The sequence below is a fragment of the Haliotis asinina genome, chromosome 13 (assembly GCF_037392515.1).
Source record: "Haliotis asinina isolate JCU_RB_2024 chromosome 13, JCU_Hal_asi_v2, whole genome shotgun sequence".
Taxonomy (NCBI): domain Eukaryota; kingdom Metazoa; phylum Mollusca; class Gastropoda; order Lepetellida; family Haliotidae; genus Haliotis; species Haliotis asinina.
The window spans coordinates 38,325,731-38,469,909 of NC_090292.1; the positions used below are offsets into that span (position 1 = coordinate 38,325,731).

A 144,179-nucleotide genomic window follows, 5' to 3' on the forward strand; every position below is an offset into this window, starting at 1 on the left:
TACTGTCACCACTGACATACCTTCATAATTTCGTCACGATATGGCTGAAATATTGCCGATGTGACGATAAATTTTAACTTACTCACTCATCCTCATAATTTCATCACTGACATAATCTCATACTGTCATCTCTGACATACTCTGACATTTTATCGCTGACACGCTCTCATATTGTCGTCACTGAAGTACCATCACCACGGACGAAGCCTCAAACTGTCATCAAAGACATACCCTCATACAGAGGACTACACTGACATACTCACATACTGTCTTCACTGACATACTCACATATTATCATCACTGACACACAGAGGACCATGTGGCATTCTGTCATCCAGAGAACTACGTGACACTCCCTCTTAAAGAGAACCACTCGATATTCCCTCATAGAGAGGACTATACGATAATACTCACACAGAGGACTACACTACATTCGCAATTCCCTCACACAGAAAGCTATACAACATTCCTTCATACAGAGGACTATAAGATACTCCCTCATACAGAGGACTACACTAAATTCCCTCATACAGAAAACTATACAACATTCCTCCATAGAGGACTATATGACATTCCCTTATACAGAGAACCACACGACATTCCCTCACACTTATTACCGTCCATAAACAGCATACATCAGTCATCTTTCCTTGAATACAAGACCTCCTAGTTAACATCTCACAGTGAAAGAGCATGACAGGTTTCATTCACCATACATGTTATTCGATACATAGCCGACAGACCATATTGCTGCGTGCAGGTCTTGCAGCCGGAGGTTGGCATCATCTAGATGCTAAACATGTCCATACAAAACTGACATACTCAGTACACAGCCAGTGTACATTAATCAAGCGGTGTCGCGTTCATAAAGGGTGTATCAGGACTGTCAGTATACTAGTGCATATTCAATAAGGTGTTGCGTACATTATAGACACGTCGTGGCCCGTAACAAGCCATTTGAACACCTCTGATTGCATGCAAACTGACGGACATCAAATATATGGAGAATCTTACCCAAGTGTCCACTGATAATATTTATTTGAACAGTTGATAAAGTTACAAATATCTGAGGGTGAATATTCTATTTGTCATAAAAAGCATTCTTCATTTCTTCTCAAGGAAAAAATGTACGTCTCTCAACACTGTACTGCCATTAGATTTGTAGTGCAGCGATGCCATAGCATTGTAACGTCGTCAAATTCATGACGACATAGCATTGGATGATAAATTTGTATTTTTATCCGTATTTTATATGTATGTATATAAATTGTTGATGTAACCTAGGACAGTGTGCAGCATCAATTACATATCCTACAGCATGTAGCGTGCATTGTTCAGAGTATGGCGTACATCGTGCACATCAGTGCTGTGGTAGTGTCTGTATATGTAAGCGTGCTCCGTACAGTTCCTGTCTACCCAAGCGTGTAGCGTGTAGCTATGTCCTAGATCGCGGCCTGCATGATTTACAATCTCACAGATGCATAGCGGACATAGCTGACATACCCTAGCTACAGGATGCATCACTCATGCATCCCCAGTGTGCAGCTGCACGGTTGTGGTCTGACTTGATGCTTGTATGACCGTAGACCGACAAACAAGCTCTACCCAATTCTCCGAATTCAAAATGCAGACACTGTATTTGCAACTAATTTTGTTTTTGTGGAGTTTTGATGTGATTTTTGAAATCAATTTCCGCTGGCATCAGATTTATGACATAAAGTAGAACCATAGGCGGCAGTGTCAGTCAAGCGACCGCTCGCACAACACGACACAAACTGCGTCTGAAGCCTGTCCCGGCAGAAGTGGAAGAATGTACACGAAATGTGTTATTGAGATGTATCAGTTGTGAGTTTAAACTAGTTCACGAGAACAGGTACACAACTTAGAGGGATGGTGAGTTAATGTCGTCTTATCACCAGTCACAGGAGGCAGGGGCAACACCTAGGTGTGCGGAGTGAGCGAGCGAGTGAGTGAGTGAGTGAGTTTAGTTATACTCCACTCTTAGTAATATTCCAGCTATTTGGCGGCGGTCTGAAAATGATCGGATCTGGACCTGACAATCCAGTGATCACCAGCATGAACATTGAAGCAGTTGCTAATCACAAACCGAATCAATAACATGCCTCTGTTTGTAATTCATGAAGACCAAACAGGTTTTGTAAAAGACAGATACATAGGTGAAAACCAGACCAGTTTATGAGGTTATGGACCAGACTAGGACTACAACTTCCGGGACTTACTACAACTTCCGGGACTTACTACAACTTCCGGGACTTACTACAACTTCCGGGACTTCTAGTACTAATTGATTTTGAAAAAAAATCATTTGACTCTATCGATAGAAGCTAATTTTGTAGCGTTCTTTTTTTTCTTCCCTTTTCCCCCAGGCATCATAAACTGGATTACAACTTTATATAACGACAATGAATCAAGAGTCTTGGTAAACGGATTCCATTACTCCCCTTTTAAAATTGAAAGAGGTTATCGCCATGGAGATCCGGTAGCGCCTTACCTATATATCCCCTCTGTTGAGATCTGAATTATTCACATTAGAAATAATACCAAGTGAAAGGGGTGAAACATAGGACATATATAGTATTTATTGTCTTAGTTTCCCGATGATACGTCAAGGATGGATCTGAACAAATGTTTAGTTTCTAAAACCTGCTATTCCTCGCACGCTTTTCAGTTCTAAAGGTTAATGTAGAGAAAACAAGATAAATGTGGTTAGGATCAAGGAATGGAGAATGATTTCAAACGCTTAGGAATAAATTTCGATATTGATATAATAACATAAGCCAATGGAAGGGAACACGTAATGAACATCTGGCTAGCAAGAAATCTGACGCCTTAGGAAGAATCACAGCTTTAATATCATTTCTCATGTCCAAGTTAAAACACCTGTTTTCTGCCCTTCTCTGCCCACATGGATTTGTTATAGACATGTTCTCAATAAACAATGTCTTAGATTTATATGGCGAAACAACCTTGATAAGATAAGTCTAACTCCAGATTAGGTGGATGGTGGCTGTGGTGGTGGTAGTGGGCTTAAATTCCATTGGCTAAAAATGTAATATCTTCGTAAAAATTGAAATGGGTAGAGAGAATACGAAGCACCTCATCAAACTGGAAGCCATTATTAATGCATAATTTACACAGTCAAAATTCATTGTGAATATCAGACAAAACATAGAAAAAGTCTGTGACGATTGGTCAGGTATTGTTAGGATGTACAAAGAACTTGCAAAAAACTGAGTGTTACCTTCTCTCCCAACGTATTTGGAGTAAAATCTCCGAGACAAACTCTTCCAACACAAAGCCATTTGGCCTCGAAATTTCGGACAATCACCCTTCCTCTTCTCCAGTTACTGATCTTTCCGAAAATTCTGTGTACATGTATATTTTGTTTCACTGTATTTCTGTTGAAATCTCTGCTATACCTTTAGAAAAAACGGAAGCTAATGAAACATGCAAATGTGTCTTTTCCCAAAAATGAAATTGATTTATTAAATGACATTTCTTCAATGAGCCTTTTGCAGACTGTTCATTACATGAAATTAATTGTCTATGCTGCCGCTCGAGCCTTGGAGGAACTTCACACAGTTTCCAAAGGAAAATCATTTAGTACGAAGAACAATATACCACAGAAAAAAACAGTTTAAGTCACATTAACAGAAACTAGAAATATTTTTCCTGGATAGAGCTGTGCCTGAAGTTAAGACCAACAGGGAATCCCATGTCTGAACGACAAAAGGCAATTTGGAGAAAATTAAAACTGCAGTACAAGAAAGCAAAAGAAAAGATATTTCTCGGAATTTTCGATTCCGTCTTTGGACTGAAAGAAATAAAAATGGGAAAAGAAGAACAAATTCATCAAACAAAATAAACTTTTTAGAATTAATGAAAAACAATTCTACAGGCAACTTATAATTAAAACAAATGGTAATGGTGAGCATGATAAACGGCCTCCCATGGATGCCAGTGAAAGGTTCTGGAAACAGTTCTGTCTGTACCCGACGACTGTAACATGGAGGCACCATGGGTCAGTAATGGGCAAGAAAGGGCTGTTGGGGGTGCAATGGTCAACTTATGTGAAAATGATTCTGGAAGAGGCTAAAACGTACCACCGCTAGGACAGCCCTTCTGACAATCTGGGTAATGCTGAAGGCTGCAGTGTTGGCTGCCTCCATATTCTCCGGGAAATTCTTGGTGGGTTCGACTAGGCAGTGTTTCCTGGGAGAAGACCCATTCACTGTCTGGGCTGCGTGTAGTGGGGGCGAGGGCCCTGAGCTGATGATGAGCCTTACCAGCCTGACTGTGCCAGGATCACCTGAACCCTCTCTGCTGCATTTCTATCTTAATCTGTAAAACATAATAATAATAAACAGCATGAGCATCGATCTACGTAACAGGATACGATGACGTGTCAACCAAGTCAGAAAGCCTGCCCACCGGATCCCGTTAGTCGTCTCTTACAGCACGCATGGGTTAATGAAGATCAGTTCTAGCCCAAATCTTCACGGGTATTAGGTGTGTGCATATAATTAAGGTAGAAAATATGCCCTTTGTTAGTCACGAGTAATATCTATCAAAACCCAAACCGGATAGAACAACCTTACTATTAGTGAATTTCACTTTAAACAAAAAAGTAAATCAAGTAAAGTGAAATTAAGATTGTGAATCCCCAAACATTTTACCTTGACACCTGAGCATTTACATTTCAGCATTGTATTCATCATAGTTGCAAATCGCTATTACTGGTTTGTATTACATCACATTAAGTGAAACGCCTAGAACAGGTAGGGTTGGTCCAAGTTAACCCTTATCACGTACCGCGCGTGCATTATTTCACTATTCCAACCACTGCGCTTACACCTCTGTGGTACAAACCAGTACTAGCGATTTGAATCTATATCGTTTGCTAAACAACTTTTATCCTAAGTCGATTAAAATTCGGAGATTTAAAGTTTCATTTAGCAATTTAAATTATGAGTCGCAGTCACAATTTCACTTTATTCTTTTTACATTTTTGTGTAAAGTGAAATTCATCAGTACGATTTCATTGCAAACAGGTTATCCGTTTATCTCTTCCACTTTACTCTCTGATGTACTACATTTTAACTGTTAGGTGAATTATAGGTCAATACGTGGCTGCAGCACCGGGGATCCGGTTGACCACAGTAACACAGTATCTGACATGTCGATACAGTACAGGCAAGGAATTTGTCACAGGTAACCAGGTTCCATCATAGAGTCATGCTAGACAGTTATGTGCACACTGTAGAGTACCTCTGAAGGCTCTGCATACATTACTGAGTACATTTGTGAAGGTAGCTATCTGCCCTTGCTGGTACGTCCACCGAGGTATCCATCTAATGGCGCGGTAGAGGATGTAACACGTGTTATATTTGGGATTACACTTAAAGAAAACATTTCAGCAATCACAGCTGTAAGGTGTGCTGCATTTAACCAATTTCTAAATGGCACTGTGTATCCGTCGCAGAGTATGCCTTACTGACGCAACCATCTACCCTCTACTGGTGTCAGTAAACTGACTCAGTGACAGCCAGACCCACCAGTCTCTTTGTTCACTGAGGCACGATAATGTGAATAATTCTGGTATTGAATGCCTGCAAATCGTGTCATCAAAGCGGCATAGCGTTATCAAAATAACGAATAACGCGACAATAAAAGTTGTTGAAGTTATGCAGAAAATACTAGTTCTACAAAGAAAACAGACCAGTGCTTTAAGACTTATATATACGTTGGTATACGTATGTAATATACGTTCACCAGTGTCACCATGTAATATACTTTCACCAGTGTCACCATGTAATATACGTTCACCAGTGTCACCATGTAATATACGTTCACCAGTGTCACCATGTAATATACGTTCACCAGTGTCACCATGTAATATACGTTCACCAGTGTCTCCATGTAATATACGTTCACTACCATGTAATATACGTTCACCAGTGTCTCCATGTAATATACGTTCACTACCATGTAATATACGTTCACTACCATGTAATATACGTTCACCAGTGTCACCATGTAATATACGTTCACCAGTGTCACCATGTAATATACGTTCACCAGTGTCACCATGTAATATACGTTCACCAGTGTCACCATGTAATATACGTTCACCAGTGTCACCATGTAATATACGTTCACCAGTGTCTCCATGTAATATACGTTCACCAGTGTCACCATGTAATATACGTTCAACAGCGTCACCATGTAATACACGTTCACTATCATGTAATAAAGATTCGCCAGTGTCACAGTCTAAGTAACATTAGTGCCAGTGTTATTCGTTACTCTCCAACATCGAGTCTAACAAGCCCTAGTAGAGGGTTGCGTCAGATAACCTTTGAGAGGCCTATGACCGTCCAATCAAACTAGAGACGGTTCAATAAAATTAACCAATCAGCCAATAGCTACTAGGTAGGGATCGGAGGGACTTACAAAATATTCAGGTCACTGACACAGATCTCTCCACAAACCAAAATCCGCATATAACACAGTTAATTGACGTGCAGTATATGCGCTTTGGGGTTTCTGTTGACATGGTTACCATTAGCTAATATTTCGGCAAGGTAACATCCTTGAATTTGCCAAAAACACTATTTTCACCGATTGTTTACTCACCGTTGTCATGGATGCAACGTGTGCAGTGTGCATCACCCAGAAGCGAGCGTACGCTAAATAGCATTCGGAATCGTTCGGGTACGAATCTTTTCGAGATAAAAAGTGCAAAGTGCGAATGTCCACCTTCGCGATTTGGAAAGATGTGTTCTGATTGGTCAATCTCAAAGGTTACCTGACGCGACCTCCCATAAGGTTTTGCAAGACTCATTAGTGGAGTGTAACGAAAAGTACTGAGGCTAAGTTTACTTAGACTGAACAGTGTCACCATGTAATATACGTTCAACAGTGTCACCATGTAATGTACGTTCACCAGTGTCACCATGTAATATACGTTCAACAGTGTCACCATGTAATATACGTTCACCAGTGTCACCATGTAATATACGTTCACCAGTGTCACCATGTAATATACGTTCACCAGTGTCTCCATGTAATATACGTTCACTACCATGTAATATACGTTCACCAGTGTCTCCATGTAATATACGTTCACTACCATGTAATATACGTTCACCAGTGTCACCATGTAATATACGTTCGCTAGTGTCACCATGTAATATACGTTCGCTAGTGTCACCATGTAATATACGTTCGCTAGTGTCACCATCTAAATACTACCATGTAATATACGTTCACCAGTGTCACCATGTAATATACGTTCACTAGTGTCACCATGTAACCCCCACCGCGACGTGTATGTGAGGAGGATCGTATGACGATGATGCCAGAACGTAGGTGGAATATGCAATCTGCAATCGCAAATATGTATTCTTCACCACGTGTGTTAGCTATCTTGTTAGCTACTCCCCACTGTCAGCATTTGCTTCGTTTTACGTGTTACCTCAGAATAGAAGCCAGAGTGTTGTGAAAGGCAGTGGGTTGACAACTAGTACCTCTGTACATATCCTTGACCGGGGTGCGATAGATGAAATGCCCGTGTTGACTGTACAGGACCTCATGTGACATACACAGATAGATAGACAGATTTCATTTCAGTGTAAGGTCACTGACCAAATATAGTTATACACATAAATTAGATATACCAAATGCTTCAATTATAATTTTCTAACATAGGGCTTGTAACTTTAAGAAAATAACAAATATTCTCCAAAGTAGTTTTTCCAGTTTATCGTAGTAGACCTTTACAATTCTCAATGCGTGGTATTCGGTGTGTCAACTTGATAATTATACCCACAATTATATATACTGTACGTACAATACGTTGGCGAAACAAAGGAATGCCTTGAGTTAAAATTCTTTAGATGCTTACACAAGACATGACAAACAAGTATACATGAATGAGGTGAGCGGAGTCCAACGAGCGGCATAATTGTGATCTTGCTCGCAGTTGTCCCTGTTCCGGAATACCGGACTCCACGTGCACTTTTCCAATACAGATGTGAGCATATATAATTACAGGGCTTGCCTTAGTGCTTTATCAATTGCACAGGTTGGTGCAACCCAATATTACTAGATGCAACCAATTTATTAGTCTAACTTTCACCAGGTGTACAGTTTACTTCATTGTACAGTTAATGTGATGACAGACACAGCCAAATGTCATATCCAGTAATTAATGGACATGACAAAGGGAAAAGGGCGGCTGACAACACAATGTACACCGCGGTTATGATAAGGATTGAGAATACAGACTGACCTCAAATAGATATTAATTAAAATTAACTCACCATGGCTTCGCTGCATAGTGTCTTGTCATTAGTAATATTTGAACGATTGCTGTCATGAATTAAGACACTATAACACAATATTCATCGTTATATTTGGTAAATAAGTTTATAATGGTTTTAGATATATGTCTTCCTCGGTTCACTGTATGATGGGGACTTTGATAGCACAAGCAGCTCATCTTCCTTAACATGAATGGTATTTACCTGGCATAATCTTTCATCCTCCGGAATACTGTTATGGCGGCATAGTTCGATTTCTATTTGAAATCTGGAACACCAGAATTTAGTTAATATTCTGCGCAGTGGAAGTAGAAAGCCTAGACATGCTCCAAAGTTTAGGATAGATTTGAAGTGTCTGTAGGTTGAACACTTATTGCCGGAACAAACCGAGAGTATCAGTCTTGTGTTAAAGTATCGTTATTTAGAAGTTGATATGAAAATATCAGTATTTCCTATTTCCTGCTGGATCCATACCATCCCGATGCCAAGTTTATATAGAATTGATCTTTTGCTCCCTGTATCTGAGGCGGGTTCAGCGTAAGATGAGCTTGGTGTGTGGTGATTTAGATGGATGTGGGTGAATGACATAGCACCTGTAAACGATAGTTTTGGTCGTATACACACTCTGGAGATGGGTTTTCTCACAATGTCCAGGAACCATATTCGTTGGCGTTGACTTGGATGACCAAGAAAACGCTAACAGAATACAGTGTAAACGGTTTCCGTGATTGTGCTGAGAGATGTTCCCCTCACATCAGCACCATAGCACGATATTTAAGCCATCATATTCTCATACCTCTAATACATTTCGCTGTAGAGGAAATCATCACACTTCCTTTAATATTGGCATATAGCCAATGTAGCTTTTCGTGCTTGCCCGGCTTACTCCTGGACAGCTTCACGAAAACTCAGTGTCTGCGTACATGTACTGATTCACCGTTTCGAATTCAATGTGTTCACCGTTAAAAATACCTCTGAAGTATAGGTGAAGTATTTAGACAGATCACTTCCAGTACTGAGATTTCTGTACAGTGGTTTTGAAATGCTTAAAATTTCCCTCGAAGTCCAACACTTCTCCATTAGAATATTATTGTTTATACAGTCGAACGCGTTATTGAAGTCAGACAATAAAATCACTCGTTTCTTTTAGAAAAGTATCAGTGCATGAACCGGAAAGATATGATCTACGATCGAGTAGCTGGGTCCTAACCCAGGTCCTAACCCAGGTCCTAACCCGGCATGGCTCCATCAATGACCTGTTTTCCATCACACCAGAGTTGTTGTCTTGAGTTATTACTGATGTAAAATAGTGTTTATTAAAGAAATGCCCATGTAGCTCCAAGAATCGTAGCGTCTTTGTTGCCGTATTTGAACAGATGACATATGTTCCTATCATATTCAGTTGAAAATGTTACAGTCAGAACAACCAAAAACTGTAACAGTTAAAAACTTTAGTAACAAACCAGTTACAAGACCACAAGATGCTGTGACTATAACTTTATATGCTTCATCCCCACCTCAGTCAGCACGGAGAACGCCTTGACTAGGGTGTCACGCCGCAATATTCCAGCTATATTACAGGGATCAGGCTGATGTAAAGCAGCCAGCACTTGTTATGGGACATAGTACAGAGAATGTCAACCCATCCACTGCCAGGGTAAATGTGTGAAACAGCCAGCACTTGTTATGGGACATAGTACAAAGAATGTCAGCCCATCCACTGCCAGGGTAAATGTGTGAAACAGCCAGCACATGTTATGGGACATCGTACAGAGAACGTCAGCCCATCCACTCCCAGGGTAACTGTTTGAAGCAGCCCTGTCCTCTACGTCAATACGACCGAACAGTCACTGTGAGCGTACACCCATTGTCAAACAGTTAAATGACAAACTATCCAAGCAAATCAGATAACTGGTTACACGTCCAGCCTTACTGTTAATAATGCTCCACATAAATAATGACCAGCAGAGACACATATCAGTTTTTTTTTTCAGGAAACATTCATTTAACCCCCAGAGACAGTTACAGCTGTTGTGACTGGTTCAGGGAACTACCGTGTTACATGAGGTCCATGGATGCTGACTGTTCACAATCACATTACAAAATGACAACAATCAACGAATTCATCTGACAAGTGGGAATGGTAATACATTGCCAATTGCTCATAAAAGGTACCGGACTATTCACATTGGTGGTATTGCAGTTGAAGTTCCCGATGGCCATTGTTTTGTGGAAAGAGTTGTTCGACATCGGACCACACTGTCGAATCACAGAGAGAATGGCAGACAGACTGTACACTACCCATCTGACAACTTTACATTGTCAAACATTGTTAAAAAAAGTGACTGACACTACTATTCCACTAAATCAAACCTTCAGAGGTACAGATTGCCCAGTCTATAGCGTACAAGTACGCTTGAACTTTTGTAAATACTCAATAAACTTGATCTTACATGTGTGCACAAAAAATGTCAAATCTTAGCTTTGCACCGGTAGATAGATAAAACAACTGAGGTAAACTGAAAAGTTTTATCTCAGCTCGTGAACGTGGCACCTTCTGGTCTTTCTTATCGCGTTTCGTTTAACAGACATTGATAATGACACGTAAACCATCCTTTAAACTTCGTTACAGTTTTACAATTATTGGCATAGTACACAACTGCGTCTGAGTGAGGTGGGTGTAGCTTGTTTCGTTACTCAAACGACAACTAGGATACCCAGCTGATCCGATATCACAGACAAAAGAAGCATGACATCAAAGACACAATAACATACCTCTGGCATCTTCAGGACAATGTTTACTGGTTAGGCAACAGTCAAAACATAACGACTGGTTTCTTCCCAGTCCATGCTAACGAGGCAGACTGTTGTGGAACATTGGCACCCGCAAAAACACGCACTGTTGAGACCTGTCGACAGGGGTTGCGTGCTATTAGTGAGGCTGTTCCCTTCTCTGCACTTCCCCCTTCGATACAAATAGTGAACTGTGTCAGTACTGTAATGATAGTTTGTTAAACAAACAAAATGAAAGACAAGGACACCACACTCACCCACGCATTCTGCTTATATTCGATATAACCATTCTACAAATACCTCCTCTCTGTATCCATTCTGGTAATACTCTCTTTATCCATTTCCTGTATCCATCCAACCAATATTTCCTACATTCATTCTGCCAGTACTTCCTATATCCTTTCTACCAATACCTGTATTCACATTTTACCAATACTGTCAACATTTATACTAATATTTGTATAGGATCAATATCATTCTCAGCTCCTCAAAGGAGCAAAAGGGTATGTACGTTACAGTCAGACTGTGAAAGCAGTCATTTCTTGAAATGACTAAGAGGGTCTTGAGAAACAGCAATCAATATACTTCGGCCATTTAATGAAATTTCACTTCATAACTTAATTTACAAAAGTGGATCACAATTTCAACATCACGTAGTGTCACTAACAGTTAAAGTTATTGTGGCAGCGACTGTTGCCCTTCAGCTTGGTTTTGAAGCATTTAGACCTGTTTGTTTGACACTTGCTGTGTCCACAGCAGCCACACCCTACGAACTATCACATAAACATTAAATAAAATTTCATGAAATGACAGAAGTACATTGATTGTTGTTACTCAAAATGACGCCAAATGGCCAAATCCTCTTAATCATTAAACGAAATGGCTGAATTGTTTAGTCATTTCACGAAATAACTGATTTCAAAATCTGACTGTAACATATATACTCAGTATATTAATTCTGCAGATAGTCTCTATTTACATTCTGCCCAAACTTCATACTTTCATTTTCCTAATACTCATTATACCCAATCTGCCCATATTCTCAATATCTACAGAGTTTGTCAAAACTGACGTTCAATAAGTCTACATACACTCCAGCAGCAGTGACGGTGATGCACATATGCATCAGAACTACCGCTACAGTAGTGACAGAGTTGTATAAAGCGAGCAGACGTAACACTACAGTAGTGGCAGAGTTGTATAAAGCGAGGAGACCTACCACTACAGAGTTGCTTAAAGCGAGCAGACCTACCACTATAGTAGTTACAGAGTGGTATAAAGCGAGGAGACCTACCATTATAGTACCGACAGAGCTGTATAAAGCGAGCAGACGTACCACTACATAGTTGTATAAAGCGAGCAGACCTACCACTATAGTAGTGACAGATTTGTATAATGCGAGCACACCTACCACTATAGTAGTGACAGAGTTGTATACAGCGAGCAGACCTACCACTATAGTAGTGACAGTGTTGTATAAAGCGAGCAGACCTACCACTATAGTAGTGACAGTGTTGTATAAAGCGAGCAGACCTACCACTATAGTAGTGACAGTGTTGTATGCAGACAAGATAGGTATCACTATAGTACCGAGTGTTGTTTGTTGTATATATGTTGGTACTGACAGTGTTCCATGTGGAGAGCAGGCGTATCACTGTAGTAGTGACAGTGGTGTATGCAAACTGGAGACGTATCACAGTAGTAGCGACCGTATTGTAAACCGACTGCAGAATGCAGACTATATCATATCATACCAGTAACAAACGACAGACGTATCATAGTAGTAGTGACCATATTGTAAACAGATGACAGACGTATCATAGCAATAGTGAACATATTGTAAACAAACGACAGATGTATCATAGCAATAGTGACCATATTGTTAACAAACGACAGACGTATCATAGCAATAGTGAACATATTGTAAACAAACGACAGACGTATCATAGTATCAGTGACAGCATTGTAAACTGGCGGTAGACGTGTCTTACAGTAGCGACCGTATTGTTAACAGGCGGCAGAGCACCATCATTATAGCGCCCGTGAACAGTGTGTCAGGCACTTGTAGCATCGTCGCCTCCGCTGTCTTCAAGTGCATTTAGTGTGCTATGTACAATGACCAATAGGCACTAATGTGAAGCTGCAAGAATTCATTCCTGTCGATGCAGTTCAGAGGCCGTACTGCCGAACTCATCAGACGGCCGGTGCGTGGCATAAAAGGGTCCAACTTAACAAAGGTTGTGTGGCTTGGGAACAGCCGTGTCGGAGACGATTACCTGAACGCAGTATCATCCACTGACAATATAAGCTCCCGCTTTACTAGTATACACAGGCTGTAGTGTGCGCGTAGCAGCCTTCTTCTCGGTCGATACTTTCTCTGTCTGTTTTAAAGATTGGTGGACCCCATACCGCTGTTCCACAGGCTGTTGTAATTGGCTTACCGACTACACATTTCTATACAACGCCTGGACACTTTAGTGGCTACCGCCAGTACGCTGCTCGAGGGACTCAACGCGAGTGACAGGACATGGTGGGGCACAGTGGAGGCTTTTTTCAGGAGCCACGTAATGGGGTGAGTGACAATTCCATTTCTACGCTTCGCTGGAACCTCTAACAGATTGCTCCGGTACTCCCGGCATGCTGTGATTCACATGGCAGTGTTTTCAGTGACAAGTTTCCGAGTTGGCAACTAGTAACCCATCTCGCTTATGTCATTATGAAACTGTGTGGAAGATCTACCAGCTGTCACAGTGCTGCACACGGTAGTCACTCGTAGCCGACTGTGTTTCATGGATATATGAAGAAAGCAATAGCGCAATACCTTGTTTTGTATCATCTGCTGTTTTTACGTGTAATTGTTTTAAGAGGAAGAAATGTCTTCACTCAGTAAATAGTTTCATATTTAGTGTATTGATTAACTGTGGCGGAACCGGTCGTGCTATATTTTTACTTTTGTACTGTGCGTCACATGCCAGGCTCGTGTGAGAAAAGATCTCGTTTTATGTCAGTCTCCGCGCCGTGTTAGACATTTGAGCCACATACTGGCTTTATAAGTGATTTTATGCAATCAAGTTTATGCATCGCTAACGCATTACTCTCGGGTGCAGCTGGGATTACAGCTAGCTCGCATGGCTTGTGAGACAACCCAACTTTTCTCATAAGCCGAATCTATCACAGGAGTCCAAAAGTTGTTTGAATCAATACATCATACTCCATAACAAGACGTGAGTATTGTAGCTCAGGTCTGCTGCCCAAACAAATCCTTGGGTTTCAAGACATCATGTCTTGCCTATTGTTGCAGTGAAGGTTTGGCGTTTTCATACCGTTTCCACATTATTAAGCACAGTGTCTGAAGCTAATCTTTCGTTGGCGCGGGAAAAGGAGTGAACAGCGTCATATATGACCAGTGGAGTGACAGTTGCTCGGGGTGCGAAAAGAGGGAAGGGCTCACCTGAACAAGAGACAACACACGGGTAGTCTAACAAGGTGGCGGCGGTGTCCAGGAGGTCACAAGTAAATGAGAGTGGCGATCCAGGGGCAGTCTGGAATACATGTACAATGGACTGTAACGACAAATACCCGGATGTGACTATTGCAGAGCAGAGACCGCTGACCAACGCTAATAATGTTGGTACCAAAGAAACAGTTGTCACGCTACGATCACCCCGCGACAAAGGGTGCTATATGTCAAGGTTTCAGGTGGGAATACTGTGTTCGTTTCTCATCCTTGTGATTGTGATAATTACATTGTTGGTTCTGTTTTTCGGGACGGAGGTGGGTTGTTTCTGTTACGGCATATCCAGGGGGCCATCATCATCTGCCCAAGGTCAGACTCAGAAGCCGACCACCCGGCTGTCCAATATAACTGATAACATACCCTTCGGCACCAACGTCACCAACCCTAGGAAGTGTGTGTGTATAAACGGGACCCTTGGTGACAGCCATAGTCCTGATTCCACTAGTTTCCCCACCCAGACACCTTTAGACACGCACACCTTACCCCCTTGGCGGACGATCCGTCTTCCCCGCGACCTTGTCCCCTCATTCTACGAGGTGCAGCTGACAGTGGACCTAACACACTTCATCTATCACGGTTCAGTTAACATGAGTGTGCGGGTGGTCAAGGCCACCAGTTTTGTCATGTTCCATAGGAATGCTATAGACATTATAGAAAGTACTGTGAAGGTGCTACCGCTCGGTGATCAGTACCCTGCCAGGGAGATCAAGCGCCAGTTCTATGACAGCGAGTACCAGTTCCATGTGGCAGAGCTTGATGGCGAGCTCCCTGCAGGGTCGGAGTACGTGATCCAAGTGGCTGAGTACGGCGGTCATATCAGGGACAATCTGACAGGGCTCTACTTCAGCTCTTACAAGACCAAAGAGGGTAGAACCAGGTAAGTCAAACTTATCTTCTTTTTCGCTATCTGTACCCCTGTCTGTATGCTTGTGTTTGTGTGTGAGGAAGTGTCTTGTTGGCGACGGGATAATGTTCTTTGTGATGACGCACATGTTGACGTACTGTCGATGTCATCAAATGTAACAGAACCAGAGCCTGTTCAAAGAGAATGTTGATGCTATTATTGATTAGTATCGTAAAGTGAGAGAAGGTCTCGTCACACGACGGATTCTCATTCTATATTTCTGTACATTCATTGAATTGTGACAAGTTAGAGTACGCAATGAAACATGGCGCTGATATCACCAACGACTGGAGGACGCAGGTTGTCTACAGGTTTACTTCCAACAGGTAGTTACAACAACTATAGCTGGAAGCCCCGAAGGTGAAAACTTTGTCTTTGTGGTGCACTCTTGCGGTAAATGACATTCTTGAACGTCTTGAATGAGCCGTGCGATTTAATGGATCTTACTTGATAACATCTCTTGATTCGGTTAGACTTTATTTTTCACTTGCAAATTAAGATTGATTAGCATGTGTCTTGTCCTTGAGCTCCAACCACTGTACACACGAACGTTTGTCCAATCTCCTGTACACACGAACCTTTGTACGATCACATGTACACATGATTTTGTACAATCGTCTGTACACATGAACTTTTTCTAAATCGCCTGAACCTTTGTACGATCGCCTGTACACATGAACTTTTGTTCAATCGTCTGTACACAAGCAAGAACCTTTGTACAACCGTCTGTACACAAGAACCTTTGTACAATCGTCTGTTGACAAGAACCTTTGTACAATTGTCTGTACACAAGAACCTTTGTACAACCGTCTGTACACAAGAACCTTTGTACAATTGTCTGTATAAAAATGAACGTGTAAAAGGATTAGAATTTCATCATTAGTAGTCTAAACTGTTTTGTCAGGGCTTGCTATTAAAAGCGGACAAGTTCAATTTCTCCGGAGTGAAGAGCGGATCTATAAACAATGCTACATAATGTAGGCAACATCGTCATATTACTTCCTTTCACAATGAATGCAACTGATGAAGAAAATGTTAGCTCTTATCTTTACTATCCAAGAAGAGGAAAATTTGTTGACGAGGTCGTGATATATTCATATATTCTTAGGTTTTCTTAGCTTACAAATGACATGAACGCTTGAAATGATCTCCAAATGATCAACAGGTGTGAGAGTTAAGCCAGTACATATCGCACACGGTAAAGGGATACTTCAGTCTTTGAATTGCTGTTCTAATACGGCACTAGCCGAACTTAGTTATGCTGTTTTGAAGATTTGATAGACAAAACTGATGCGAGCTAGACCAACTGGGAAACAGTTAGGGAGATGGCTCAGATATTGCAACCCCATGTGTGTGAGTTACTAAGTCGTGTCGAAAGGAATGTGTAGCGTAATTACTCCGCCTAACCAAAAAATAGAACCCAGTCACTGCCAGCCATGACTGACTCTAACATGCACACATAGTGACCCGTGTGACCCTGCTGTCTGAGTTCCCGCAATCATGCCTCCCTTTGATACAGAAGAAAACAATGATTCTGTGTTCGAATCCCGACTCGCCCAAATTATGGGTCTATCAGCACCGTTGTAGTGTTCTTCATAACCGTGGTAATGTCTCAGACTGGCATCATTTTAGACTTTCTTTTCCAGTCGTTACTATGCTGGATTAACACCAGTGTGTGACGGTATCCCATGTTGTGAGTGTCTTCCTATACCAGTGTGTGACGGTATCCCATGTTGTGAGTGTCTCCCTATACCAGTGTGTGACAGTGTCCTATATTGTAAGAGTGTCTCCCTATACCAGTGTGTGACAGTGCCCTATATTGTAAGAGTGTCTCCCTACACCAGTGTGTGACAGTGTCCTATATTGTAAGAGTGTCTCCCTATACCAGTGTGTGACAGTGTCCTATATTGTAAGAGTGTCTTCCTGTGCCCGTGTATGACGGCGTCCCATATTGAAACAGGGCGTGGCTGTACCAGTGTGTGACAGTGTGCCATATTGTGAGAGGGTATGGCTCTACCCGTGTATGGCAGCGTCCCATATTGTAAGAAAGTATGGCTGTACCCGTGTATGTCAGTGTCCCATATTGTGAGAGAACTTTTCTGTGCTTGTGTGGCCAGTATCACATAATGTGAGAGGTTGTGACTGTACCCGTGTATGGGAGCGTCCTATGCTATGAGAGTGCCCCACGTTGTGAGAGTGTTTCCCTGTACCCCTAGGTGACAGTACACCATATTGTGAGAGCATCTAGCTGATCTGCTGGTATTGTGCGGTTGTTCTGTGTATCAATGCAGTGATTCACGGGTGGCATTTAAACCTGGAAACGATGTACCTCCAGATGACACACGGTGTCTGCTTTGCCTGTTGTGAAGCAGCCCAGGGCTGGAGTATCCCACGACCTGCTCGGTCTGTGACGCTTGTACTACAGAATGATGTTTATAGAAAGTAAAGTAGGAGGGAAATGTCAGTGCAGTGATTGACAAAACAGCCACTTTGATCACTAAATGTATGAAATAGTTCATTGTAGCAACGAAGTGTGAAGTGCTGTGCGGTGATAAATAAGATGCTGAGGTGGATCTTCTATATACGAATATGTAAAATAAGTGAGTGTAAACCAGCCAACTTTAGTCACCTCATCTGTGTCTAGCAAGTGCAGAGTGATCTTTGACTGTCAGTATGTGTCGGGCACCCGTATGTATGCAGACCCTGGGATGGGATGATCTATGACCGTCAGTGTATGTTGCAGACATGTTGAATGTATACAGAAACTGGAATAATATGATCTACGACAGTCAGTGTATGTCGGACACCTGTTGTATGTATACAGACACGGGAACAGGGTGATCTATTACAGTCAGTGTGTGTCGGACACCTGTTGTATGTATACAGACACGGGAACAAGGTGATCTATTACAGTCAGTGTGTGTCGGACACCTGCTGTATGTATACAGACACGGGAACAGGATGATCTATGGCTGTCGGTGTGGTGGTATAGCGGGAGAGATCGTAATGACGGGGTGACTGACGGCTGTGCAACACTAACACAATGTATTTTAGCTGTGAAACTGAATAAGTTGCAGTTACGGCGGTAATCATTTCAATTAGATCCGACCATTGCGGTTATCCCATGACTGTGAGAATCTAACAGCGCGACCACTGACAAGTGTAAATACATCTAAGGCCAGCCTGTTAAATATGGTATCCATCCCAGTTACCGCATTACAAATTTGTCAAGCCCCGAACCTGTATTTTACTGTTGTAGAGGATGCCCTGAAGGGGCGAGGAGAGAAATGTTACGATTTGTATGTCATTGTTCAATCACTTTACAATCAAATTGTGCTTTAGTGTGCACAATGTGCCCTAAAGAGGGAATCAAGTCCATCTCTAGACGTATACAACAAACACACGTATAGTCTAGGGACATGGAGACTGGGGCCACATATATAGACTACTGACACATATATAGACTACTGACACATATATAGACTACTGACACACATATAGACTACTGACACACATAGACTACTGGCACACATATAGACTACTGACACACATAGACTACTGACACACATACAGACTGGCGACACAGTTATGAACTTGGGACACAGGTATTGACTAGGGACACACTTAAAGGCTAGGGATATGCTTATAGACTAGGCACAGGTATTGACTAGGGACACACTTAAAGGCTAGTGATATACTTATAGACTAGGCACAGGTATTGACTAGGGACACACTTAAAGGCTAGGGATGTGCTTATAGACTAGGCACAGGTATTGACTAGGGACACACTTAAAGGCTAAGGATATGCTTATAGACTAGGCACAGGTATTGACTAGGGACACACTTAAAGGCTAGGGATATACTTATAGACTAGGCACAGGTTTTAACTAGGGACACACTTAAAGGCCAGGGATGTGCTTATAGACTAGGCACAGGTATTGACTAGGGACACACTTAAAGGCTAGGGATATGCTTATAGACTAGGCACAGGTATTGACTAGGGACACACTTAAAGGCTAGGGATATGCTTATAGACTAGGCACAGGTATTAACTAGGGACACACTTAAAGGCTAGGGATATGCTTATAGACTAGGCACAGGTATTAACTAGGGACACACTTAAAGGCTAGGGATATACTTATAGACTAGGCACAGGTATTGACTAGCACGTTACAGACTTGGGACACATATGCAGACTATTGACACCGTTACAGACTAAGGACAGGTACATAGACTAGGGATACAGTAATGTAGTAAGGATACAGTTATAAACTAGGTACACATTAATGTAGTAAGGGTACAGTTATACACTGGGTATACAGTAACATAGTAAGGATACAGTCATATACTAGATATACAGTAATATAGTGAGGATACAGTTATACACTCGGTATACAATAATGTAGTATGGATACAGTTATGTTTAGCTATACAGTAATGTTGTAAGGATACAGTTATACACTAGATATACAGTAATGTAGTAAGGATGCAGCTACACATAAAGATATACAGATATACTGTGGTTACAGAACATGGAAGACAATTATGGTTTAATAATGGTGAAAAAACACAAATTCCATCAGTTAATTTACCCCCTTGAATTACTAATTTAGAAATTTAAGAGCTAAGTACAGTCGTCATCAGGGACAATCGACACAATGACGTAATTGATAAGTATAACGAGTTATAATCAAAGCAAGATTAGAAGCATTCTTTAAAAACGAGTTGTGAACAGGTCGGCATCTTCTGGAGAAAATTGCCAGTTTATAACTGTATTATTTTTCATAATTGAATATATTCCAACCATGTATTGACTTGAGAATGTAATGTTTCGTTATAGAGGGGGAAAGCTCCTTATAGCCTGTAAGAGCGTTGCTTTAACGTCATGTAGTTCCTTAACGTTTTGTAAATGTAATTTTACAATGGCTAGAAGACTGGTGTAAGATACTCTGGCCATTTTTACCAGACCCTCAACAATTCGGACTTGGAAGAGAGCTTGGAGGTGTGATGTCTGTATTTACATTAAATGAATGTGCTGATGGTTATTTATCTATTAAATCACCCCCAATGAATGTCTGGGTGGTAACTGGCCTATTTGTAAAACTATATGATTAAATCATTACAGGGAATGTCTTCCATCACAATGGCAACCATGGATGTGCATATGTCTCCAAGTGTGAAATATTGGATACTGTTTGTCTTGAGCCGGGCGTCTGAAGGGATGATTGGCTGGCTCCTGTATATATACTCTTCAAGACCAGAAACGCCCAGGCCAGAAATGAAGAATGTATTAAACGCATTTATATATTTATATATTCTTCCCATGCATCTTGTTGCAACTGGGTACTGTCATTTGTGGATAGGTACCGAAGTGCTTGGCGCCTAAAATATGTGTCATCTGCACTTGAGCTTTTTCTGGGTCTTCCAGAGGGAGGTATGTCCTGCAGGATACCAGTGGCCTGGAACGTGTCCCTTTGTCTGTGAATGACAAAGGGAGACATCTGACTACGGCGAGCAACAGTCACCGTCCATGTAATGGCCTCTCCTTTTCGAGTGCGCTTAACGATCTGCTCTGTGGCCTGGTGAAGAAGTTGTGAGGCTTCAATACTGTCTGTAGCTTCTTTAAAGGAAACGTTCCCACAAGCTGCAAGGGAAGTCTGTCTGCCACATGCACCAGGTTGTGGGGTTCGGGCGTTTGAATCAAACTTGGTGCTGGTGTGTTTCAGCACACTTGTTTTTCGCTGTTTTGGCAATGTTTCATCTCACTCAATCTCAACGAATATTGAATTAGTTGGTTCCAACCTGCCTCTAAAAGTGCCCATTAAACGCAAAACAAGTTGCATTTACCTTAGAGTGTAAATGTAGTAAAAGTCGATTTAGGTTGGACGTAGATGATCTCCCCGGTATAGGACATGGCACTTCCGCAAAACTTATCCACCTGTCGATGGCCGTTCGGCGCAAAACGTCGATTGACACGTTGTCTCCCATCCCGTCACTGCTTGGGGACCATCCATCCATCGCGGAACAACGCGTCGCCAGTTCCCCAGGTCTCATGCATGCACCTTGTTCAGTGTTAGAAATAGATAGAAACTGTTCACCAGCCAGAGGGGCTAATGACCCCAGAATGATACTAGCCCTTCAGATACGTAACTGGCCCGGGTAAAACATGGTAATTTATAGACACTAAAACAGCATATATAGTATTCATTTCCCAAATTAAATTTTTCAAACTATTAATTCTGACAGATGGGACACCTTCACAGAATACCCATATATTTTCAAATTATGTTCATATTATATTATCTTAAGGACGTCAGTCATCACAGGAGGAATCCTCCACAGTTCAACCGTCTCCATCTGAGATGATGTCATCACTGTCATAGCAACTGTTAGAATGTTTAGCTGTTAGAGCCTCACCATCCTCTCAATCTATCTACTCATCATCTCTGACTTCCTTAGATTCCTGGGGTTGGAGAACCCTTCTTAGCCGCCTGGGTTAAGCTTTCAACCAGTGGTGAATCACTGGGGTAATACTCTGGCACGACACGATCTGCAACAACGTACATTTGACTGTTTGATTGTGATTTTGAAGATGATGTTGTCGCTAAAGAAGCAAGTCAGGATTCAGGCAACATGGCCAGCTCCTAAATTATCACCAGTCAAGCGGGCCACTGATCACACACACAGAAAAAAGACCGAAAATGGAGTAAACGAATAAGGAGACGTCGCTGTCGGTGTAGTCGTATCAGAGCAGGTCCGACTGGTCGATATGCTCGAATTCCCAATTTAAATTGGCTCTGACCAGGAGTAGTCACTCTTGGAAGTTGAAGTGTCCAGGAACGGCGTTCTGTTTCGTTCAGTACCATTCCATATTGGCATGTTTAAACGTCGTATATTTTGTAATGAAATGATGATGTATTTTGGCCTATTGTCGATGTCTACGGAAGCGTATCAGGGCCACGGCGAAACTGTAGTCTCATTATCTCCTATGTAGGGCTTAATATCTCCTACGTAGGAGTTATAAAGTCCGTAGGACTTAGTATGTCCTACGTATGGCTTAGTATGAGTTATTAAGTCCTAAGTAGGACTTACTATATCCGACGTAGGACTTACTATCTCCTACGTAAGACTTACTATCTCCGACGTAGGACTTACTATCACCTATATAAGACTTACTATCTCCTACGTAGGACTTACTATCACCTACGTAGGACTTACTATCTCCTACTTAGGACTTACTATCACCTACGTAGGACTTATTATCACCTACGTAGGACTTACTATCTCCTACGTAAGACTTACTATCTCCTACGTAGGACTTACTATCACCTACGTAGGACTTACTATCACCTACGTAGGACTTACTATCTCCGACGTAGGACTTACTATCTCCGATAGGAGCTGATTTATGTTAATATACATTAATCTGAAATGGTCAACTAAGTTCCCCCAGACACGGAAACCATTTCCACTGTTACTGTTACAGTCACTATTGGAGTTTACTAACATGCGTTTCATTTTCTCTAAGAGTCTACTGTTTCCTTCACCAGTAGACTCTTGTGTTGAACTATACTACCCATCAAAGGGTTGGACACACTATTGGAAAGATAACCGCCTTCTTCAGTCAACTGTTCTAAACTAAATTTTGCAAAATATTCCATACTGTTTAAAAGTCACATGCAACGTACAACACAACTGTGCAGATTCTCATACCTTTCAGTATGCACTTACCCAAACAAATCATCAAAAATGCCAATTCAACCTATAAAGTTGAAAAAAGTATGAAAAAACCCCGCGCAATCGGAGTTCAAACGATTCACTAATTTTCAACAGCTATACTGCGTTGCGCTCATAACACATGCGCAGTGAACAGGTTCGCTGAGCATGAAACAGTATGTCTGCCCGGAGTATGGAGTCGGTTGCAGTAGTCTAATCTTGGTTGTGTACGCAAACAAATACATTTAAGTAATCTACTCGTTACGTTAAAAAAAACAACATTTTGATTGTCATAAGCAGACTCTGTCACAGAGGAAACTATAAAGAAAGAGCCAGCTAAACGTATCGGCAAATGAACCAGTGGGCAATGAAAAAGTGAGTGAGTGAGTGAGTGAGTTTAGTTTTACGTCGCACTTAGCAATATTCCAGCTATATGGCGACGGTCTGTAAATAATCGAGTCTGGACCAGACAATCCAGTGATCAACAACATGAGCATCGATCTTCTCAATGGGGAACCGATGACATGTGTCAACCAAGTCAGCTAGTCTGACCGCCCGATCCCGTTAGTCGCCTCTTACGACAAGCATAGTCACCTTTTATGGCAAGCATGGGTTGCTGAAGGCCTATTCTACCCCCGGGACCTTCACGGGTCGGCAATGAAAAAGCTGCGTTACATTTGAGTGCACATCCACCGGCTCCGACTGGGTTCGGTATCACGGCTGTTCGGTTTCGGGGGATGTGAGTGAGTGAGTGAGTATAATTTTACGCCGCACTCAGCAATATTCCAGCTATATGGCAGCGGTCTGTGAAAATCGAGTCTAGACCAGACAATTCAGTGACCAACAACATGAGCATCGATTTGCGAAAATAGATCAACCACCCGATCCCGTTAGTCGCCTCTTACGACAAGCATATTCGCCTTTTATGTCAAGCATGGGTTGCTGAAAGCCTATTCTACCCCGGAACCTTCACGGATCTTCGATGGAGGTAACCCAAGTACAAAATTATGCACTTTTGATTTGCGATTATACGCTTAGAATTTTGTTTATTTGTATTTTCTTTATCAGCAATGCATTTTATGTATCATGAATAAGTGATAACAGTGTTTTAATTATGGTTGATTTTTTGGTTGCATGTAACCTTTAAAGGTGCTGTTTACACATGAACTGATGTATAATAATACCGATTCGTAACGTTGACAAGGTTATTGTCATGTGTTCAACAAATGTTTGAACTCGGTGAAAAATAGCTAATTCTTATCAAAACTTTACTCCAAAACGCAGCAGTTCACATGCACGATATCTGCACAATCGTCATTTCATCAATTTGATGAATCATCCTCGTGCACTTTATCTGCATAAGGTTTGCAGACATTTCCCCCCAAGAAGGTGAAGAAGTTCATCTTCGTTGTAACATATATAACATGTAGTGGGTGTTTTAAGTGAGTCTAGACTTTTGAGGAGTAGTATACAGTGTTCCCAGAAATTATTGAGAAAATCTTTGTTTTTTTTCTAATGATGCTAAGATTGGAAAAAGGGTTTTCACTATGCACTAAGCATACTAAATAAGGGACACAACTCTTGAAGGCTTAGATGGCAGCTCATTACGTCAAGAGTTATCTCCCTTGTCTGAGCAGACGGCTTCCTGTGTTGACATGGCAGAATTTACACAAGAGAGAAAAGAAAGCTCATTCTAGATGATTTTGAAAGGGGTGAGACTGATGCTAAAGTGTTAGCTTGTAGACATGGTATTCCTCTGTCTACAGTATACAGAACTTTGAAGAATATTCAAACAGGAACCGGGATAGAGCACAAAGCAGGGGCAGGTCGGCCTAGGAAATTCAGTGTTGTGGATCGCCGAAGACTTGGGCAGATTGTGAGTAGGGGCAAATTGAAAAGTGTTGAAAACATCAGAAATGAAATGATTAGCAGAGGGAGTCCTCAGGTGTGCAATGAAACAGTTAGGCAGGAATTACAGAGACTTAATTGGGTGAAAAAACGTGGAATTCCCTCGCCGTTGATGAAAGATGCACAAAAGGAAAAACGTTTAAACTGTTGTCGGGCTCATGAAAATCAAGATTGGGATAGTTTTCTTTTCGGATGAAAGTTCTGTTTGGCTTTTCCCTAATTGTGTGAAAATTTGGACCAAAGATACTGTCAAACCTATCTACCAGCGACCAAAACATAGCCCGAAGTTTCACATGTGGGGTGGCATATCGGCTTGCGGAGTGACGCCATTGTGTGTTTTCACGGGAAACTTGACAAAAGAAAGATACGTTGACATTCTAAATGGTCACCTTCTTCCGACAGCACAAACATTGTATGAAGATGACTGGATTTTCCAGCATGATAATGACCCAAAACACACTGCGCGCTACGCAAAACAGTGGTTGTCGGGCGAAAATGTTCAAGTTTTAGACTGGCCCAGTTACAGCCCAGACCTAAAACCAATGGAGAATGTGTGGGGAGTCATGAAGGACAGAATAAACCAAAAGGGACTGAGAAATATTGAAGATATGAAGGCCGAGGTGGTCCAATATTTGGATACCCTGTCACACGATTACCTACAAACTTTGATGGGTAGTGTGCCTAGGCGTATTCAGGCATGTATTGCTGAGCAAGGAGGTCTAACAAAGTACTAAAACAAGACTGAGACTGTAAAAGGATGATGTTTTAACATGTTTATGTAAGTAAAACGCCAGAAGTTAATAAACGTAATGAGTTACATGACGCAACATGATTCTCAATAATTTCTGGGAATACTATAATTGTTGCACATTGCTTTCATGTGTTGGACCGACGGTTGTACTTCACTGCCTCGCGTTCAGTTTGCTCTATTGTTACGCGTTGCGGTTAGTTCACCGTTGCATGTTGCACTTTGTTACATTTTTCTATTATGCGCTGGATATTTCAGAAGACGTTGCACATTAGTTATAATGATGACGTGCCTTAGACTATCGGTGGCAATCTATGCGTACTTATTCCCTTATATTTATACACACAACTACACTGACAATCTTTGCCTTTTGTAATTCCGTACGGCTTTACGCCTCATTCAACACTTTTCCACCCGAGTCAAGTCCACTTTTGAACGATCACGAAAATACAAATCGCAAACGAGAGTTATATCTGATCCAACCCAGCCTCATGAAGACCAAAACTGTCGGAGGGCGTGTCATAACGAGAATTTCATACCAGAAACTTCTCCCGCTTCCTCTGCCTGTGTATGTGCGCGCATGTGTAATTAGATCAAGGTCCACGTTCCCCAAACGTAACTTACACACACATGATAACACTGTAGTAACACTGTGTCAGTGTCATGAATGTGCATTGACGTGCATTTCTACTATCTAACGTCTTGCATAACCAAACATTTCTCAATGTAATAACTGCATTTCATAATCCGAACATTTAAAAGGATACATTAAGTACTACGTAGGAGACAGTATGTCCTATGTAGAATGTCGTGACATCAAACAATGTTTTCATCATGGCCCTGCTACGCTTCCTTAGATTTTTGTGCCAATGTTTCCGACAGTTGCACGTACATTATGTGGTAAACATTTTCATGTATCATTTTCATTTGTCGTGGCAAACGTTTACAAACACATTTTAGGACGCCTTTGCTTTCAAAACACAGCAACCACGATATGACTAGCGGGATTCAAACATAGGAATAGTCTTAATAGCGATTTCCGTCAAAATAAATAGAAATGAACGGCTGAAAACGCCTAACAGTGTTCTTTTCTATTGTTGAAGAGTACTTGAATGTTCCGTGGACTGAGAAGACTGTGCAGACTAACAGTGGCATGTCGATTCCTATATCTCGCTGTTATACTGGATAACGTACTATGTTCTTCAAGTCCATACCCTGCTCTAAGCATTGCAGCGGTGTGCTTGGCAGAAGAGTAATATACAGACAGACAGATTTTCTTCAGTGAGTTACATTGTCTTTAAGAGACAATTTAGATTTATAATAGTGATATCCCAACACTTTTCGTGTCCAGGTAGGTAGTATACAAATACATTTCTTCTACTCCCATAAACACTACTGACATTTTAAGCAGGGCAGGAATCTGTTATACATTAGAAACATTCTTATACTCGACAGAAATCTGCTATGTACTAGGGACATTCTAATAGACTACAAGAATCTGTTATACACTAGAGGCATTTTATACACTACAGGAATCTGCTGTACACTAAAAACATTTTATACCCCAGAGAAATTTGCTGTATACTAGACTACAAATGATGCAACTATACTTGTCGTAAGAGTCGACAACGCGATTGCGCTGTCAGGGTCGTTGACTCGGTTGGTACATGTCATGGGTTCCCTGTTGCGCAGATCGATGCTCATGTTGTTGATCAATGGATTGTCTGCTCCAGGTTCGATTATATACAGACCGTCGTGCCATAGCTGGAATATTGCTGACTCCGGCGTCAAACTAAACTCACTCACTCAGTATTTTCTAGTGCCAATTTTCTATTCCTGTTGTACACCATACACATTGCTATACACTACAGAAACCTGTAATACAATAGATACATTGTAATTCACTTCATTAATTTTCTAAAAGCAAGTGACATTGTTATGTACTTCAGGAATCTGCTATACACTAGATGCATTGTTGTACACCGGAGACATCGTTATACACTACTGGAATCTCGTATACACTAGAGACATTGTTTTACACTACAGAAATCTGTCATACACTAGAGACATTGTTTTACACTACAGGTATATGTTATACACTAGAGACATTGTTTCACACTACAGGTATATGTTATACACTAGAGACATTGTTTTACACTACAGGTATCTGTTATACACTAGAGACATTGTTTTACACTACAGGTATCTGTTATACACTAGAGACATTGTTTTACACTACAGGTATATGTTATACACTAGAGACATTGTTTTACACTACAGGTATATGTTATACACTAGAGACATTGTTTTACACTACAGGTATCTGTTATACCCTAGAGACATTGTTTTACACTACAGGTATATGTTATACACTAGAGACATTGTTTTACACTACAGGTATCTGTTATACACTAGAGACATTGTTTTACACTACAGGCATATGTTATACACTAGAGACATTGTTTTACACTACAGGTATCTGTTATACGCTAACCTCATCATCACCACCTTGTCATCACACACGCGCCATCACAACCAGACCTACACCTACGAGAGTCGCTGCTCTCAGCCTAATCTACTCTTTGTCAAATGATACCTTTAACTGTCACAGCAATACAGTTTATGGTTGATTGCCATTTTGAGAAAGACCTGAAGTTTCTGACAGAAATATGTCACATAAGCCAAATGTACGAACCATGTAAGGCATCAAATAAAGTCTGAATACATACAACTCATGGACGTGCTGAATTAATAAAGGTTCTTATCACTTTAATACTTATAACAAAATAACAACACCTGCAATCACATGAAGCGATCCTGAGAGTTGAAGTCATCATCAAATGTACAGGTTTCACTATTTTTCCCGACACCCCCTGAGAATGCACGTAATCGTACGTATTATGTTTGTACATTTATCTACGCAACCGTAGACCTTGCGCTCCGGGAGGTGGAACAGTAACGCTTGCGATAGGAAACTATCAGTGGATAATTTCAAACCGAATTCTTCCCGCAATGCTTCAGCCATCACCAGTGTCATTTTAAGCACGCTCTTACGATAAAACGAAGATTTATGACTACATCATCCCGCGCAAGAAAGACATAACTTAAGGCACATTTCGTCCCTTCAAGCTCCTTCTAACGGTTGTGCATTACAAGGGCCTGGTTAGACGATGGGAGCGGCAGTGATGGGGACTATAACATGCAGCTATACACATGTTGGCTGTCGTTTATAGAATGATTATCGTTATCAGACTGAATAATTGGACGATAAATCTGTAGAAGTGGGGTCGGTAAGCGATAAGATGTACGACCAGTCTGTAATAACACAATGCTTTCTAGGACTTAAGCTCCATGTAGTTTGGGCAGCGAACTAACAATGCCCAGATTAGTACTGTCTACACGGATAAATGTAAGGAGGCAGACATTAAGCACAACTGGTAATAGTCATGACACACATTCGGACATAACGAGACACGAACTCAAGCAAACCGCATGGACACCTTCATGAGACACGACTGGGCAGAGACGACAAGACAGTAAGACACATTTAGACATATACATGCACGACCGGACAGAGGGGACAAGACACAGATATTAGACACATTTGGACGTATGCATGAGGCACATACGGAGATAGGCACCACCTGCCACAGTGTGGAAAGACAGAAATGACAGAATGTCCCGTGCCCACCCAGAATGGGTAGTTTGTATTGAACGCACGTTGTGGCTGGATGTGATATGGTGACGTGACTGACTGAGAGGGATGTAGAGCTGAGTACCAGCACTATAACAAACAGGATAGCTGAATACTTGCTCTTCCCTGTGTCGAGTTACTTTATATGAAGAAACTTTATAGCTCGAGGAGACAGGCCCAGAAAAATAATTGATTGTTGCCGTGGAAACCATGTAGTTACCGCTCATTAATTTAGTTAATAATTTCTCGTGCATTAGCGGACTATATATTGGATCCTGAAGACATGGCAGTAAAAGTTGCGTATCGGAAATCAGTAGCCAGGCGTTAAGTGCTGGATATAAGTCTGTTGGAAGCTTATGTAGGAGGTAGTCAGGTGGCAGGCAATGGAGCATACATATCACAGCCTGGCAGTACTTCTTGCTACATTGCAAAAGAAGTTGCGGTTATTTTGGAGTGAAGGGGTAATTTCAGACAGATAGTAAGTAATGGAAAATATTATACATTCTGTCGGCTGTGATCACATTCTCTGGTCAGACTATTCAAGGTGGTGTCTTCGCGTAATGGGATTCAATCCCTAAAACGAACACAGAAAACCTGAAAGTAAAACTAAACGGCATTCCTATTAAATGGACTTCCTCTGTTAATTGTGGCGTTGAGATCTTCTTAGTTCATTGGCCTTCCACCATACCGTTGATTAACATTTTGAACGATCTTCTAAAGCCACAGACACAAAGTCATGTTAATGGTTTGAAAATGATCTTTACTTTTTCACATTTGATTTTCGGCAAATAAATGTTAGTCAAACACAATATATATATATATAATACTAGTTATACTAGTTGTAAATAAGCTCTTGCCACGACGATGGCGATGTTTTAAGATGACGTAAAGTAACAGAGACCATGTTGTAAGGTGACGTTGTGAAGTAACAGAGACCATGTTGTAAGGTGACGTTGTGAAGTAACAGAGACCATGCTGTAAGGTGACGTTGTGAAGTAACGGAGAACATGTTGTAAGGTGACGTTGTGAAGTATCCGAGACCATGTTGTAAGGTGACGTTGTGAAGTAACAGAGACTATGCTGTAAGGTGACGTTGTGAAGTAACCGAGACCATGTTGTAAACTGACTTTGTGAAGTATCAGAGACTATGTTGTAAGGTGACGTTGTGAAGTAACTGAGACCATGTTGTAAGGTGACGTTGTGAAGTAACAGAGACCATGTTGTGAACTGACTTTGTGAAGTAACAGAGACCATGTTGTGAGATGACGTTGTGAAGTAACTGAGACCATGTTGTAAGGTGACGTTGTGAAGTAACAGAGACCATGTTGTGAAGTGACGTTGTGAAGTAACAGAGACCATGTTGTGAAGTGACGTTGTGAAGTATCCGAGGCTATGTTGTAAGGTGACGTTGTGAAGTATCTGAGACCATGTTGTACGGTGACGTTGTGAAGTATCTGAGACCATGTTGTAAGGTGACGTTGTGAAGTAACCGAGACCATGTTGTGAAGTGACGTTGTGAAGTAACAGAGACCATGTTGTGAAGTGACGTTGTGAAGTAACCGAGACCATGTTGTGAAGTGACGTTGTGAAGTAACAGAGACCATGTTGTGAAGTGACGTTGTGAAGTATCCGAGACTATGTTGTAAGGTGACGTTGTGAAGTAACCGAGACCATGTTGTAAACTGACTTTGTGAAGTAACGGAGACCATGTTGTAAGGTGACGTTGTGAATTCATGCTACTCTCAAAGCTAATAAACTGTTGATGTCACTAATAAGTCCGAATCAGACTGAAAACTTATTAGTTGGCTACTGTATTACACATTATTGTTCTTGTCACCTTATGCCCTTGCACAGTATTGTAGACCACAAGTCCAGAGAGAAATGATTGATTTGGGCAACTTGTGTGAAGCACGTGTCATGCTGTTAACGCTCAGCGATGACATGTTGCACCGTTACCATGTAGCGCTATCTGGTTGCCTGGAGATACTAGGCTCTACCAGCATCTCCAGATACGTCATGTACATCGCATCTAGTGCATTCACTTATTTATCCGACATGCCTAGGCATTTCCCGTTTACTCCTTTATTAAACGGGTACTATGACAGCAGCCCTGGGTCGCAATGGATACCGACTGTTGGCTGGGACTGAAGCTACTGTTGCGTCAACCCATGGACACAGAACACAGGCTTCATAACGCCATATCCCAGCACCTATACCCTACCGCCAGAGCCAATTGAGCCATAGTGAATTATTGTGCTAGTTATTCGCGACCACAAGGCTAATATTGTTAGTGACCCGGAAAATGGGTCTACCACCTCGCGTGCATGTCAGGCTGTGATACGATTACGGCCAACAAGACACGCAACACAACGTGAAAAATAATAGTATCGTTCAAAGATTGTGCTTATCTTCCCTTGTCACGGCCGCGTGTAATATTTCCCTTGCTATTAATCAATATTAGTTGAGGAAATGTAAATATTACGTTAGGAAAGCGTGTATCTAGCTTTAGATGACATGAAATAAACCGTGTATGATTTACGAGTATTGGTGAGCAGCGAGCAATGTTGAGCGTCATACCGTGCAGTGGACCTTAATAGCGCAGATCTTCTCACAAACATTGATGCTTAATACTCATTTTGTGGAAATCATAAACTTGGATTACCATTTATTTTTCTCCTTCAAGCGTAAAATTTGACGTCAAGAAAGCTTAATGAGGATGACAGAGTGAACCGAAAATTCATTTCCTATGACGGGGAGTCCACGTTTGGTCGACTCTAAAACTTAATATCTGTCAGGTTTTTGATTCTTGCCATGTTGGCAAATGGTGTTGGGAATGACTGATATAACATTGATTGGGGCTACGCAAAAGTAATATGAAAGGAAATAGCCTTACCTGTTTTTGTGATTTCGTTTATAACAAGGATCTGACAGAATTAGTAGATTCATCATATTAGAGCCATTGTGTGTTGTAGTGCGCCAGAAGCATCATCACTCATCCCCACGTACAATAACCGTAGTTACAGTCCCCAGCAGATGCTGAACCGTCTGTACCTGAGCCTCACTCACTCACTCACTCACTAGATGGACTGAATGTAGGTGTGAACCTCACCCACTCAGAGATCACTTAACTGTATGTAGACGTGAGTCTCACTCACTCGGAGATTACAGAACTGTATAAGCTCACCTTGTATCTAAAGTCGCAGAAATACAGAGATTAGTGCAAGGTGTACTCCTGAGCTACATAGGCTGGTACACTGTAAGTGCTTGAACCACGTTAATACTGAAATATGTTTACTGTGTGCAACTTGCTAGATACAGGCCATGATACATGTCTTCATACACTCGGTAAACACTCCCAGTTACGGCGGTAGGCGATTTAACCCTACAACCTCAACTTCCCAAGGTTTTTTTGTCATCAGTCATTTACGTAGGGCAAAGGTCCACTGTTTCTGCTTGGATGTAGTTGACTCGTGTCTTCTTGTAGTTGAGTCTGAGTGTTGATAGATGTCCTTGAACTCCGATCTCAAGCAAAGAGACTTTTGGGGTAGAACAGTGACTGTTGCCTCTTTATTAACACTGATGTCAATTGTCGGTTTGAAGGTCAGAGAATTCACAGAGCGGTTAACCTGGCATGCTAACTGATGAACATACCCTTGATTCAACTTCATTATCTATAGAATATACAGGGATGGCATGAACACAAACGACGTTAAAGGTACGAGACATATAGATTACAGTTATGTACCAGCACAGTCATGATGCGGTATTATTCTGAATGCTTACCGTTTACTGCCATACAAGATGTGTTAGCTTACTTAGTGACGAAAGTGGAGGTGTGAAGCCTGTGGCTGGACTGCTGGATTATTGCTAAAGACGGCTTGAAACGACAGTTATATAGGTTGACACTTCATTCCAACCATGATCCTTCATTCAAAACAAGGTGACCAGCGAAACACCAAATTCATCATGTTCCAATTTTTCAGTACAACTCTGCACTCAATGTGCGATTGAAATACGCTACCTGATGGATGGTGGAGAGGTGGTACGAGTCACCGTAGTTTCCCGGAGTCAGCTGTAGTGTCGCCTGCTAGACAGTGTGTGGATGTAGGACAACTGCTGCTTGTCAGGCTGATTGGGCCCGCCTTATTCAAACTATTGCTGTCAAGCCATTCTTGACCTTTTGTGTGGATGTATACACAAGCTATGCCTATGGTGTGTTTTCACGGCACCAAGTTGCAAAAGTGATGTATGTCTTCAGTATCGGAAGTTTGTCTTCAGCACCCCACACATTTTTTCTTCAGTATCCCACGTTTGGCTTCAGCATCCCACATGCTTGGCGTCAGTATAAAAAAAGCTTGTCTTCAGTGTCCAGTGCTTGGCGTCAGTATAAAAAAAATGCTTGTCTTCAGTATCCAGTGCTTGGCGTCAGTATCAAAAATGCCTCTCTTCAGTATCCAGTGCTTGACGTCAGTATCCCCCATTTGTCTTCAGTGTCCGGAGCTTGTCTTCCGTTTCCTGTGTTTCTTAATTTCCAGCATACCCCAATGGTCCTCACCATTCCATGCCCGTGTCTGCTCGCTGTATCCCATGATTGCCATCTGTTTCTCATGCCTGTCCACGGTGTTTCCTTCATACCTGATGACATCAATGTGTGACCTAATTGCATCTAATACTACTTTCAGTAAGCAAAAGTATGTCTTTAGATATCATCACACTGAACAGCGGGAATCAAGCGACATTTAGCGGAAATACTTAATGATCTGGATCATCAGAAGGTATATTATCTCTCTAAATAACAAGGTCGATATCAAAGCGTCGTGTGGAATGATTTCTAGCAGGACATGTTCATCGTGGGCACACTGTTTGCACACTTTACAGGACGGGCGTGGATTCTGTACGCGGTTACATCAGTCTTTACACTACGCTCTGCTCCCTATTCCAAACACCCAAGATTTCATTTCACTAAGCAATTTCGACTTCATCGGTGAAACCAAATGAATACACTGTCTGTGTCAGATAAGCGCAGACTTACCCGCGATATACCCATGTGTACACCCAATACTGGTCCTCTGATCAAGTCATAACTAAAGGTTTACCTTAATTTAAACACCCACCGCCTCAAAAGAGCGAGTGTTACACCGTACGGAGGACAGACAGAATGATTTTCTTCACAATGTGGCAATGCTGTCGAGCTGAACATCTAAAAAGAACTTTGTTTTAACAATTATTTTGCACCGTGTTTAAAAAGAATAAGAAGAAAATGATCGATAATGTGGTGCTGACAATTGTTGAGAGAGAGAGAGACACACACACACACAGAGAGACATGTCGAATGCCAAGCTGCTTCGTTAGCAGTGAAGCTTCGGGAATACGTATTCGAACCGAATCTTAACATGTCTTCCATCGCATGCAGGAGTTTAATTAGGATATTGTAATTAGTTATGTACTTGTGTACGGTGCACGGGACGTGGAAGATTAACAATGTTTGATCACAAAGACGTGGCCTAAATTTTAGCTCCAAGGGGAGGCCACATCATCGATCGACGTGGACACATATGATTCATATATCATACTCCAGTCATTGCCATTCAACCCTCGGTATCTACGCTTCTAATTAGGGACCAGTGTCATAATTAAACATGGCTGGAGCAAATCCCCAGAGGAGGTGGACACACACTAGGTCCCTCTCCGCAGCGTTAGACGTGATCAAGTTATTACGAAAGCTTCTAGTGATTGCATGACTGATACGGCGTTGCTGTCAATGTGTGATTGTGTCCTTGTCACGCATTGAGATGTTTGAATGATCTGTGTAGTGTGTGTCTGTCTGACAGTCTATGTCACTTATTGTGATGGTTGGTTGTTCTGTGTAGTGTGTGTCTGTCTGACAGTCCATGTCACTTATTGTGATGGTTGGTTGTTCTGTGTAGTGTGTATCTGTCTGACAGTCCATGTCACTTATTGTGATGGTTGGTTGTTCTGTGTAGTGTGTGTCTGTCTGACAGTCCATGTCACTTATTGTGATGTGTGGTTGTTCTGTGTAGTGTGTGTCTGTCTGACAGTCTATGTCACTTATTGATATGTTTGGTTGTTCTGTGTAGTGTGTATCTGTCTGACAGTCCATGTCACTTATTGGAATGGTTGGCTGTTCTGTGTAGTGTGTGTCTGTCTGAAAGTCCATGTCACTTATTCTGATGTGTGGTTGTTCTGTGTAGTGTGTGTGTGTGTGTGTGTGTGTGTGTGTGTGTGTGTGTGTGTGTGTGTGTGACAGTCCATGTCACTTATGGGAATGGTTGGCTGATCTGAGTAGTGTCTATATGTTTGACACTTCATGTCTCTCATCGGAATGGTTGGTTGATGTGTAGTGTCTGATGAATGTAGACAGCTTCTCATATCATCATTAGCATGTAAAATTAGCACTAACTGTGCAGGACTTTCTCTTTTTCAACGCGTCGTCTAATTTTAAAGTTTACCATGACGAATAACACATTTAAAGGGTGTTCGTGTGGATGGCATGTAGTAGTACAGTAACAGATTTAAAGATAATGTCCCATATCCTTTTTACACCAGGGTAGAATAACATGTTTGTGAATGTAACATGGCATTTATGAAGAGTGAAAACAAACACTTGTCTCAATCTAGTGTTTCATGGGAACAATAGAGACATTGAATTGTGTAGCATGACAGTGGAGTTTTGTTCTGGTACATCATCTTTTAATTTACTTAATATACCATAGATAGAAAAACCTTCGTCTGTACACCGATTAAACACCCACGAGATAGACTATTACATGTATTTCATGCATCACGGGAAAGGAGGTGATCAAGACGTGAGGAGGATGCAACATATGTCAAACAGAACAAAATTACCATACACACTATACTTTAGCAATCCTTGCATAAATGTCTCGTTTCATAAATCGCTTGTTTTTAAATTTCCCAAACAACATAGGAACCAAATTGCTGTTTACTTAGTTTCTGATATATTGGTCTGATTTTATCCTTCACGCCACGAATCAAGTATCAAGTTAAAGAAGTCAGTTAGGATAATACTCGACAAGGGTGTCGTTTGCTTTCTGTTTGCCACACTCAGCTCAGCTAACACATGACACTGCAGTATTATAGTGACGAACACCACAGTGTGGCAGATCTATCACAAGCCTTCTCCAGTTGTTGTTTTTCAAAAGTAGTCAACAGCTTGATATTTGCCCGTGGCGTCGCCTTGCAACAACACACCAGCATCACCTTCTCCAATTTCTTTTGCCCATTTAGATCTTTTCCTGGAAATCCGATGATGTCGAACTCGAAAACAAATTTTGTTTAGGATTCTAAATGCCACGTGACATTAGAGTACCAAAGGTTGTAACTTTGGTCTTAGATCCAACGCTTTATAAAGACTTATCTTAACCTACCATTCTGAAGTTTACTTAAACAGTGAGCGACAACATAACTATCTGATCCACCGAGTTGCATCAGACAAATATTACTTAATTATCGCATGTTAAACATGTAATGACTGGTAGCACTTACATTAAGGAAACTTTCAAAAACCTTTGTCAGAGAGAGGCTATCGTTACGTGGCTCATCGATTGTTTTCCCGCAGTGTACATCTATAACTGCTATCTGTTGTTTGGGAGGGTTATCCACAATGTACATCTATAACTACTATCTGTGTTTGGGAGGGTTATCCACAATGTACATCTATAACTACTATCTGTGTTTGGGAGGGTTATCCACAATGTACATCTATAACTACTATCTGTGTTTGGGAGGGTTATCCACAATGTACATCTATAACTACTATCTGTGTTTGGGAGGGTTATCCACAATGTACATCTATAACTACTATCTGTGTTTGGGAGGGTTATCCACAATGTACATCTATAACTACTATCTGTGTTTGGGAGGGTTATCCACAATGTACATCTATAAGTACTATCTGTGTTTGGGAGGGTAATCCACAATGTACATCTATAACTGCTATCTGTTGTTTGGGAGGGTTATCCACAATGTACATCTATAACTACTATCTGTGTTTGGGAGGTTTATCCACAATGTACATCTATAACTACTATCTGTGTTTTGGAGGGTTATCCACAATGTACATCTATAACTACTATCTGTGTTTGGGAGGTTTATCCACAATGTACATCTATAACTGCTGTGTTTGGGAGATTTGCCCACAATGTACATCTATAACTACTATCTGTGTTTGGGAGGGTTTTCCACAATGTACATCTATAACTACTATCTGTGTTTGGGAGGTTTATCCACAATGTACATCTATAACTACTATCTGTGTTTTGGAGGTTTATCCACAATGTACATCTATAACTACTATCTGTGTTTGGGAGGGTTATCCACAATGTACAACTATAACTACTATCTGTGTTTGGGAGGGTTATCCACAATGTACATCTATAACTACTATCTGTGTTTGGGAGGGTTATCCACAATGTACATCTATAACTACTATCTCTGTTTGGGAGGGTTATCCACAATGTACATCTATAACTACTATCTGTGTTTGGGAGGGTTATGCACAATGTACATCTATAACTGCTATCTGTGTTTGGGAGGGTTATCCACAATGTACATCTATAACTACTATCTGTGTTTGGGAGATTTGCCCACAATGTACATCTATAACTACTATCTGTGTTTGGGAGGGTTATCCACAATGTACATCTATAACTACTATCTGTGTTTGGGAGGTTTATCCACAATGTACATCTATAACTACTATCTGTGTTTGGGAGGGTTATCCACAATGTACATCTATAAGTACTATCTGTGTTTGGGAGGGTTATCCACAATGTACATCTATAACTACTATCTGTGTTTGGGAGGGTTATCCACAATGTACATCTATAACTACTATCTGTGTTTGGGAGGGTTATCCACAATGTACATCTATAACTACTATCTGTGTTTGGGAGGGTTATCCACAATGTACATATATAACTACTATCTGTGTTTGGGAGGGTTATCCACAATGTACATCTATAACTACTATCTGTGTTTGGGAGGGTTATCCACAATGTACATCTATAACTGCTATCTGTGTTTTGGAGGGTTATCCACAATGTACATCTATAACTACTATCTGTGTTTGGGAGGGTTATCCACAATGTACATATATAACTACTATCTGCGTTTGGGAGGGTTATCCACAATGTACATCTATAACTGCTATCTGTGTTTGGGAGGGTTATCCACAATGTACATCTATAACTACTATCTGTGTTTGGGAGGGTAATCCACAATGTACATCTATAACTACTATCTGTGTTTGGGAGGGTTATCCACAATGTACATCTATAACTACTATCTGTGTTTGGGAGGGTTATGCACAATGTACATCTATAACTGCTATCTGTGTTTGGGAGGGTTATCCACAATGTACATCTATAACTACTATCTGTGTTTGGGAGGGTTATCCACAATGTACATCTATAACTACTATCTGTGTTTGGGAGGTTTATCCACAATGTACATCTATAACTACCATCCGTGTTTGGGAGTGTTATGCACAATGTACATCTATAACTACTATCTGTGTTTGGGAGGGTTATCCACAATGTACATCTATAACTACTATCTGTGTTTGGGAGGGTAATCCACAATGTACATCTATAACTACTATCTGTGTTTGGGAGGATTATCCACAATGTACATCTATAACTACTATCTGTGTTTGGGAGGGTTATGCACAATGTACATCTATAACTGCTATCTGTGTTTGGGAGGGTTATCCACAATGTACATCTATAACTACTATCTGTGTTTGGGAGGGTTATCCACAATGTACATCTATAACTACTATCTGTGTTTGGGAGGTTTATCCACAATGTACATCTATAACTACCATCCGTGTTTGGGAGGGTTATGCACAATGTACATCTATAACTACTATCTGTGTTTGGGAGGGTTATCCACAATGTACATCTATAACTACCATCCGTGTTTGGGAGGGTTAACCTGCAGTGTACATCTATATACCACGTGGGTTGATTATCGGGTTAATATGTGGGGTTATTAGTATTTGTGACCGACCTTGCCAGGGACTGATTATCAGATAACCGACGTACTCGAGAGGTTGGTTATCATATAATCCCCTAGGGCGCTTTTCTCAACAACTCTCGGTTCGATACCGGGAACATGGCTCGGCTTCGACTCACCTTGTTCCCGGTATCGCGCCTCGAGAAGAACTTTTCCCTTGTCAGATCGGGTCTGATAACGCTATGCCTGTACGACGATGGTTTTGTTGGAAACATCTTTTAATAAATAAATAAGTTCAAAACCATTCAAGCAAGTTTATTTTTTACAGTATCTGCACATTGCAGTTAGTAAACTGGAACCCTCGAGACGTTTCCCTTTCCCCATTTTCTTCAGGTTCACTTGAATCATCTGAAATATGAAATTATAGGTATTTAGAGTTATCAGTATCACACATATTTTACTTAAATCTAAAATAAATTATAGACTTAGGGGGTGGTAGAAAGTCACGAGCAATGGAATGAGAGGTCGGTTGGCATCAGACCAATAATTTCAAATTCGATTATCAACGGGAATGTTCCTGGAAAGGTTTTGTTTGAAATTTTGATTCCGCTGGGACAAAGAAAACATACCAGATGTCTCCTCAGAAGATGCCTATTCTGGAGCTGAAGTCTTTGGTTCGGCTCTACATAGCACTTACTCGGGTTTTGGCTTCTTACTGGTGAGGATACTGCTGACCATTTTCATTTGTTCCTCATTAACTCTCTTTTACGTCCGCACACCTGCAACAGTTGTATAATAGACAACGGTCCATGTACTATTCAGATAACTTGACCAAATCATCCTATCGTGCTGTCAGCTCAATTTCCCAAACCAATCTAAGGTTATTAGCATTAATCAGAAGAAAAAGGCAGTGTTACTAGGTAGAGGACATCAATACATTATAAACTAATCAATTAGATCACGTCATTGTCTGAATTAACTTTGTATGAATACGACTATCCATATCCTAATATTTCCAAAAATAAAGCCGCGAAGACGGTCATGAGACTGAGTGCGAGTACAGGGAGTGGTGAAGTGAGTGTTGTTTTACGCCGCTTTTAGCAATATTCAAGCAATGTTCCAGGGGAACACTAGAAATGGGCTTCACATATTGTTCCATGGGCTTCACACATTGCACTTGTATTAAACATTCCCGAGAGAAAATAAGAAAAAGTCGGCTTCGCCTCATCTTATTCCCGGTATCCAACCTGGAGAAAAACATTTGCCTTGTCATACCGTGTTTCACAACCCTATGCTTCCACGTCAATGTTTTTGTATTTCAATTATTTTCAATAAATACGGTACCATTAATACCACCCCGCACCCTACCCCGACGCCCAGAAAAAAAGAACAAAAACACACGTGAAACATTTAATTTCATTATAACATCTTTTCATTGCAGTTAATGATCATTAAGCATAATTGAGTATGTAGTTGACCGCATGGTATATGCGAAATAACAACCTGTAGCTCGTTTTCGCATTGATAACCACCTCTCGTTTATCACAGTGAACCACTCGCTTGGCAGTTATTATTTCACCCGTAACTACCATCACTGGTGGGGAGGTTATCTGACAGTGTACATCTGTAACTACCATCACTGGTGGGGAGGGTTATCTGACAGTGTACATCTATAACTACTATCCGCGTTTGGGGAAGTTTTATAACATATTTCCGCAATCATTACACTTCAGACGTTAAATGAAGCAAATGTCCCTCACGTTTACTCAAAGGGTACAGGTAGGTCGGATCTTGACGGCGGACAAGAACTCATAAGGTTATCAGCGGCTTAGCCTCAGTCCAAGTCGGCACCGAATGATTGGTGCATGGACATACAACAATACGTATATTTAGGAACATTAGACTGGTGGACAGTACATACTGGGATTACTGCTATAGTCTAGAGAGTATGATTTAAACCAACAACCCTTGCTACAGAAACACGTGTGCCTCTTTAGGAGTGTCGCCTCAGGGCCCCGTTTCACAAAGCTTTCCTAAGCTTAAATTCACGCAGCTTCTCTCGTAGCATTCTTACCTCTTATGCCGTAACATAGGAGGTACGAATGCTACGAGAAATGTTACGAGATCTTAGGCTTAGGAGAGCTTTGTGAAACGGGGACCAATACAGCACGAATCTGATACTGTGGGCATCACGTGGGCATTGTCTTTCAGATTCTGGTGTCATGGTGAAAGCGTATTTATTAGTAGACTAACGCTTAGTTTTTGAATGCATGGGGGATAATATATGAGTGCATTTCATACTATGTTTGCGACGTGAGTTCTTAAATGTTGCTATTTCCCGATCGAGATCGATTCATATACCGATATTTAGGCACGATTGTCGTAAACATAGCATGATATGAGCACGAATATAATATTCTAGCTATTACCGAAGTCAAACTGAGGAAAATAAACCCAAATCTACTTTCAAACATAGGCTGGTTACCCGGCATGGTCGCATGTACAACACATCGTCATGGGAAAAAAAACCCAAAACATGATGTCATTGTATTGTTCATGACGTCACGTCATCATGACAAAGTGCCCTAGAGCGTCGTATGAAAACTGTGAACCCCAATATTTTCGGTCTCGTAGGCAATGAAAATAGTTTTGGTTTAAACAATTAAATACATTTAACCTGAAAAGGATTCCTTGGGAGAGCAGAGGTTCTGAACGTGAGGAGTGACGGAGTAAATAGTGGAAGTAATGGTGCAGGTTTTCGAGAGAACCTGAGAAAATCTAGACCTCCTTCATTTAGGGCTTTAGGAGTGAAGGCTGGACTAGGCTATAGGAAAATAATGTGGTTCAGTGACCATGAAAATAACTTAGTACCTGCATAGCACTCTCGTTTTCATCGATTCTTGTCATTGACCATGTTACTATTTAAGAACAGGCAAGTATTGTTTTTTTCCAATACCCCTCTGCTATCATTAAACTCTTCCCCGTCTACTCTAGCAAGCAAAGCATCTATCCCCACTCACTCCAGTCAACAATCACTCTTTCCTCATTCAGTCTAGCCAACAGTCACTTTCCTCATTCACTCCAGCCAACAATCACTCTTTTCCCAATCACTCCAGCCAACAATCATTCTTTCCTCATTCACTCCAGCCAACAATCACTCTTTCCTCATTCACTTCAGCCAACAGTCACTCTTTCCTCATTCACTCCAGCCAACAATCACTCTTTCCTCACTCACTCCAGCCAACAATCATTCTTTCCTCATTCACTCCAGCCAACAATCACTCTTTCCCCATTCACTCCAGCCAACAATCACTCTTTTCCTCATTCACTCCAACCAACAATCACTCTTTTCCCATTCACTCCAGCCAATAATCACTCTTTTCCTCACTCACTCCAGCCAACAATCACTCTTTTCCCAATCACTCCAGCCAACAATCACTCTTTCCTCATTCACTCCAGCCAACAATCACTCTTTCCTCATTCACTCCAGTCAACAATCACTCTTTTCCTCATTCACCCCAGCCAACAATCACTCTTTCCCCAATCACTCCAGCCAACAGTCACTCTTTTCCCATTCACTCCAGCCAACAATCACTCTTTTCCCAATCACTCCAGTCAACAATCACTCTTTTCCCATTCACTCCAGCCAATAATCACTCTTTTCCTCACTCACTGCAGCCAACAATCACTCTTTTCCCAATCACTCCAGCCAACAATCACTCTTTCCTCATTCACTCCAGCCAACAATCACTCTTTCCTCATTCACTCCAGCCAACAATCACTCTTTCCTCATTCACTCCAGTCAACAATCACTCTTTTCCTCATTCACCCCAGCCAACAATCACTCCTTCCCCATTCACTCCAGCCAACAGTCACTCTTTTCCCATTCACTCCAGCCAACAATCACTCTTTTCCCAATCACTCCAGCCAACAATCACTCTTTTCCCAATCACTCCAGCCAACAATCACTCTTTTCCCATTCACTCCAGCCAACAATTACTCTTTCCTCACTCACTCCAGCCAACAATCACTCTTTTCCCAATCACTCCAGCCAACAATCACTCTTTTCCCAATCACTCCAGCCAACAATCACTCTTTTCCCAATCACTCCAGTCAACAGTCACTCTTTTCCCAATCACTCCAGCCAACAGTCACTCTTTTCCCAATCACTCCAGCCAACAATCACTCTTTTCCCAATCACTCCAGTCAACAATCACTCTTTTCCCATTTACTCCAGCCAACAATTACTCTTTCCTCATTCACTCCAGCCAACAATCACTCTTTCTCTTTTCTCATTCATTCCAGCCAACAATCACTCATTGGCCATTCTTTCCAGCCAAGAATGACGCTCTCGTCATTCACAGTATGACAGTACTTGCCTCACAGTCAAGGAAGTTAACCTCATAAATTGTCATTCGGACAACATCGGACACTCGTGTTCCAACAACTTGGTAATCCGCGGCGTTTATTGATATTGTGTGGTCCCTTATACCTGCTCACACTGTCGTGTCTGTGTGCTGTTCATACATGGTGTGAAATTTCATTGTGAATTTATTTGCGTTTATCTGCAACAACACTTTCATTGTAAACGTAACCTGCGGTATTTCTTTATTCAAATCATGAGCACCCTTATTTTTTGTCGGTGGTATTTAGCTTCCCTGAAATACCGTTTTGAGACTCATAATATACATTTTTGGGGTTACTTAATTTCCTCGCATAATTGCTTTCTTCGCCTTCATTCCAGTTAAAGTCATCACCCATAATTGGCTGTCTTAAGCTCCGGAAAGCATTGCCATCAAGCGCAGTCATTATTTCTAGTGGAGCGGAGACACGCCACCCTCATTGTTTCCAGGGTTCTGTCAGACAACAACGTAACCTGCGACCAACATTTAACTGTCGTGTAATCAGAAGTGACATGATAACTAGCTGAGTAACAGGTGATGTTTGCGCTATACTGTTGGCTACTTAACACACTTCTTATTAAGTACCCTCATCTATTGTTCTTTTCTTCGAATGTCCTGAGACAGTATGTGGGTTTTGCTATTTTACTTTTTCACATACATTTTTTCCTGTATGTTTCAGAATTTTTAAGGTTAATTTAGATGAAAGTTTCAAAATTAGAATCACTTCCGGTCATTTTGCATCGAAACACGTACTATATATAGCAAACATGAACACATAATTCAATAATTTGCAGTCTTCAGGGTCTTCATGAAAATAATACAGCATCTCCGTAATGTGGATATACTTTATCTTAAATTTTTGGGTTTTTTCTATTTAAAGCCAGAATGCCACAAACATCTAAAGGTGCATGGGAGATGAACAATTTACGGTGTCAACTTTGTTGTCACGAACAAGACCTTTCATAGTATAGTCTTACTCCTTCATCTGGTGAGAAGTACATTTACAGAACCGAGTCGCTGCATCAGTAATGTTGTGTTCCTCATAAGAGAAGCGGGTATCCTAATAGTTTTGTGTGTGCTTCCATGGTTGTGATGTGTATGTCATCATGATATTTAATGAGTTGACAAATATGGCATATCGTGACATACAGACAATACGGTTCAAACAGCACTAGCAAAGATTAGTTGTACAGGCCAACCTTCCAGAATAAAGCACTCGGTCATTCAATATCTTGAGTACCCTACTCGCGCGTCCGAGACATAAGGTGCACCTTTTTCTCACGCTCCTTATCAAGGAATCTGTTACGTATAATAGTGTTAATCAAATGCCTATCATCTGGGACTGTTGTGGCTCTGGGGCCACCTGGTCGATGTACATATTTCACAGACCTAATGGCTTTAAATCTCTGAAAGTGGACAACAACATGCCGCTGGGTGTCAAAACAATTCCTTTTAGCTGCGATTTCTAACTACCTGCGATTTTAAAACTACCAGGGAGAAAGCGTCAGTGCATGCGTATTGTCCTCCACTTTCCATGCATACATAGGCTTTCAACGTGATAATTATTGAGATTGAATGGCAGTTGAATTTCTCACTTGACAATTTCAGTAAAAATGTGTGGTTTGGGACGGAATGTATCGGACGTTGAAGAACGTGATAATGACATTGCAGTGGTTAGCTATTTTGTCAAGAGAGTTTGTAAAACTTTCAATTTCAAATGAAAAAGACGATTTTAACACATTTAAGAACTAGTGTTACCAACAGATTGGTCCTTCTCTAATGACACCATGTATATCTACAAAGAAAAGATATGATGTCCCGTATATTTGTTTACAAATGATTACACCATTATTCTACAGGGCCGACACGAATGGCCGACACAATTTGACAGCGGAATGATTCAGTATATATTAGAGATTATTCAAATTGTCCCATTGACGCTGTCTTCAAGATAGTTCCACTTTTCACTTCTGGAGGTAATGTTTGTGATTCAACAAATGTTTGTGATTAGAGTCAGCGTTAACAAAATCGTCCTTATAATTAATATGGAGCAGATACGATATAAAGCTGACGTGTCGTTTACATTTTGCGCGGTCTTAACATAGGAACCTAGACTATTTGGCATTTATGCTGAAAAATAAACTGATTTCTTTCAGTGACACAGTGAAGTTTGTGCGGTGAACAAAGGAGATACTCCTACAGATATAAGACTTAGCGAACGCTTGTGGTGTAGAAACTACGTTCCCGTTAAGTTCTCACAATATATGCATCGGTTCAATATAGATGCTAACACCGTTATCAAACAAGTGAGTGACTTGAATGACGTTGTTAGTATCGCAGAGCAATATGTAGTGGTGTTAGTATATTAGAGCCCCGTGTGATGGTGTTGGTATTGTAGAGCCCTGTGTGATGGTGTTGGTATATTACCACCTTATGTAGTGGTGTTAGTGTATTAGAGGCCCGTGTGATGGTGTTGGTATATTACCACCTTATGTAGTGGTGTTAGTATATTAGAGCCCTGTGGCAAGGTGTCGGTACTGTAGAGCCCTGTGTGATGGTGTTGGCATACTAGAGGCCCGTGGAGTGGTGAATGCGTTTCTGCGATAACAGGTATTAGTATACTAGTATTAGAGCCCGTGTGATGGTGTTAGCATACTAGAGCCCTGTGTGATGGTGTTAGTGTTGTAGATCCCCGTGTGATGGTGTTGGTATATTAGAGGCCCATGTGATGGTGTTATTATTGTAGAGACCTGTGTGATGGTCTTACTATTGTAGAGTCCTATGTGATGGTGCTAGTATATTAGAGCTTTGTGTGACGGGCTTAGTACTGTAGAGACCTGTGTGATGGTGTTAGTATTGTAGAGACCTGTGTGATGGTGTTAGTATTGTAGAGACCTGTGTGATGGTGTTAGTATTGTAGAGACCTGTGTGATGGTCTTACTATTGTAGAGACCTGTGTGATGGTGTTAGTGTTGTAGAGACCTGTGTGGTGTTTTTAGTTGTAGTATATGAGAGCTTTGTGTGACGGGGTTAGTATTGTAGAGACCTGTGTGATGGTTCTAGTATTGTAGAGACCTGCATGATTGTGTCGATGTTCTTGAGACCTGTGTGATGGTGTTAGTATTGTAGAAGTCTGTGTGATGGTGCTAGTATTTTAGAGACCTGTGTGATGGTGTTAGTATTGTAGAGACCTGTGTGATAGTGTTAGTATTGTAGAGACCTGTGTGATGGTGTTAGTATTGTAGAGACCTGTGTGATGATGTTAGTATTGTAGAAATCTGTGTGATGGTGTTAGTATTGTAGAGACCTGTGTGGTGTTTTTAGTTGTAACCTCGTTAGTTGGAAAGCATCAAAAGCGATGTCGCAAGGAGATGGATGTGAGTTGTCACTGTCAGCTACGCCGATAAATAACGGTGACAAACGTCTCATTTAACCTCCAATAGTGAAAGAAAGTGTTGCCGTCAGCTGACAGTGCAGAAGAGAAATCTCTTCTCTTGTGTGTCTTAGCCTAGGGCTAGGTTTGTTCCTGTTAACAAGCAGCGTTTTTTTCTGAGAGCAGGCGTCTTGTTCTTTTCTCTTTCCGCAATCAAACAACACCATTCTAGTCAGAATACTAACGCCCGGGATATAAATGTATATTTTACATATATCCTATAATAAATAATACAAGTAAGAAATGCTTTTGAAGTATGTATTTTCTATGACTATATCCGCCCATGAAATATTCCATCCAGAACAAACATCTCTGAGTGATGCCTTCAACAGGTGCCTCACATTTAAACTTTTACTGTCTATTTCAGTTCCAGCAGGTGTATGTAATTAACGTCTCGCCAGAGTTGCATTTTATTTGTGCCAAAAACGTGTATCTGGGGATACCTGTTATGCAATGAAACCAAAATACATTTCAGTGACATCATGACAGCTACGGAGTATGCAAGTGGTCATACTGATACATTCTCTGGTCTGAGGATGTGTGTACTAGGAGGGTTGCCATGTGTTATCACTTTAGATACAACAGAAAATGTACACATTATTTTACCTCGGCTCCCCACCATGTCATTGTGATTGTACTCATCTGGGCGCGCTCGTCTGCATTACTTGTAGCAACCTACGGCGGGATAGCTTGATTGTGTATGGTTTAATATCAACCTCGACTGAATACCACAGATAATTCATAAACACCGGAAATAAATGGGTTTTTTTAATCTTCAGTTACATCCATTGGTAACGTATTTAAAATGTAATTTGATAACAATTGCGTAAGTAGATAAAATCAGCTATCTTGTTTCACGAAACCATTTATTCCCCCTACTCAGACCACGAGACGACGTCGGGATGCTTGTACCAAAAACTGCGGAATATATTCGTCTTATTACATGAAAGGTAACGAACAAGACGAACAGATTCTATTTCCTATTCATTTGCAACTGGAGCTAAAATGCTTTAACTTGAGCAGTCTTGACAGAGACGCATTTATTTTATCATCGAAGGAATGTTTCAGAAGCCACTTTGTGGTTGACGACTGAACATAACACAAGAACACGGCGGACAGATACTGCACATGTACTCTAGCTCCATAGTTGGAAATGTGCCACCTGTAAGCGATGTTCTTTGTACGGCCGTGGCTCCATGGTTGCAAATGTGCCACCTGTAAGCGATGTTCATTATACGGCCGTGGCTCCATAGTTGGAAATGTGCCACCTGTAAGCGATTTTCCTTGTAGGACCGTGGCTCCACGGCTGGAAAGAAGCAACCTGTAAACCATGTTCCTTGGATGGGAGCCAGTTTCTATGAGTTAACGTTAGAGGCAGCTACACGAGAGACACATAAAAAGGGGAATTATGTTTACGGTCCATATTCGCGTGGCATGTAGTACCGTCGATGGGCATATGTTTACAAACAACTAACTAACTTTCAGAAAGTCAAACTTTCCTATGTTCCTTGGACGTCGTGTTTATGTATTTATCCAGCTTAGACGTGTTCATTGTCTGACGACTTTTTAAATTGAACAAAACACATAAATGTTCCGATCCCGTGAAAACATGAATGTCCCGAGCATATTTATAGTACAAGCACAAAAACACGTCCACAAACGACAAAGTGTTTCTGAAGCCTTCAAGGGACTAACTAACCTATTAGGAGGATTGAGAAAATGTTTTCAGGCAACCAAAGTCTACATTTGAACATTCCTTGATGTCAGAGAAAAGGAAATACGTTCAAATCTGTCCACCAACAGTATGCTAGCCGTTCTCTGTGGGGCCTTGAGTCTATTGACTATTTCTGGCACCGTCGGGATAAATAAAACATTCTCTCATGTGACAGCTGTTTTCAAAAGAAAGAACAATCGGAAAATTCTGTAGAGGGCAATTTGCAAATTGCATAGGAAAATCGGTGTTAAATGGAATAAGGCAGATATTCTCCATATAAGAACTGGTCGATGCTGTCTGCCAGTCATTGTGAGGATATCTGCAGAAGTAAACGTACCGTTTCTTGTCACAACCAAGTGTGTGACAATCGCTTCTATTCATTCCTTGTTCCTACCCAATGAGTAACACAACATCTTTCCATTTCTTGTAACGCCCCGGAGCCTGTCATCTACCAATACTTTGACACCGTCACTGAAAGATTCCGTTACTAACCCGGTGTTTCCGCTACCATCTAACCACAGAAGTCCCTGGTTCTTTCATCAACCTAGTCGTTGTCATAATCCATTGAATGTCTCTTTATACCGTAATCTATTCATGTCTTGTAACCACTCTCAAACCTCAAACAATAATCGCAAATATGATATAAAAATATCTGACATCACCCCATATTTTATAATCTGCTGTCATCAATGCATGTAACGACCACGTGACACCAGTATGTAAGCATACTTTGTATGGCTCTACTATATACCCATGGCACGTCACCACATAATCTACCCTTGAAACGACGTAACACGTGACATAGTATAATGTTGCTTATCTATCCATAGTTTGTAGATATATGTTAGGTAACACTATCATTCACTCATCCTTTGTAGAAAACCGTTGGGTCCAACTGTCATCTATACATCCTTTGTGTAGTGCCGTTGGGTCACACTGTCTTTTACCCATCCTTTGTATAGAGAAGTTGGTTAACACTGTCACCTACTCATCCCCTGTTATGAAAACGAAGGGTTATCTATCTGTCCCTTTTACGGAAACGTTGATTGTGCTGTTAACTTCCCATCCTTTGCATTGATCCTAAAATTGTCATACCCGTACGGTTTTGGTTTGATGTCAGCACATGTTTTTGGAATCCGAGCGTTACTAGTCCGTTCCGCTACTGACGGTAGATTGCATTGATAAAGGCTGCTTATGAGACGTACTTCGTTACCTTTGACTAATCGCGGTGTCGTCACTCGCACAGGCGGACTGGTACGGTCTCACGGTAGGGTTCCTGCAGCACCAGGCGACCACAGACGGGTTGCCCGTCGCGGCTTTACACAGATTACCCACACAACAGTAACTGTAAACCTGTTATAGGAGCCAATTACCGACTGCCTCTGCCACATGATGACATTTCTGTTGCTTTTATCTCCCAAACGTTATCATTGTATCTAGGCCAAAACTAGTGGTCCCTTAAATGATGCAGTCAATTGACTAGTGTTTAACTATGTCAGTTTTCCGTCCGACAAGGCTCAAGTACAAACCTCTAGATGTTAACGTCTGAAACGAGAATGTGATGAGCGACATCGAGGTAGAGGACACTTTGGACTGTAGGATAGGCTCTGGGTGGCGTTTAAGGCTGTGTGGTGTGTCAGTGTGGTGCATGTCAGTGTGGTGTATGGCTGCGTGTTGTGGTGTATGGTAGTGTGGTGTATGGCTGCGTGGTGTATGGTAGTGTGGTGTATGGATGTGTAGTGTATGTCAGTGTTGTGTATGGCTGTGTGGTGTATTTCAGTGTGGTGTATGGCTGTGTGGTGTATGGTAGTTTGGTGTATGGATGTGTAGTGTATGTCAGTGTTTTGTATGGCTGTGTGGTGTATGTAGTGTTGTGTATGGCTGTGTGGTGTATGGCAATGTGGGGTATGGCTGTGTGGTGTATGGTAGTGTGGTGTATGGATGTGTAGTGTATGTCAGTGTGGTGCATGGCTGTGTGGTGTGGTGTATGTCAGTGTGGTGCATGGCTGTGTGGTGTACAGTTTTATGGTGAATGGAAGTGTGATGTATGGCAGTGTGGTGTATGGTAGTGTGGTGATTGGCTGTGTGGTGTATGGCTGTTTGGTTTACAGTTGTATGATGTATGGCTGTGTGGTGTATGGCTGTGTGGTGTATGCATGCGTGGAGTATAGCAGCGTGGTGTATGTAGTGTGGTGTATGTCAGTGTGGTGTATAGCTGTGTGATGTATTTCTGTGTGATGTATGGCAGTGTGGTGTGTAGCTGTGTACTGTATGACTGTGTTGTGTATTGGAAGCGTGATGCATGGCAATGTGCTGTATGGTAGTTTGATCTATGGCTGTGTGATGTATAGCAGCGTGGTGTATGGTAGTGTGGTGTATGCCAGTGTGGTGGATGGCAGTGTGGTGTATGGCAATTTGGTGTATACCTGTATGGTGTATGGCAGTGTGGCGTATGGTAGTGTTGTATATGGCAGTGAGGTGTGTAGCTGTGTTATGTACGGTAATGTGGTGTATGGCAGTCGTTTTGTATAGGATTGTTTTGTATGGTACTGTGGTGTATGGCTGTGTGATGTGTGTAAAAGCTGTTTTCGAGTGAACGAATGTCGACGAAGGCTGTTGCCTGGGTTTCAGTTTTTTTCTGGTGACCAAGCATGGTATACTGATAGTTCAATGTCTTGAAACTTTAAGGCAATAATATTATATTTGAACACATCGGATCTTAATATGTTGATTCATGACATACATAGTATATCAATCATCACAAGTCAGGTTCAATACATGGTCAGTGCACCACCAACACAACAACTCTGGTTAAAATATCTACATGAACATCTATATTAAGTGCTACATATGGCTGTAAGGGCTATGTATGGGGTATGTACGGGGTGTGTATGGCTGTATGGGGTATGTATGGGGGTATGTATGGGTTATGTATGGGGTATGTATGGGGGTATGAATGGCTGTATGGGGTATGTATGGGGGTATGTATGGGTTATGTATGGGGGTATGTATGGGGGTATGTATGGCTGTATGGGGTATGTATGGGGTATGTATGGGGGTATGAATGGCTGTATGGGGTATGTATGGGGGTATGTATGGGTTATGTATGGGGGTATGTATGGGGGTATGTATGGCTGTATGGGGTATGTATGGGGGTATGTATGGGTTATGTATTCGGGTATGTATGGGGGTATGCATGGCTGTATGGGGTATGTAGATGTCTTACATGGACCGCTGTTTGGCTGTTGTAGATGAAACATAAGCCAGTCGATAGTGTGGAGTGTCATGCTCTGTATACATCTCGAAAGAACAGCGAGCACAATTCCAACATGTGTGACTTTCAGGTGAATCTCTAGTTGATGCGCAGTGTCTTATTTATGATGCACCTACCGACCAAGGGACACGTTGCAGAATGACATAATAGAATTAATCCAAAAGTTATCTACTGGGAATATTCTTCGACACTTTTTAAAAGACAGGGTGATTTCTCACGAAAAGCTGATTGAAATGGGGAAATGGTTCAGCAGAAGATCTCAAGTGTGAGGTCAGTCTGTGCGAGGCACTTAGTTGGCGAAATTGTCATTGCAGGAATATATAGCTGAAACGGTCAGGAAACTCGTAGCAGTAAACCAGTTTCACTGTGTGTATTCTATGTTAGTAAGTCAGTCTTAAACAGTGTGTATTATATGTTCATAACACTGTAATGACTGCATTTCATGTCCATAAACCAGTCCAATCTTCTTCTTATTCTAGGTCTATAAACCAGTATCCTAGAGTGTGTTCTAATTCCAGTCAAACTTAGTATTGTGTATATCCATGTCTATAACCCTGTGATCGTGTATACACGCATCTTGGATGCCTGGTCGTAGGTATTTCATGTCCCTAAGCATTACCTGACGCACTTCTAGCCAGACTTATTTCTAGTTCTGCTGGAGATGAAGCAGGGTTTGAATGTGTCTCTATTGTACACGCTTTTACCACAAATGTGATTTTCATCGCTCCATGAGACATATTTGTCGGCGTGTTATTGCATTAGTGTCATGTTCTATTATCGGCACACGTTAAGCTTATAATTAAAGATGCTATATCAATTGTTGGATCTCTTTTGTCAGCATAACCTTTACGCCGGACTGAATGGCGTTATTACGCTGTAATCAGCCCAACGCTCTTGGTTGGCATAAAGTATGACCCATCTTGTGTCTCGGTTTCCAAGTATCAGGGTATATATATGTTGTCCATTTGATAATTTATTTCACATCGATCCGGTGATAATCTGAATTTCATCATATGGAGAAAGTTCGAGTATAATTCACTGTCAATATGAAAAACACAGTGCACTATCCACGGGCCCATATGTAGTGGACAGGTTGTGGTAATAAAAAAGGTCAAAGTGATCACTTCACCTGGAACTTTGTAGTCCGCGAGCGGTTGACATTCGAAGATATCGTTAACTTTCAGCTGCACGTGTCCTTTCACTTCACGGTTAGGTGAGATGAGAAGTGGTTCAGTTGGCTCACACCATCAACTCCTTGGATGGCTCTAACATTCTTTCTTCTACGAGGCTAACGCAAAAAATCTCGTACACCTGTAGTTGGCACTGACAGTCTTCTACACGTGTAGTTAGCACTGGCAGTCATCTACACCTGTAGTTAGCACTGGCAGTCCTCTACACCTGTAGTTAGCACTGGTAGCCTTCTACACCTGTAGTTAGCACTGGCAGTCCTCTACACCTGTAGTTAGCACTGGCAGTCCTCTACACCTGTAGTTAGCACTGGTAGTCCTCTACACCTGTAGTTGGCACTGGCAGTCCTCTACACCTGTAGTTAGCACTGGTAGTCCTCTACACCTGTAGTTAGCACTGGCAGTCCTCTACACCTGTAGTTGGCACTGGCAGTCTTCTACACCTGTAGTTGGCACTGGCAGTCTTCTACACCTGTAGTTAGCACTGGCAGTCCTCTACACCTGTAGTTGGCACTGGCAGTCCTCTACACCTGTAGTTAGCACTGGCAGTCCTCTACACCTGTAGTTAGCACTGGCAGTCCTCTACACCTGTAGTTAGCACTGGCAGTCCTCTACACCTGTAGTTAGCACTGGTAGTCCTCTACACCTGTAGTTGGCACTGGCAGTCCTCTACACCTGTAGTTAGCACTGGCAGTCCTCTACACCTGTAGTTAGCACTGGCAGTCCTCTACACCTGTAGTTGGCACTGGCAGTCTTCTACACCTGTAGTTGGCACTGGCAGTCTTCTACACCTGTAGTTAGCACTGGCAGTCCTCTACACCTGTAGTTGGCACTGGCAGCCTTCTACACCTGTAGTTAGCACTGGCAGTCCTCTACACATGTAGTTAGCACTGGCAGTCCTCTACACCTGTAGTTAGCACTGGCAGTCCTCTACACCTGTAGTTAGCACTGGCATTTCTCTATTACTCTGCATCTACAGTGTTCTTCAGCTAAATGTGAGACTGGAAGTCTTCTACCCCTGCAGTTGGCATTTGCAGTTTTCTTCACATGTCTGAGAAGCACGTGATATTTAAGCCTCCTACACTTGAAGTTAGTACTGACGAGTCGCTGCATCTGCAGTTTACGCTCTGCTGACCTCCTTATATAGAACCGGGTGTTTCCTTCACGAACACAAACAACGAGAAATGGGTTTCATGCACTTCTTTGAGGGGCACTTTAGAAGCTGGAAACTACAATACTGAACAAACTTTATGGATAACAACTTTTATTTCTGAGTGCTACGTGTCGTTATATTTTGTGCTTCGAGCTACTTTGACTCTTTCATACGACAAGGAATCAAGACCTCTCTGAGAACATCTCTGAGAGCAGATGCATACTGGAGCGATTGCTGTGTCTGTTGTGTCTGTGTCTTAGTCAGTGATTGCAACTGTGGGCGTCACCTATTGTCCATTACCGAGCTGCAAACGGAATTCCATATACAGCCATGGTGTCTACTGTAGTAAGACACATGCTTTCATCTGCTTGATGTATAAGTTTATGTAGTAGTGTTTGTTATGTATACCTCGTGTCTTCTGTCTTGTGTGTAACGTGGTCTGTGTTCATGTGCATAAAAACTTGAGGTCCTGAGTCACAGCCAGCAATCTGGCCAATATTATAAAGTATGGGCGTCACGGAAACGTGTAATTTAGTTTCAACTACTCAGACAGCTATTTCTAAATATGTACATTAAATGCAGAGCACTCTGTAATGTTTGTTGCATATTTTGAATTTACTGCGAATAGGCATGCCGGGATATAAACACTGTTATTTCACATGAGACGATCCATAATGTTCTAAATGTTTTATTACGGTCACGTTGAAATCATTTGAAACACATATACACTCGATTCTTGAAAAACACTCTGTCACACTTGTTTTCCTGTTATGCTGATATATGTGTTGTATCGGCCTCGGTAGGTAGCCCCTGGCGATGTGTCGTCAAAGGCAGCGTGTGTCCTGAATAACAACATGTGCCAAACAAAAGCGTAAAATATCATGGCACGATGATTGTAGCCTTGGATTCATTCCTCGTTCCACAGAGCATTCAAAACTAGATAACTAGGTGAATCCCCGACACCAGCAGTACGGCGGGCAACATATGACCTCTTACAAACAACATCTGATGACAATACCTGTCCCAACACGTACAACATCTAATCAGAGTATATGCCATGTCCTTTCGATATATGATAACAGTATATATCATGTCTTACAATATCTCATAACACCATATTTCTAGTTGTTGCCATGGCGTTGGGATGTAAGGTCTTGGTATGAAAACTTTGCCTAAACATTGTGACATAACTGACATCGCACTAACAGTTGGAAATCCATGTTAGAGAACCCATAAATTGCATATTCTGCCATGTCTTTGATATCCAAAAAATGCGCTATATTTGTGTTTCATGCTTTAGAATACCTACTGGGTGATAAAAATGTTTTGTCTATTTAAATCACGTTCAAGGTTTCCACACATAATGATACATCTGTGAATTGCCTGTGTAACATACATTTCTGGCTTTCACTCTTACCTGTCTCTTTAAACCTCCCTTTCCTTTAGTTCTCTTTTAAATTCCATTACCAGCTTTTTCAGGTGCAAACGCTTTGAGTGCTCTGCAATTATTTTCACCAAGGCTGACTAACCCAAAAGTTCAACTAAATATTCTGCAAGATTGTAAAGTTTACTTTTTGTCGTTGAAGACATCGCATCCATTATAACATATGAGAAAGCCAATTTCTTCAAAACATGTTTTTGCGCCTCACTTCAATCTCAACCTAAGACTCTGTATTTGCAAATAGTGATTTCATAATGATCCTGTGTAAACGATATTGATAGAATGAAAAAGATGGAACACTGGCCAATCTACCACTGAAAATATCTTGTTTCCAAGTCCAGCACATTCAATCCATAAATCCTTGACAAGCCGCCAATACAGGGCGATTTCCAAACTGAATTAGACATGCTAACATCAGAAGTCGGTACGAATAGAACTAAATTGTGAAATCGGTACATGACGGCACAAGAGGACGTAATAATCAACACATTGTATTGAAACTCGCAGTTTAGGTTTGCGAACACAACGGACACATAAGGAACAGAGGCACTAAGAAGCAGACTCGGGGTTGTATGTAAGTGCACGCAGGAGTCCGTCCACAGCGCTGTCAATAGCGTCTTGGGTCAGTGGCGCCCGGACTTCCAGTTGAGCATGGTTACCCCCATTTATATCTGCCCCCTTAGGCCCTAGATATTCGGGGATCGACCATCCACCTTCCACCGACCTAGATAAATGAGTGTCACCAGGATGAAAACAGGAATGGTAAAGTGCGTGGTTCCACAGGCTGTCAGTGAGTCGTTAACGTCCTTGGTATTTTCACTCCTACCTCTCCTCTACATGTTAGTCATTAGTCTTTTGGACCCTATCTGTAGTTCAGTAATGTAGCTGTGAGATGTGTGGATCCCATCTTCAGTATGTTTAATCGTGTGGATCCTATCTCCAGTATGTGTTGTCCTGTTCCTATCTGCAATATGTATAGTCGTGTGCATCCTGTCTCAAGGAAATACAGTCATGTTCCTATTTCTAGTATGTATAGTATGTTTCCTGGTGGGTCCTGTCTGCAGTATGTATAGACGTGTTCCTATCTGCAAGTATGTGCGTCGGGTACCTATTTGCGGCAGATTATCGGTGTTTGTTCTTCACAGGTTCCTAGCGTCCTCACAGTTGCAGCCCACAGATGCCCGCAGAGTCTTCCCGTGTTTTGACGAACCCGATTTCAAGGCGATATTCAAGATCACAATGATTCACCAACCAGGTAGGACAATGATTCATCAACCAGGTAGGACAATTATTTATCATCCAGATAGGACAATAATTTATCATCCAGGTGTGACAATGATTCAGCAACCAGGTAGGACAATGATTCAGCAACCAGGTAGGACAATGATTCACCAACCAGGTAAGACCATGATCCCTCAGCCAAGTAGAACAGTGATTCACCAACCAGACATGACAGTTTCACGCGGGTACGCCATGCTTCATCACACACCAGTGTCATATCCGCTGTCCACACATGAAGCACTTACCCTCATTTTAACAATCTGTGAAATGCTAAACACTTCGGTTAATCTAACTACCACAAAACGACTTCTTTCAGTGGCATTTTAGAAGTTGGTATGATGAGGATGAAGACTTTTACGTATATACAACTTCTGTCTCGCAGTGGATTCGACGGTGTTAAAAATGTTAACGGTGTTTGAATCAACACCGAAACGTCGAGTCCACTGCAAGAAAGAAGTTGTATATTCATTAAAGGCTTCATCCTTACTACAAAGGGGACATTTAGGCGTTTAGACGACACTTGGGATCGTGACACTCCTACATCATGACACAGAATCACTACCACATATATATATAACAGTCCTATGTTAACAAGGCAGTTCTGCTGACATTGTGCCTACTCCAACCCGAAACATCAAACTGCATAGCACCACCGTTCAGATGTTTAACTGTTATCCTATGGCACCGACAGATAACGTAATGACATAGTTGGTGGAAGGCCCGCCAGGGAGACAGGAGAGAGACTTTGAAGTATTGCTAAGAGGGCATACTCGCCTTATTTCTCCACTTAGTGTGCAATATGTAATTTGTTTCATTCAGCAGAATACGTTTGATTAGACTGGGTCGGTATAATGCTTGCATCTCACGGGGAGGCTGCCATCTAGATGTATTCATCATGCGAGATCATTTGACACCGGCTGTACTTACACCGGCGCCAGTCTCAGAGACTTCGTGATTCATATACCTTTAGCATAAAATTCATGCGTGCGTCAAAACGTTAGCTTTTACCTTACATCTTCTCGAAAGATTCAGAACCCCCGTATATGTATATATATGTGTGTTACGTCTAAAATGCCAAATTTGCATTGCTGCTTGTCATACCATAGAGATCGCCAGCTACATATATGTGTGCTACCTCATTCTGTCACAATAAAATCTGTCCTGCGTATCGACACCTTCACTGATATGATAGATATCATGGACCATTCAGGCTACGAAATACATTACACAGAATTTCTTCCCTTTCCGTACAAGAATCTGATGATCCCATATTTGTCCTGAAACTTATTCCGAAATCCCCATACCCAAGCTTGTTAAAATGGCAAATCTACTCACAGCCTCTGAGCGTTTTTTAACACAGACATCGCCGTCATGTCTACTGCAGCCATTTTGAATGTAAAGGCAGCAGATGCCCGTGGTAGTACCCAGTACCCGTAGTAGTACCCAGTGCCCGTAGTAGTACCCAGTACCCGTAGTAGTACCCAGTACCCGTAGTAGTACCCAGTGCCCATAGTAGTACCCAGTACCCGTAGTAGTACCCAGTACCCGTAGTAGTACCCAGTGCCCGTAGTAGTACCCAGTACCCGTAGTAGTACCCAGTACCCGTAGTAGTACCCAGTACTCGTAGTAGTACCCAGTGCCCATAGTAGTACCCAGAAACTGAGCAAGCACAATATCTGGATTATATGGACTGGAGATAAATATGACAACGATGAGTTACCGCAGACCAAGTGTGACGACCCGTACCGTAGGTAGATTCTCTGGCTGCTTATACGTATATTGAAGTCTTATGGTATGAAATCTGTTTTTTTTTCAAATATTTAATGTGAAATACCTAATTGTCAAAATGTGAATGGCTTGCAGGACACACATATGAGTAGTGACAGAATGTCTTGGCAGTACCCAACCCAAGAACATACTATCTGGATTCAACTGAAGAATAATAGGTCACGCGATGGAGTAATTACCGTGTAGGCATATTTATATAAAAAAGGTAAACCAAGTTTACAAGTTCATGAAGAAATACTTAGATGTTATGAAAATGCAAAACTAAATTGAACATTCCGGTTTCTATATTTTCTGGTCTTTACAATAGGTAGCTAGAAATATAATGTGAACAGTTGTATATTCTAGTATCTAACAAAACACTACTCGTAACACAAAGTAAGAACGTTGACACTCAAATGTAGACTGCATTGGTAAATGGAGGCATACAACCCAAGTCCAGTTTCACCCTAATCATGCATATGTACTTTGATGCAGCTGATTGGTGTTTAGAAGGTTTCATTGTGGTGATCTAGAGTGTAAAGGTGTCTTCCAGAGCAGGAATGTCGACATACTTTCTTGCTGAATCTTGCCACAAAGTACTTCAATGTTTGGAAGACATGAAAAGCGAAAGGTGTGAAACTGAATGAATACAGGACATGCTCTATGAGTTCTAAACTACAGTTAAGAACTGGAACGACGTGCAGGTGCATTACCCTGGGGGAGCATGCCTATAGAGAGTCTTCAGCTCATGTGATGTCAGTTTTGAAGGGTGCTAGTGCAACAGAGTGCATCGAAACCTTGCCCTGTCTATTGCATGGTTGACTATGTGACATGTGAGGAGTGGCTCATAATCCATAGTCGTATCAACAGTTCCAGACACAATTTCTCAATAGTAGCAGCTGAAGGTCGCCATCGAGGTCAAGGTCGCCCTTGTCGTTTTAAACAACTTCGTCTACATCTGAACAGTAACAAATGAAGGTACATCTTCATCTTCCTTAATCCTGGCGCCATCAACAGAAAACCAACCTCAGCGGGACATCGTGTCATCTGTGGTGATACCTGGGTCGGATACCTTGTAATCAGAACAATGTGCTTTTTTTCAGTAATTTCACCTAGAGGTCTCTCACCTGCGGAACACAATTATTGTGATATTCGATTGTGTTATAGACATGGGAGAGCACCCATAGTTCACAATAAAGCAACGAGGACTTTTTTACTGTAACCAAGGTGGTCCCTGTCACTGTACAGCTAGAAAGTGTCAGAGGCTGCAACCAAGGTGATCCCTGTCACTGTACAGTTAGAATGTGTCAGAGACTGCAACCAAGGTGATTCTGTCACTGTACAGTCAGAGTATGTCAGAGACTGCAACCAAGGTGATCCCTGTCACTGAACTGCTAGAATGTGTCAGAGATTGCAACCAAGGTGATCCTTGTCACTGTAGAGTTAAAATGTGTCAGAGACTGCAACTAAGGTGATCCGGGTCACTGTGCAGCTGCAACGTTTTCTTCTAAACAAGAGGCATATTTGCCTCTGAGCAAAAGGAAGTGGTGCGTCATACTTACTTCTGGACAGGAAGCAGTGGTGTGTCATACTTGGTTCTGAACAGGAGACAATGGTGTGTCAATCTTACTTCTGAACGGGGCAGTGGTGTGTTATACTTGCTTCTGAACAGGAAGTAGTAGTGTGTCATACTTGTTCCGAACAATAGACAGTGGTATGTCATACTTGTTTCTGCACAGGGGGCAGTGGTGTGTCATACTTCCTTCTGAACACGAGGCACTAGTGTGTCATACTTGGTCATGTGTCACACGCACTTGTTTTTGAACATTGTACGTGAGGATCCGCACTCACACATACACATCTAAATTCACTTACGCACTCAGACTGAAGAGAAGACAGGCATACTTAATCATTGCCAAGTAGATGGGCAAAGGATTGAATGCTCAATATGATACCTCTAGTCTCTACAAAGCCGTCCAATTCAAATGACGAAACGGAATGGAGACCTTCCCATATCTAACGCCGCCATCTTATCGGCAGTCCAAACCACAGCCATTTCTCTTCCTGTATTAAGTAACTATGAAAAGTGTCATAATTCCAAGTCAGTTTCGTAACGGTAACTTTATTAGAAAAAAGGAAATGTGTTTGATTAGCGTGCGCTGTAGTTAAGCTACAGCTCAGGGAATATCATTGCTCGGATTGTTTTATAGGAAACATTTAAGAGGATATAACGCTATGATGCCAATCGACCGTAACATCGAGGTCCTATCATTAGAAAGAATCTAATATTCATAATAGATCACAACAAAATTAGTTTTTCAACTGTAGACGTGAAAGAATGTTGTGTTGACAGAGAAACGTGATACAGTGTAGTGCTGACAGATAGTCGTTGAACAACCTATTGCTGGCAGATAGACGTGAAACAGCCTATTGATGACAGATAGACGTGAAACAGCCTATTGCTGGTAGATAGACGTGAATCAGCCTACTGATGACAGATAGACGTGAAACAGCCTACTGATGACAGATAGACGTGAAACAACCTATTGCTGGCAGATAGACGTGAATCAGCCTACTGATGACAGATAGACGTGAAGCAGCCTACTGATGACAGATAGACGTGAAACAGCCTATTGCTAACAGATAGACGTGAAACAGCCTATTGCTAACAGATAGACGTAAATTTGCCTATTGCTAACAGATAAGCGTGAAACAGCCTATTGCTGACGGATAGACGTGAAACAGCTTACTGTAGACAGATAGACGTGAAACAGCCTATTTCTGACAGAAGACGTGAAACAGCTTACTGCAGACAGATAGACGTGAAACAGCCTATTTCTGACAGAAGACGTGAAACAGCTTACAGCAGACAGAAGACGTGAAACAGCCTATTTCTGACAGAAGACGTGAAACAGCCTATTTCTGACAGAAGACGTGAAACAGTGTAATGCTGATACATATGTGTGACACATCATCGCAGCACATTTACAGCTGTGTAAATACTTGTATATTCGTACTTAATATTTAGCAGATGGTGTGTTCAGTGCAGTGGACATATCAAAGTATAATGCCAAATAGGAGGTAGTTGGCAACCATGGAGTCCGGGGATAATGAGTGAACTGCCCCACTTGCCGGCAGCATCTTAGTATCTCAAGCTGCAGTGATTGAAGCGTGTGGTAAAAACAGCACACGCTCAAGCTACACACGCGTGATTATGTTTTAAGACATCAACAATTACGAATCTAAAAAAAACTCACACATTATGAGTCGTAACATAATGATAGCAAACAGGCTTAACCTGGCGGGATACACTCCACATAACAATACATCTCGCTCGCTAAATGAGTGTGGTTTTTCGGTGCGGCAAAATCCTTCATAATTGATTATTCTTCAAAGCCCGATGAGTGGACATACGATATCCTCACTCAGTATTTTCTCTCTACAGCATGGTGTTGGGAGGATACTGTATACCAGCAGACGCGAAGATGTAGGCCTTGTTGTAAACAATGTGATGTCGAAAGGATGTTGTATTCCAGCAGACGCGAAGATGTAGACCTTGTTGTAAACACTGTGATGTCGAAAGGATGTTGTATTCCAGTAGACGCGAAGATGGAGACCTTGTTGTAAACACTGTGATGTCGAAAGGATGTTGTATTCCAGTAGACGTGATGTTGTAGGCCTTGTTGTAAACAATGTGATGTCGAAAGGATGTTGTATTCCAGTAGACGCGATGTTGTAGGCCTTGTTGTAAACACTGTGATGTCGAAAGGATGTTGTATTCCAGTAGACGCGAAGATGTAGGCCTTGTTGTAAACACTGTGATGTCGAAAGGATGTTGTATTCCAGTAGACGTGATGTTGTAGGCCTTGTTGTAAACAATGTGATGTCGAAAGGATGTTGTATTCCAGTAGACGCGATGTTGTAGGCCTTGTTGTAAACACTGTGATGTCGAAAGGATGTTGTATTCCAGTAGACGCGAAGATGTAGGCCTTGTTGTAAACACTGTGATGTCGAAAGGATGTTGTATTCCAGTAGACGCGAAGATGTAGGCCTTGTTGTAAACAATGTGATGTCGAAAGGATGTTGTATTCCAGTAGACGCGAAGATGTAGGCCTTGTTGTAAACACTGTGATGTCGAAAGGATGTTGTATTCCAGTAGACGCGAAGATGTAGGTGTTGTTGTAAACACTGTGATGTCGAAAGGATGTTGTATTCCAGTAGACGCGAAGATGTAGACCTTGTTGTAAACACTGTGATGTCGAAAGGATGTTGTATTCCAGTAGACGCGAAGATGTAGGCCTTGTTGTAAACACTGTGATGTCGAAAGGATGTTGTGTTCCAGTAGACGCGAAGATGTAGACCTTGTTGTAAACACTGTGATGTCGAAAGGATGTTGTATTCCAGTGGACGCGAAGATGTAGGCCTTGTTGTAAACACTGTGATGTCGAAAGGATGTTGTATTTCATTAGACGCGAAGATGTAGGCCTTGTTGTAAACAATGTGATGTCGAAAGGATGTTGTATTTCAGTAGACGCGAAGATGTAGGCGTTGTTGTAAACAATGTGATGTGGAAAGGATGTTGTATTCCAGTAGACGCGATGTTGTAGGCCTTGTTGTAAACACTGTGATGTGGAAAGGATGTTGTATTCCAGTAGACGCGATGTTGTAGGCCTTGTTGTAAACAATGTAATGTCGAAAGGATGTTGTATTCCAGTAGACGCGATGTTGTAGGCCTTGTTGTAAACAATGTGATGTCGAAAGGATGTTGTATTCCAGTAGACGCGAAGATGTAGGCCTTGTTGTAAACACTGTGATGTCGAAAAGATGTTGTATTCCAGTAGACGCGAAGATGTAGGCCTTGTTGTAAACACTGTGATGTCAAAAGGATGTTGTATTCCAGTAGATGCGAAGATGTAGGCCTTGTTGTAAACACTGTGATGTCGAAAGGATGTTATATTCCAGTAGACGCGATGTTGTAGGCCTTGTTGTAAACAATGTGATGTCGAAAGGATGTATTCCAGTAGACGCGAAGATGTAGGCCTTGTTGTAAACAATGTGATGTGGAAAGGATGTTGTATTCCAGTAGACGCGAAGATGTAGGCCTTGTTGTAAACACTGTGATGTCGAAAGGATGTTGTATTCCAGTAGACGCGATGTTGTAGGCCTTGTTGTAAACACTGTGATGTCGAAAGGATGTTGTGTTCCAGTAGACGCGAAGATGTAGACCTTGTTGTAAACACTGTGATGTCGAAAGGATGTTGTATTCCAGTAGACGCGAAGATGTAGGCCTTGTTGTAAACACTGTGATGTCGAAAGGATGTTGTATTCCAGTAGACGCGAAGATGTAGGCCTTGTTGTAAACAATGTGATGTCGAAAGGATGTTGTATTCCAGTAGACGCGAAGATGTAGGCCTTGTTGTAAACACTGTGATGTCGAAGGGATGTTGTATTCCAGTAGACGCGAAGATGTAGGCCTTGTTGTAAACACTGTGATGTCGAAAGGATGTTGTATTCCAGTAGACGCGAAGTTGTAGGCCTTGTTGTAAACACTGTGATGTCGAAAGGATGTTGTATTCCAGTAGACGCGAAGATGTAGGCCTTGTTGTAAACAATGTGATGTGGAAGGGATGTTGTATTCCAGTAGACGCGAAGATGTAGGCCTTGTTGTAAACAATGTGATGTCGAAAGGATGTTATATTCCAGTAGACGCGAAGATGTAGGCCTTGTTGTAAACAATGTGATGTGTTGTTGACACTGGTGTATTCACTTGACTATGATCTTGGGAAGATGCTGTATATCATCCGCGATGTTGCAGTCAGTGCACATTAATCCTTTCCAGAATCTGACGCCATCGTCAGTTAGATACAACTCACAGATCGCCCATTATTAACAGTTATCATGATTACAGACGCTATAAAGTATATGGTTGATAGCGGTACTGTCCACCTGGTGTCTGGTGCAGGAGTGTGAACTTCGATATAAACGCGGGCCCACCACTACAGATGAATGAGTCGTTTCATAATAGGGTTAGAATTTTCTTGGGGTAGCCATGGATATCAGTGTCCCACAGACTCCTATCTTGGCGACACGTGACAGATGTTCACATTGCTAGAATATATTACAGCGACGACCATTTATGAGGAACACAGGGAATCCAGTGATGATCGTGGAGAACGCTGGACATATAGCTCTAGGGTTGTCCGTTATCATATACTCACCCTGGCTTTATCATAACAGCGACGCCATGAGGAGGTCATGTGAACACAGCACGTGCGTGGGGTTGACTTTAGTAGCACTGGGATTTGTTGTAATAACGTCAATACGTGCATCTCAAACATGTACTTACATTATTGTAGATAATACATGTCTTGTACGTAAATGATATCGTAATCTGCTTAGGCGAAGGTGTAATCTGCGACGACTACATCGACTTGGGTGGGCCAGGTGGTGCGATAACGTTTGATTCTGAAATATAGACAACTGCCGATACTGTTCCAGTACCGTAACAAAAGAGTACGCGTCTATAACAGCGGGTATGAAAGTTTGCCCATAATTGCGGTGAATGACAGGGTGCTGAAGCGTCATGATGTGGGGGACAATCTCCTACACGCCGAAATCTAACTTTGTGCTTCTTCTGGGAAATTTAGCTACTATTCTATGCGGACACGGAATCTTAGGTATTCACATGGTGTACTGCAAGGGGGAGTTGTTCCAACAAGATAATGTCAGGTCTCACACTGTACATACAGGCGCCCAGACTTTAGATCAACATGTGAAGACGGTACAAAGTAGTTTTGCCTGCTCATGGCGGCCACAATAGATACTGACGACAACGCCTAGTAGTGAACGCCCAACCTATTAAGCTTTTTTAAGCTATAGATATTAATACATCTTTTATTTTGTGGAATTTGGCTGTAAATGATCTAGAATCACATTTGTTATGTCGCTGTTCAAGTTAGCAGATTAAATTCGTGCAAATACACTTATGCGTTTCTTTTGGGGGAAGATCATATATTACGCCCCAGGAAGGACTCAGCAATAGCATATAAGAGGAACGTAGCCTATATGCCTTGGAAAGTATCGTCTACTTCAATGTAGGGATAGTCCAGACAGATATAACCTCAAGAGTGAACAGTCCATTGGCGAATAATCAGCTTCGAATGTTGTATTCCTACCCCACCTGAAGACTTACAACGTCTTTTTCAAAAGAAATTTCAATAATGTGCTTGTAATAATGCACATTATTACACATTACAGTGCCGGTATTGCAGAGACAGAAGGACCACATGATATATCAAATACATGACGTCTGGTGATATTGATATTGTTTGCACTATTCAGGTTATCAGGCGCTGAGTAACATGCCCTTGTATCGCACATCCGTGCTCAGTAACGGGTGGCTGAAGAAAGAGTTCGAACCTACACCTATCATGTCCACCTACATCCTTGCATTCGTCGTCGCAGACTTCAAATCCAGAAATTACAGTTTTAACAGCGGCTACCAGGTAGTATAGAGCACCCAACCGACAATGCAAAGCCTCGAGCAACGAGACTGTAATTGTCAATTCTTTTTTCATGCCATATGGATCCTTAACATCTACCTCCCTACCATGCTTCTACCTGAAACATCTACCTTCTTGCCTTGTTTGTCAGTCACCACCACCTTGCTTTCATGTTTGTCAGTCATCTCCGCCTTCCTGTCATGTTTGTCAGCCACCATCACCTTCCTGCCATGTTTGTCAGTCACCACCACCTTGCTACCATGTTTGTCAGTCACTTTTACCTAATTGTCATGTTTGACAGTCACCACCACCTTGCTATCATGTTTGTCATTCTCCTTTACCTTCTTGCCATGTTTGTCAGTCACCACCACCGTCCTGCCTTCTTTGTCAGGCATCTCTGCCACCTACCATGTTTGTCAGTCACCTTTACCTTCCTGCCATGTTTGTCAGTCACCTTTACCTTCCTGCCATATTTGTCAGTCACCACCACCTTCCTGCCATGTTTGTCAGTCACATTTACCTTCCTGTCATGTTTGACAGTCACCATCACCTTGCTATAATGTTTGTCAGTCACCTCTATCTTCCTGCCGTGCTTTTACCTGTAACATCTACCTTCCTGCCATGTTTGTCAGTCATCTCCGCCTTCCTGCCATGTTTGTCAGTCACTTCTACCGTTCTACAATGTTTGTCGGGTCTACCTTCCTACCATATTTGTCAGTCATCTCTGCCTTCCTACCATGTTTGTCACTCACCTTTCTTTCTTGCCACGTTTGTCAGTGACCTATACTTTCCTGAACGTGATTATAAAGATGACCTACTCTGTCTTGCAGCTCCGTATTTGGGCCCAGCCTGATGCCTACTCACAGACCAAACACGCCTTGGATTTCGGCGTGAAGACGTACAACTTCTTCACTGATTACTTCAACACGTCGGATGTAGTTCCAAAGGCGGGTCGGTATTCACACGTATACACATATCAGATTTCTTTTATTACAAACATCGTGATAGTTACGTTTTATTAGTAATGCTAAATGTGAAAAAATCATAGTACATACATACATACATACATACATACATACATACATACATACATACATACATACATACATACATACATACATACATACATACATACATACATACATACATACATACATACATACATACATACATACATACATACATACATACATACCTTACATGAGTTGTCCATCCTCTCCGTTCCCCAGACCACGTAGCGGTTCCTGACTTCAGTGGAGGCGCTATGGAGAACTGGGGTCTGGTCATCTACCGCGAGACGGCGCTGCTGTATGACCCCCATGTATCCTCCAGCTCCAACAAGTACATGGTCACACTGATCATGGCCCACGAGATCGCACACACGGTCAGTATCACCAGCTCCAACAAGTACATGGTCACACTGATCATGGCCCACGAGATCGCACACACGGTCAGTATCACCAGCTCCAACAAGTACATGGTCACACAGATCATGGCCCACGAGATCGCACACAAGGTCAGTATCAAAAGCTCCGACAAGTACATGGTCACACAGATCGTGGCCCACGAGATCGCACACACGGTCAGTATCACCAGCTCCAACAAGTACATGGTCACACTGATCATGGCCCACGAGATCGCACACACGGTCAGTATCAGCTGTTTGACCCTAAACGGTAGGTGGGAAGTCAATGTTCCTTTAGGTGTCCTGGTGTCGAACTGACGGTCTCGAGTCACTCACACTGAAGTCGTGATCTCGCGTTATGTTAGGCATTGTTTCAAGCTAAATAGTGAAGAGTTTCGGCTGATCTGATATGAGGCGCCCATAATTTCCTAGTTCAGCCTCGGCGTTTTCTTCCTATAATATATAACCAGAAGGTGGTGCTCTGGCTTGACAGTCAGCAGCTGTGTGATGTTTGAGACTTTGCATACGACCCCACCCCGATGTATATGTTCATCGATGTATCATCGATGTATATGTTGTTGAAAATGCAGTGGGCTGAGATGGTGTTTCCGATGAGGCGAAGTATACAGTCCACTTCTTCCGGGAAAACACATCATAGCGGTTATAATGTGTCAGTCATGATTATTGTGTCTGATATTCTCACTTTATAACGGTCCCTTCATAACATGGGCATCACATGTGGGCATAGTAACACCGGGATCTGTTGTGACAGCAGGGGATCCTAGAAGCGAGTAAGTAAGGACTGTCAAAATTATTCAATACGCGGATTCACTTTAAGTCTGCATTGCGTCATTTTCACTAAGTGTTGAGTGGTCACATTAAAGAAGTTTAGCTTGGTATTTACTTTATTTGATGATTACTCTCCTGCCACAAGATGATCTCTCCTGCTATCACCCAATAGGGTGGTCCCTCCTCCTGTATTCCACGGATGCAGCACCCCATCCTCTTCTGTAATCACGACATACGGTGGTCTCTAGTTTGTATTATTTGGATGTAAAAACCCCACCCTCTTCTGTTATCACCCGGTCTGGTGGCCTCTCCAGATCTCTCCTGTATTCCACGGATGTAGGAACCCATCCTCTTGTGTAGTTACCCGATGTGGTGGTCTTCTCTCCTGTATTCCACTGATGTAGGAACCCATCCTCTTGTGTAGTTACCCGATGTGGTGGTCTTCTCTCCTGTATTCCACTGATGTAGGAACCCATCCTCTTGTGTAGTTACCCGATGTGGTGGTCTCCTTTCCTGTATTCCACGGATGTAGGAACCCATCCTCTTGTGTAGTTACCCGATGTGGTGGTCTCCCCCACTGTATTCCACGGATGTAGGAAAACATCCTCTTGTGTAGTTACCCGATATGGTGGTCTCCCCCACTGTATTCCACGAATGTAGGAACCCATCCTCTTGTGTAGTTACCCGATGTGGTGGTCTCCCCCACTGTATTCCACGGATGTAGGAAAACATCCTCTTGTGTAGTTACCCGATGTGGTGGTCTCCCCCCATTGTATTCCACGAATGTAGGAACCCATCCTCTTGTGTAGTTACCCGATATGGTGGTCTCCCCCACTGTATTCCACGAATGTAGGAACCCATCCTCTTGTGTAGTTACCCGATGTGGTGGTCTCCTTTCCTGTATTCCACGGATGTAGGAACCCATCCTCTTATGTAGTTACCCGATGTGGTGGTCTCCCCCACTGTATTCCACGGATGTAGGAAAACATCCTCTTGTGTAGTTACCCGATGTGGTGGTCTCCCCCCATTGTATTCCACGAATGTAGGAACCCACCCTCTTGTGTAGTTACCCGATATGGTGGTCTCCCCCACTGTATTCCACGAATGTAGGAACCCATCCTCTTGTGTAGTTACCCGATGTGGTGGTCTCCTTTCCTGTATTCCACGGATGTAGGAACCCATCCTCTTATGTAGTTACCCGATGTGGTGGTCTCCCCCACTGTATTCCACGGATGTAGGAAAACATCCTCTTGTGTAGTTACCCGATGTGGTGGTCTCCCCCCATTGTATTCCACGAATGTAGGAACCCACCCTCTTGTGTAGTTACCCGATATGGTGGTCTCCCCCACTGTATTCCACGAATGTAGGAACCCATCCTCTTGTGTAGTTACCCGATGTGGTGGTCTCCCCCACTGTATTCCACGAATGTAGAAGTATTCTACACCCCATCCTCTTGTTTATTCGTCCACACTCCTGTACTCCATGGATGTAGTTCTCCATCTTCTTGTGTGATCACCCGATGTATATTGTTCCACATTCCTGTATTCCATGAGTATTGCCCTCCATCTTCTTGTGTAATCAACCATGATGTATATTGGTCCACATGTCTTTATTCTACGGATATAGCTCCCCATTCCCTCGTGTAATGTCATGATATGGTCCTGTATTTTGCTTTTCACTTTCTCAGCTCATGAAGTCTCTTGATTCATTGTAAATTATCTTTGTCTTCACCCTCCTCCCAAGAACGCTGTACATCAGAATTAGCTTGAAAAAGACAAAATCTTTGGCACGTTTCTGACCTTTTAAATCTGTGAACAGTAAACCGAGTTAGCCGGATGTTGAAACTTCGTGAGTAAATTGTCGATTCCAGTTTCAGTCGCACAAATCATTTTATGGGGATTACAAAAGTATCGACTGAGAGTAAACGGCTGAGCTGCTGCTGTAACACACTTCAAATGTTTTTTTAACAAAAGCACAGTGAAAGTTAATCATAACCTCAAGGGGGCTGCCACTGTTCCCTCTTAGAACCACGGAGGCAGGCGCACGGACTGCTGTCGCTTTCAAGTAGATGAAACACGGCGGAGCAAGATAAATTTGTGCATTTTATCATTATTTTTAAACTGTTTTATGTGATCTTTACAATGTACCCACACCCAGCTTGGTGTCAACTGAAAGTGAGTCTGCAGTATGGCACTCGGTGCAAACCTGTGGTCGTCATAAGTCGACAGGGTCTGAAAGCATAAAAAAATCCAAAATAACAGCAACAACAAAAGGAAACAAAAAACCCAAACAATTGTTTATCAGGCATCTCATGCAGGCTAAGTCACTCTAATACGGATACTTCGCTCGTCTCATACAGGCTCTAAGTCACTACAATACAGACAAGTGATTCGTCTTGGGCAGGTTGTAAGTCACTTCAATACAGATTCGTCGACTCGTCAGATGCAGGTTCTATGTCACGTCAATACGGAGACGTCATTCGTCTCATGCAGGCTCTGTCACGTCGATTCGGATAGTCCGTCGTCTCATACAGGCTGTATGTCACCTCAATGCGGATACGTTAGTCGTCTCATACAGGCTGTATGTCACCTCAATGCGGATACGTTAGTCGTCTCATACAGGCTGTATGTCACCTCAATGCGGATACGTTAGTCGTCTTATGCAGGCTCTGTCACCTCGATATGGATACGTGACTCGTCTCATGGAGGCTTTAAATTCACCTCAATACCGTGACGTCACACGTCACTTGCAAGTTCGATACCTCTTCAAACACGAACACGACACACATCTCTTACAAACTCTATGGCTCCTATGTTGCTCCTGACAGATAGGTTTGTTGCTCTGTTTTGCGAATTTTGCGGTTACTTATATCTGATAGATTAATTGTCCTATGCAAGCCACGTCAATGTGGATAGGGGCTCATCTGGGGAGTCGTGACCGGATATTGTTTGGATTTATGATAGGCTCTGTGTGATGGATACACGTTCCAGACCAAGTCTGTTGTCAGGACATTGAACATCATAATGTTAGCCTGGTGTACCCGAACCAGCTATAGTAAAATATTGTTTTCAGTTTGCCTGGAATTCTTCGGCGGACGCTTTGTATTTTGAATTGTGTTGCTCTAACGATCAAGAATTGCTGCAGGTTTTCCACTGTGAAGTTATCACATGGACACAATCGTACTTGTGAAATATTTCTTCTCTTATCATGCCGCTGACAGTCACATATTCATTATCCCCAAACAACGCATGTCTCGCGCAATCCCATGAGGCCACACGATAACTCCCGAGAACGAGGGCTTTCTCTGATTGCTATCGACTGTCGATGTCTCCGGTGAATGCTCAACCCAATATACGCATACCTGATAAATTGATCTTGTCCAAACTGACAATACCAATTTAAATATCAAAGAAAATATGTCACCCAATGCCCCTGTTTCCGATCCCATTTAGAACTTTACAGTTTTTACTACAACTCGTCTGCAAAACATGGAAATGTAGCGTGACATCTTCAAATGGTGCTCGCTGTAATCTATTAAGACGCAGCTCAGATGGTGTGCATGGAGGCACAGTATGCTAATATTCATGGCGAAGCCATTAGTCATTGAAATATTTAACTTCCTTCTTACTTACAAACTGCATTTGACCAGCACTGGTCCATCCTTTCTGTCACGAAAATATTTCATCATTACCCCTGCAGCCAATTTGAAAGTGTTTCCTAAACTAGAGAGCCGCCTATACTATGGATGTGTGGACGTCAGTTTCCCCTAACCGGAAGTGTTTCCTGCACGACGCCCGGTGTCGTATAATACACAGCTTCCACAACCTGGCAGTAATTCCTTCACAACACTGTCGTGTAATAAGAAGTTTCTCCAAACAGGAACCAGGCCCCTATTTCTCGAAAGAAAATTAAGTCTGAGTTTTGACTTAACTCGCGATGTCAAGTGTTTCAGTGGGTGGGGTGTGGTATAGGGTTACCGATGGCGAGTATATCATAGGGTGGGTTGTGTTGCTGGGTTACGAATATCAAGTGTTTCATGGGGTGTCGTGTGGTACAGGGTTACCGATGTGGAGTGTTTCATGGGGTGGTTTGTGGTACAGGGTTACCGATGTGGAGTGTTTCGTGGGGTGGGTTGTGGTACAAGGTTACCGATGTGGAGTGTTACATGGAGTGTGGTGTGGTACAGGGTTACCGATGTGGAGTGTTTCATGGAGTGTGGTGTGGTACATGGCTACCGATGTGGATTTTTTCATGGGGCGGGTTGTGGTACATGGTTACCAATGTGGATTTTCTCTTGGGGTGTGGTGTGGTACAGGGTTACCGATGTGGATTGTTTCATGGGGTGGTTTGTGGTACAGGGTTACCGATGTGGAGTGTTTCATGGAGTGCGGTGTGGTACAGGGTTACTGATGTGGATTTTTTCATGGAGTATGGTGTGGTACAGGGTTACCGATGTGGAGTGTTTCATGGGGTGTGGTGTGGTACAGGGTTACCGATGTGGATTGTTTCATGGGGTGGGTTGTGGTACAGGGTTACCGATGTGGAGTGTTTCATGGGGTGGGTTTTGGTACAGGGTTACCGATGTGGAGTGTTTCATGGGGTGTGGTGTGGTACATGGTTACTGATGTGGAGTGTTTCATGGGGTGGGTTGTGGTACAGGGTTACCGATGTGGAGTGTTTCATGGGGTGGGTTTTGGTACAGGGTTACCGATGTGGAGTGTTTCATGGGGTGTGGTGTGGTACATGGTTACTGATGTGGAGTGTTTCATGGGGTGGGTTGTGGTACAGGGTTACCAATGTGGAGTGTTTCATGGGGTGGGTTGTGGTGCAGGGTTACCGATGTGGAGTGTTTCATGGAGTGTGGTGTGGTACATGGCTACCGATGTGGATTTTTTCATGGGGCGGGTTGTGGTACATGGTTACCAATGTGGATTTTCTCTTGGGGTGTGGTGTGGTACAGGGTTACCGATGTGGATTGTTTCATGGGGTGGTTTGTGGTACAGGGTTACCGATGTGGAGTGTTTCATGGAGTGCGGTGTGGTACAGGGTTACTGATGTGGATTTTTTCATGGAGTATGGTGTGGTACAGGGTTACCGATGTGGAGTGTTTCATGGGGTGTGGTGTGGTACAGGGTTACCGATGTGGATTGTTTCATGGGGTGGGTTGTGGTACAGGGTTACCGATGTGGAGTGTTTCATGGGGTGGGTTTTGGTACAGGGTTACCGATGTGGAGTGTTTCATGGGGTGTGGTGTGGTACATGGTTACTGATGTGGAGTGTTTCATGGGGTGGGTTGTGGTACAGGGTTACCAATGTGTATTTTTTCATGGGGTGTGATGCCCTACAGGGTTACCGATGTGGCTTGTTTCATGGGGTGGGTTGTGGCACAGGGTAACCAATGTGGAGTGTTTCATGGAGTGTGGTGTGGTACAGGGTTACCGATGTGGATTGTTTCATGGGGTGGGTTGTGGTGCAGGGTTACCGAGGTGGAGTTTCATGGGGTGTGGTGTGGTACATTGTTACCGATGTGGACTTTTTCATGGGGCGGGTTGTGGTACATGGTTACCAATGTGGATTTTCTCTTGGGGTGTGGTGTGGCAGAGGGTTACCGATGTGGATTGTTTCATGGGGTGGGTTGTGGTACAGGGTTACCGATGTGGATTGTTTCATGGAGTGTGGTGTGGTACAGGGTTACCGATGTGGAATGTTTCGTGGGGTGTGGTGTGGTACAGGGTTACCGATGTGGATTGTTTGATGGGGTGGGTTGTGGTACAGGGTCACCGATGTGTATTGTTTGATGGGGTGGGTTGTGGTACATGGTTTCCGATGTGGAGTGTTTCATGGGGCGGGTTGTGGTTCAGGGTTACCAATGTGGATTTTTTCAATGGGTGTGATGACGTACAGGGTTACCGATGTGGAGTGTTTCGTGGGGTGTGGTGTGGTACAGGGTTTCTGATGTGGATTGTTTGATGGGGTGGGTTGTGGTACAGGGTTACCGATGTGTATTGTTTGATGGGGTGGGTTGTGGTACATGGTTGCCGATGTGGAGTGTTTCATGGAGTGTGGTGTGGTACATGGTTACTGATGTGGAGTGTTTCATGGAGCGGGTTGTGGTACAGGGTTACCGATGTGGAGTGTTTCATGGAGTGCGGTGTGGTACAGGGTTACCGATGTTGAGTGTTTCATGGGGTGTGGTGTGGTACAGGGTTACCGACGTGGAGTGTTTCATGGGGTGTGGTGTGGTACAGGGTTACCAATGTGGATTTTTTCATGGGGTGTGATGCCGTACAGGGTTACCGATGTGGATTGTTTGATGGGGCGGGTTGTGGCACAGGGTTACCGATGTGGAGTGTTTCATGGAGTGCGGTGTGGTACATGGTTACCGATGTGGATTGTTTCATGGGGTGGTTTGTGGTACAGGGTTACCGATGTGGAGTTTGATGGGGTGTGGTGTGGTACAGGGCTACCGATGTGGAGTGTTTCATGGGGTGTGGTGTGGTACAGGGTTACTGATGTGGATTGTTTCATGGGGTGGGTTCTGGTACATGGTTACCGATGTGGAGTGTTTGATGGGGTGGGTTGTGGTACAGGGTTACCGATGTTGAGTGTTTCATGGGGTGGGTTGTGGTACAGGGTTACCGATGTGAAGTGTTTCATGGAGTGTGGTGTGGTACATGGTTTCCGATGTGGATTGTTTCATGGGGCGGGTTGTGGTACATGGTTACCAATGTGGATTTTTTCATGGGGTGTGATGCCGTACAGGGTTACCGATGTGGATTGTTTGATGGGGTGGGTTGTGGCACAGGGTTCCCGATGCGGAGTGTTTCATAGAGTGAGGTGTGGTACAGGGTTGCCGATGTGGAGTGTTTCATGGAGTGTGGTGTGGTACATGGTTGCTGATGTGGAGTGTTTCATGGGGCGGGTTGTGGTACAGGGTTACCGATGTGGAGTGTTTCATGGAGTGCGGTGTGGTACAGGGTTACCGATGTTGAGTGTTTCATGGGGTGTGGTGTGGTACAGGGTTACCGACGTGGAGTGTTTTATGGGGTGTGGTGTGGTACAGGGTTACTGATGTGGAGTGTTTCATAGGGCGGGTTGTGGTACAGGGTTACCGACGTGGATTTTTTCATGGGGTGTGATGCTGTACAGGGTTACCGATGTGGTTTGTTTGATGGGGCGGGTTGTGGCACAGGGTTACCGATGTGGAGTGTTTCATGGAGTGCGGTGTGGTACATGGTTACCGATGTGGATTGTTTCATGGGGTGGTTTGTGGTACAGGGTTACCGATGTGGAGTTTCATGGGGTGTGGTGTGGTACAGGGTTGCCGATGTGAAGTGTTTCATGGGGTGTGGTGTGGTACAGGGTTACTGATGTGGATTGTTTCATGGGGTGGGTTGTGGTACAGGGTTACCGATGTGGAGTGTTTGATGGGGTGGGTTGTGGTACAGGGTTACCGATGTGGAGTGTTTGATGGGGTGGGTTGTGGTACAGGGTTTCCGATGTGGAGTGTTTCATGGATTGTGGTGTGGTACATGGTTACCGATGTGGATTGTTTCATGGGGCGGGTTGTGGTACATGGTTACCAATGTGGATTTTTTCATGGGGTGTGATGCCGTACAGGGTTACCGATGTGGATTGTTTGATGGGGTGGGTTGTGGCACAGGGTTCCCGATGCGGAGTGTTTCATAGAGTGAGGTGTTGTACAGGGTTACCGATGTGGAGTGTTTCATGGGGTGTGGTGTGGTACAGGGTTACCGATGTGGAGTGTTTCATGGGGTGGGTTGTGGTGCAGGGTTACCGATGTGGAGTGTTTCATGGGGTGGGTTGTGGCACAGGGTTACCGATGTGGAGTGTTTCATGGGGTGTGGTGTGGTACAGGGTTACTGATGTGGATTTTTTCATGGAGTGTGGTGTGGCACAGGGTTACCGATGCGGAGTGTTTCATAGAGTGAGGTGTGGTACAGGGTTACCGATGTGGAGTGTTTCATGGGGTGTGGTGTGGTACAGGGTTACCGACGTGGAGTGTTTCATGGGGTGGGTTGTGGTACAGGGTTACCGATGTGGAGTGTTTCATGGGGTGGGTTGTGGCACAGGGTTACCGATGTGGAGTGTTTCATGGAGTGCGGTGTGGTACAGGGTTACCGATGTGGAGTGTTTCATGGGGTGTGGTGTGGTACAGGGTTACCAATGTGTATTTTTTCATGGGGTGTGATGCCGTACATGGTTACCGATGTGGATTGTTTGATGGGGTGGGGTGTGGCACAGGGTTCCCGATGTGGAGTGTTTCATGGAGTGTGGTGTGGTACATGGTTGCCGATGTGGATTGTTTCTTGGGGTGGGTTGTGGTACAGGGTTACCGATGTGGAGTTTCATGGGGTGTGGTGTGGTACAGGGTTACCGATGAGGAGCGTTTCATGGGGTGTGGTGTGGTACAGGGTTACCGATGTGGAGTGTTTCATGGGGTGTGGTGTGGTACAGGGTTTCCGATGTGGAGTGTTTCATGGAGTGTGGTGTGGTTCAGGGTTGGCGATGTAGTGTGGTGAGGTGGCTGACTGGGAAATGGTGTGAGAGTTACGTCACGTGGTACTGTGTAACTTCGGGTTGGTCATCTATATGCTGTTTGCTGCAGTGGTTCGGAAACATGGTGACGATGAAATGGTGGGATGACCTGTGGCTGAACGAAGGGTTTGCCAGCCTCCTCATGTACTTCGCCATGGACAACGCCTACCCAGAGTGGAACGTCGTAAGTCCTGCACCATCCTCCCAGTGTAACTTACTGATTGCAGTGTCTGACCACAGTGTAGCAGTTGATATAGCCCCGGCTAAGATTGTTCGTACTTTCGAAATGTTGTCACATACATTAAGCTGCACAGTTACAAACTTTTGTGGAGGCAAAAAAAACAAGCAAAACAAAAGTGAAAACAGAAAATACATCCGCCAACAGGAGATGTACCATACTGATCTCCGAGACTTAACTCAAATGTATTTATAGCATCCTGTGAGCAGGCAGGTGCGTCCGGTTGTGGCATGTACTCTAAGGCTGTCTAAGCACTTACAGAAACCCATAAGCTGTCATTAATGGCTGGATTTGTTAAGGTAACAAGTATGTGTATAATGTCGAAACCTAATTTCATTCATCTCGATCCAGTGTTGGGAGACTAGTTGTCCACCTCCTTGAGATTTGCAATCGTTTGTATTAGTGAACACGGTCTGAAGGTTAGGCGGAAGGTTATAGTTTGCTTAACACTAGATTCAGTATTCAAAGTCACATGTCTTAGTAACAGATTTCCTTCTGAAAGTGGAAGTAACATATTTTATGCCTTTCTATCGCAGTTTGCCATTCAAGTGGTGGAATACATGTTTCCAGCCATGGTGAAAGACGCTCTAGTGACGTCACATCCGGTTTCGGCGGATATCGTAGATCCACTCGATGTTCAACAAACCTTTGACATAATTTCTTACAATAAGGTATGTTTAAGGTCGTAAGAATTTCTTTGTTGCAAAGCTTGGTTAACAACAAAAATTTAATCTCATCTGTCCACTGTGCTGTAAGGGATATGGTGTGATATGATAACCATACGATGATATCCGAATGTTGCAGGGCATGGCGGTCTTGAGGATGCTGCAAGGTTTCATTGGCTGGAAGAGTTTCAAGGAAGGGTTACAGGTACCACTGACGACACAGATCCTGTGTCATTGTTTGTATGTTTGACTGACTGTAGTTTTCTGGTTATTTAGAGTCGACCTATCAATCTGCGTAGCCATTCACGTTATGTATGTGTAAGTCGATATTGTGCTTGCGCGCTAATTACTGACTGGCAAACGTTAGGATCTCGCTCCGCTCTGTGTTCTGTTCCCGTTCCCGACTCTAAAAAGAGTCAAAACAAGTCATCAAAATACCTGAAATCTACAGACACACACTCACGTCATTAAAAACGATTGCACGAAACTAGCGTTTTAGCGAGAGCTGAGTAATCATTCCTGAAGCAAGATCTAATAAAAATAACATGGTTTCCAAATAATCAAAATGGACTAATAACCTACGAATTGTAATGGTAAATAGAAGTATAGAAAGAGAGGGTAAAGAAATAAATGATCTACATGGTAATATGAAGGTCGCTCTTTCTTTCTTTCTCTCTCTGTAACACATTTGTCAAGGAGGCAGAGAGCAACGTGTTACGACTGCAACACCTCTAATTGTGGTTTGTTACATTTGTAACCGTTCTTCGCTTTGCAGATGTACGTCCGCAAATATAAGTTCCAGAACGCCGACCGGGATGAACTTTGGCAGACATTTACGGAGGTTAGTAGAACACGGTGTTAGTTGTATATAATTCTGGTCTGTTGGTGTGACGGAAAGAGCGGTTTTCAATATCCACAAGTTGGAGGAGGATATTTTACGAGTGCTTTCTTCTTTCTCCTTTCGACTTTCTATTCGAAGAGACTGCACTAGGAATCTGTAAAAAGTCCAAGCATTTTTTTTCAGTTGATGCATCTGAAACAGTCAGCAATGATTTAAATAGTTGGTTCGACGACTCGTTAAAGTGAACCGTGATTGGGTGGGTGTTACTATTGGTATATACACGAGGGCTGAAGAGCCCTGGATGGGGTGGGTGTTACTATTGATATATACACGAAGGCTGACGAGCCCTGGTTGGGGTGGGCGTTACTATAGATAATCAGATCGTTTGATCAAATAGAGTTAAACCATTACGGTGTATCACCGAAGATTTATTGAAAACAGATTAATACTAGTAGTAGGTGGAGCTTGTTCAACGGGTAGTTTATGGGGAGTGGTGAAGAACAGTCGTTAGGTCATATTAACACAGTAGGGGTACAAGGTAATAGCATAAACGCATATTAGAGTCACCATTTGGACGTGCGTGCGTGCGTGCGTGCGTGCGTGTGTGTGTGTGTGTGGCATTGATTAGCATGAGTATTCTTGTTCTAGGAACTTGGGGGGGGGGGGGGGGGCTTTTAATTCATTGGCTATATTTGCAGAAATGAATACAGAACGTATCACCACATGATACATGTTATGTAAATTAACTGAGTGATGTCTTCCACAGACCGTCAACAACACGTACATTGTTAAAAAGATCATGGACACTTGGACAAGGCAGACGGGATATCCGGTTGTAAATGTGCGCTCAGTCAACAACTCTTTCATCCTTGAACAGGAGAGATTCTTGCTCAACCAAGAGGAGGCAGATCCGTTGGACGATAACCCGTTTGGGTGAGTTTGACCATCAGTATGCCAGTACACCCAGTGACATCATCCCGCTGATAAACTCTTCGGGTGAGCGTCACCATCAGTATGCCAGTACACCCAGTGACATCATACCACTGATAACCTCTTCGGGTGAGTGTCACCATCAGTATGCCAGTACACCCAGTGACATCATACCACTGATAACCTCTTCGGGTGAGTGTCACCATCAGTATGTCAGTACACCCAGTGACATCATCCCAACGATAACCGTTTTTTTAACGAGAATACCCTAACAGAAACACAAACAAACAACCAACCATATAGTTCCATAAACATACCCGTGTTGTGTTAAAGACAAACGGCAAGCTGGCCTTTAGTCTGGTACATGCGGAGTTAAGGCAGAAGAATGTGCACACCAGATTAGGCTGGTTTGATGTTTAGCGCCACTAAGCTATATAGTGGCAGTCTGTAACTAATCGAGCCTGGACCAGACAATCCAGTGATCAGCAGTATTAGGAAACATGAGATTTTACATGCATACAGCAGTTGATGGGTGGTCACACAGGCTGGAGGCAATACTAAACAACTCGGAATAAACATCAAACAACGAAGGGGGGTACATGTACTATAATTAACAGTTAGACACTAAGCTTGGTCAATGGCGACCATATTTTGGCCAGTAGTATATGCATTGGGGGTAAGTCCACTCACTTTAGCTACTGACACAATAAAAGACTTGCCTGATATCGATAATTAAAATTTTCTAACAGAGAGGACTTGCCATACATGGCATGAAACCAATTGCTTCGCATATCAAAAAACTGTCGCACTCGGTGGTGTCGGTTTTTGTCGAACTGATTTCATCCACAACTTGCGCGTACTTTTTGCGGTAGGCATTAACGTCACTTTGTCTAGGGCTGAGTTCTGTTCTGTTATGTATGGTGACATTAATTCATTCGAACTATTTTCAAATTGTAATTTAAATGCGTATTTTCAAATGAATATGGTAGCTTCCACGAGGGTTGATAGTTTGTGTTATTGAGAGAAATTCATTATCTATTTTTTGGATACGTGTGGTGTGAAATTGTGCCTATAAGTTCAATCACCACAAATCAGCCTACAGTTATCGCTAAGAAGCTGATGTAGAAGCAAGTAATGCTTCATCTAAGTGCACCCCATATTGCCAGTTTGATTGAGGTCAGGTGATCTCGACCACATTTTGCAGGATACTGAGCAATCTGCAGGTGCAATTGTTCCTCATGTAGACATTCAGTGCGGTTTATCTGTGTTATCGGTCCAGTATAAGAACATCGGACACACCAGTACGAATGTCTAGGCATGGACTCTTTAACAGTACGTTACCGGTTGACCCTGTAGTAAAACCATTGCGGAAATGACGAATGGTTGTTCTCTGCGTGTGGCATCACACGTGACCGTCCTGGGGACGGGGGTGGGATGGGGTTCAGAATATGTCCACCAATACGGTATTCGACTATGTTAACAACCATACACCACCAATGTTCAGTATAATTCATTTCTCCACACGTGAATTGCTCTTGTTTGGTTCAGCATATATTCTAACATGTGGCAAGATTTGTAGTCCTCATACAAACTTTAGTGAGTGAGGGACTGAAACGCTTTAACCTCTTGCCTACCCCACCATCGTCAACGGATTTTAACACAATAGACGTTCATTTGTCCTCATGCAGCTTTGGGGAACATTAAATGTTTCTGTGTTTGGACTCGGTTTCAGGCGTTTGGGTTCTGAACACGTGAAACTTTACTGTTTGTATTGTCAAACATTTCAGACACTTTTTGACATTAAACATGTCCAATATGTTAGTTAATGTTTGAACGCATGTTTGAACGAGCACGATCGAACTTTGTGGAGAGTTTCTCATTTAAACACATTTCTAGCGTATCCCACGTTGAAATTGAAAAAGATTGAAATAGAGGTTAGAATAGATCCCAGGTTAGTGAACGTGCTTTGTGTGTTGTGTGGCTGCAGGTACCGGTGGTACATCCCCTTTACATACATCGTCCAGTACGACAGAGATGTCCGCAAGGTCTGGCTGAATCTGGAGGCAGGTATGTGCACGTCCTTACCCAGCCTCAAGGCAGTCCACACAAAGTCGTCGTTATCTGTGTACGTGAGATACGTGCTTTGTATTATAACCATTTTGTGTCCTTATTACCATTCACATCGGTCCAGTATATCCAATTTCGGATCCTGCTACAAGATTTTTGAATCGCGTTTAGAATCTACACTTGTTTTACCAGTGCCAGATCCACTACATCCGTTTGCAGTCGCATACAGCAGGCAGTTTTATAAAATAAAGAAGCAACTTAGGATATCCCTGTTCATGGATAAAAAACGTGTTGGTTTAACAGAAATTGGCCAATCTAAGATGTAAACCGACACAGGATGATGACGATCTTGTTTCAGCCAAAATTAACCGGACAGAAGGATGGGTGCTAGGCAATGTGGACTATATGGGATTCTTCCGTGTCAACTACGAGAAGGAAATGTGGATGAGACTGGGAGATCAGCTGCTGTACAACCACACCGTAAGTCTCAACACCTCACGTAAACTCACATTCCTGTCACAGCCACACGCAACTCCGTTACGCACATTCACACTCCCACTGCAGCCACGGTCACATACATTCACAGACCGTCACAACATCCCAGCCACTTGCTGTGGTAGTGGCACCTCACTGGAAACACCCAAAACGCGATGTTAGCGTGTTAGCCAGCGTACAGTGCTCGGGCTGTACAGTCATAAGTGTCACCCGTAACAGAAAATGTGTGTATTCCCCACTAATTCCGTATTTTATCGGTTTTATGCAGGTGTTCTCAGAGGCCAACAGAGCTGGTTTGATTGGAGATGCCTTCGCCCTCGCCAGGTACGTCCGGTGTCCCTTCAGACACCATAATTCCTACGTCAACAGTGTACGTGTCAGCTCCTGGAACAAGGCGTGGCTGGGATTGAAATAGGTCTCACCATTACACACGATGACTTGGACCAGTGAACGGTAGATCAGCTTATCTGAATGGTTAACCATGCTATGCTAGTGTCCTCGCTAAATGTTATGGCAATTTATCTTTCCAAAACTTTCATACTTGTGAACTGCTTCAGCTTCACCCCAGTTAATCAGAGGGTTTCCATATAGAATACTATGATCAGACTAAGTTAACCTGACTGGGTGTATGTATCACTACAGAGAGAGGTGAACCTGACTGTGTGTATTGTACCAGTACAAAGAGATGTGTACCTAACTGTGTATTTTACCACTACAAACAGAGGTTTACCTGACTGTGTGTATTGTATCACTACCTGACTGCGTTTTGTATCACTACAGAGAGAGGTGTACGTGACTTTGTGTATTGTAACACTACGGAAAGAGGTGTACCTAACTGCGTAGTGTATCCCTACAAAGAGGGGTGTTCGTGACTGTGTGTAGTGTATCACTACAGAGAGAGGTGTACCTGACTGTGTATTGTATCACTACAGAGAGAGGTGTACCTGACTCTGTGTGTTGTATCACTACAGAGAGATGTGTACCTGAGTGTGTGTATGTATCACTAGAGACAGACGTGTACCTGACTGTGTGTATTGTATCACTGGAGAAAGATGTGTACCCGACTGTGTATATGTATCACTACAGAGCCAACTTGTTGGACTACGACATTGCTCTTAACCTCACCCGCTACCTCAAGAACGAAATGAATTACGTCCCCTGGCGAGCTTTTGTGGACTCTATCGAGTTCCTGCGGGGCATGATTGCTACGAAGGAGGCGTACGTCCACCTGCAAGTGAGTAACGTCTTGTACGTGGAGGCAGTCTTTGTATATATGTTCTGACTCAAATCACATATCTTGTAAATCTCTAGTTCAAACGGTATATATTTTTGCTACGTCGGGTATGTAATATCTACTTGTGTTGTTCAGCAATACCTGCGAGATCTTGTCACCCCCGTGTACAACACAGCCACATATGTCAAGGGATCACTGCCAGACAAGTGAGTCGTCATTTTCATTTTATTCTAGTTGTTACTTGTTTGCTTTAGTTAGCGTCGCACGCGCAACTAAGACGACGGGGTAGTACACATATTAATAAATGAGTCGGAATAGAAAATACACATACTGAAAGAGTAGTGCTACTACGTACCCCCAAAAAATAAAAGCTGAGTATTAAGGGAAATTTAAATGGGATGCCAAATTAGAAAAGTTAAAAAAAAAGACGAGTAATAGAGAATTTTAATTCAATATAGATGCAGTATTAAAATGGTTATTGGTATTGTTGTTCAATTTTACACTGCGGGAAATGCAGCTGAGTAGCAGATTGTCGTCGGAGAGACAGTTCATGGATGGTAATGAACACTTATGCGGACAATCTGTAAATAAAAGCCAGACATATAAAGCATCTATATTAGGGATTGCCTGTTAAGTCTCAAGTGAGATACAGTAAGTGTTTTACCCCGACCACCACTGACGAGTGTGATCACGTGATACAGGTACCTCCACCGTATCATTCTGGGAATGGCATGTGACGTGGGTGTGGAGAACGCCGTCAAATATGCCAAGTCTACATTCAATGCCTGGAAGACGTACAATACAGTGTGAGTAGATTCGTGCCGTAACACGTCCCAATATGGACAACATTTTACTTGCAAATTGCCTAATGTATGTCTGACTGAAACCGGGCGGTGGTAATAAAAACACAAAGGCTACCGTTTCATTTAGCCAGAGGCATTTCAGATTGACCGCCGACTTATTTGTGGGATTATAATTAAGTGGTCAGATTGTCAATCAGGAAGTGACATGGCACGGGTAACCCCAGTACAAACAGTCATCTATTGTCTACAGTATGTCTATGTCTGGCGGCATGTATTTTACAACCTGAGTGGGTTACTTCGTTTGTAAGAACGAAACATTGCAATATAGGTATATTTGTGAATTCTTATACATCTTGAATATTATAGTTATTATGCGTGAAATATTTGCACTATAACAAAAAGCAGTAATGTGAGTGATGTCACTATATCCTGTCTTTTCTCATTGGCAATGTCAAGCAACATACCTGTCTTCGTTGTTTAACCCACACCATATGTAGAAGTTAGGAGGAATTCGGCATCTTCATAGAGACAGCCAAATCCGTTTTCTTAACAGACACAGCTTCGGCCATGCTCAGGTGGTATGTTGCCATGTATGTTCTGTCCTCACTGTCGCTGTATGTAATCAGTCTTTGTTGAAAATGTGCACCGTTCGGCTTATGTCGCCTCCAGCCTCGCCGCTGATGTGTCCGTGCTCATCTACTCCGTTGGCATCCGTGAGGGCGGGACGGATGAGTGGGACTTCGTGTGGGAGAAGGCGCAGTCCACATCTGTGGCGTCTGAGAGAGAGATGATGATGGAGGCCTTGGCACAGACACAGAAGCCATGGCTTCTCTGGAGGTGACTTACTGATACAATCCTGTGTTGGCTGCTTACATCTAGCAATATTCATGCTATACAACGGAGGTCTGCAAATAGTAGAGTGTGGACCAGACAATCCAGTAATAAAGAGCACGAGCATCAATCAACGCAATTTGAGATAAATAAATAAATAAATAAATAAATAGATAAATAAATAAATAAATAAATAAATAAATAAATAAATAAATAAATAAATAAATAAATAAATAAATAAATAAATAAATAAATAAATTATCGATAGGACTGTGGGCTGAAGGATTCATAACACCGTATGAGGGAACAGTGGGTTGAAGGGGGAGAAAGTACTCTACAGAGGGGACAGTGGGTTGAAGGGAGAGAAAGTACTCTACAGAGGGGACAGTGGGTTGAATGGAGAGGAAGTATTCTACAGAGGGGACAGTATGCTGAAGAGAGAGAAAGTACTCTACAGAGGGGACAGTGGGTTGGGTTGAGTCATATTGTTAACGTTGTAAACGTGGAGAATAGGTTAAAGGTAGATAGTAGGTAATGTTAAACATACATTGATGTGGTCGTGTTGTCGTGAATATGCCAATATTATAAGTAACCAGCCATAGTCGTGTTGCAACAGGTACGCTAACTGGGTGTTTGATCCGAGCAAAATCAAGAAGCAGGATGTCCGTGTTGTGATGACCTACTTCAAAAAGACACCCCTAGCTCGTTCTGTGGCGTTCGAGTTCTTCATGACCAGGTGGAAGGACCTTGTCAACAGGTAGGTAACAATGGAGAGACAGCACATGTCCAGATGGAAGGACCTTCTTAGCAGGTAGGTTACAATGGAGAGACAGCACATGTTGAGATGGAAGGTCCTTCTTAGCAGGTAGGTAACAATGGAGAGACAGCACATGATTTAATGGAAGGACCTTGTCAACAGGTAGGTAACAATGGAGAGACAGCACATGTTCAGATGGAAGGTCCTTCTTAGCAGGTAGGTAACAATGGAGAGACAGCACATGATTTAATGGAAGGACCTTGTCAACAGGTAGGTAACAATGGAGAGACAGCACATGTCCAGATGGAAGGACCTTCTTAGCAGGTAGGTAACAATGGAGAGACAGCACATGTTCAGATGGAAGGTCCTTCTTAGCAGGTAGGTAACAATGGAGAGACAGCACATGTTCAGATGGAAGGACCTTCTTAGCAGGTAGGTAACAATGGAGAGACAGCACATGATTTAATTAGAAGGACCTTGTCAACAGGTAGGTAACAATGGAGAGACAGCACATGTTCAGATGGAAGGTCCTTCTTAGCTGGTAGGTAACAATGGAGAGACTGCACATGATTTAATGGAAGGACCTTGTCAACATGTAGGCATCACCTGAGAGACAGAACATGATCAGATGGACAGACCATGTGAGGAGGTAAGCATGGAATTGGTTTGGTGTTCTAAAGTACTTTCGGAAATAGAAAAGAAATGCTTATTGGCTGTTATTCTGCTACTCTCAAATCTACACAACTGCAAGCAGGATCTGTTGAAATACCTACTGCAATTTAACTGTGCCTCCATCGGAATGCGTAAGAGCATATCCAGAAAAAAAGATGTTTACTCGTAAAATGGGGCAACAAATTTAGATAAAATACGAATAGCTGCCACAAACAACAAATCAGACTATAGATGGCAGTTGGGTCGCTCAGACAGGTGTCATACAGTCGGGCCGTCGACTCACCTGGCTTGAAATGCATACGGTGTCTGCTGGCACAATGGTACATCTCAAGGATAGTTTGTGCCTTTTCACGTGTGTTGGATATGTCTCATCTATTGATTAACAACTTGCTTGTCCTTCTTTTATGAAGTTTATGCTAAGACATGTAAAAGGGCATACCTGATACCCATAGAAAGCATCCTATTAAATGTCTCAAAATATATAGGTGACATGACCACACGAAAATATCGACAAGACTGGATATTGTTGTATATGTTAGGACGTGGCGTGTACTTCCCTACTTTAATTCCCCTATGGGATTATCATATCTTAGCTTATATCACTATCCCCCAGTCCAACCCCAACTATCGTCTGCTTCACCCGTTCTGATTTTGCTTTTGAGACGACCCCTACTATCTCTTTATACATAAAGTAACAGTAAGACTCCATGGTAGCTACACCCTTAATAGTTTCAGAATGATATAAACGTCAGTTATCGTTTACAATTAAGCTTAGTCTAATTTCAAAATGGGTACTTTTAAAAGTGCCATTTGTAATACAATATCATCGCGCACTAACATGCATGAAGTGATGGTCTGTTCCAAATGCGTCGCTTTGGACTCTTTCGTATGTCAACTTCATATATTCTAGATAAACGGGAAAACCCCAGTGATCATCCGGTCAGCGACTGGACATGAAGCTTGGTTTATAACACATAGCTGTCGGGACATACATTTGTGACAGTATGATGATATTGTGACATAATCCTATGGTGTGACAATACTAGTGACGATATGGACATTTATACGGTGGGAAATATCCATTGCTAGTTACGCATATGCTGGGTTTTTCTTGTTGCAGATTTGGTCACGATCCGTTTTTATTGCCCGAAGTGATCCCGACTGTGACGTCATTTGTTAACTCCGAGTTTCATCTACGTCAGGTAAGCAGCTCTCATTTCCCACTGCGGCGATACATCAGGTGGCCTTATGTTTACACTTTGTTAACAGTGTTTCCTCTAGACATTTAGGGGTTCAGGTGGACTCTCCAAATTTTGGGTGGAGTCAAAATCCAAATTTGGGGGTCAAACAATTTACAAAGATAACAGATTTTCAATTAATTCTTTTTCCCAGATGTATGCCTCTAGGTATGAAATCTAAAGACTTACCGTGCGCACGTTCGAATCACTTTAAACACAGAAATCAATTTAGTTACAATTATCACCAACGGCCCTTAACTGTGAGCTTTTGATTACTGATTGCATGAAAACGAAGTGTTTGTCTTTTATGCATATTTTCACTTTATCCTGCGTCATATATACGCAGGTTTTCCGCGTGAAGAGGAGCGTGTAAACACCATCTTCTGTCACTGCATGGCAACCTGGCTTTGGCAACATACTTGAAGGGTTTCACATCACGATTGCTTTTATTTGGTACCATTTTAACAAATGGTAAATGCCATGTAAGCCAACAATGTCAGTCAGTACTCTATGTTGCTGGTGTTACATGTAAACCCAACTCGTGTCTATCCGTTGCTGGAGTTGCATGTAAGCCATCACCGTCAACAGGCTCTATATGTTGCTGGTGTCACATGTAAACCCACACAGCAAGTCGTGTCTATCCGTTGCTGGAGTTACATGTAAGCCATCACCGTCAGCAGGCTCTATATGTTGCTGGTGTCACTTGTAAACCCACACAGTAAGTCTTGTCTATACGTTGCTGAAGTCACATGTAAGCCATCACCGTCGGCTGGCTCTATCTGTTGCTGGCATTACATAAGCCGAGAGTGAAATGAGTAAGTGAGCAGTGTTATATCCTTTGTCTCAACACCTGCATGGTATACAGTGTGTAACGGTGAGAGAGAGTGCTCCAGCTTACTGGCGAAGTGCTCCTGCAAGTGACGTGATGACAACCCCACTGTTTGTGTTGTGTTGTAGTTGGAGACTATATTCAAGGAAACCCCGCCTAAGATTGCATCGAAAGCTGCGGACAATGCCCTGGCACTGACGAGGTGAGTGAGTACTTCACGTAGCCAGCTAGTGGACAGTACGACATCGGGCTCTAGTTGACAGAGATGAATAGTTCTTGTTTGTTAATTTTTTTCGTACATGATTTGTGTAACCCGCGTGAGGAGTGTGTGCGTTCTCACACTGCGTGCACGTGAGTGTGTGTGCGCGCGTGTGTGTGTGCGCGCGAGCGCGTGTGTGTCAAAGAGTGGTTAAAGAGTCCGCTCGTCACGCCTTGGACCCGGGTTCGATTCCCCAAATATTTACAATGAGTGAAGTTCATTTCTGGTGTTTCCCCGCCATGATAATCCTGGAACATTGCTAAAAAGCGGTGTAAAACTAAACTCAGTCACTCTAACTGTGCTGCAGTGTTGACATTGGTATCTCGGAGTATACTGATCGCAAATCTTACAGGTCTTGATAGTGAACACACCTGCTCAGGTTTTTAGGTGTGTATCGTAAATAATTACAGTATTAAAATTAATAAATCTACATACTATATTGTAAATTATTTATATAGTAAATCTAGGACAAAATCGGACGTAAAAGTTTAATAATAGTTTTAAGCGACATTTACAAACGTAATATCTTCCCTGTCCTTGTTGGTGAATATTGTGGACATACGGACAAAGACGAGTCTCAAGTCGCCATTTATTTTACCAAAGACGGGTTGTGACTGGTGTAGATCCATGCTATTGTTATTCACGTACCCAGTCTTAAACTGGCACAGCGTCGAACATACCAACCTATAGTTGTAAGGGAAGTAATGATACAACCGTTCATTCTTCGGACATGTATGACCTTTCAGATCAGTGGGTGACGACTGTTATACCTCTGTACTCATCGACCTTTGAGATCAGTGGGTGACGACTGATATATCTCTGAACTTATCAACCTTTCAGATCAGTGGGTGACGACTGTTATACTTCTGTCGGTATCTACCTTTCAGATCAGTGAGTGACGACTGTCATACCTCTGTACTCATCGACCTTTCAGATCAGTGGGTGACGACTGCTATACCGCTGTACTTATCTACCATTCAGATCAGTTGGTGCCGACTGTTACACGTGTATCGACCTTTCAGATCAGTGAGTGACGACTGCTATAACTCTGTACCTATCGACCTCTCAGATCAGTGGATGGCGACTGTTATACTTCTGTCGGTATCTACCTTTCAGATCCAATATTAAATGGATGGAGACATATTATGAGAAGATTGCTGTTTGGCTGAAGGACAACGTGACGTAGTAGTCACGTGACAAGACGTAGCAGCGCCAGGCGTGAAGTGCTCCCAGGCGCTCTTTCTATTCTGTGTCCGTGTATCATGTTTTGGTATTTCTCTATATTGTAACGATGGGCCATTGTCCGACTTGTCTTACTCTCCATTGATGTCATTCTTTATCATTCTCAAATAAATCGTTTATCTCTTTCTATGCTCCATTCTGGTTTGACTTGATTTGTGGAAAGACACGGAGGATGAGTACAACGGTGGTGTGAAATCGCCTTCGTGGGCGAAGACCATTCCTGTAACTGTCGACGCTGTGAGCGTATGATATCTGGCATAGTGCAAAGTATGGAATAGATTTTGGAATGGAAAAGTGGAATGGAATTTGAAATGACACAAATTTGCTATTCGTGAGCAAGTCTCAATTATGATATGCTAAGACAGTTTATAAATAGCTAGTCATTGATGTGTGGCGCGTAAACTGAACGTCATGAGCGTCAGGTTCTCTCTTCAGCTATACACCACATGCTCGAAGTCACATGACCCTGGGGAAATAAACTTTGAGATTTTATAATACTTCTAGGTTATGTAGATAATAAGAACAAGCTGTCCCTACGAAAGGACAGTGATATGTGCTGTCTCCTTCATAACTCTGTTACGGACATAGAATTATTATACGTCCTTGCAATTATTATGTAGTACATCCTGTAGCAGGACTAACGACACGCCTGCACGTGTATTGTGGCAGGATTAGATGTATCTATAGGAGGAAACGGGTTATTCAACACAAGTGTCTCCTGATATTCTTACGAAAAAATACAGACTACTATGGGATGGAAAATAAAACATCAGTGGAATGATTTTGACATTGGGATTTGATTTTGATATGTGTATATCATAAAAAGGCTATCATTGTTGTCTGTATTCTCGCAAATCTTACAGGAGTGAATAAATTTACATGAAGGAAAGGAACTATTGAATGAATTCAATGCTGCACAGTAATTCATTTTAGCAGTATTTATATATTGTATATTAATATTTTTATGAAACATTATGTCTTCCTAATCAGAAAACACGTAAGTGTTTTGCCATTGAAGTGTTCAGACCAACCTGTTGCTGGAGAATCAAAATATAGCAATTCACGGTAATATAACAGTTACAATGAATATTGCTGTTTAATGTTACGCTTGACGTTCGGGCACAGAGTATATATGGGCACTGGTTGGTATAATAATTTGAAGCGACAGTAAAATCTCCGTGACAATTGTCAATCACAACTGCGATCGCAACAGAATCAGTATACGCCCGACCAACAACTCTCTTGACACATGACGGAAGAAGATGGCGTAAAGAACACATCCAGGTCTGACAATGCAGTGATTCAAGCCCGTGGCGTCGATTCACATAGTTTACCCCCATTAAGATCAGCAAGGTCACAAAAGCGTGACCACCCAAACCTTTCAAGAACGCTGTACGACAAGCATTGACCACTGGGGATTTCAGGAAATCACCACGTGTATGATATTTGGAAAGATTCTAAATGTGTGTTTTAACAGATATATTAGAAAAATGTCAGCACTGTCATCAAACAGCATTATGATATCAGTACTACACCAAACAACCCTTCTGATATTAACAACATATCAGACAACCTTCTGATATCAGCACTACATCATGCAACTCTTCTGACAACAATACTACATCATACATTTTTTTCAAACGCTAGGACTACACCATACAACCCTTCTGATATCAACAACATATCAGACAACCTTCTGATATCAGCACTGCATCATACAACATCCTGATATCAGCACTCAATAGGCAACAGCCAACACTATGACACTCTCATAATAGAAACACCTCATTACATCAAACAATCACGGATTTACACTCTTAAGAAAGAACTCAATTTCTTTACTTTGAACCCCTTTAAATAGGTCGTACTTGGTGTGTATTGAGTGCAAACGCATTCAGATATGTGTTTGTAAACGTTTGTCATAAAAATGTCTTACACTCGTTCGAACATCTTTGGAACGAACTTGATCGACTCGTCCCACGTCTGCATCGTCCTCAGACACTTGCTGAGGCCTTACAGGAATTGCCCAAGGAAAATCGGACGACGTGTGCAGTCTGTTCCAAAGTCTCGAGTCGCGACGGCTGCAAGGGGTGGTGGAACCAGGTACTCAACTTAACAGCCATCACCCCATCCCACCACACATCCATGCAGTCATCACCAACCACCACACATCCATGCAGTCATCACCCACCACCACACATCCATGCAGTCATCACCCCATCACACCACACATCCATGCAGTCATCACCCCATCCCACCAAACATCCATGCAGTCATCACCCACCACCATCACACATCCATGCAGTCATTACCCACCACCACACATCCATGCAGTCATCACGCCATCCCACAACACATCCATGCAGTCATCACCCCATCCCACCACACATCCATGCAGTCATCACCCACCACCACACATCCATGCAGTCATCACCCCATCATACCACACATCCATGCAGTCATCACCCACCACCACACATCCATGCAGTCATCACCCCATCCCACCACACATCCATGCAGTCATCACCCCACACAACCACACATCCATGCAGTCATCACCCACCACCACACATCCATGCAGTCATCACCCACCACCACACATCCATGCAGTCATCACCCCACACCACCACAAATCCATGCAGTCATCACCCCACACCACCAGACATCCATGCAGTCATCACAACATCCCACCACACATCCATGCAGTCATCACCCACCACCACACATCCATGCAGTCATCACAACATCCCTCCACACATCCATGCAGTCATCACCCCACACCACCACACATCCATGCAGTCATCACCCACCACCACACATCCATGCAGTCATCACCCCACACCACCACACATCCATACAGTCATCACCCACCACCACACATACATGCAGTCATCACCCCATCCCACCACACATCCATGCAGTCATCACCCCACACCACCACACATTCTTGCAGTCATCACCCACTACCACACATCCATGCAGTCAACACCCCATCCCACCACACATCCATGCAGTCATCACCCCACACCACCACACATCCAGGCAGTCATCACCCACCACCACACATCCATGCAGTCATCACCCCATCCCACCACACATCAATGCAGTCATCACCAACCACCACACATCCATGCAGTCATCCCCCATCCCACCACACATCCATGCAGTCATCACCAACTACCACACATCCATGCAGTCATCACCCACCACCACACATCCATGCAGTCATCATCCTACACCACCACACATCCATGCAGTCATCACCCAACACCACACATCCATGCAGTCATCACCCACCACCACACATCCATGCAGTCATCACCCTACACCACCACACATCCATGCAGTCATCACCCACCACCACACATCCATGCAGTCATCACCAATCCCACCACACATCCATGCAGTCATCACCCCACACCACCACACATTCATGCAGTCATCACCCACCACCACACATCCATACAGTCATCACCCCACACCACAACACATTCATGCAGTCATCACCCACCACCACACATCCATGCAGTCATCACCCCACACCACCACACATCCATGCAGTCATTACCTACCACCACACAACCATGCAGTCATCACCCACCACCACACATCCATGCAGTCATCACCCACCACCACACATCCATGCAGTCATCATCCTACACCACCACATATCCATGCAGTCATCACCCACCACCACACATCCATGCAGTCATCACCCACCACCACACATCCATGAAGTCATCACCCTACACCACCACACATCCATGCAGTCATCACCCACCACCACACATCCATGCAGTCATCACCCCATCCCACCACACATCCATGCAGTCATCACCCCACACCACCACACATCCATGCAGTCATCACCAACCACCACACATCCGTGCAGTCATCACCCACCACCACACATCCATGCAGTCATCATCCTACACCACCACACATCCATGCAGCCATCACCCACCCTCACACATCCATGCAGTCATCACCCAGCACAACACAACCATGCAGCCATCATCCCATACCACCACACATCCATACAGTTATCATCCTACACCACCACACATCCATGCAGTCATCATCCTATACCACCAAACATCCATGCAGTCATCACCCCACACTACCACACATCCATGCAGTCATCATCCTACACCACCACACATCCATGCAGTCATCACCCACCACAACACATCCATGCAGTCATCATTCCACACCACCACACATCCATGCAGTCATCACCTCACACTACCACACATCCATGCAGTCATCACCCCACACTACCACACATCCATGCAGTCATCACCCACCACCACACATCCATGCAGTCATCACCCACCACCACACATCCATGCAGTCATCACCCACGACCACACAACCAAACAGTCATCATTCCACACCACCACACATCCATGCAGTCATCATACTACAACACCACACATCCATGCAGTCATCACCCCACACTACCACACATCCATGCAGTCATCATCCTACACCACCACACATCCATGCAGTCATCACCCACCACCACACAACCATGCAGTCATCACCCACCACCACACATCCATGCAGTCATTACCCAGCACCACACAACCATGCAGCCATCACCCCACACCACCACACATCCATGCAGTCATCATCCTACACCACCACACATCTATGCAGTCATCATCCTACACCACCACACATCCATGCAGTCATCACACCACACCACCACACATCCATGCAGCCATCATCCCACACCACCACACATCCATGCAGTCATCATCCTACACCACTACACATCCATGCAGTCATCACCCACCACGAAACATCCATGCAGCCATCACCCCACACCACCACACATCCATGCAGTCATCATCCTACACCATCACACATCCATGCAGTCATCATCCTACACCACCACACAACCATGCAATCATAACCCACCACCACACATCCATGCAGTCATCACCCCAAACTACCACACATCCATGCAGTCATCATCCTACACCACCACACATCCACGCAGTCATCACCCACCACCACACAACCATGCAGTCATCACCCACCACCACACATCCATGCAGTCATCATCCTACACCACCACACATCCATGCAGTCATCATCCTACACCAGCACACATCCATGCAGTCATCATCCTACACGACACATCCATGCAGTCATCATCCTACACCACCACACATCCATGCAGCCATCACCCACCACCACACATCCATGCAGTCATCACACACCACCACACATCCATGCAGTCATCATCCTACACCAGCACACATCCATGCAGTCATCATCCTACACCACCACACATCCATGCAGTCATCATCCTACACCACCACACATCCATGCAGCCCTCACCCACTACCACACATCCATGCAGTCATCACCCAGCACCACAGAACCATGCAGCGATCACCCCACACCACCACACATCCATGGAGTCATCATCCTACACCACCACACATCCATGCAGTCATCATCCTACACCACCACACATCCATGCAGTCATCACCCCACACCACCACACATCCATGCAGCCAGCACACCACACCACCACACATCCATGCAGTCATCATCCTACACTACCACACATCCATGCAGCCATCACCCACCACCACACATCCATGCAGCGATCACCCCACACCACCACACATCCATGCAGTCATCATCCTACACCACCACACATCCATGCAGTCATCATCCTACACCACCACACATCCATGCAGTCATCACCCACCACCACACATCCATGCAGTCATCATAATACACCACCACACAACCATGCAGTCATCACCCACCACCACACATCCATGCAGTCATCATCCTACAACACCACACATCCATGCAGTCATCACCCCACACTACCACACATCCATGCAGTCATCATCCTACACCACCACACATCCATGCAGTCATCATCCTACACCACCACACATCCATGCAGTCATCATCCTACACCACCACACATCCATGCAGTCATCATCCTACAACACCACACATCCATGCATTCATCACCCCACACTAGCACACATCCATGCAGCCATCATCCTACACCACCACACATCCATGCAGCCATCACCCACCACCACACATCCATGCAGTCATCATCCTACACCACCACATATCCATGCAGTCATCACCCACCACCACACATCCATGCAGTCATCACCCACCACCACACATCCATGAAGTCATCACCCTACACCACCACACATCCATGCAGTCATCACCCACCACCACACATCCATGCAGTCATCACCCCATCCCACCACACATCCATGCAGTCATCACCCCACACCACCACACATCCATGCAGTCATCACCAACCACCACACATCCGTGCAGTCATCACCCACCACCACACATCCATGCAGTCATCATCCTACACCACCACACATCCATGCAGCCATCACCCACCCTCACACATCCATGCAGTCATCACCCAGCACAACACAACCATGCAGCCATCATCCCATACCACCACACATCCATACAGTTATCATCCTACACCACCACACATCCATGCAGTCATCATCCTATACCACCAAACATCCATGCAGTCATCACCCCACACTACCACACATCCATGCAGTCATCATCCTACACCACCACACATCCATGCAGTCATCACCCACCACAACACATCCATGCAGTCATCATTCCACACCACCACACATCCATGCAGTCATCACCTCACACTACCACACATCCATGCAGTCATCACCCCACACTACCACACATCCATGCAGTCATCACCCACCACCACACATCCATGCAGTCATCACCCACCACCACACATCCATGCAGTCATCACCCACGACCACACAACCAAACAGTCATCATTCCACACCACCACACATCCATGCAGTCATCATACTACAACACCACACATCCATGCAGTCATCACCCACCACCACACAACCATGCAGTCATCACCCACCACCACACATCCATGCAGTCATCACCCAGCACCACACAACCATGCAGCCATCACCCCACACCACCACACATCCATGCAGTCATCATCCTACACCACCACACATCCATGCAGTCATCATCCTACACCACCACACATCCATGCAGTCATCATCCTACACCACCACACATCCATGCAGTCATCACCCACCACCACACATCCATGCAGTCATCATAATACACCACCACACAACCATGCAGTCATCACCCACCACCACACATCCATGCAGTCATCATCCTACAACACCACACATCCATGCAGTCATCACCCCACACTACCACACATCCATGCAGTCATCATCCTACACCACCACACATCCATGCAGTCATCATCCTACACCACCACACATCCATGCAGTCATCATCCTACACCACCACACATCCATGCAGTCATCATCCTACAACACCACACATCCATGCATTCATCACCCCACACTAGCACACATCCATGCAGCCATCATCCTACACCACCACACATCCATGCAGCCATCACCCACCACCACACATCCATGCAGTCATCACCCACCACCACACATCCATGCAGTCATCGTCCTACACCACCACACATCCATGCAGTCATCATCCTTACACCACCACACATCCATGCAGTCATCACCCCACACTACCACACATCCATGCAGTCATCATCCTACACCACCACACATCCATGTAGTCATCACCCACCACCACAGAACCATCCAGTCATCACCCACCACCACAGATCCATGCAGTCATCATCCTACACCACCACACATCCAAGCAGTCATCATCCCACACTACCACACATCCATGCTGTCATCATCCTAAACCACCACACATCCATGCAGTCATCACCCACCACCACACATCCATGCAGTTATCACCCACCACCACACATCCATGCAGTCATCATCCTACACCACCACACATCCATGCAGTCATCATCCTACACCACCACACATCCATGCAGTCATCACCCACCACCACACATCCATGCAGTCATCACCCACCACCACACATCCATGCAGTCATCATCCGCCACCACACATCCATGTAGTCATCATCCAACACCACCACACATTCATGCAGTCATCATCCTACACCACCACACATCCATGCAGTCATCACCCACCACCACACATCCATGCAGTCATCACCCACCACCACACATCCATGCAGTCATCATCCGCCACCACACAACCATGCAGCCATCACCCCACACCACCACACATCCATGCAGTTATCATCTTACACAACCACACATCCATGCAGTCATCATCCTATACCACCACACATCCATGCAGTCATCACCCCACACTACCAGACATCCATGCAGTCATCATCCTACACCACCACACATCCATGCAGTCATCACACCACACCACCACACATCCATGCAGCCATCTCCCCACACCACCACACATCCATGCAGTCATCATTCTACACCACCACACATCCATGCAGCCATCACCCACCACCAAACATCCATGCAGCCATCACCCCACACCACCACACATCCATATAGTCATCATCCTACACCATCACACATCCATGGAGTCATCATCCTACACCACCACACAACCATGCAATCATCACCCACCACCACACATCCATGCAGTCATCATCCTACAACACCACACATCCATGCAGTCATTACCCCACACTACCACACATCCATGCAGTCATCACCAACCAACACACAACCATGCAGTCATCACCCACGACCACACATCCATGCAGTCATCACCCCATCCAACCACACATCCATGCAGTCATCACCCCACACCACCACACATCCATGCAGTCATCACCCACCACCACACATCCATGCAGTCATCACCCACCACCACACATCCATGCAGTCATCACCCCACACCACCACACATCCATACAGTCATCACCAACCAACACACAACCATGCAGTCATGACCCACCACCACACATCCATGCAGTCATCATCCTACACCACCACACATCCATGCAGTCATCATCCACCACCACACATCCATGCAGTCATCATCCTACACCACCACACATCCATGCAGCCATCACCCACCACCACACATCCATGCAGTCATCACCCACCACCACACATCCATGCAGTCATCCTCCACCACCACACATCCATGCAGTCATCATCCTACACCACCACACATCCATGCAGTCATCATCCTACACCACCACACATCCATGCAGTCATCACACCACACCACCACACATCCATGCAGCCATCACACCACACCACCACACATCCATGCAGTCATCATCCTATACCACCACACATCCATGCAGCCATCACCCTCCACCACACATCCATGCAGCGATCACCCCACACCACCACACATCCATGCAGTCATCATCCTACACCACCACACATCCATGCAGTCATCATCCTACAACACCACACATCCATGCAGTCATCACCCCACACTACCACACATCCATGCAGTCATCATCCTACAACACCACACATCCATGCAGTCATCACCCCACACTACCACACATCCATGCAGTCATCATCCTACACCACCAGACATCCATGCAGTCATCACCCACCACCACACATCCATGCAGTCATCATCCTACACCACTACACATCCATGCAGTCATCACCCACCACCACACATCCATGCAGTCATCACCCCATCACACCACACATCCATGCAGTCATCACCCACCACAACACATCCATGCAGTCATCACCCCACACCACCACACATCCATGCAGTCATCACCAACCACCACACATCCATGCAGTCATCACCCCACACCACCACACATCCATGCAGTCATCACCAACCACCACACATCCATGCAGTCATCACCCACCACCACACATCCATGCAGTCATCACCCCACACCACCACACATCCATACAGTCATCACCAACCAACACATAACCATGGAGTCATGACCCACCACCACACATCCATGCAGTCATCATCCTACACCACCACACATCCATGCAGTCATCACCCCACACCACCACACATCCATGCAGTCATCATCCTACACCGCCACACATCTATGCAGTCATCACCCCATCCCACCACACATCCATGCAGTCATCACCCCACACCACCACACATCCATGCAGTCATCATCCTACACACCACACATCCATGCAGTCATCACCCACCACCACACATCCAAGCAGTCATCACACACCACCACACATCCATGCAGTCATCATCCGCCACCACACATCCATGCAGTCATCATCCTACACCACCACACATCCATGCAGTCATCATCCTACACCACCACACATCCATGCAGTTATCACCCACCACCACACACCCATGCAGTCATCACCTACCACCACACATCCATTCAGTCATCACCCCATCCCACCACACATCCATGCAGTCATCACCCCACACCACCACACATTCATGCAGTCATCATGCTACACCACCACACATCCATGCAGTCATCATCCTACACCACCACACATCCATGCAGTCATCACCCACCACCACACATCCATGCAGTCATCATCCTACACCACCACACATCCATGCAGTCATCATCCTTACACCACCACACATCCATGCAGTCATCACCCACCACCACACATCCATGTAGTCATCACCCACCACCACATATCCATGCAGCCATCACCCCACACCACCACACATCCATGCAGTCATCACCCCACACCACCACACATCCATGCAGCCATCACCCCACACCACCACACATCGATGCAGCCATCACCACGCCCCACCACACATCCATGCAGGCACCAGTTTACACCACCACACATCCATGCAGGTATCACCCCACCATACCATCTATCCATGCAGCCATCACTCCATATCACCACCATCAGTTAAAATATGCATAAATACGTTTGATGCACTTTCTATTTTGCTTTGTGTACCAGCCCAATCTACAACACATTCAGGCATGTATTACCCCACACCACCACACATCTACTCACGTATCACATCATACAAAAACAAATCCACGCAGGTATCACATTAATGCCACCATCGAGGCACAGTTTATTTCAATAGTGTGCATATTACTCTTGTGCACATGCGTCGCTACGATAAGAATTGTTCCCACACTACCACACATCCATGCAGTCATCATCCTACACCACCACACATCCATGCAGCCATCACCCACCACCACACATCCATGCAGTCATCACCCACCACCACACATCCATGCAGTCATCATCCTACACCACCACAAATCCATGCAGTCATCATCCACCACCACACATCCATGCAGTCATCATCCTACACCACCACACATCCATGTAGTCATCATCCTACACCACCACACATCCATGCAGTCATCACCCACCACCACACATCCATGCAGTCATCACTCCACACCACCACACATCCATACAGTCATCACCAACCAACACATAACCATGGAGTCATGACCCACCACCACACATCCATGCAGTCATCATCCTACACCACCACACATCCATGCAGTCATCACTCCACACCACCACACATCCATTCAGTCATCATCCTACACCACCACACATCCATGCAGTCATCACCCCACACCACCACACATCCATGCAGTCATCACCCACGACCACACATCCATGCAGTCATCACCCCATCCAACCACACATCCATGCAGTCATCACCCCACACCACCACACATCCATGCAGTCATCACCCACCACCACACATCCATGCAGTCATCACCCACCACCACACATCCATGCAGTCATCACCCCACACCACCACACATCCATACAGTCATCACCAACCAACACACAACCATGCAGTCATGACCCACCACCACACATCCATGCAGTCATCATCCTACACCACCACACATCCATGCAGTCATCATCCTACACCACCACACATCCATGCAGTCATCACCCCACACCACCACACATCCATGCAGTCATCACCCCACACCACCACACATCCATGCAGTCATCACCCCATCCCACCACACATCCATGCAGTCATCACCCCACACCACCACACATCCATGCAGTCATCACCCACCACCACACATCCATGCAGTCATCACCCCATCCCACCACACATCCATGCAGTCATCACCCCACACCACCACACATCCATGCAGTCATCATCCTACACACCACACATCCATGCAGTCATCACCCACCACCACACATCCATGCAGTCATCACACACCACCACACATCCATGCAGTCATCATCCGCCACCACACATCCATGCAGTCATCATCCTACACCACCACACATCCATGCAGTCATCATCCTACACCACCACACATCCATGCAGTTATCACCCACCACCACACACCCATGCAGTCATCACCTACCACCACACCTCCATTCAGTCATCACCCCATCCCACCACACATCCATGCAGTCATCACCCCACACCACCACACATTCATGCAGTCATCATGCTACACCACCACACATCCATGCAGTCATCATCCTACACCACCACACATCCATGCAGTCATCACCCACCACCACACATCCATGCAGTCATCATCCTACACCACCACACATCCCTGCAGTCATCATCCTTACACCACCACACATCCATGCAGTCATCACCCACCACCAAACATCCATGCAGTCATCATCCTACACCACCACACATCCATGTTGTCATCACCCACCACCACACATCCATGCAGCCATCACCCCACACCACCACACATCCATGCAGTCATCACCCCACACTACCACACATCCTTGCAGTCATCATCCTACACCACCACACATCCATGTAGTCATCACCCACCACCACACATCCATGCAGCCATCACCCCACACCACCACACATCCATGCAGTCATCATCCTACACCACCACACATCCATGCAGTCATCACCCCACACCACCACACATCCATGCAGTCATCACCCCACACCACCACACATCCATGCAGTCATCACCCCATCCCACCACACATCCATGCAGTCATCACCCCACACCACCACACATCCATGCAGTCATCATCCTACACACCACACATCCATGCAGTCATCACCCACCACCACACATCCATGCAGTCATCACACACCACCACACATCCATGCAGTCATCATCCGCCACCACACATCCATGCAGTCATCATCCTACACCACCACACATCCATGCAGTCATCATCCTACACCACCACACATCCATGCAGTTATCACCCACCACCACACACCCATGCAGTCATCACCTACCACCACACCTCCATTCAGTCATCACCCCATCCCACCACACATCCATGCAGTCATCACCCCACACCACCACACATTCATGCAGTCATCATGCTACACCACCACACATCCATGCAGTCATCATCCTACACCACCACACATCCATGCAGTCATCACCCACCACCACACATCCATGCAGTCATCATCCTACACCACCACACATCCATGCAGTCATCATCCTACACCACCACACATCCCTGCAGTCATCATCCTTACACCACAACACATCCATGCAGTCATCACCCACCACCACACATCCATGCAGTCATCATCCTACACCACCACACATCCATGCAGCCATCACCCCACACCACCACACATCCATGCAGCCATCACCCCACACCACCACACATCCATGCAGTCATCACCCCACACTACCACACATCCTTGCAGTCATCATCCTACACCACCACACATCCATGCAGCCATCACCCCACACCACCACACATCCATGCAGTCATCATCCTACACCACCACACATCCATGCAGTCATCACCCACCACCACACATCCATGCAGTCATCATCCTACACCACCACACATCCATGCAGTCATCATCCTACACCACCACACATCCATGCAGTCATCACCCCACACCACCACACATCCATGCAGCGATCACCCCACACCACCACACATCCATGCAGTCATCATCCTACACCACCACACATCCATGCAGCCATCACCCACCACCACACATCCATGCAGCCATCACCCCACACCACCACACATCCATGCAGTCATCATCCTACACCACCACATATCCATGCAGTCATCACCCACCACCACACATCCATGCAGTCATCATCCTACACCACCACACATCCATGCAATCATCACCCACCACCACACATCCATGCAGTCATCACCCCATCCCACCACACATCCATGCAGTCATCACCCCACACCACCACACATCCATGCAGTCATCATCCTACACACCACACATCCATGCAGTCATCACCCACCACCACACATCCATGCAGTCATCACACACCACCACACATCCATGCAGTCATCATCCGCCACCACACATCCATGCAGTCATCATCCTACACCACCACACATCCATGCAGTCATCATCCTACACCACCACACATCCATGCAGTTATCACCCACCACCACACACCCATGCAGTCATCACCTACCACCACACCTCCATTCAGTCATCACCCCATCCCACCACACATCCATGCAGTCATCACCCCACACCACCACACATTCATGCAGTCATCATGCTACACCACCACACATCCATGCAGTCATCATCCTACACCACCACACATCCATGCAGTCATCACCCACCACCACACATCCATGCAGTCATCATCCTACACCACCACACATCCATGCAGTCATCATCCTACACCACCACACATCCCTGCAGTCATCATCCTTACACCATAACACATCCATGCAGTCATCACCCACCACCACACATCCATGCAGTCATCATCCTACACCACCACACATCCATGCAGCCATCACCCCACACCACCACACATCCATGCAGCCATCACCCCACACCACCACACATCCATGCAGTCATCACCCCACACTACCACACATCCTTGCAGTCATCATCCTACACCACCACACATCCATGCAGCCATCACCCCACACCACCACACATCCATGCAGTCATCATCCTACACCACCACACATCCATGCAGTCATCACCCACCACCACACATCCATGCAGTCATCATCCTACACCACCACACATCCATGCAGTCATCATCCTACACCACCACACATCCCTGCAGTCATCACCCCACACCACCACACATCCATGCAGCGATCACCCCACACCACCACACATCCATGCAGTCATCATCCTACAGCACCACACATCCATGCAGCCATCACCCACCACCACACATCCATGCAGCCATCACCCCACACCACCACACATCCATGCAGTCATCATCCTACACCACCACATATCCATGCAGTCATCACCCACCACCACACATCCATGCAGTCATCATCCTACACCACCACACATCCATGCAATCATCACCCACCACCACAGATCCATGCAGCCATCACCCTACACCACCAAACATCTATGCAGCCATCACCCACCACCACACATCCATGCAGTCATCACCCCACACTACCACACATCCGTGCAGTTGTCACCCACCACCACACAACCATGCAGTCATCACCCACCACCACACATCCATGCAGTCATCACCCACCACCACACATCCATGCAGTCATCACCCACCACCACACATCCATGCAGCCATCACCCAAATCTACACATCCATGGAGCCATCACCCCACACCACCACACATCCATGCAGCTTTCACCCCACACCACCACACATCCATGCAGTCATCACCCCACACCACCACACATCCATGCAGCCATTACCCACCACCACACATCCATGCAGACATCACCCCACACCACCACACATCCATGCAGCCATCACCCCACACCACCACACATCCATGCAGCCATCACCACGCCCCACCACACATCCATGCAGGCACCAGTTTACACCACCACACATCCATGCAGGTATCACCCCACCATACCATCTATCCATGCAGCCATCACTCCATATCACCACCATCAGTTAAAATATGCATAAATACGTTTGATGCACTTTCTATTTTGCTTTGTGTACCAGCCCAATCTACAACACATTCAGGCATGTATTACCCCACACCGCCACACATCTACTCACGTATCACCTCATACAAAAACAAATCCACGCAGGTATCACATTAATGCCACCATCGAGGCACAGTTTGTTTCAATAGTGTGCATATTACTCTTGTGCATATGCGTCGCTACGATAAGAATTGTTCCCACACTACCACACATCCATGCAGTCATCATCCTACACCACCACACATCCATGCAGTCATCATCCTACACCACCACATATCCATGCAGTCATCACCCACCACCACACATCCATGCAGTCATCATCCTACACCACCACACATCCATGCAATCATCACCCACCACCACACATCCATGCAGTCATCACCCCATCCCACCACACATCCATGCAGTCATCACCCCACACCACCACACATCCATGCAGTCATCATCCTACACACCACACATCCATGCAGTCATCACCCACCACCACACATCCATGCAGTCATCACACACCACCACACATCCATGCAGTCATCATCCGCCACCACACATCCATGCAGTCATCATCCTACACCACCACACATCCATGCAGTCATCATCCTACACCACCACACATCCATGCAGTTATCACCCACCACCACACACCCATGCAGTCATCACCTACCACCACACCTCCATTCAGTCATCACCCCATCCCACCACACATCCATGCAGTCATCACCCCACACCACCACACATTCATGCAGTCATCATGCTACACCACCACACATCCATGCAGTCATCATCCTACACCACCACACATCCATGCAGTCATCACCCACCACCACACATCCATGCAGTCATCATCCTACACCACCACACATCCATGCAGTCATCATCCTACACCACCACACATCCCTGCAGTCATCATCCTTACACCACAACACATCCATGCAGTCATCACCCACCACCACACATCCATGCAGTCATCATCCTACACCACCACACATCCATGCAGCCATCACCCCACACCACCACACATCCATGCAGCCAGCACCCCACACCACCACACATCCATGCAGTCATCACCCCACACTACCACACATCCTTGCAGTCATCATCCTACACCACCACACATCCATGCAGCCATCACCCCACACCACCACACATCCATGCAGTCATCATCCTACACCACCACACATCCATGCAGTCATCACCCACCACCACACATCCATGCAGTCATCATCCTACACCACCACACATCCATGCAGTCATCATCCTACACCACCACACATCCATGCAGTCATCACCCCACACCACCACACATCCATGCAGCGATCACCCCACACCACCACACATCCATGCAGTCATCATCCTACACCACCACACATCCATGCAGCCATCACCCACCACCACACATCCATGCAGCCATCACCCCACACCACCACACATCCATGCAGTCATCATCCTACACCACCACATATCCATGCAGTCATCACCCACCACCACACATCCATGCAGTCATCATCCTACACCACCACACATCCATGCAATCATCACCCACCACCACAGATCCATGCAGCCATCACCCTACACCACCAAACATCTATGCAGCCATCACCCACCACCACACATCCATGCAGTCATCATCCCACACTACCACACATCCATGCAGTTGTCACCCACCACCACACAACCATGCAGTCATCACCCACCACCACACATCCATGCAGTCATCACCCACCACCACACATCCATGCAGTCATCACCCACCACCACACATCCATGCAGCCATCACCCAAATCTACACATCCATGGAGCCATCACCCCACACCACCACACACCCATGCAGCTTTCACCCCACACCACCACACATCCATGCAGTCATCACCCCACACCACCACACATCCATGCAGCCATTACCCACCACCACACATCCATGCAGACATCACCCCACACCACCACACATCCATGCAGCCATCACCCCACACCACCACACATCCATGCAGCCATCACCACGCCCCACCACACATCCATGCAGGCACCAGTTTACACCACCACACATCCATGCAGGTATCACCCCACCATACCATCTATCCATGCAGCCATCACTCCATATCACCACCATCAGTTAAAATATGCATAAATACGTTTGATGCACTTTCTATTTTGCTTTGTGTACCAGCCCAATCTACAACACATTCAGGCATGTATTACCCCACACCGCCACACATCTACTCACGTATCACCTCATACAAAAACAAATCCACGCAGGTATCACATTAATGCCACCATCGAGGCACAGTTTGTTTCAATAGTGTGCATATTACTCTTGTGCATATGCGTCGCTACGATAAGAATTGTTCCCACACTACCACACATCCATGCAGTCATCATCCTACACCACCACACATCCATGCAGCCATCACCCACCACCACACATCCATGCAGTCATCACCCACCACCACACATCCATGCAGTCATCATCCTACACCACCACAAATCCATGCAGTCATCATCCACCACCACACATCCATGCAGTCATCATCCTACACCACCACACATCCATGCAGCCCTAACCCACCACCACACATCCATGCAGTTATCACCCACCACCACACATCCATGCAGTCATCATCCACCACCACAGATCCATGCAGTCATCATCCTACACCACCACACATCCATGCAGTCATCACCCACCACCACACATCCATGCAGTCATCACCCAGCACCACACAACCATGCAGCCATCACCCCACACCACCACACATCCATGCAGTCATCATCCTACACCACCACACATCCATGCAGTCATCATCCTACACCACCAAACATCCATGCAGTCATCACCCCACACCACCACACATCCATGCAGCCATCACCCCACACCACCACACATCCATGCAGTCATCATCCTACACCACCACACATCCATGCAGCCATCACCCACCACCACACATCCATGCAGCCATCACCCCACACCACCACACATCCATGCAGTCATCATCCTACACCACCACACATCCATGCAGTCATCACCCACCACCACACATCCATGCAGTCATCATTCTACACCACCACACATCCATGCAGTCATCATCCTACACCACCACACATCCATGCAGTCATCACCCACCACCACACATCCATGCAGTCATCATCTTACACCACCACACATCCATGTAGTCATCATCCTACAGCACCACACATCCATGCAGTCATCACCCCACACTACCACACATAAATGTAGTCATCATCCTACACCACCACACATCCATGCAGTCATCACCCACCACCACACAACCATGCAGTCATCACCCACCACCACACATCCATGCAGTCATCATCCTACACCACCACACATCCATGCAATCATCACCCACCACCACAGATCCATGCAGCCATCACCCCACACCACCAAACATCTATGCAGCCATCACCCGCCACCACACATCCATGCAGTCATCACCCCACACTACCACACATCCATGCAGTTGTCACCCACCACCACACAACCATGCAGTCATCACCCACCACCACACATCCATGCAGTCATCACCCACCACCACACATCCATGCAGCCATCACCCAAATCTACACATCCATGGAGCCATCACCCCACACCACCACACATCCATGCAGCTTTCACCCCACACCACCACACATCCATGCAGTCATCACCCCACACCACCACACATCCATGCAGCCATTACCTAACACCACACATCCATGCAGTCATCACCCACCACCACACATCCATGCAGACATCACCCCACACCACCACACATCCATGCAGCCATCACCACGCCCCACCACACATCCATGCAGGCACCAGTTTACACCACCACACATCCATGCAGGTATCACCCCACCATACCATCTATCCATGCAGCCATCACTCCATATCACCACCATCAGTTAAAATATGCATAAATACGTTTGATGCACTTTCTATTTTGCTTTGTGTACCAGCCCAATCTACAACACATTCAGGCATGTATTACCCCACACCACCACACATCTACTCACGTATCACCTCATACAAAAACAAATCCACGCAGGTATCACATTAATGCTACCATCGAGGCACAGTTTATTTCAATAGTGTGCATATTACTCTTGTGCACATGCGTCGCTACGATAAGAATTGTTCCGAGGAGGATGTTCATCTACTCTTCGGATATAGATTTCCCTCTTTCTAGTAACTGACCCGTGAAGGTCCGGGTTTGAATCCATCTCCAGTAACTCATGCTTATTGACTAACGGGATCGGGAGGTCAGTCTCAATGACTTGATTCACACATGTCATCGGTTCCCAGTCACGCAGATTGATACTATGATGCTGAAGTTGAGAGACCTGAATCTTTATGGGTTTGATTAGGCTTTATGTGAAGTAGAGTGAAATGAACTGAAACTGGGTGGGTTTGATTTGGCATACTGTGAAGTAGACTGAAGTGACCTGAAACTGGGTTTGATTTATGTTTGCTAATGTTAACAGAATAAAGTGAACTGAATCTGGGGTGGGTTTGATTTAGGTATACAGTGAAGTAGAGTGAAGTGACCTGAAGCAAGGGTGAGTTTGGCTTGGCATGCTGTGATGTAGAGTGAAGTGAACTGAAACTTTGTGAGTTTGGCTTGACATACTGTGGATGTGGTTTGATTTGGCGTATCGTGAGAAAGCATTCGTGTCAGACAGGTATTTCGTACCTGAAAGCGGACGTGAACCTGGGGAGGACGTAGGAAAGACGCAGGATCTGAAGGTAGAGGGGATGTGACGTGCGAGTGAGAGCAATATAGATCGTTGACCTTAAGGACCAATGGAGGCGAGATAGATAACTTCAAAACTGAATGACGGCGACTCAAGTGAGTAAGTGAGTGGGTGAGTGAGTGAGAGAGAGAATGACCTTACACGTGTAGGGAGAAGAGTGTATGGCTGGAAGTAACACGGTGTGTGAATTGAATATTTGTGACTAAACATCAGAGGAATGGAACAAGATTGCACGAAGGATCACTAGTCCGTTACAGCTGCAGTGAAGCCGGACGCCTGCATGATGACAATGTATGTTCAGCTGTCAGCAATTGGGTAGTTCACTCCTGTGGAAACATTCACTCTTTGATACTGTTCATTTTGTGACATGACACAGATGGGCTAACAACAGAAGGGAAACACACAACGTCGGCTGACCCACAACCGGTCTCGAGATTCCATGGATACGGGCTGAAATAAAGGCCTCTGGAATATCTTGGAAACTAATCAATTTTTATTGAGCGGTTTTATATTCCCGACCAAGAGTCTCGGATCTCAAAGTGGGGCATTCATATTCATGTTTGAAGACATTTTGAACGGTGAAGTCTCGTAAAATCTCGCAGCTGTCTCCGAATTAATCTCGTGGTGTATTTGATGAAGTGAGGTTGGCTGTTGCCATGCTTAACATTCAGATATTGAGTTAGTTTATGGCATCCCTTTTCCCGGACCTCTGATAAATACTTGACAAAGTTGTTGGGTACAGAGGCATCAGATATGACTGGACGTAAGATCCCGGCAGGTTTTCGTGCATACATATGTGGTGATACCCTCAGTCTATAACCTAGCATTATACACTACAGACTGCAAACATCATCCCATGTCTGCTTGGGGATCACACGTTCGTTAATGCTACACCGGTGTTCGGATTATGATTACTGGTACATTCGCGCCTTTCTCAGCTGCATGGTATTAGAGTATATCCGGGCCCCTTTCAATGTAATACTGAGATGCCTTCAGGCCGGGATAGATCAGTGGGTATAAACATCCAAAGGGATGGGCTACAGATGCTTTCTTCACAATTGTGCGATAGTTTGGCATATAGCCGGTTATTCAAAAACCCACCAACGTCGTGGATGGGTTACCCTGTGTGTCTACTATCTCATCCATCCAACGGTGAGGCTCTGCTGGGTACTGGGGTCTTCTGCAATTTCATTCACAAACAGGATATCCATCTCATTGTGATGGTACAGCGACCCCTGTCCTAGTACCGGTGCAGAGAACACCATCTCATTGTAATGGTACAGCGAACCCCTGTCCTAGTACCGGTGCACAGAACACCATCTCATTGTAATGGTACAGCGACCCCGGTCCTAGTACCGGTGCAGAGAACACCATCTCATTGTGATGGTACAGCGACCCCTGTCCTAGTACCGGTGCACAGAACACCATCTCATTGTGATGGTACAGCGACCCCTGTCCTAGTACCGGTGCAGAGAACACCATCTCATTGTAATGGTACAGCGACCCCTTTCCTAGTACCGGTGCAGAGAACACCATCCCAATGTAATGGTACAGCGACCCCTGTCCTAGTACCGGTGCAGAGAACACCATCTCATTGTAATGGTACAGCGACCCCTGTCCTAGTACCGGTGCAGAGAACACCATCTCATTGTGATGGTACAGCGACCCCTGTCCTAGTACCGGTGCAGAGAACACCATCTCATTGTGATGGTACAGCGACCCCTGTCCTAGTGCCGATGCAGAGAACACCATCTCATTGTGATGGTACAGCGACCCCTGTCCTAGTGCCGGTGCAGAGAACACCATCTCATTGTGATGGTACAGCGACCCCTGTCCTAGTACCGGTGCAGAGAACACCATCTCATTGTAATGGTACAGCGACCCCTGTCCTAGTACTGGTGCAGAGAACACCATCTCATTGTAATGGTACAGCGACCCCCTGTCCTAGTACCGGTGCAGAGAACACCATCTCATTGTAATGGTACAGCGACCCCCTGTCCTAGTACCGGTGCAGAGAACACCATCCCATTGTAATGGTACAGCGACCCCCTCTCCTAGTACCGGTGCACGGAACACCATCTCATTGTAATGGTACAGCGACCCCCTGTCCTAGTAACGGTGCACAGAACACCATCTCATTGTAATGGTACAGCGACCCCTGTCCTAGTACCGATGCAGAGAAAACCATCCCATTGCAATTTTACAGCGACCCCTGTCCTAGTAACGATGCAGAGAACACCATCTCATTGTAATGGTACAGCGACCCCTGTCCTAGTAACGGTGCAGAGAACACCATCCCATTGTAATGGTACAGCGACCCCTGTCCTAGTACCGGTGCACAGAACACCATCCCATTGTAATGGTACAGCAATCGCTGTCCTAGTACCGGTGCAGAGAACACCATCTCATTGTAATGGTACAGCGACCCCTGTCCTAGTACCGATGCAGAGAACACCATCTCATTGTAATGGTACAGCGACCCCTGTCCTAGTACCGGTGCAGAGAACACCATCCCATTGTAATGGTACAGCGACCCCTGTCCTAGTGCCGGTGCAGAGAACACCATCTCATTGTAATGGTACAGCAATCGCTGTCCTAGTACCGATGCAGAGAACACCATCTCATTGTAATGGTACAGCAACCCCTGTCCTAGTACCGGTGCAGAGAACACCATCTCATTGTAATGGTACAGCGACCCCCTCTCCTAGTACCGGTGCACAGAACACCATCTCATTGTAATGGTACAGCGACCCCCTGTCCTAGGACCGGTGCAGAGACCACCATCCCATTGTAATGGTACAGCGACCCCCTCTCCTAGTACCGGTGCACAGAACACCATCTCATTGTAATGGTACAGCGACCCCCTGTCCTAGTAACGGTGCAGAGAACACCATCTCATTGTAATGGTACAGCGACCCCCTGTCCTAGTAACGGTACAGAGAACACCATCCCATTGTAATGGTACAGCGACCCCTGTCCTAGTACCGGTGCAGAGAACACCATCCCATTGTAATGGTACAGCGACCCCTGTCCTACTACCGGTGCACAGAACACCATCCCATTGTAATGGTACAGCAATCGCTGTCCTAGTGCCGGTGCAGAGAACACCATCTCATTGTAATGGTACAGCGACCCCTGTCCTAGAAACGGTGCTGGGAACTGTCAAATACCTTCCCAGGAACAACCGTTACTACAACGAACAACTCAGACTTCAACTTTAAAAGTTTTTGTACGTCAGTATATATGCATTGCTAATCAGCGTCTCCAAGCGCTGGCATGGAGGCAATCTGCCAGCAAACCGTATATTAAGGTTTAAACCCACTTGCCGTGTTTCGCTCATGGCTCATCAAAGGGAATCGACAACATTTGGAAGCAATATCATGTTTTTGTATCCCGCATGCTATTATCGGGAATACCGCGATTATACCTTGTGTACAAATGTTCAGCTAAACCACCAAGGTTGCCAGTACATCCCTCACACTGAACATTTCGCAATCTGCAAAACGAAGCTATCGATGTCTAGAGGAAAAGAAACCAGAAATGCATCACTTCTAACCTCAGTTGGGAAAATGGCAAAAGAAGACTTTTGTCTGATCAATACCATGATTTTTGTAGCTTTTATTCGGAAGTATCCGACTTGGCGAGGCTTCTGTTCCACTGACATATATACAGCCTTCGTGAACAGCGGCCGATTGGTCACATGACAGCAGTTTCCCTCCAATGGCGATATACGAGCCTTCTGATTAGTTAAAATTTTGGCGATCTTTGTGCCTCGCCATAGTAACCTTGGTAACCACGATACGCAGCTGTATTCAACGAGCTTTTTCAATGGTTACCATGGCAATCACTTGTCCAATCGATTGTTGGAGGGCGAGAGAGGGGGAGGCAGACGATGAGGCGGAGAGACACAGATCGGTGCGGCATGGGGAGATTTTCCCTTTACTACACGTACGTTGGCACCCATGGTTAAGCCGAAGTTAAATTACATGTGTGCTTGGATCACAGGCACGATTCCTTCATGCAACCTCCCCAAGAATGTAATCACACCCCTGACTAGTTGTGTTCTTGCATACTTTCTTCATAGCGCTTTAACTTCCCCGACATGTCGCGTTAGAGAATCATGGACTACAAATATGTTTGTACCCCAGGATAGATATGTCGTGACATTACTCCCTCGAAGTGAGTGGCCATTCCAAGAGTCCATCTATCAGTTTTCTAACACTCTTAATAGAACCACTCTGGTGATACATTTTCGCCTTTTGATTCTAGATTGTGAATCCAGGCTCGGAAAATTGTGTTCTTTTACCGTGACCATCTGTTGGTCAAACTTTCTGAACCAATCACATTCAAGGTAGGTCTATTCCTGTGACGAGATTTGTCTATGTGAGGAATTACTAGGACACATCCACGAGATGTCTGTGTAAATCTCACTGCCAAGTCAAACACAAATAAGGTTGACGTTCAGAGCCAAGTCAATGTCATCTTTCTTGGTAGTACAGATGCAATGAAGCTCTAAAAGCCATGTATGCTATAATACTAATTTGCCATTTATACAGCTCATATATCCATGTCCGTGACATGCTCAAAGCGCACAAAAGGAAATGTTCCGGAGTCACAAAGTACGTGTAAGGAAGGGAGATTATTGGGGGTCACTGATGAAAAGCTGTAGAGATATGTCTTGAGTTGGCTCCGGAACAATAAGTAATCAGTACACAGGCGGAGATACTGAGGAAGATTGTTCCATTCTACAGCAACAGAGTAGGAGAAGGTTCGGCGTCCAAGTAAGGTTGATCTTGCTTTGGGGACGTTGAGGAGAGTTTTACTCTGGGACCTAAGTGATCGAGAAGACAAATATGGAGCGAGGATACAGAAGAAGTAGACCGCAGCAGAGCCAGAGAGACAACGAAACACAATGCAAGACCTTGAAGAGAACCCGTTTTTACTGTCTGTGCACAATAAAAAATGTTCGTTTCCGATAGGCAGAATCAAACATAACTCTCTGTATGGAGAAAGTCTCAATGTTCATTGAGTGATTACTGGTGTGATCATAAAAAGTGTGTGCAGATCATCTGTCAGGGTTGATAAATACGGATCGGTTCTGATGTGGTTGGGGATAATTAGGATTCCGTTGTAGGTATCCTGGTGCAATCACTAATTGTACCTTGTGTTGATAGCCAGGTTCAATTTGTTCATAGAATCAACACAAACATGCATAGATCCACTGTTGGTTGCTTCAGAAAGTGTACAATACATTCATGTATTGAAGGGTCTGTAAACAAGGGTCTGTAAACAAGGGTCTGTAAACAAGGGTCTGTAAACAAGGGTCTGTAAACAAGGGTCTGTATTTAGGACATTGGTCGATGTAGAGGATAAATACCTAACAATTTGGTCATAATTCAGTAATGTTTATGAAACAACTCCTTTTATCTAGTTCCTTTATCAAATACTCCCGTTCTCATTTAGATTACTCAGTGTTTCACACGATGACGAACGAGCGGCTATTTGGGGTAGAGCGCGTGACGTGGAAAATGCCATTCAGCAAATATTTACGCAGAAATATTTGGCAGGAATTCTGCCGACAGATATTCTAGTGTGGAAAGGGCAGTGCCGTGGTCGTGAGCAGAACGTTGTTCCTGACGCCACGCCTACCCTTGTCCCGTGCCTCTATTCACACAAACCTCTGTTCACACAAAGAATGGGTACAGGTAAAGTCGTCAGCGTAATGATGGATTACTTTCTATCATTCATGGAAGCTACTTCTCATGTATAAGCTGTGCTGTAACGACAATGGCAGTGCCTGGCTGACGATACATTGTGCGATCGTTGACCTGGCTGAAGACGCTTCTCCTGGCTGATATCGACTGGTGATCCCGTCCGCTGGAACCCCCGTTCCCCGCTAGCACCGTACATACCCCATACCTCGGAGCCGGCCTCATAATGCCCTTATGGTCGGGATGTGTTCCCATCGCATGAGGACCGATAGCTTCCTATTGCAGCGATACTTATTTTCACGCGAGGAACTTCAAGAAACTTGTGTTTTATGTCTCACAAAATGGGAATCGATTAGCTGAATTGAGATCTGAGCGACATAACCTGGCTTTAGTGTGGAAATCTGCTGCGTTTGCAAAAATGTAAATTGGCAATACTTGACCCGCTTTACAGTCGACCGAATGGCTTTCGAACCGGAATGAGCTAGTTACAATTGTTATTAGAATTAATCTTGGCTTGGATAAACAGATCAATAACCGAACCGTAGACAGTATGAGAGTTTGCTGTTATCATAAAGGTAACGTAGCCATGGTAACAAGTAAACTTCCATAATGATATGGTGAAATAAATAAATAAATAAATAAATAAATAAATAAATAAATAAATAAATAAATAAATAAATGAATGAATGAATGAATGAATGAATGAATGAATGAATAAATAAATAAATAAATAAATAAATAAATAAATAAATAAATAAATAAATAAATAAATAAATAAACTGTGGCTGCAAACTAGACACACGAAACAAAGAATTAATCAGATACATATATACATATGTAATTCCTTTATGAATACGAATGTGGTTCAATCAAATTCAACGCTCGGTTGTAAATTCGATTATGCCAATATGGCGAGGTTAAACACGAGCTATGGGAGCAACTCGGCAGACTACGTAGAGCACTCGGCTCAACTAATTTGTGGGCGACAAGATTTGGCTATTCTTGAATATAAAATTAAGAGGCAATTTACAATACAAAACACACTGTCGAGTATTACAACTTGAGGGGTCTTGAAATCGTATTTTAAAAACAGTTTTCTGGGCAGAGCATGCACTGCGACAGAGCTCAGACGACAATTGCTGGAGGGGATGAGGTCCATATTGTTGGTGTGACCAATTGCCTGCTGCGGGCGAAGAGACAGAAAGATAGCGGCTGAGTCACTCTTCACGTCTTGGGTAACGCCCCACAAAGAACTTGGAATCGTCAACCACGTGACCCTTACTCATCTAATTTTGTCAGTTTGGTCTGAGGCACTCCTTGTGTATACTGTCGTCCAGCTTTCACTGACTAGCACTCACAGCAGACGACACCTCACCCGCCATTTTGTTTCTGGTAGGTGGATGTTTGAACTTAATTCTGTGAATGGGAAAGCCCACTTGTTCCTATTTTGTGACAACGTGTGCATGATGCTAACCCTATTTTCTGTTATTCAGAACACAATATGGCAGGTAGTTTTAGACGTATTGAGTAATTTCAAGACGAGGCCTTTCTCCACATTTTACACGTTTTCGGTATTAATAAACACGGTAGTATTTATTGGCAGAACAGCATCATCATGGGCAGTTTGAAAATACAACTTCGAGTACATTGTACTGTCTTAGTATTACAGATTCGTGAAAACACAACGTTGGTTCGGTGTGCCTGCCCCTACGTAGCTTCAGGAGCTGTTGATGTCAACATATATGCTCAAGTAAATAATGTGATGACCTCCCAGACAATACCGTCTGTAACAGCTTATCAGTTGATGTCCATCTACTTCAGTACAATTACACAAGAGAACATTATGACGCTTTGCTGTCTGTTAGCACATGCACTCATGCACTGATCAGCCTACACATGCATAAATCAATTTCAGATATAATTAATGATATTTCAGTGGTCTGAATACGGATTGGTCTGGTAACCGTCACAGATTTACTAAATGTCATGTGAGGTCTCTCAGGGGTGTTTTACCTTGGCGAGTATACACACACCTCCTGTATGCGGACACCTTCACCGACAAACCCCTGTCTTCTCATGTATCTTGGATACATACATGCTTCTGGTGCCCAACCCCATTTCCTTCAGTACAGGCTCACGTTCAGTATCTACAGAAACTACCCGTCATCTACACCTTCCATCTGAAAACACGAATACGTCCAATATATATGTATGCTATAATCAGCAATAACATTTCCAGATACATGTAATTGTCCCATCTCCAGTTACTCATGACTACTTCAATGCCGCATATTCCAGTTCGGGTAATATAGTAAAATGACACAATTAGATTCTTCCACCTCAAATTCCACACGTGTTCCACCTGCAGATGCATACAGTTCCACCTAGAGATACATACATATGTTCCACCTACAGATGCATACACATGTTCCACCTACAGGTACATACACATGTACTACCTACAGGTACATACACGTGTACTACCTACAGGTACATGAACGTGTTTCACCTACAGATACATACACATGTTCTACCTGCACATACATACACATGTTCTACATACAGGTACATGCACGTGTTTTACCTACAGGTACATACACATGTTCTACCTGCACATACATACACGTGTACTACCTACAGGTACATGAACGTGTTTTACCTACAGGTACATACACATGTTCTACCTGCACATACATACACATGTTCTACCTACAGGTACATGCACGTGTTTCACCCTACAGGTACATACGCATGTTCTACCTGCACATACATACACATGTTCTACCTACAGGTACATGCACGTGTTTCACCCTACAGGTACAAGCACAGGTTCAACCTGCACATACATACACATGTTTCACCTGTAGTTACATACGCATGTTCCATCTACAGGTACATACACATGTTCAACCTGCACATACATACACATGTTTCACCTGTAGTTACATACACATGTTCCACCTACAGGTACATACACATGTTCAACCTGCACATACATACACATGTTCCACCTGTAGTTACATACGCATGTTCCACCTACAGGTACATACACATGTTCCACCTGTAGTTACATACACATGTTCCACCTGTAGTTACATATGCATGTTCCACCTACAGGTACATACACATGTTCAACCTGTAGTTACATACACATGTTCCACCTACAGGTACATACACATGTTCAACCTGTAGTTACATACACATGTTTCACCTGTAGTTACATACGCATGTTCTACCTACAGGTACATACACATGTTCAACCTGCACATACATACACATGTTTCACCTGTAGTTACATACGCATGTTCTACCTACAGGTACATACACATGTTCAACCTGCACATACATACACATGTTTCACCTGTAGTTACATACGCATGTTCTACCTACAGGTGCATACACATGTTCAACCTGCACATACATACACATGTTCCACCTGCAGATGCATATATACACATGTTCCACCTACAGGTACATACACATGTTCAACCTGTAGTTACATACACATGTTTCACCTGTAGTTACATACGCATGTTCTACCTACAGGTACATAAACATGTTCAACCTGCACATACATACACATGTTTCACCTGTAGTTACATATGCATGTTCCACCTACAGGTACATACACATGTTCAACCTGTAGTTACATACACATGTTCCACCTACAGGTACATACACATGTTCAACCTGTAGTTACATACACATGTTTCACCTGTAGTTACATACGCATGTTCTACCTACAGGTACATACACATGTTCAACCTGCACATACATACACATGTTTCACCTGTAGTTACATACGCATGTTCTACCTACAGGTACATACACATGTTCCACCTGCACATACATACACATGTTTCACCTGTAGTTACATACGCATGTTCTACCTACAGGTGCATACACATGTTCCACCTGCAGATGCATATATACACGTGTTCCACGTACAGGTACGTGCACGTGTTTCACCCACAGATAGATGCACAGGTTCAACCTGCAGATACATGCACGTGTTCCACCTACAGATACGTACACATGTTTCACCTGCAGTGCATACATGTGATCTAACTACAGATTTTACTTTAGGTCACAAGAAGAAGAAACTCTCGGGAGAGTTATTTATGAATGTTTGTTTAGATATCACAAGAAGTTTGGGACACTTGCTGCACAACTGTTTAGTTTTGGTGTTATTCAATGTTTTACTCATGGCCGGATTTTTTGTCACAATAACTCATTTTGACTGTTGTTTATTCACGTTAACTAGCATAACACAATACGACATTTCTTGCCAGAACATTCAGTGTTATTTGGAGATTTACAAACCTGCAGTAGCTACACATGCTTGTATGTCTTCTTTTTTCTCTGAATCTAACGAGAATAATGTGATTGAGTAATAATTTAAATGTTTCAGGGTTGCCATGGTGTTTTTCAGACATGCGTTTCGGGCAGTATACTTAGCGGAACATTATTGAGTGAATTCAGCATTATTGTCTTTGGAGCAAAATAGCAAACACAATTAAGTGTTGCAGTTGTTTCTGATTGCAATTCACTCCTGATAGAAAATAACTGGCAATCTAGATAGGACAAGTGACACTGTAAGTAGCTTAATGTGGTTATTCTGACTGAATGTTTCAGCCTTAGAAGTAGTGCAGCAAGCATATTGTTGAGGGTGGGGGTGTATTTTACTCTATAATATAGATATACTCGATAGGCCAATTGTTAATAACGTCTGTCTTGTTCGGGTAGTACGGGCTGGATGTCATGGGACACTTGTTACACTTGGTACAACAAGCGGGATTTTCAGGCAGGTGTCCAGTTGAATGTTTCAGTCTGTCAGTCATAATTATGTGTCACCAACATGATTTTTTTATATCTGATTTTGTGTGCGTGGCATTGGTTGTGATACAGAGATGACAAACCTGTATGGATGGTCAACTTCATGTGTTCACAATAGCGACGTGCCGATATAACCTCTCGTAATGCTTTATAAGGTGTAAGAATCTATGCCGAAACGTGAAATTGTGAAAATAACGAAGTTCATCATCCATAAAGTTTTGCCATCTATGAATTAGTGACACCTAATTTTGTGTAGTCAAGCTATTTTAGTTAGACATATATGTGCTAGCTGTGGTTGGAAAGCAAGAAACAGAATTTAGTCGTTGTTGCTGGATATTTAAGTATGATGTTCAGAATATTTTGTTATATCTCAGTATCCCAGTATTTCAACTATCATCATTTAGTGGGACATTAAATAAGCGCAAAAACACATAACAGATGTAACCAGTGAGCCAGGTGCATAGTGAATCATTTTACGACCTCATCAAACAGGGGTGATTTCTCGGTTAAAATATGCTGCTTAAACCTCTACATAACATATAGAAATACGGTGCTATTATTTCAAATTAGACTTCATGTGTAAATACCATTTTCTCATGAAACAAGGAATTGGAATTCAGTGTAACCAGAGTTGTTTGTGGTGTCTATTTCCTCTTTCAGAGACGAAATTTCGGATAGGCTGAAAAGTAGGCCATTGTCTGAATGGGTTAATGAGACTCATATGTCGGTATGATTTGCTTTGTCAGTTTTGTTGCTTGTACAGTTTTGTGGGACAGTGGTTTCAGATATAGTTTCGACTATAACAAGCAAGTATGTATGTATGGCATTCAAACGCAAAAAGGTTTTGATGAATAAATCACCACGGTCGCTGCAGCTGCCGCTGCTGCTGATATTTCATACATATTATACTCTTCGTTTGGTTGCAACGAATGTAATTAGTTTGGGCAAATGTTAATGCATGGTTTAGTAAATGGGTTTGAACAAGAAAAATATGGCTGTGCCGAGGATCCTGAATTTGTCACACGTAGTGCACCAATTGTTACTGATAATTTTAGTTTGGGCTGACTCATACTTTTACTTAAAGTTTCTATTCCGGCAAGAGCAGTTTCGTGGAATAGTGGTGTCTGATTGTTTTAGTCTAGGACGGAGTACTGCTTGCATTGCTAAGAGTCTTAGATCATGAGAGTCATATTCATGATTGCAGTATGGGTAATTTTGACTTTCAGGTTTGGTGTTTTATTCAGTACTATTCTGTAAACAACGACAACACTATTCTGTAAACAACGACAGCACTATTCTGTTTACGACAGCACTATACTGTAAACAACGACAGCACTATTCTGTACACAACGACAACACTATTCTGTAAACAACGACAACACTATTCTGTCTACAACGACAGCACTATTCTGTATACAATGACATGTTCCAGCCAAGTCAGCGAGACTGACTACCCCACACCGTTATCTGTCTCTTGCGATAAGCAATGGTTACTGGATACCTGCTCACACCCGGATCGTCATGGGTATACAGTACAACTAACATGATTTAACTGGGCAGTTGTCGCTGTGTTGTGGTTCTGATTCGAGTAGAACTGTGGTTGTTATTTGTTTTGCGTTTTAGATGCTGTACGTTTATCTGGTGGTTACAATGACACGAATGAACTTGGGGGCTTGCGTTGTCTTAGTCTTGCTTTGTTACATTTCGAAACTGATTTCAAGTTTTAAATGTTGAAATGTTTGCAAGTTAGCTGACTGTATAAAGTATTCTTTTTATAATGAATCTAAATCAATTGTCTTCCGTTTCTAGCCTCACTGATTTTTCCTCCATTTTTACCAGATAGTTTTTAAACTTTAATCTAGCGTAGAAGATAGCAGAGATTAAACATCTCCAACGTATTTGCTGACCGCCTATAACTTGATTGTAGGTGAACGAGGACCGGTTGCCTCGTGCCGTATCCTGACACGCGCTGCGTGGAGCCAAGGTGTTTTGTTTGATGGTGTCCCACAGAGAGCGCAATTAAACAAAACTCCGTACACTGTCGGCTTCCATCCGTCAATTACGTGGATTCATGTGCCACAGTAATGAAATAAGTACCACTCGGGGGAGTTTGTATATACGGGTTGCCATGGTAGCTACTGTATCATAGTTCCAAGAACCAATGGTCATTAGACAAAGGTGCTGAAAGAAAGTAATGCGTAAATGATCGAATTAAAGTTGACATAGCATAGGAAGGAACCAGATGACAATAGACTTTCAGAAAATGTCAGCTGTTACTAAGTTGTAACCTGTGCGCCATCCCCTGTGTTTCTGGTGAGAATGTGGGCACTTGAACCTGTGTGCTAGTTACAGTGTCTACTGATAATCTACTCGATTCTACTGTAGGAAACCTTATGCTTTAGTCGTGACAAATGCGTGAATGAGTGTTCTCCATATGTAGCATACCTTCATACAGTCATGACGTCATCGAATACATGTACTGTAATTCCGTTCCGGCGACGGCAGTACACTCCTTGACGTCAACACCATCACTACAACATGGTGATGCCATACACTACGTCCCATCCAATGTCAGTGAAAGTCACTGTAGTCCAAAGTTTTTGGCATCTTGCTTCACATACGCTCTGTAACTTTAAGTAATCAAACACGGGTGTCCATGACCTGACATAATCAAACACGGGTGTCCATGACCTGACATAATCAAACACGGGTGTCCATGACCTGACATAATCAAACACGGGTGTTCCATGCCCTGAAATAATCAAACACAGGTGTTCCATGCCCTGAAATAATCAAACACGGGTGTTCCATGCCCTGAAATAATCAAACACAGGTGTTCCATGCCCTGAAATAATCAAACACAGGTGTTCCATGCCCTGAAATAATCAAACACGGGTGTCCCATGACTTGAAATAATCGAACACGGGTGTCACATGATCCTAAACAGTCACACGCAGGCGTCCTATGACATCACACAGTTCCAGGGGCTCGCACAATAATGAACTCCTGTTGATCAGATTAATTATTAACTGCTGAATTTGTCACGAAAGAGTGACAGCAAGACGGTTAACATTCAATAACAGCACACTCAATGGGCAACAATCCGTCACATCTGTTGCTATACGTGTCCTACAGAGAGATACCTTTCAGAGAGATTTAAGGGACCTTGATTTAAACCAGACTTATTAATAATCAAGTCTTTGAAGGGCATTTAGAAGTGAAATGCATAAGAATGAAGATTATATGGATATCAACTTCTTTATATGAGAACACAACGTTTCGGAGTTAATGCTTACTCCTTCATCAGGTGATGATCACCTGATGAAGGAGTAAGCATTAACTCCGAAACGTTGTGTTCTCATATAAAGAAGTTGATATCCATATAATCTTCATTCTTAATAATCAGTTGATCAAATTTCTATCCATCGAGGGATTTTTTCTCCTTTCAAGATTTACGTGGCGAAGACGAACAATTTTGGAATGGAGAAATTTGAAAATAAAAATGGAAACATTATGCGGAATTCCAGTTGACAATATCTCCCAGACATAAGAGTTCAGACACTACAGTGCGTGAAAGATGCTTGTACGATTTACTTGTGGCCAGAGTCTGCATTTGGATTGCATACAATGTAACTGCATCTAAGTCGAAAAAGGTTCCGATACCATTCTATATAGTTGATGGGTTCATCAAAATAGAGCTAAAAGAAATATCTTCTGTACCACAAGACACCTCGTGATTGTTATTATTATAGAACTTGTGATTATTTCAAACACCATTAATACATACCAAGTTCCCCATACATCGTGCTGAGTGTAGTAAAGTGTAAAGATGACCAAATGCATCTTAATGACATCCTCCTTACAACTAGGCCATATGTCCAGAGTAGTAAACAGACTTCATTTCAAAGATATTCCTGCAGTTGTGCGTTATTCTGTGAATACTGGCAATGAAGTATCTACTACATCTGCACTTGGTAATCCGTATTCAGGGAAATAACTTACCGAAATGTTTTTATGTAGTATATTTCAGAGATGATAGTTAGCATAAGGAAAACGCGAAATGTGTTACATGTTGGTGAAGGATTGAGTAGAAATACAAATGAAGACAATCATAGACGTCGCAATCCTGTTGTCAGAATCAGTACATTCTTCGTTGGTCCCTTTCGATTATTTACAAACCGCCGCCATACAGTTGGAATGTTGCCGAGTGCGGTGAGAAACTGAACTCACTCACTCACTCACTCATTCACTCACTCTAGGACTCACGCAACTTGGACTGTCCATGAATTGTGAAGTTATACATTTGTAGGAGGTTGTTCGTGCGGGTGGGGAGTACATGTACTCTATTTCTTCGTCAGATCTCTATTACGTTTGAAGGCCACAGGGCCATATACACACTGTCATACATAGTCGAAACAAGAATCAGGGCTTACCCAAAAGAGGAAACAATTTCTCATGAATAATATTTACATGTCCACCTTCAAAGATTATCCTTACACCCCCAATAAAAACCTGGAAAGGTTCTATTTGACTCGATCTCATCTCTGACGGACGCCCCTCTCCTAATCCCTACGAACCACCCAGCTTCCATCTGCTCCAGTATTTAACGAAAGTATCAAACTAGAGAGTGGGAGGCGATGTCCTAATATGCTTAAGAACCCCACAGGGAGGTGAATCAATGATCGGTTTCTGGGGAGACGCGGGAGGGTGCGGCCACCACTGGACGCACTAATTGCTCGCATGCTCCCAAGTGAGTGATGCCGTACCGCCAGGGCCAAACGTGACTCACACAAAAGGTCTTGACCTTGTTACACTTTCCACCAGGGCACTTAGTCGCTAATTGTAACTATCAAAATTATGATGACTGATTTGTAGATTCTTTCAATATAATGTTGTGTAAATATTTGCGGATCCTCGTGCTGTTTGCAGATATTGTTCCACACTATCTGTTCGGAAGGTGCATCTGTCCATGCATATCATAGGGTCTATTTATTCAATCAGGAGTTGATGTAATGTCGTGCTCTTCTGCTGTCACAGGAGTCTGTTGCAATACAGCCAAGTCACGACAGCGCATGACTTCAGGTCAAGGTTAAACAACTGAAACATGACGGGCGGTTCACCGACCCCTGGTAGTTTGTAATTGATGCTTAAGTGGCAGTGAGCTCGTGCAGTATACTATACTGTCTCACACCACACTGGACGAGCAGTTTGTAAATACTGATGATATCAGTTTGTGAATATAGGCGATATCATGTCAAGTTGTCAAAACTTGCTAATACATTACACAGGCCCCGTGCAGTAAGGAAACAGATGTGGTATGACCCTAACCCCGACCAGTGCAAAAACACAATTGTGGCATAATTGTGTTTCTTAGTATATTGATATGAGTGATATTATGCAAATGCCATGCAGTATGTAAAAACAGGTGATATTACACAGAAGGCATGCATGCAGTACGTAGATATAGATCTTATTACACAGACTCGATAGAGCATGTAAATATGGGTGATGTTACACACTTTATCCATGCAGTATGTAAATTTGGTGACACTACACGGGTCCAGCGCAGTTAGTTAATGGGAGTTATATTACACAGATCCCGTGCATAATGGTGATGGAATCGATATACAGTATGTTTATATAGATGATATTACACAAGCTCCGTCCACTATGTTAATGTGAGTGATGTTACACAGGCTCCATTCACTATGCACATATTAGTTATATTACACAAGCCCCGTCCAGTATGTTAATGTGAGTGATATTACACAGGCTCCATTCACTATGCACATATTAGTTATCTTACACAAGCCCCGTCCAGTATGTTAATGTGAGTGATATTACACAGGCTCCATTCACTATGTACATATTAGTTGTATTACACAAGCCCCGTCCAGTATGTTAATGTGAGTGATATTACACAGGTTCCATTCACTATGTACATATTAGTTATATTACACAAGCCCCGTCCAGTATGTTAATGTGAGTGATATTACACAGGCTCCATTAACTATGTACATATTAGTTATATTACACAAGCCCCGTCCAGTATGTTAATGTGAGTGATGTTACACAGGCTCCATTCACTATGCACATATTAGTTATCTTACACAAGCCCCGTCCAGAATGTTAATGTGAGTGATATTACACAGGCTCCATTCACTATGCACATATTAGTTATATTACACAAGCCCCGTCCAGTATGTTAATGTGAGTGATATTACACAGGCTCCATTCACTATGCACATATTAGTTATATTACACAAGCCCCGTCCAGTATGTTAATGTGAGTGATATTACACAGGCTCCATTCACTATGGACATATTAGTTATATTACACAAGCCCCGTCCAGTATGTTAATGTGAGTGATATTACACAGGTTCCATTCACGATGTACATATTAGTTATATTACACAAGCCCCGTCCAGTATGTTAATGTGAGTGATATTACACAGGCTCCATTCACTATGTACATATTAGTTATATTACACAAGCCCCGTCCAGAATGTTAATGTGAGTGATGTTACACAGGCTCCATTCACTATGCACATATTAGTTATCTTACACAAGCCCCGTCCAGAATGTTAATGTGAGTGATATTACAAAAGTTCCATACATTATTCTGATATTAGTTATCTTACACAAGCCCCGTCCAGAATGTTAATGTGAGTGATATTACACAGGCTCCATTCACTATGCACATATTAGTCATCTTACACAAGCCCCGTCCAGAATGTTAATGTGAGTGATATTACACAGGCTCCATTCACTATGCACATATTAGTTATCTTACACAAGCCCCGTCCAGAATGTTAATGTGAGTGATATTACACAGGCTCCATTCACTATGCACATATTAGTTATATTACACAAGCCCCGTCCAGTATGTTAATGTGAGTGATATTACACAGGTTCCATTCACTATGCACATATGAGTTGTATTACACAAGGCCCGTCCAGTATGTTAATGTGAGTGATGTTACACAGGCTCCATTCACTATGTACATATTAGTTATATTACACAAGCCCCGTCCAGTATGTTAATGTGAGTGACTTTACACAGGCTCCATTCACTATGCACATATTAGTTATCTTACACAAGCCCCGTCCAGAATGTTAATGTGAGTGATATTACACAGGCTCCATTCACTATGCACATATTAGTTATATTACACAAGCCCCGTCCAGTATGTTAATGTGAGTGATATTACACAGGCTCCATTCACTATGCACATATTAGTTATCTTACACAAGCCCCGTCCAGTATGTTAATGTGAGTGATATTACATAGGTTCCATTCACTATGCACATATTAGTTATATTACACAAGCCCCGTCCAGTATGTTAATGTGAGTGATATTACACAGGCTCCATTCACTATGCACATGTAAGTTATATTACACAAGCCCCGTCCAGAATGTTAATGTGAGTGATATTACACAGGCTCCATTCACTATGTACATATTAGTTATCTTACACAAGCCCCGTCCAGTATGTTAATGTGAGTGATATTACACAGGTTCCATTCACTATGCACATATTAGTTATATTACACAAGCCCCGTCCAGTATGTTAATGTGATTGATATTACACTGGCTCCATTCACTATGCACATATTAGTTATATTACACAAGCCCCGTCCAGTATGTTAATGTGAGTGATATTACACAGGCTCCATTCACTATGCACATATTAGTTATCTTACACAAGCCCCGTCCAGAATGTTAATGTGGGTGATATTACACAGGCTCCCTGCTGTATGTTGACATTAGTTATCTTGCACAAGCCCCGTCCAGAATGTTAATGTGAGTGATATTACACAGGCTCCATTCACTATGCACATATTAGTTATCTTACACAAGCCCCGTCCAGTATGTTAATGTGAGTGATATCACACAGGCTCCATTCACTATGTACATATTAGTTATATTACACAAGTCCCGTCCAGTATGTTAATTTGAGTGACATTACACAGGTTCCCTGCAGTATGTTGACATTAGTTATCTTACACAAGCCCCGTCCAGAATGTTAAAGTGAGTGATATTACACAGGCTCCATTCACTATGCACATATTAGTTATATTACACAAGCCCCGTCCAGTATGTTAATGTGAGTGATGTTACACAGGCTCCATTCACTATGTACATATTAGTTGTATTACACAAGCCCCGTCCAGTATGTTAATGTGAGTGATATTACACAGGCTCCATTCACTTTGCACATATTAGTTATCTTACACAAGCCCCGTCCAGTATGTTAATGTGAGTGATATTACACAGGCTCCATTCACTATGTACATATTAGTTATCTTACACAAGCCCCGTCCAGAATGTTAATGTGAGTGATATTACACAGGCTCCATTCACTATGTACATATTAGTTATATTATACAAGCCCCGTCCAGTATGTTAATGTGGGTGATATTACACAGGCTCCATTCACTATGCAGATATTAGTTATCTTACACAAGCCCCGTCCAGAATGTTAATGTGAGTGATATTACACAGGCTCCATTCACTATGCACATATTAGTTATCTTACACAAGCCCCGTCCAGTATGTTAATGTGAGTGATGTTACACAGGCTCCATTCACTATGCACATATTAGTTATCTTACACAAGCCCCGTCCAGTATGTTAATGTGAGTGATGTTACACAGGCTCCATTCACTATGCACATATTAGTTATCTTACACAAGCCCCGTCCAGAATGTTAATGTGAGTGACATTACACAGGTTCCCTGCAGTATGTTGACATTAGTTATCTTACACAAGCCCCGTCCAGAATGTTAAAGTGAGTGATATTACACAGGCTCCATTCACTATGCACATATTAGTTATATTACACAAGCCCCGTCCAGTATGTTAATGTGAGTGATGTTACACAGGCTCCATTCACTATGCACATATTAGTTATCTTACACAAGCCCCGTCCAGTATGTTAACGTGAGTGATATTACAGAGGCTCCATTCACTATGTACATATTAGTTATATTACACAAGCCCCGTCCAGAATGTTAATGTGAGTGACATTACACAGGTTCCCTGCAGTATGTTGACATTAGTTATCTTACACAAGCCCCGTCCAGAATGTTAATGTGAGTGATATTACACAGGCTCCATTCACTATGCACATATTAGTTATCTTACACAAGCCCCGTCCAGTATGTTAATGTGAGTGATATTACACAGGCTCCATTCACTATGCACATATTAGTTATATTACAGAAGCCCCGTCCAGAATGTTAATGTGAGTAATATTACACATGTTCCCTGCAGTATGTTTACATTAGTTATCTTACACAAGCCCCGTCCAGAATGTTAATGTGAGTGATATTACACAGGCTCCATTCACTATGCACATATTAGTTATCTTACACAAGCCCCGTCCAGTATGTTAATGTGAGTGATATCACACAGGCTCCATTCACTATGTACATATTAGTTATATTACACAAGCCCCGTCCAGTATGTTAATTTGAGTGACATTACACAGGTTCCCTGCAGTATGTTGACATTAGTTATCTTACACAAGCCCCGTCCAGAATGTTAAAGTGAGTGATATTACACAGGCTCCATTCACTATGCACATATTAGTTATATTACACAAGCCCCGTCCAGTATGTTAATGTGAGTGATGTTACACAGGCTCCATTCACTATGTACATATTAGTTGTATTACACAAGCCCCGTCCAGTATCTTAATGTGAGTGACATTGCACAGGCTCCATTCACTTTGCACATATTAGTTATCTTACACAAGCCCCGTCCAGTATGTTAATGTGAGTGATATTACACAGGCTCCATTCACTATGCACATATTAGTTATCTTACACAAGCCCCGTCCAGTATGTTAATGTGAGTGATATTACACAGGCTCCATTCACTATGTACATATCAGTTGTCTTACACAAGCCCCGTCCAGAATGTTAACGTGAGTGACATTACACAGGTTCCATGCAGTATGTTGAAATTAGTTATCTTACACAAGCCCCGTCCAGAATGTTAATGTGAGTGATATTACACAGGCTCCATTCACTATGCACATATTAGTTATCTTACACAAGCCCCGTCCAGTGTGTTAATGTGAGTGATGTTACACAGGCTCCATTCACTATGTACATATTAGTTGTATTACACAAGCCCCGTCCAGAATCTTAATGTGAGTGATGTTACACAGGCTCCATTCACTATGCACATATTAGTTATCTTACACAAGCCCCGTCCAGTATGTTAATGTGAGCGATGTTACACAGGCTCCATTCACTATGCACATATTAGTTATTTTACACAAGCCCCGTCCAGTATGTTAGTGTGAGTGATATTACACAGGCTCCATTCACTATGCACATATTAGTTATCTTACACAAGCCCCGTCCAGTATGTTAATGTGAGTGATATTACAAAGGCTCCATTCACTATGTACATATTAGTTACATTACACAAGCCCCGTCCAGAATGTTAATGTGAGTGACATTACACAGGTTCCCTGCAGTATGTTTACATTAGTTATCTTACACAAGCCCCGTCCAGTATCTTAATGTGAGTGATATTACACAGGTTCCATGCAGTATGTTCACATTACTTATCTTACACAAGCCCCGTCCAGAATGTTAATGTGAGTGATATTACACAGGCTCCATTCACTATGCACATATTAGTTATATTACACAAGCCCCGTCCAGTATGTTAATGTGAGTGATGTTACACAGGCTCCATTCACTATGTACATATTAGTTGTATTACACAAGCCCCGTCCAGTATCTTAATGTGTGTGATATTACACAGGCTCCATTCACTATGCATATATTAGTTATCTTACACAAGCCCCGTCCAGTATGTTAATGTGAGTGATATTACACAGGCTCCATTCACTATGCACATATTAGTTATCTTACACAAGCCCCGTCCAGTATGTTAATGTGAGTGATATTACACAGGCTCCATTCACTATGCACATATTAGTTATCTTACACAATCCCCGTCCAGTATGTTAATGTGAGTGATATTACAAAGGCTCCATTCACTATGTACATATTAGTTACATTACACAAGCCCCGTCCAGAATGTTAATGTGAGTGACATTACACAGGTTCCCTGCAGTATGTTGACATTAGTTATCTTACACAAGCCCCGTCCAGAATGTTAATATGAGTGATATTACACAGGCTCCATTCACTATGCACATATTAGTTATATTAAACAAGCCCTGTCAAGTATGTTAATGTGAGTGATATTGCAAAAGTTCCATACATTATTCTGATGTTAGTTATCTTACACAAGCCCCGTCCAGAATGCTAATGTGAGTGATATTACACAGGCTCCATTCACTATGTACATGTTAGTTGTATTAGACAAGCCCCGTCCAGTATGTTAATGTGAGTGATCTTACACAGGCTCCATTCATTATGCACATATTAGTTCTCTTACACAAGCCCCGTCCAGTATGTTAATGTGAGTGATGTTACACAGGCTCCATTCACTATGTACATATTAGTTATATTACACAAGCCCCGTCCAGTATGTTAATGTGAGTGATATTACACAGGCTCCATTCACTATGCACATATTAGTTATCTTACACAAGCCCCGTCCAGTATGTTAATGTGAGTGATATTACAAAGGCTCCATTCACTATGTACATATTAGTTATATTACACAAGCCCCGTCCAGAATGTTAATGTGAGTGACATTACACAGGTTCCCTGCAGTATCTTGACAGTAGTTATCTTACACAAGCACCGTGCAGAATGTTAATGTGAGTGATACTACACAGGCTCCATTCACTATGCACATATTAGTTATATTAAACAAGCCCTGTCAAGTATGTTTATGTGATTGATATTGCAAAAGTTCCATACATTATTCTGATATTAGTTATCTTACACAAGCCCCGTCCAGTATGCTAATGTGAGTGATATTACACAGGCTCCATTCACTATGTACATATTAGTTGTATTACACAAGCCCCGTCCAGTATGTTAATGTGAGTGATATTACACAGGCTCCATTCATTATGCACATATTAGTTATCTTACACAAGCCCCGTCCAGTGTGTTAATGTGAGTGATGTTACACAGGCTCCATTCACTATGTACATATTAGTTGTATTACACAAGCCCCGTCCAGTATCTTAATGTGAGTGATATTACACAGGCTCCATTCACTATGCACATATTAGTTATCTTACACAAGCCCCGTCCAGTATGTTAATGTGAGTGATATTACACAGGCTCCATTCACTATGCACATATTAGTTATATTACACAAGCCCCGTCCAGCATGTTAATGTGAGTGATATTACACAGGCTCCATTCACTATGCACATATTAGTTATCTTACACAAGCCCCGTCCAGTATGTTAATGTGAGTGATATTACACAGGCTCCATTCACTATGTACATATTAGTTATATTACACAAGCCCCGTCCAGAATGTTAATGTGAGTGACATTACACAGGTTTCCTGCAGTATGTTGACATTAGTTATCTTACACAAGCCCCGTCCAGAATGTTAATGTGAGTGATATTACACAGGCTCCATTCACTATGCACATATTAGTTATCTTACACAAGCCCCGTCCAGTATGTTAATGTGAGTGATTTTACACAGGCTCCATTCACTATGTACATATTAGTTATATTACACAAGCCCCGTCCAGTATGTTAATGTGAGTTATATTACACAGGCTCCATTCACTATGGACATATTAGTTATATTACACAAGCCCCGTCCAGTATGTTAATGTGAGTGATATTACACAGGCTCCATTCACTATGCACATATTAGTTATATTACACAAGCCCCGTCCAGTATGTTAATGTGAGTGATGTTACACAGGCTCCATTCACTATGTACATATTAGTTATCTTACACAAGCCCCGTCCAGTATGTTAATGTGAGTGATATTACACAGGCTTCATTCACTATGCACATATTAGTTATCTTATACAAGCACCGTCCAGTATGTTGATGTGAGTGATATTACACAGGCTCCATTCACTATGCACATATTAGTTATCTTACACAAGCCCCGTCCAGTATGTTAATGTGAGTGATATTACACAGGCTCCATTCACTATGCACATATTAGTTATCTTACACAAGCCCCGTCCAGTATGTTAATGTGAGTGATATTACAAAGGCTCCATTCACTATGTACATATTAGTTATATTACACAAGCCCCGTCCAGAATGTTAATGTGAGTGACATTACACAGGTTCCCTGCAGTATCTTGACAGTAGTTATCTTACACAAGCACCGTGCAGAATGTTAATGTGAGTGATACTACACAGGCTCCATTCACTATGCACATATTAGTTATATTAAACAAGCCCTGTCAAGTATGTTTATGTGATTGATATTGCAAAAGTTCCATACATTATTCTGATATTAGTTATCTTACACAAGCCCCGTCCAGTATGCTAATGTGAGTGATATTACACAGGCTCCATTCACTATGTACATATTAGTTGTATTACACAAGCCCCGTCCAGTATGTTAATGTGAGTGATATTACACAGGCTCCATTCATTATGCACATATTGGTTATCTTACACAAGCCCCGTCCAGAATGTTAATGTGAGTGATGTTACACAGGCTCCATTCACTATGTACATATTAGTTGTATTACACAAGCCCCGTCCAGTATCTTAATGTGAGTGATATTACACAGGCTCCATTCACTATGTACATATTAGTTATCTTACACAAGCCCCGTCCAGTATGTTAATGTGAGTGATATTACACAGGCTCCATTCACTATGCACATATTAGTTATCTTACACAAGCCCCGTCCAGCATGTTAATGTGAGTGATATTACACAGGCTCCATTCACTATGCACATATTAGTTATCTTACACAAGCCCCGTCCAGTATGTTAATGTGAGTGATATTACACAGGCTCCATTCACTATGTACATATTAGTTATATTACACAAGCCCCGTCCAGAATGTTAATGTGAGTGACATTACACAGGTTTCCTGCAGTATGTTGACATTAGTTATCTTACACAAGCCCCGTCCAGAATGTTAATGTGAGTGATATTACACAGGCTCCATTCACTATGCACATATTAGTTATCTTACACAAGCCCCGTCCAGTATGTTAATGTGAGTGATATTACACAGGCTCCATTCACTATGTACATATTAGTTATCTTACACAAGCCCCGTCCAGTATGTTAATGTGAGTGATATTACACAGGCTCCATTCACTATGGACATATTAGTTATATTACACAAGCCCCGTCCAGTATGTTAATGTGAGTGATATTACGCAGGCTCCATTCACTATGCACATATTAGTTATATTACACAAGCCCCGTCCAGTATGTTAATGTGAGTGATGTTACACAGGCTCCATTCACTATGCACATATTAGTTATATTACACAAGCCCCGTCCAGTATGTTAATGTGATTGATATTACACTGGCTCCATTCACTATGCACATATTAGTTATATTACACAAGCCCCGTCCAGTATGTTAATGTGAGTGATATTACACAGGCTCCATTCACTATGCACATATTAGTTATATTACACAAGCCCCGTCCAGAATGTTAATGTGAGTGATATTACACAGGTTCCCTGCACTATGTTGATATTAGTTATCTTACAGAAGCCCGGTCTAGAATGTTAATGTGAGTGATATTACAGAGGCTCCATTCACTATGCACATATTAGTTATATTACACAAGCCCCGTCCAGTATGTTAATGTGAGTGAAATTACACAGGCTCCATTCACTATGTACATGTTAGTTATCTTACACAAGCCCCGTCCAGAATGTTAATGTGAGTGATATTACACAGGCTCCATTCACTATGCACATATTAGTTATCTTACACAAGCCCCGTCCAGTATGTTAATGTGAGTGATATTACAGAGGCTCCATTCACTATGTACATATTAGTTATATTACACAAGCCCCGTCCAGAATGTTAATGTGAGTGACACTACACAGGTTCCATGCAGTATGTTGACATTAGTTATCTTACACAAGCCCCGTCCAGAATGTTAATGTGAGTGATATTACACAGGCTCCATTCACTATGCACATATCAGTTATATTACACAAGCCCCGTGCAGTATGTTAATGTGAGTGATATTACACAGGCTCCATTCACTATGTACATATTAGTTATATTACACAAGCCCCGTCCAGTATGTTAATGTGAGTGATATTACACAGGCTCCATTCACTATGGACATATTAGTTATCTTACACAAGCCCCGTCCAGTATGTTAATGTGAGTGATATTACACAGGCTCCATTCACTATGCACATATTAGTTATCTTACACAAGCCCCGTCCAGTATGTTAATGTGAGTGATGTTACACAGGCTCCATTCACTATGCACATATTAGTTATATTACACAAGCCCCGTCCAGTATGTTAATGTGATTGATATTACACTGGCTCCATTCACTATGCACATATTAGTTATATTACACAAGCCCCGTCCAATATGTTAATGTGAGTGATATTACAGAGGCTCCATTCAGTATGTACATATTAGTTATATTACACAAGCCCCGTCCAGAATGTTAATGTGAGTGACACTACACAGGTTCCATGCAGTATGTTGACATTAGTTATCTTACACAAGCCCCGTCCAGAATGTTAATGTGAGTGATATTACACAGGCTCCATTCACTATGCACATATTAGTTATGTTACACAAGCACCGTGCAGTATGTTAATGTGAGTGATATTACACAGGCTCCATTCACTATGTACATATTAGTTATATTACACAAGCCCCGTCCAGCATGTTACTGTGAGTGATATTACACAGGCTCCATTCACTATGGACATATTAGTTATATTACACAAGCCCCGTCCAGTATGTTAATGTGAGTGATATTACACAGGCTCCATTCACTATGCACATATTAGTTATCTTACACAAGCCCCGTCCAGTATGTTAATGTGAGTGATGTTACACAGGCTCCATTCACTATGCACATATTAGTTATATTACACAAGCCCCGTCCAGTATGTTAATGTGATTGATATTACACTGGCTCCATTCACTATGCACATATTAGTTATATTACACAAGCCCCGTCCAATATGTTAATGTGAGTGATATTACACAGGCTCCATTCACTATGCACATGTTAGTTATCTTACACAAGCACCGTCCAGAATGTTAATGTGAGTGATATTACACAGGTTCCCTGCACTATGTTGATATTAGTTATCTTACACAAGCCCGGTCCAGAATGTTAATGTGAGTGATATTACACAGGCTCCATTCACTATGTACATATTAGTTATCTTACACAAGCCCCGTCAAGAATGTTAATGTGAGTGATATTACACAGGATCCATTCACTATGTACATATTAGTTGTCTTACACAAGCCCCGTCCAGAATGTTAACGTGAGTGACATTACACAGGTTCCCTGCAGTATGTTGACATTAGTTATCTTACACAAGCCCCGTCCAGAATGATAATGTGAGTGATATTACACAGGCTCCATTCACTATGCACATATTAGTTATATTACACAAGCCCCGTCCAGTATGTTAATGTGAGTGATGTTACACAGGCTCCATTCACTATGTACATATTAGTTGTATTACACAAGCCCCGTCCAGTATCTTAATGTGAGTGATATTACACAGGCTCCATTCACTATGCACATATTAGTTATATTACACAAGCCCCGTCCAGTATGTTAATGTGAGTGATGTTACACAGGCTCCATTCACTATGTACATATTAGTTGTATTACACAAGCCCCGTCCAGTATCTTAATGTGAGTGATATTACACAGGCTCCATTCACTATGCACATATTAGTTATCTTACACAAGCCCCGTCCAGTATGTTAATGTGAGTGATATTACACAGGCTCCATTCACTATGTACATATTAGTTATCTTACACAAGCCCCGTCCAGTATGTTAATGTGAGTGATATTACACAGGCTCCATTCACTATGCACATATTAGTTATATTACACAAGCCCCGTCCAGTATGTTAATGTGAGTGATGTTACACAGGCTCCATTCACTATGTACATATTAGTTGTATTACACAAGCCCCGTCCAGTATCTTAATGTGAGTGATATTACACAGGCTCCATTCACTATGCACATATTAGTTATCTTACACAAGCCCCGTCCAGTATGTTAATGTGAGTGATATTACACAGGCTCCATTCACTATGCACATATTAGTTATATTACACAAGCCCCGTCCAGTATGTTAATGTGAGTGATATTACACAGGCTCCATTCACGATGCACATATTAGTTATCTTACACAAGCCCCGTCCAGTATGTTAACGTGATTGATATTACACGGCTCCATTCACTATGCACATATTAGTTATCTTACACAAGCCCCGTCCAGTATGTTAATGTGAGTGATATTACAAAGGCTCCATTCACTATGTACATATTAGTTATATTACACAAGCCCCGTCCAGAATGTTAATGTGAGTGACATTACACAGGTTCCCTGCAGTATGTTGACATTAGTTGTCTTACACAAGTCCCGTCAAGAATGTTAATGTGAGTGATATTACACAGGCTCCATTCACTATGCACATATTAGTTATATTAAACAAGCCCTGTCAAGTATGTTAATGTGAGTGATATTGCAAAAGTTCCATACATTATTCTGATATTAGTTATATTACACAAGCCCCGTCCAGTATGCTAATGTGAGTGATATTACACAGGCTCCATTCACTATGTACATATTAGTTGTATTACACAAGCCCCGTCCAGTATGTTAATGTGAGTGATATTACACAGGCTCCATTCATTATGCACATATTAGTTATCTTACACAAGCCCCGTCCAGTATGTTAATGTGAGTGATGTTACACAGGCTCCATTCACTATGTACATATTAGTTGTACTACACAAGCCCCGTCCAGTATCTTAATGTGAGTGATATTACACAGGCTCCATTCACTATGCACATATTAGTTATCTTATACAAGCCCCGTCCAGTATGTTAATGTGAGTGATATTACACAGGCTCCATTCACTATGCACATATTAGTTATCTTACACAAGCCCCGTCCAGTATGTTAATGTGAGTGATGTTACACAGGCTCCATTCACTATGCACATATTAGTTATCTTACACAAGCCCCGTCCAGTATGTTAATGTGAGTGATGTTAGAAAGGCTCCATTCACTATGTACATATTAGTTATATTACACAAGCCCCGTCCAGAATGTTAATGTGAGTGACATTACACAGGTTCCCTGCAGTATGTTGACATTAGTTATCTTACACAAGCCCCGTCCAGAATGTTAATGTGAGTGATATTACACAGGCTCCATTCACTATGCACATATTAGTTATATTAAACAAGCCCTGTCAAGTATGTTAATGTGAGTAATATTGCAAAAGTTCCATACATTATTCTGATATTAGTTATCTTACACAAGCCCCGTACAGTATGCTAATGTGAGTGATATTACACAGGCTCCATTCACCATGTACATATTAGTTGTATTACACAAGCCCCGTCCAGTATGTTAATGTGAGTGATATTACACAGGCTCCATTCACTATGCACATATTAGTTATATTACACAAGCCCCGTCCAGTATGTTAATGTGAGTGATGTTACACAGGCTCCATTCACTATGCACATATTAGTTATATTACACAAGCCCCGTCCAGTATGCTAATGTGAGTGATATTACACAGGCTCCATTCACCATGTACATATTAGTTGTATTACACAAGCCCCGTCCAGTATGTTAATGTGAGTGATATTACACAGGCTCCATTCACTATGCACATATTAGTTATCTTACACAAGCCCCGTCCAGTATGTTATTGTGAGTGATGTTACACAGGCTCCATTCACTATGCACATATTAGTTATACTACACAAGCCCCGTCCAGTATGTTAATGTGAGTGATATTACACAGGCTCCATTCACTATGCACATATTAGTTATCTTACACAAGCCCCGTCCAGTATGTTAATGTGAGTGATATTACACAGGCTCCATTCACTATGCACATATTAGTTATCTTACACAAGCCCCGTCCAGTATGTTAATGTGAGTGATGTTACACAGGCTCCATTCACTATGTACATATTAGTTATCTTACACAAGCCCCGTCCAGTATGTTAATGTGAGTGATATTACACAGGCTCCATTCACTATGCACATATTAGTTATCTTACACAAGCCCCGTCCAGTATGTTAATGTGAGTGATATTACACAGGCTCCATTCACTATGCACATATTAGTTATACTACACAAGCCCCGTCCAGTATGTTAATGTGAGTGATATTACACAGGCTCCATTCACTATGCACATATTAGTTATACTACACAAGCCCCGTCCAGTATGTTAATGTGAGTGATATTACACAGGCTCCATTCACTATGCACATATTAGTTATACTACAAAAGCCCCGTCCAGTATGTTAATGTGAGTGATATTACACAGGCTCCATTCACTATGTACATATTAGTTGTATTACACAAGCCCCGTCCAGTATGTTAATGTGAGTGATATTACACAGGCTCCATTCACCATGTACATATTAGTTATATTACACAAGCCCCGTCCAGTATGCTAATGTGAGTGATATTACACAGGCTCCATTCACCATGTACATATTAGTTGTATTACACAAGCCCCGTCCAGTATGTTAATGTGAGTGATATTACACAGGCTCCATTCACTATGCACATATTAGTTATATTACACAAGCCCCGTCCAGTATGTTATTGTGAGTGATGTTACACAGGCTCCATTCACTATGTACATCTTAGTTGTATTACACAAGCCCCGTCCAGTATCTTAATGTGAGTGATATTACACAGGCTCCATTCACTATGCACATATTAGTTATATTACACAAGCCCCGTCCAGTATGTTAATGTGAGTGATGTTACACAGGCTCCATTCACTATGCACATATTAGTTATATTACACAAGCCCCGTCCAGTATGTTAATGTGAGTGATATTACACAGGCTCCATTCACTATGCACATATTAGTTATATTACACAAGCCCCGTTCTGAATGTTAATGTGAGTGATATTACACAGGTTCCCTGCACTGTGTTGATATTAGTTATCTTACACAAGCCCGGTCCAGAATGTTAATGTGAGTGATATTACACAGGCTCCATTCACTATGTACATATTAGTGATCTTCCACAAGTCCCGTCCAGTATGCTAATGTGAGTGATATTACACAGGCTCCATTCACTATGTACATATTAGTTATCTTACACAAGCCGCATCCAGAATGTTAATGTGAGTGACATTACACAGGTTTCCCTGCAGTATGTTGACATTAGTTATCTTACACAAGCCCCGTCCAGAATGTTAATGTGAGTGATGTTACACAGACTCCATTCACTATGCACATATTAGTTACATTACACAAGCCCCGTCCAGTATGTTAATGTGAGTGATGTTACACAGGCTCCATTCACTATGTACATAATAGCTGTATTACACAGGCCCCGTGCAGTATCTTAATGTGAGTGATATTACACAGGCTCCATTCACTATGCACATATTAGTTATCTTACACAAGCCCCGTCCAGTATGTTAATGTGAGTGATATTACACAGGCTCCATTCACTATGCACATATTAGTTTTCTTACACAAGCCCCGTCCAGTATGTTAATGTGAGTGATATTACACAGGCTCCATTCAATCTGTACGTATTAGTTATATTACACAAGCCCCGTCCAGAATGTTAATGTGAGTGATATTACACAGGCTCCATTCACTATGCACATATTAGTTACATTACACAAGCCCCGTCCAGTATGTTATTGTGAGTGATATTACACAGGCTCCATTCACTATGCACATATTAGTTATCTTACACAAGCCCCGTCCAGTATGTTAATGTGAGTGATATTACACAGGCTCCATTCAATCTGTACGTATTAGTTATATTACACAAGCCCCGTCCAGAATGTTAATGTGAGTGATATTACACAGGCTCCATTCACTATGCACATATTAGTTATATTACACAAGCCCCGTCCAGTATGTTAATGTGAGTGATATTACACAGGCTCCATTCACTATGCACATATTAGTTATCTTACACAAGCCCCGTCCAGTATGTTAATGTGAGTGATATTACACAGGCTCCATTCACTATGCACATATTAGTTATCTTACACAAGCCCCGTCCAGTATGTTAATGTGAGTGATATTACACAGGCTCCATTCAATCTGTACGTATTAGTTATATTACACAAGCCCCGTCCAGAATGTTAATGTGAGTGATATTACACAGGCTCCATTCACTATGCACATATTAGTTATATTACACAAGCCCCGTCCAGTATGTTAATGTGAGTGATATTACACAGGCTCCATTCACTATGCACATATTAGTTATATTACACAAGCCCCGTCCAGTATGTTAATGTGAGTGATATTACACAGGCTCCATTCAATCTGTACGTATTAGTTATATTACACAAGCCCCGTCCAGAATGTTAATGTGAGTGATATTACACAGGCTCCATTCAATCTGTACGTATTAGTTATATTACACAAACCCCGTCCAGAATGTTAATGTGAGTGATATTACACAGGCTCCATTCACTATGCACATATTAGTTATATTACACAAGCCCCGTCCAGTATGTTAATGTGAGTGATATTCCACAGGCTCCATTCACTATGCACATATTAGTTATCTTACACAAGCCCTGTCCAGTATGTTAATGTGAGTGATATTACACAGGCTCCATTCAATCTGTACGTACTAGTTATATTACACAAGCCCCGTCCAGAATGTTAATGTGAGTGATATTACACAGGCTCCATTCACTATGCACATATTAGTTGTCTTACACAAGCCCCGTCCAGTATGTTAATGTGAGTGATATTACACAGGCTCCATTCACTATGCACATATTAGTTATATTACACAAGCCCTGTGAAGTATGTTAATGTGAGTGATATTGCAAAAGTTCTATACATTATTCTGATACTAGTTATCTTACACAAGCCCCGTCCAGTATGTTAATGTGAGTGATATTACACAGGCTCCATTCACTATGTACATATTAGTTGTATTACACAAGCCCCGTCCAGTATGTTAATGTGAGTGATATTACACAGGCTCCATTCACTATGCACATATTAGTTATATTACACAAGCCCCGTCCAGTATGTTAATGTGAGTGATATTACACAGGCTCCATTCACTATGGACATATTAGTTATCTTACACAAGCCCCGTCCAGTATGTTAATGTGAGTGATATTACACAGGCTCCATTCACTATGTACATATTAGTTATATTACACAAGCCCCGTCCAGTATGTTAATGTGAGTGATATTACACAGGCTCCATTCACTATGCACATATTAGTTATATTACACAAGCAGCGTCCAGAATGTTAATGTTAGTGATGTTACACAGAATCCATTCACTATGTACATATTAGTTATCTTACACAAGCCCCGTCCAG

At 43.2% G+C, this 144,179-nt stretch overlaps 1 protein-coding gene and 1 long non-coding RNA gene across 2 annotated transcripts; one reads left to right on the forward strand and one right to left on the reverse strand.

The window, feature by feature from the left end:
• Positions 1 to 14,215: 14,215 nt before the first annotated feature.
• Positions 14,216 to 90,767, forward strand: LOC137260129 (glutamyl aminopeptidase-like). Its single transcript, XM_067797831.1, has 21 exons — positions 14,216 to 15,532; positions 57,375 to 57,484; positions 66,619 to 66,782; positions 67,610 to 67,730; positions 68,009 to 68,163; positions 77,603 to 77,716; positions 78,307 to 78,441; positions 78,575 to 78,640; positions 79,211 to 79,276; positions 80,043 to 80,209; positions 82,194 to 82,273; positions 82,632 to 82,753; positions 83,037 to 83,092; positions 83,855 to 84,002; positions 84,138 to 84,208; positions 84,704 to 84,808; positions 85,475 to 85,642; positions 86,253 to 86,393; positions 88,186 to 88,267; positions 89,261 to 89,334; positions 90,508 to 90,767. The coding sequence occupies exons 1-21, from the start codon at positions 14,697 to 14,699 to the stop codon at positions 90,575 to 90,577; spliced, it is 3,051 nt and encodes a 1,016-aa protein (XP_067653932.1). The 5' UTR covers positions 14,216 to 14,696; the 3' UTR covers positions 90,578 to 90,767.
• On the reverse strand, positions 39,925 to 40,340 carry LOC137260130 (uncharacterized). The gene is made up of 2 exons (XR_010954733.1): positions 40,254 to 40,340; positions 39,925 to 40,032 (listed from the first exon to the last, which is right to left on the reverse strand). It is a non-coding gene; the product is annotated as an uncharacterized lncRNA (long non-coding RNA).
• Positions 90,768 to 144,179: the final 53,412 nt, after the last annotated feature.

Bases quoted from the DNA above. Each gene is read 5' to 3' on its own strand.
- LOC137260129 (XM_067797831.1), top strand. From the start codon at position 14,697: ATGGACTGTAACGACAAATACCCGGATGTGACTATTGCAGAGCAGAGA. The intron at 57,485-66,618 runs GTAGGACAATGA...TGCACTATTCAG, and splicing joins CACAATGATTCACCAACCAG to GTTATCAGGCGCTGAGTAAC. The intron at 85,643-86,252 runs GTGACTTACTGA...GTGTTGCAACAG, and splicing joins AAGCCATGGCTTCTCTGGAG to GTACGCTAACTGGGTGTTTG.